Source organism: Eucalyptus grandis, chromosome 3 (genome assembly GCF_016545825.1).
Source record: "Eucalyptus grandis isolate ANBG69807.140 chromosome 3, ASM1654582v1, whole genome shotgun sequence".
In the NCBI taxonomy this organism is placed as follows: Eukaryota; Viridiplantae; Streptophyta; class Magnoliopsida; order Myrtales; family Myrtaceae; genus Eucalyptus; species Eucalyptus grandis.
The window spans coordinates 43,059,785-43,199,525 of NC_052614.1; the positions used below are offsets into that span (position 1 = coordinate 43,059,785).

At 39.3% G+C, this 139,741-nt stretch overlaps 7 protein-coding genes and 1 pseudogene across 19 annotated transcripts; 7 read left to right on the top strand and 1 right to left on the bottom strand.

Moving 5' to 3' along the window:
* The first annotated feature begins 2,776 nt into the window (after nucleotides 1–2,776).
* Nucleotides 2,777–6,980, top strand: LOC104415412 (probable serine/threonine-protein kinase PIX13). Its single transcript, XM_039308204.1, has 5 exons — nucleotides 2,777–2,954; nucleotides 5,320–5,455; nucleotides 5,645–5,781; nucleotides 6,176–6,299; nucleotides 6,436–6,980. Exons 1-5 carry the CDS (start codon nucleotides 2,814–2,816, stop codon nucleotides 6,768–6,770), a joined length of 873 nt encoding a protein of 290 aa, XP_039164138.1. The 5' UTR covers nucleotides 2,777–2,813; the 3' UTR covers nucleotides 6,771–6,980.
* A 10,893-nt stretch (nucleotides 6,981–17,873) lies between these two features.
* On the top strand, nucleotides 17,874–23,232 carry LOC108956979 (probable serine/threonine-protein kinase PIX13). The gene is made up of 6 exons (XM_039308203.1): nucleotides 17,874–17,942; nucleotides 18,102–18,412; nucleotides 21,641–21,776; nucleotides 21,965–22,098; nucleotides 22,505–22,628; nucleotides 22,765–23,232. The coding sequence occupies exons 1-6, from the start codon at nucleotides 17,879–17,881 to the stop codon at nucleotides 23,097–23,099; spliced, it is 1,104 nt and encodes a 367-aa protein (XP_039164137.1). The 5' UTR covers nucleotides 17,874–17,878; the 3' UTR covers nucleotides 23,100–23,232.
* A 16,139-nt stretch (nucleotides 23,233–39,371) lies between these two features.
* On the bottom strand, nucleotides 39,372–49,536 carry LOC104415414. Of its 13 annotated transcripts, none has more exons than XR_005549045.1 (10): nucleotides 49,096–49,284; nucleotides 48,335–48,974; nucleotides 47,858–48,237; nucleotides 46,887–47,260; nucleotides 43,592–43,828; nucleotides 43,299–43,486; nucleotides 42,518–43,174; nucleotides 42,020–42,406; nucleotides 40,360–41,913; nucleotides 39,372–39,757 (listed from the first exon to the last, which is right to left on the bottom strand). XR_005549045.1 is itself a non-coding variant. In XM_039308205.1 (5 exons), the coding sequence occupies exons 3-5, from the start codon at nucleotides 42,681–42,683 to the stop codon at nucleotides 41,819–41,821; spliced, it is 651 nt and encodes a 216-aa protein (XP_039164139.1). In that variant the 5' UTR covers nucleotides 42,684–43,174; nucleotides 43,299–43,486; nucleotides 43,592–45,057; the 3' UTR covers nucleotides 40,186–41,818. The 13 variants fall into 13 exon arrangements, 1 of the variants encoding a protein (XP_039164139.1); XR_005549049.1 differs by lacking the exon at nucleotides 39,372–39,757 and having other exon boundaries at nucleotides 40,071–40,450; nucleotides 40,557–41,913; XR_005549048.1 differs by lacking the exon at nucleotides 39,372–39,757 and having other exon boundaries at nucleotides 40,071–40,453; nucleotides 40,557–41,913.
* A 7,726-nt stretch (nucleotides 49,537–57,262) lies between these two features.
* LOC104417628 lies at nucleotides 57,263–62,527 on the top strand (annotated as a pseudogene).
* Nucleotides 62,528–66,764: 4,237 nt separating this feature from the next.
* Nucleotides 66,765–70,399, top strand: LOC104415416 (probable serine/threonine-protein kinase PIX13). Its single transcript, XM_010026696.3, is given in 7 exon segments — nucleotides 66,765–66,875; nucleotides 67,028–67,404; nucleotides 68,958–69,093; nucleotides 69,266–69,402; nucleotides 69,808–69,931; nucleotides 70,067–70,211; nucleotides 70,213–70,399. Coding segments are annotated over 7 exon segments (1,170 nt in total). The 5' UTR covers nucleotides 66,765–66,811.
* Nucleotides 70,400–73,566: 3,167 nt separating this feature from the next.
* Nucleotides 73,567–78,158, top strand: LOC104417627 (probable serine/threonine-protein kinase PIX13). Its single transcript, XM_010028871.3, has 6 exons — nucleotides 73,567–73,649; nucleotides 73,811–74,175; nucleotides 76,485–76,620; nucleotides 76,804–76,940; nucleotides 77,349–77,472; nucleotides 77,608–78,158. The coding sequence occupies exons 1-6, from the start codon at nucleotides 73,586–73,588 to the stop codon at nucleotides 77,937–77,939; spliced, it is 1,158 nt and encodes a 385-aa protein (XP_010027173.2). The 5' UTR covers nucleotides 73,567–73,585; the 3' UTR covers nucleotides 77,940–78,158.
* Nucleotides 78,159–86,615: 8,457 nt separating this feature from the next.
* Nucleotides 86,616–90,558, top strand: LOC104430495 (probable serine/threonine-protein kinase PIX13). The gene is made up of 6 exons (XM_010043244.3): nucleotides 86,616–86,838; nucleotides 87,002–87,312; nucleotides 88,785–88,920; nucleotides 89,079–89,218; nucleotides 89,704–89,827; nucleotides 89,983–90,558. Exons 1-6 carry the CDS (start codon nucleotides 86,775–86,777, stop codon nucleotides 90,297–90,299), a joined length of 1,092 nt encoding a protein of 363 aa, XP_010041546.3. The 5' UTR covers nucleotides 86,616–86,774; the 3' UTR covers nucleotides 90,300–90,558.
* A 6,464-nt stretch (nucleotides 90,559–97,022) lies between these two features.
* LOC104415408 (probable serine/threonine-protein kinase PIX13) lies at nucleotides 97,023–102,489 on the top strand. The gene is made up of 6 exons (XM_010026689.3): nucleotides 97,023–97,462; nucleotides 98,040–98,335; nucleotides 100,504–100,639; nucleotides 100,749–100,891; nucleotides 101,387–101,510; nucleotides 101,642–102,489. The coding sequence occupies exons 1-6, from the start codon at nucleotides 97,399–97,401 to the stop codon at nucleotides 101,944–101,946; spliced, it is 1,068 nt and encodes a 355-aa protein (XP_010024991.2). The 5' UTR covers nucleotides 97,023–97,398; the 3' UTR covers nucleotides 101,947–102,489.
* Nucleotides 102,490–139,741: the final 37,252 nt, after the last annotated feature.

The window sequence follows — 139,741 nt, forward strand, 5'->3', positions numbered from 1 at the left end:
AAAGTGTTTAAAAACAAAAAAAAGAATACAAACAAACGCAGCCTAAAACAAGTCACAACAGCCAACACGAAACCTTCGCAATTTAAAAAAAACTCGGCCATAACGGACAGAAATTACGGAGAAACCGGGCGAGTAAACCCTAACAAAACTCGGCCATTCGAAGCCCAAAGAGATCATGAACCAAGGCAAGCTTATGGGGGTTTGAAGAGGCCTACCCGGCGCCCCAAGTCGCCAACAACCAACCTCAACGAACGGTCAAAAGATCGGGGAATCAGCCGAGAAAAAACGCACGACGGTGCTTTGATTGCCAGCTTTGAAAGCCTTCGGAGAAGCAGCCGGAGAGCGGGAGGAGGAGCGGCGGCCGGAGGACACCGGATTCTCCGGAGAAATGCAGGACCGGCTCGTGAGGCTGGAGCGAGAGAAACATGCTGGACAACGGGGCGGAGAGTCCTCCGTCGAGAGCTTCTTTGTGCGTGCGCTTCGTACTTAACCCTTTTTCCTCGGGTGTGCCCTCTTTCCGCTGCTAATTCCATAAAAAACGTGTTGTCTTAAATCTAACCCAAATTTTATTTTATCTCAAAAAACAGCATAAAAATCTGCTCATTAACTCTCCTTCTACGGTCGCCGTTAGTCATCCGAGGCATTTTCACGTCACCCAGAAAATTTTTTCCCATTATTTTCCATTTTCTCAAAGATTTCCATTCGTTTTTGTTCAGAATCGAGTCATGAAATCGCCGGATTCTTGTCTCGATTGCGACAATGAATTCCAGCGAGGAAGAGGAGATCGAGTTCGAAGAGGACGAGAAAGTTAGGGTTGTGAAGGAGAACGGCGTCCCGCCGCCGTCGACGGGAAGAAGAGGAGGAAGACCGTATGCAAAGCTAGGAGGAAGCGAAGGCGAAGGAGATGGGTGCGCGGTGTGGACGACAAGGAGGACGACGAGGATGACGGTGGGTTATCGACCCACCCAAGTCTTTTTTTTTTTTTTTTTCTGTCGCTTCCTCCTCCTTCGACCTCGCTTGTCACGGCCATGGATGGGGCTTTGTTTCAAATCTGAGTTGGCCGAGAAGATGAAGACGAAGACGAATAGAGCGAATCGCAAGCAGATTGAATTTCTGAATACTTTAGCATTCAAGTATGGATTTCTCTTCTTTTTTTTTTCTATTTTCCTATTTCGGCGATGAGCTGCAATGAATAAAAGGAAACCTTTAGCATTCAAGTTTCTGGGTTTACTCTTTTTCTCCCCAAGATTCCACAGATTTCCCATAACCCAGCTTTTACAGATTCCGCATAGCTCGAGTTGTTTGCGGCTATGTCTTCTATGTTTGGCCAGAAGGACAAGCCAAGAGACCCACCGATTTTTTAACTCATGTTGCTCTGTAAACTCCTCTAAATATCTGATCTTTTGGCTAAAAAGACAAGCCAAGACACCCATTGCCCCTTCCTTGTCTCAAAGATTTTTCCCTAGATTTTTTTTTTTTTTTTCTGGAGACCTCTATTTTTTCCAGATTTTTGGCCATTTGTTTAGGCTAAAAACGGGTAAAGATGACCACAAAGACAATGGAGATGAAGGACTCCTTATGGTGAAGACGAAGCTAACAACAAGGACAACGGAGGGGTGGTCTAGTTTGGGCGGGCATCGCGGTGGACGCGCAGATGTCAAGTTTGGCGGTGACTCTAGCCGGAGGTGAGAGAGCGAGAGACTTGATGAACAGAAGGAAGAAGAGAAAGCCACTAACGGTCAATATAGAAGGATGGTTAATGGAGGCTAGATTTGAGAAGCTACTAAAAGTTTGGACTTTTATTTTTAGACAAAATATAATTCGGTCAGATTTATGATAATATTTAAAGTTTGTATTTTTAATGGAATTAGCCCTCGTTCTGCTTTCCTTCTCCCCCTCCAGCCCTCGTTTTGCTTTCCTTCTCCCCTTTTATTTTTTTTTCTTCTTTTTTTTTTTTTTTTTTGTGTGGGTCCACCACCTTTGAAAAGTCAAATATTACCTTGAAAGTCCAGCCCTCGTTCTGCTTTCCTTCTCCCCTTTTTTTTTTTTTTTTTTATCTTCTTTTTTTTTTGTGTGGGTCCACCACCTTTGAAAAGTCAAATATTACCTTGAAAGTGACATCAAGTCAACGTCCTCTTCCCCAGAGAGAACGTCAGAGCATCGAGCGCGTTTTCAGATGGTTTCATTTGACTGAAGTGACATCAAGTCAACGTCCTCTTCCCCAGAGGGAATAAGATTTTGGTAGAGGCAAGGTAACGGAAAGACAGTAGTTATTATTGAGAGAGACGAGAGATGGGGTGTGTTTCGGTACTCCTGACTTCCTACTCCTACCTTTGCTGGTAATCCCAAGTCAGGTACTCTTTAAATTTTTTTCCTAGAGTGATCTTTATCTTTACATCTATGTAGCCTCTATAAAATGGATCTTTGTGACTTCAGATTGGAGTCTTTAATGTTCTTCTTGTTATCGTCCGAAGCAATTTTCTCAGTCCGTTGTTTTTCTTTTTGAAACTACAGGAGCGAAGTGGAATATCACCACTTCATCATCTTCTGCAGCAAGCAATAGCTGTGACTCGCGGCCTCTCCCTATATCATCTTCTGCAGCCAGCAATAGCCATGCCTTGCTGGCTGCCCACGGCAAAAGGCCTTCAGAGATGGAAAGACTGTGGCAGACGCCAGCTTGACCATCTTCAGTTTCGCAGAGTTGAAAGCGGCGACCAAAAATTTTCCAGCCGATGCACTGCTTGGAAAGGAGGATTTGGTTGTGTCTATAAGGTATGCTTCCTGGGAAGCAACCGTATGGAATTGCAGAGACTATGATGCTTCCTGGGGAGCAACCGTATGGAAGTGCAGAGACTACAATGCTTCCTGGGAAGCAACCGTATGGAAGTGCAGGGACTATAATAGCTGTGAAAATATTAAACCAGAATGGCACTCAAGGGTATAGAGAGTGGCTGGTAAGAACTAAGTTTCGTCTTCAATTCCTTTCTCGAATACAAATACTTTGCTTTGTCAATTACAAACCGTATGTAAGGGTATAATTGGTAATTTAACAGAAAAAGCAATAAGAAATCCAATATAGAGTCGAAGCAACCCAAATGCATGATGGTACAGATGGGAGCTCGTAATGCCCAACTCAACTGTGTCAATAAACACCCTCGTTGTGAAAATAACAGGAGAAATACTGGACAACCTGAATTATGATGGCCATGTAAACGCAAATCCAAATGTATTTGAAGTTGATTATCCCAGGATTTCTATAAGTGGTGGCCTGGCCTTTTAATTTTGTTTCTGAAAGGGCCCTTGTGGAATTGCATCTGATTTTGATTATAGAGAGATCAGATATTTCTGAGAGTTCATTGATGGCCTCATTGGCTTTGTTGGGGTGCAAAGTTATGGCAGTGGGCAGCAGACAACACTATTGTTGGTGCCCAATTGAGTAGTGTTAATTGTTTGGTGATATTATCTAAACATATTTTCATGATCCTCGTGAAGTTTTCAGTTATTTAACCTCTCACTTTAGTGTACACAATGTGCATTATTTGAATTTAAATGAAGTAAAAGAAGAATCTAAGAAGCAATTTTGTTCTTGAGATTATTTGGTCACTAAGGTCCTCAGCAAAATAGATTTTATGGCTCCATTTAGTTAACGGTGATGAACTTTCTTTCTGCATTTCTTTTATTTTGTAATTGACTTAGTAAACCCATGTCATGGAGTGTGTTCTGCCATTGGCTTGTATGATGCTAACTATTGGAACAACCTACTTAGTGTAATTCGATTGCAAGGAATGAAGAAATTGCGCAAATATAAGTTCAGTCTTCCATCCATGTAATGATCAACTTTTTCGATGTGATCATAGCCCTTAGGCAACTCGTCTTTCCAACCTTGTTTGACTAATGCAATGCGGTTCTTTTCATAGTGAACTTGTTTTCTTCTTCCTTCGAGTGAATTCTCCTTCTATATTCAAGAACTGAAACAAATTGCAAGGCCTATCAAACCATATAGGGTGGATACACCACAGCAAGATAAAGTCACCAGTTTGATCGCAAATTATAAATGGTTTCACTCACAAATTCCAGTGATTCTGCATTGCTACTACTTTTGGTTCATGGCGAGCTAGATATTTTCTACGAGCTAGTATGAATTGAAGTACATTTTGTTAGGGAAATCCCTTATGATGTTTTGAAGCTGACAAAATAAATCAAAGGCTACTAACATGTTTGATGGTTGAGTAATAGACCATGAAGATGTTAGAACATGTAAAGGATATTGGCAAAGTCGAAGACGACCGGAAGACTGTGTCAAAGTTTGAAGACCGTCGGACTCAAGACTCATATCAGAAAGTCTCAAGACCCAGATTGTAAAGTCTCAAGACTCATATCGTAAAGTCTCAAGACTCGACTTTACATCCAGTTTCGATGAATCGTAACTCAAGCCCAATCATACAACGGCTAGTGATCTGGTTTGGATTCCACATCAAGATTGATTTGATTGAAGACAAGATCTTTCTATACGAAGAAGCTTTACTTATGGAAACCAAGATTTCGTTTGTATGGGCGATCGGAATCAATTTGGGATTTTACCTTTGTCACTCAACGGCTACCAAATCTTCTAAGATACGTAGCTGTCCAATGGGTATATTGGAAGACGATTCTCCGGGATGCTGTCCAACGGTAGTTTGGAAGTGGAGGAGTATTTAAGGAGATCATGGACCGATGAGCAAGTAAGAGACGGAGCGTAGAATTTATAATTCCAAAGTCTAAGCGACTTTAGATCATATACTTGTCTCTTGAGAGCTTAAACGTTTGTAATCGTGAGAGAAATACCAAGAGAGTGACTTAGTGAGATAGTGTGATCTATTACTAAGTGTTTGCACTCGGAGTTGTAATCTCTTGTTGATTGCATAGTGGAATCCAGCCAAGAAGGCCGTTATCGTGGGAGAGTGGACGTAGGCTTGGATTAAGCCGAACCATTATAATTTCTGTGTTCTTATTCTCTTCCCTAACTCCTTTATTTTGCTCATACTAGCACTCTCACATTTTACCAATATTGATATGTCTTTTATATTACAGAATGCACAATGACCATGAGTCTTCAGTCAACTACTAGTTAAACTGAACATTTCATTGGCAATTAGGTCTCAGTTCCCATTCTGTACCTTTTGGTTCGATATCAACTTTTCCATTGTGATTGTTTCATTTCTTTGACCATTTGAAGCTTAAGGAGAAAAACATCTACCTGGTTTAGTGTGGGGGCTTCCATTTCTTTCATATCTTTTACAACTGACCATGTGTGAGACTCTTTTGCTTATTTTCGTGCAGAGGGAGATAGCCTTTATTGGAAAGATATCTCACCCTAACCTTGCCAAGCTCGTGGGATTTTGTCCAGATGATAAAAATTTAGCTCTTGTTTATGAGTTCATGCCAATGGGCAGTTTGGAATACCAGCTATTCAGAGGTAAGTGGTCTAATCACTCTGTAAAATATGGAAAAGTCTCCTTAAGGATGCCAATTGTTTAGCATATCCACTTGATCAGTTGATAGTCATAGTCGATGCATGTGCTATTTTCAAAATTCAGGTTGGTTTGAACACGTATTTGCTTTTAAGAATTACTTACATTTTACATTGTCCATTACTCTGGTACAGAGGTCTCTGCAGATCATCTTTCATGGGATTTACGCCTCAAGATTGCGGTTGGGGCTGCCAGAGGCTTGGCCTTCTTGCACAATTCCTGTAATATGATACACAGGGATTTCAAAAGTGCAAATATTTTGCTAGATGAGGTTATTATTTTATCCTCCCTATAATGATTATGTTCCTGTACCACAAAATTCATATGAACTCTATTATCATTCTAGTCAAATTTTTGGTAGAAGGATGATGATGATGATGACATGCCTAGTATCTCAATTTGAAGACTTGATATTTTGTCCTCTAACCAGGAGAAAAGAGTCATAATAGCGAGAGGAGATCCTATGTTTCCCTCTGCTCAACTGATGGACGGGTTATAGTCTATTGGAAATCTATCCTTCTTAGATTTGATGTGAAGTTCTAAACTCGACAAGACCCTAGTAGCTTTTAGACATCTCCATTTTGTTTTTTGCTAGATTCACTAAAGTTTGCAATTTATATTTAGGCTGGAAACCGAGGCTAATCCACTGTCCGGTTCTTCTGCAGTCTTACATGGCCAAACTCTCGGACTTTGGATTGGTGAGGTCTGGTCCTCTAGAGGACAAGTCACATGTTTCAACGCAGTTTATGGGTACCACTGGCTATTGTGACCCTGAATACAGAGCAACTGGTAATTTTTCCATTGTAAAATGCTTTTTTGTGACTTAGTGCTGACTGATGCTCGGTTTTGAATTTTGACAATACTATTGGGAAGTTATTTTCTGATACTTTGCTGCAACATCACATAAGACTCTTGGATTTTACAGGGCGTCTCACTGTAGAGAGTGATGTTTATAGTTTCGGCGTCGTGTTGCTTGAGATACTAACAGGTTGCAGGGCATTTGATCCGAGCAGTCCAGCAGATAGAGTTGATTTAGTGGAGTGGACCAGACCATACTTATCCGGTAAAAGAAAACCGCGGGCTCCAGTTGACACGAGATTGCAGGGCGAATATTGTGTGGACTCTGTACGCCAGATAGCACAGCTAGCTAATAAATGCGTCGGACTTAATCCTAAGTCCCGGCCTTCCATGTCTGAAGTCGTGGAAAAACTGGAATCAATAGAAGCTGTCAGTGCTAAAGGAATACTACGGAATGTGTAAATTTATTTGTTATGTTGTTTGTACTTCATGTGATGGGATCAAAGTCTGTTGCTTCCCAGGATTACTCTTGGGCTTTGAATATTCTTTTCGATTGTACCCAGTAGTTACCAGGTGTTGTGTCTTCTTGTACGCTCTTTGGAATATTCATACGTGTCTATCATTATGTGCATCAACTTCTGAATTGAGACGTTGTGATTACACTTTCTTTAAGAGGGAACTGTTTTTTGATGGCTATTCCTTAATTTTGTTAGCAATCTAAGGTTTACCAAAAGAAGTCCGCAGCTCTTCGAGAGTCCGAGCTCTTTTGTTTCTTTCATGCTGAGGCTTTAAACATCAGTAGAAGCTCATTCCTATTGCTGTCATGAATTTGTTCATACGGAACTCGGCCTGCCACCAATCTCCAGGAAGAATTATGCTGGTCGGTCCATTCTTGTTATTTTTGAGCTCTGAGACAAGGTTTGGTTACTGATCGAGTCATTTAAAGTAAAGAGCTGCCCAGTTGTCCATTCCAATTGAACAAGACATGTAATTTGGTGTTATGTTGTTGCGGCCAAGACATGTCCAATTGTTTTGTTATCTTTTCTTTGGTTTCCTGGAACATAGATAACAAATTGGAGGCAGGACTTGAGCACAATGATATATGCTCAATCTGGATTCAGATTGTCGAACATGGAAACAACGATACAGTATCAAAAACAGAAGTCATGGTATACAAAGATCTATAGGGATTTGGAAACTGAAATCTTGACACATGACTAATGTTAGCATAATCAATTTCTGATTATCGTAATGCATATCATCATGTGCTTATGCTAAGGGACTGTTGCTTAAGTATGAAGTATGACCGAGTTTCTAGTTCTATAAAAAATTGCATTTTTTTTTTTTCAGAATTAAAGTATCCTTGAATCGTGCAAGATTACATGCTAGTATTAGATAAAGTTGAATTGAAATTCTCTCAAAATGTTATCTATCATATTTCTATCTTATATAGGACTAGACATGAAAAGGGTGCATTTTGGGTCCAGAACAGGTGCCGTAATTTAACTTTGACTCATAGTATATATTTAATTGCGGGAACTTGTTTTCACTTGTAACCAATAACTTACCTTTATGGACCATAGCTTGACTGTATGGTCTGCAATCGTAATTTGAAAATAGTAACACTCAATAATTAATCAATTATAGAAGACAAGTTAGTACTCTTTATTCGAATATTGTGATTTACCTCCAAAGTCTCCTAAGGTTGAACTTGTGCAGGCATGCTCTTTCACGCACGTGCATTGGGTTTACATTCTCCCATTTTCCCTTTCCACGAAACAACGCCCAAGTAGAACAACGTTCTTTGTGTTGCTGCTTAATACAAGAGGTAAAGTTGATTGTAGATGCTCTTTTGCGTCGCAAGAGCAACGTGTCTACCAATTTCGCCATAGGGGCGTGGGGTCCATGAATCTAAGAACTAGTGAGAATTCTTGATCAAATCCCATCTGCGCAACATCTTTGCGGTAAAAAGGGATTTGTTACAAATATTCAATAACTTGATTTATAATAATGAGGTCCCCTTATTATTTCTTACTTTATATGCCCTTCTTTAATTTGGAGGTGCAGTTGGGAAATTGGGACAATGCCTCCTTTGTGTTTGGTAACCTGGTGCCATGGAAGGCCCTACTCCCATTTTGGCTCTCATATGTGCCGCTTCTACGGTAGCAGCGGGCGTTTTTCCTGGAGCTCGACTTCTTCCTCTTTTTATAATCATATCTCATGTTCAATGTCCATCAGGACTATTCCTTCCCTGGCAAAGTAACCACAGAAGAGACACTCCGCTACACGTTGCTGCTGAAGTAAGATTCTTTGAAACAACTCTGCATTAAGTTTGCAAATCGACTGCATTGGGTTTTTGAATAAGGACAAGTTGATGCATGCAAAGAGATTCTTTGAATGGCAAAGTCGGACAAGGACATTGCACTGCACTATGCAGCAAGAGAAATTGCTGGTTGAAGAAGATCATGAACTGTGTAACATTTTTAATGCTGCCGATGAATCCCCACTTTCTGTGGCAACTGCACAATGGGCTCATCACAGTACTAGGCTGATGTTAGATGCATCCCTGTCGTTGTCCTCTTGTAAGGGCCCTAGAGGAATGAGTGCTTTGCATGCAGCAGACTATGGTTGGTCACGCTGAAAGTATCCCAAGACTCTTACTTATGGGAACCTGTGTCTATTTCTGATTAGAACTAAGGATAGAAGTAAATCTGCTAGCGCATCTTTGTCAACCGTGCGGACGATTTCAACACCAATCTTACTTACCTTCTGGGTGTGTGGTTACTTTCAAGAAAGCAAACAACTAGATTAACTATGCACAAGCATTAAAAAATTGAATAACCTCTTGGCTCGAGGATGCTTCCGGGCTGAACTGCATCAGCAATCTCATTGAAATGGAAAGGAGAAAACTCGAGAGGTGAGAAGTAACAGAGGTGCAATGCAAAGACCTTCATTGAGTGATCTTTCCATCAAATTTTTTTTGACCTGATACTTTGTGACATCCCATTAGAGCTTCAGCCTCCAATTTCAGGAATGAAAGAGCGTATGATTCCCTCAATGAATACTAGAGGAATCCTCTGCCAAAAACTTCTGGCGTTTAGTTTTACACATCTATTAATTGCACCAGTTTATCTAAGAGAGGCGAAGATGGATGATGGAAAAAAATTGTTGAGATAACCACGCCATATATGCTGTTGCATTGCCCTCAAGATTGCAGTAAAAAGAATTGAGGAAACAACACATCCTAAGAGTCAATCTCGAGTCTGAAACAGTCTTAATATACCTTGCAACCATCATTTAATCGAGATTTGGGCAGGTTGCTACGAAGAAATCATTACTATGGCAATGCTGAAGCAGTTCAACTATTCCGGCATGCTTACGTTTCTGCAGCAAATTTCTCAGACAAAGATGGGGAGTCACTCTTCATACTGCTGCATTTTGAGACCACATCAGTGTCGTTGCCGAGATGGTTAGATTGTGGCTCGATGCTAATCAATGACAAAGGACAAATGGTACTTCATGCTGCAGTTATATAGGTGGCAGAGAAAATTGTAGTCAAGTACATATTGCAGACACCCAACCTTAGGATGTTATAAATGAGCCAGAGAAGGATGGAAACATGGCTCTGCATTTGGCTACCCTTTACAGACTATATAACATCATATAGGCCCTTGTCCGTGACAAAAGGGGGAAAATTTTAGCCCCTATTAATGATGGTTTGAACCCCCTCGGCATTTTCTGTGGTCATGTAGATGTACGTCCACTTAAACACTGTTAGAGGCTCTATTTGTTTCTGACTTACCATGCGCACACACCATTCAACATATAAGATGTCTATTGTGCTGCAAAAATAACTTAGGTTCAGTTGGCCGGGGCATAGAGGCAACTGCTCGGACAATTACTAGTCACTACTGTATTCATGTTAGCAGCTCCAAGGTACCCCTTATTCCTAGGTGAAACGGATCCTTTTGAGGCAGGACCCTTTCCTCATGTCTTATCCGAGACAACAACGAGCACCATTCCACCTCTAGATGATCAGATGGCTTGTAAACAGAACAGCAATTATTAGTGAACTTTGAATGCATTTGTGTTCTCTATAAATGGACTGTGAGATTGCTGATGTATCCCACTATGAAAGGGGATAGCTTATCGACTGATACATTCTGTCCATTTAGATTGGTTTGAAAACAGCGAAAGTAGAACACACGTTGAGCGGATCCATTGAGTTATTGATTATGTCAGGCAACAAAAAGATTGGTCAAGCGTCGATCAGCCACAAGCAGGACCGCAGGAAGCAATATGACCCGACTAGATGAAATAGATTCTTCATAAAGAAGCCTGCTCGAGCTTGAGATGCTTGTCATGGTGCTCATAACTACCGTCACCTTCACGACTTCATCCAATGCCTGGGCACTATACCAACAATGGGCCCAACCTAGGAATGGCTACTCTAGCAGGGTGGCCGGCTTTAAACTGCCTTTGTGATATGTAACATGCAAATGCTTTTGGGTGAAATTTCAAGGAGGTGAGATTTGTCAAACATTGTTGGATTATAATGTCTAAGTTCTGCTGTTTTCTGTTTTTTTTACTCTGTTTTCCTCCGTTTTTTTATTAAAAAACAGCCAAGTTCATTTAGTTATGTATTTAGTGTTTTTGCTATTTTCTAGGAAGTTAATAGCACGTTTGTGTGTAGTTATGTGTTGCACGTACGTGAGCAGTTTTTGCTTTGTATTTAGTTGTGGTACTTGACAGTTTTTTTCTTTAGAATAGACGTATGCAAGTTTGTGTTCTGTTTCTCTGTGCTTCTCTTCCTCATCTGAAAAATATAGCTTATGGTTTTCTGTTTCTTGTTTACTATTTTTTATAAGTAACAACAGTGGTATCAGAGCATGAATGATCTTGAGGGACTGTGAAGTGAAGCAAGTATCGAAGTGTAAAGAAGTTAAAGGGTGATGGAGACAGGGTTGAGTGGTTTCTCTGCGATGTCTTCTCTAGTATTTACTGGAGAGAATTATCAAGCATGGGCTGTTAAGATGACAGCATTTTTGGAGGGTCATGATCTGTGGGAAGCTGTGGAGGATGATTATGAGGTTGCTCCACTTCCAGACAATCCGACCTTGAATCAGATAAAGTACCATAAAGAGAGAATCACAAGGAAGGCCAAGGCAAAGTCATGCCTGTACGCTGCTGTTTCACCCACTATCTTCACAAGGATCATGAGATGTGATTCGCAAAGGCAATATGGGATTTCTTGAAGGATGAATACGAGGGAAATGAGAAGATAAGAGGCATGAAGGTGCTGAATCTCTTGAGGGAGTTTGAGAGACAGCAGATGAAGATTCAGAGTCACAAAGGAGTACTCGATGGGTTGGTTGGGATAGCTGAAAAATCAGAGTTTTAGGGGCGACTTGAAGGATGAAAGGCTTGTTCGAAGGTCCGGGTGTCTCTTCCCGAGAGAAGTTCGAAGCCACTATAGCATCTCTGGAAAATACAAGAGACTTAGCTGATATAAAGCTTGCAGAATTGTTAAATGCTCTGCAGGCACACGAACACAGAAGACTGATGAGAAGAGAAGAGTTTGTAGAGGGTGCGCTGCAAGCTAGAGTGAAGTCAAATGATGGAGGCAAAGGGAAGAAATGGATTCAGTCTAGAGAAAATGCCGGTGACTCCAAGTTTGTAGCAAAAGAAGGAAACTCTGGTGGGTCTAGCAAATGGAAGATGAATAAAAAGCCTTGTCAATACTGTGGTGAAACTAATCATCAGTTTTTTAGATGTTGGAGAAAACCTGATGCTAGATGCAGAAGATGTCACAAGTTGGGTCACATGGAAGCCATTTGCAAAGAAAAAAAATTACCAGCAAGTAGGAAAAGCACAGGTAGCAGTGAATGAAACTGAGGAAGAGCACTTGTTTGTAGCTTCTTTTTCTAAATCTTTTGTTGGGAATGATGCATGGCTGGTGGATAGTGGCTGTACCAATCATATGACTGGCAATTCGAAGCTGTTTAGGAGTCTAGACAGTCATCGGGTCCGAGTCGAATTGGCAACGACAGATATCGAAGTGCAAGGGAAGGGTACGGTGGCTATTGAAGGAAATCAGGAGGTGAAGTCGATCGGTGATGTTCTCCTTGTGCCAAATATTGACCATAATCTGTTAAGTGTTGGTCAATTAGTTGAGAAGGGCTATAAAGTGAAGTTCGAAGGGAAGGAATGTCTTATAAATAATGCAGATAGCAAAGAAGTGCTAAGAATTCCAATGGAGGACAAGAGTTTCATGTTCAAGCCACAAGAGATGCAACAAATGGCTTTAAAGTGCAAAGAAGAAAATGCAGAGATATGGCATAAAAGACTTGGGCATATTCACGGGAAGAGCATGTCGTTTATGCAGAGAAATAGCTTGGCAGATGACTTGCCAAGTTTGGAGGAGGAATTTCCACAGTGCAACACTTGTCTTCTTAGCAAGCAAGCCAGATTTCCTTTCAAAGGAGGAGGCTGGAGAGCATGTGAGAAGCTGCAATTAGTCCACACGCATCTATGTGGACCTATGTCCAGTCTTCTCTCAATGGTAGCGGTATTTCATTACCTTCACCGACGATATGACTAGGATGAGTTAGATTTATTTTCTGCGAGCCAAGTCTGAAGTTGCCGATGTGTTTGTGAAGTTTAAAGCCTTAGTTGAGAATCGAGTGGGAAGAAAATTAAAATACTCGGTCCGATAATGGTTCCGAGTATACTTGCTCACAAGTTTAAGTTGAATTGTGAGCAATCAGGGAATTGTGCAGAGTTCATCAAGCCCCTATTCACCTCAACGAGAATGGGGTCATGAGAGGAAAAACAGTATTATGGAGATGGCCATATGTATAATGCAGGAGAAGATGTTGCCTAAGAAGTTTTGGGCTGAAGCAGCTAATACTGCAGTGTTCTTGTTGAACAGATTGCTCACAAAGGCCTTAGAGAGGTCAACACTTTTTGAAGTCTGGTATGGTGTTAAACCTTATGTGAAAAATTTGAAGGTTTTTGGGTGTTTGTGTTATACTCATGTTCCTAAGGTCAAGAGGGACAAGCTGGATAAGAAAGCAGAGCTTGGAATCTTCATTGGATACAGTCTCCAATCAAAGGCTTACAGAATTTTTCACCCTATGACAGAGAAGGTGACTGTAAGCAGAGATGTTGTTTTTCTAGAAGAAGATGAGTGGAATTGGATGGAAGGAAAGAGTGCGGAACAACAGCGGTTCGAAAAAAAACCTGCAACAGATGTAGAGGTTGATGAATTTATAGATGGATTGGAAGACAAAGGTGTGGATGATTTACCGCAAGAGGCACAAGATCACTTGCTGAAATCTATGAAAGAAACAATGTGGCAATGCTCGAACCATCTAACTTTGTGGAAGCTAAGGAGGATCGAGGGTGGATTGCAGCAATGCAGGGAGGAGATTGTAATGATCCGAAAAAACCACACATGGGAGCTTGTCGACGGACCATCGATAAGAATGTGATTGGGGTTAAGTGGGTGTTTAGAACAAAACTTAATCCTGATGGTTCTGTCAATAAACACAAAGCTAGGGGTGGCCTATATTTTAGTTAGATGTCAAGTCTGCATTTCTGAATGGAGAGCTTGAGGAGGAGATTTTTGTTGAACAGCCTAAAGGCTTTAGTATCAAAGGGCAAGAAGAGAGTGTATACGGGTTGAAGAAAGCTCTATATGGACTGAAGCGGCTCCAAGAGCTTGGTATGGGAAGATAGATCAATATTTGCAGTATTTTGGCTTTGTAAAAAGCTTAAGTGAGTTCACTTTTTATGTCAATAAAGTGAATCACGGTGTTGTAATTCTGTCATTTTATGTAGATGATCTATTAGTGACAGTGAATGATATGGAATTGATAGAGAAGGTGAAGCAAGATCTATTTGCAGGTTTTGAGATGCAGACTTGGGAAAGATGGCTTATTTTTGGGTCTGGAAGTCAAACAAGCTTCATATGAGATCTCCATCTGTTAGAAAAAATACATGAAGGAAATTCTAAAGAAGTTTCAGATGGAAGATTGTCAAAGTGTAAGCACTCCTATGGTTGCTAAAGAGAAGCTACAAAAGAATGATGGAACGGATGCAAGATGCTTCTATGTATAGAAGTCTGATTGGGTGTCTCATGTATCTTACATCAACCATACCGGATATTCTATTTCTTGTGAGTGTTTTATCCAGGTTTATGAGTAGTCCTAGTCAGTTACATTTGATTGCAGCAAAAAGGGTCTTGAGGTATCTCAAAGGAACATTGTTCTTTGGTGTGAAGTTTAAGAAAGGTCAGAAGTTTAATTTGCAAGGATTTTCTGATAGTGACTAGGTTGGTTCGATGGATGACATGAAAAGTACGTCGGATACTGTTTCGGTTTGGTTCGCTTGTTTCTCCTGGTGTTCTAAAAAGCAAGAGATTGTAGCTCGCCTTACTGCAGAGGCTGAGTTTATAGTAGCTACTGCAGCTGCAAATCAAGCTTTGTGGCTGAAGAAGATAATGAAGGATTTGTGGTTGAATTCCAGTAATTGCATTAAAGTTAATGTGGATAATCAGGCTGCTTTAGCAATATCTCAGAATCTAGTTTTTCATGGCAAAACTAAGCATTTCAAGGTTAAGTTCTTCTTTCTGCGTGAGGTGCAACAAAGTGGCGAAATTAAGTTGGTCTATTGCAGATCTGAAAATCAGCTTGCAGATATGTTCACAAAACCACTTCAACCTGGAAGATTTGAAGTATTAAGAAAGAAAATTGGAGTATGCAGCAGCAATTGATCCAAGGAGGAGTTTGTTGGATTATAATGTCTAAGTTCTGCTGTTTTCTATTTTTTTTTTACTCTATTTTCCTCTGTTTTTTTATATTAAAAAACAACCAAGTTCATTTAGTTATGTATTTAGTGTTTTTGCTATTTTCTAGGAAGTTAATAGCACGTTTGTGTGCAGTTATGTGTTGCACGTACGTGAGCAGTTTTTGCTTTGTATTTAGTTGTGGTACTCGACAGTTTTTTTTCTTTAGAACAGACGTATGCAAGTTTGTGTTCTGTTTCTCTGTGCTTCTCTTCCTCATCTGAAAAATATAGCTTCTGGTTTTCTGTTTCTTATTTACTATTTTTTATAAGTAACAACAAACATGCGGTTGCCATTGGTGGGATGGTACTCGCCTTCGCTTCTGGTATGTATGTCGCTCCCAAACCATTGGACTAGGAATCATTCCTCATGTCATGGCTGAATGTCTTGTGATTATTACCTGATTGTTGCGATGATTGACCCTGCTTCTGCTTTGGAACCATCAGCCACATCGACGTGCAAAATATGTCCTGAGAGCTGCTTTCTAAGTACTGGATAATCTAGCACATCTTTCTACCAAGATAGCCTTTTGGAGAGAAGATGAACGCTTCAGCAGAATGACTTGGAATTGTAATCCAAGAGGATGAACGAGTTTTTGCTCAGTTGACGCAACTTTGCGATCATCTTTTCATCATGTTTGATTGTTAGGAAGAAAAGCAGAATTTGTTTCCTTCACGACCTTAATATATTTTCTGTGTGAAGATGAACGTCCTAAAGTCCCAGTATAAATTTTTACCGGCTTTGACGAGGATGAGAGAACTTTGTTAATCATCAAAATCCCGCAGATGACAGAAAATATTCGCGGGAGACAATTTGCTCGTAATTGGCTGGGTACCCAGCCACTGCAGCAGTTCTCATTGTGTACTTCTTTCTTAATCCACACTTCTTGAGTTCTTGCTTAAAAGATACTATTCAGGGCGGGTAATGGTGGACACAGCTTGAGGTAAAATACGACCCATAAGGAGAACATCTGAATACGACAATACATAATATATTGAAGGATGACATGACAAATCCAATTTCATCTAGTTCTAACAAAAATTGACAAAATAATAGAAGACAATGAGCTGCCAACTTAAGCTGCGAACGGAAAATAGAGAGAGCATGAGAGCAAAACATACATACAATTTGTCTATTGTTAATTGTTCATTTTTCTTCTTGTTTGACAATCTGGAAAAGCAGTCTTAGGTAAAGTAGGGACGTAAACCTCATTTGTCGCGTGCTCTCATTAATTTTCTGAAGGATTTTGTTAAGAAACTGTCAAACACTATTAAAAGCGAGTTTGCAATTTTTCATGGTTCTTCTTTCCCTCATGTATAATCAAATTTGGAAAAAAGTCAATGATTATCAAAGCACATAACGTGAGATTTTAACTTAGAGAGATCTAATTTTTTGTGTCTCGTTGACGAACTTTCTTTTTCTCTCTCCTTTTATTGTTTCCTGTCTGCAAAAGTCCCCCCGAGTGTGGAAATTTGTGGAAATTTGACTTTCCACTGAGAGGGGATCTACTGTGGAAATTCGTGGGATCTGCCATGGAAAAACAAGAAAATCAACTAGTGTGAAGACGATGCGCGGAGCCAGCTTTGACTTTCCCCAGAGAGTTAATGACGGGCCAGAAAATGTGAGCATCGAGCGCGTTTGGGTGATTTGACATGTCTGTATGGAAGAAAAGGTCGATTGCCTCAACTTCCGAAGAAATGAGACTTTGTAAAGGCAAGGCAGAAAAAAGAACACGTAATGATATGCCGATAAATTATTTTATAAAAATAAAAATTTTCGACACGTTGAAATATATTATATATTAAATAAATATTTTTATTCTAAATTAATTTAATTTAATTTTAAAATTAAATAAATAATAAAAAGCTTACAATGAATTTATATTAATAATATTAATAAATTTTTTATAGGAAACTTGAAAGATATTCATAGATAATGTGTATCCATGTTTGTAGATATGTTTTTAACTCTAATAAAAATTATTGATAAAACTAATGACTAATAACAAATTAAAGTTGATTTATTTAAATAAATCTATGATTTTTTTATAATTATTTAACATTCAATACTTTTATTTTTTGAAATGATTTTGTAGTCTCCTTTATTTATTTTTTTGATAAAAAAATCCCTCGGGTCCACCCCCAAATTTATTCCACTTCCCTATTTCTCAATTTTTCCCTCATTTCTTCTTCCCATACTCGTCACTTCTTTCTTCAAAATTGACCTCTTGTCCAATCCACTTCCTTCCTCCAGAAAGAAATGATCACGCCAAAGTCCCATCAAATCCCATTTTTAACTTTTTGAGTTTCCTCCCTCACAAATCCTCTGCCTCCTCCTCATCGCGCGACCCTCTCCCTCTTTTGATCTCTGTTCTCTCTTGGTCGCCTCATCACAATCCCTCATCGCCTCGCCTTTGGCCTTCCATCACAGCCGCGGCTCAGTCTTTGCACTTCCTGTGCCACTCCCTTACTATCACAGCCTCGCCTCCGATCCCTCGTGGCCTCACCTCTGCTCCCTCACCTCGCCTCCACCCTCCATGGTCTTCTTCAACGATCCTCTCTATCGGACACACATGTCGGAACGTGTCGAGAAGAGTTGAACATGTGTCGGAAAATTCGACACATATTGACATCATGTCCGACACGTCGTTATGTGTCGTGTGTGACATGGAAGCTCTAGTAACATGTCCGTGCTTCATAGCTTTCCGTTGAGAGAGAGAGAGATGGGGGTGTGCTTCGGTACCCCTGACTTCCCTACTCCTAGCTATGCTGGTCATCTCAAATCAGGTACCCTTCAAATTTTTTCCTAAAGTGATCTTTATCTTTACATCTATGTAGTCTCTATAAAATGAATCTTTGTGCTTCAGATTGGAGTCGTTAATGTTCTTCTTGTTATCGTCTGAAGCAATTTTCTGTGTTCTTTGTTTTTCTTTTTTGAAACTACAGGAGCGAAGTGGAAAATCACAACTTCATCATCTTCTGCAGCCAGCAATAGCCATGACTTGCTAGCTGCCCGCGACAAAAAGGCCTTCGGAGATGGAAAGATTGAGGCAGACCCCAGCTTGACCGTCTTCAGTTTCGCAGAGTTAAAAGAGGCAACCAAAAATTTTCGAGCCGATGCGCTGCTTGGAGAGGGAGGATTTGGTTGTGTCTATAGAGGGACGCTTCATGGGAAGCAACAGTCTGGAAGGACAGAAACTATAATAGCTGTGAAAACATTAAACCCGGATGGTGCTCAAGGGTATAGAGAGTGGCTGGTAAGAACTAAGTCGTCTTCAATTCCTTTCTCGGAATATAAGTACTTTGCTTTGTCAATTACGAAAACGAAGCAACCCAAATGCATGATGGTACTAATGGGAGCTGGGATAATTATTTAAAAAGTTCTAAATCTATTGCATTAGTATTAGTTCAGTTTAAAACCTTTTAATTTGACCAATTTAGTTATAAACCTTTTCAGATTGGTACCAATAGTTCATCCGGCAATTTAGGCCGGAAATATGTGACATGGATGCCGATGATCCTATGTATTGCCGACACTGACGTCAACATTTTAAAATAATTTTTTTGCTAATTTTTATTTTTTTTCCTTTCTTTGGACTGTGGCCGGTACTGGCCATTGTCGGCAATCGACCACAAGTGGGGGCTGATGAGGGCATTGAGCCCTTGCCGCCCCCACCAAGTCAGGCAAGAGCCACCCTCACCCAGGTTGCAAGGGTCTCACCGTCGCTAGATCCGGTGAGGGTTGAGCCCTTGCTAGACTTGGCGAGGGCTGCAAGGGTCTCACCCTTGCTTGTGGCCAGTGAGGGCCATGACACCCTTGCCAGCCCTTGCTGTGGCTAGTCGTTGATATCGGTCACAGTCAAAGAAAGGAAAGAAAAAAAAAGGAATAATAAGAAAAAAAAATAAAAATAAAAAATTTAATAAATGATATTTTTAAATGTTCACGTTAATGCTAGCGATGCAACGTAGTATCACTGGTGCGTCATTGATTTCTGGCCCAAATTAGCCGGATGGATTGAATTAGTACCAATGTGAAAAGATTTAGGAATAAATTGGTCTAATTGAAAGATTTAAGACTATATTGGTACCGATGAATTGGTTTAAGACTTTTTTGGTACTTTTACCGATGGGAGCTTGTCATGCCCAACTCAGTTATGTCAATAAATATCCTTGTTGTGAAAATGGTAGAAGCAGAAATACTAGACAACCTGAATTTATATGGCTATATAAACGCAAATCCAAATGTATTTGAAGTTGATTAACCCAGGATTTCTATAAGCGGTGGCCTTGCCTTCCAATTTTGTTTCTGAAAGGGCGCTTGTAGTATTGCATCTGATTTTGGTTATAGAGAGATCAGATAATTCTGAGAGTTCATTGATTGCCTTATCGGCATTGTTAGGTGCAAATTGATGGCAGTGGGCGACAGCAACACTATTGTTGGTGCCTGACTAAGTAGTGTTAATTGTGTGGTGATATTACCTAAACGTATGTTCACGATCTTCGTGCAGTTTTCAGTTCTCTAACCCCCACTTGAGTGGACATAATGCGCATTATTTGAATTTAAATGAAGTAAAAAAATCTAAGAAGCGATTTTGCTTCAATCATTCCGATAGAAAGGAAAGATCAACGATTATTTACAATTGAAAATGCGCTTTTGGTTTTGTTCTTGAGATTATTTGGTGACTATGGTCCTCGGCAAAATACATTTTAGGGCTCCATTTAGTTAGCGGTGATGAACTTTCTTTTTGCATTTCTTATATTTTGTAATTGACTTAGTAAACCCATGCCGCGTGTGTGGCCATTGGCTTGTATGATGCTAACTATTGGAAGAACCTAGTAAGTGCGATTCGATTGCAAGGAATGAAGAAATTGCGCAAATATAAGTTCAGAGTCTTCCATCCATGTAATGATCAACCTTTTCGATGTGATCATAGCCCCTAGGCAACTTCATCTTTCTAACCTTGTTTGACTAATGCAATGCGGTTCTTTTCATAGTGAACTTGTTTTCTTCTTCCTTCGAGCGAATTCTGCTTCTATATTCAAGAACTGAAACAAATTGCAATCAAACCATATAGGGTGGACACACCACTGCAAGATAAAGTCATCAGTTTGGTCGCAAATTATAAACGGTTTTCAGTCGCAAATTCCAATGATTCTACATAGCTACTACTGGTTCATGCGAACTAGATATTTTCTACAGAGCTGGTATGACTTGAAGTACATTTTACCAATATTGATATGTATTTTATATTACAGGATACACAATGACCATGAGTCTTCAATCAAACTACTAGGGGTGAGCATGGTCCGGATTGGACTAGTCCACTCTTTAACCCTAGGACCAACCCGCACAGTACTGGTTCTCAATTTTTGGGATCGAGGATTGACCCTATTGGGCTTAGGACCGAGGACCGGATCAACCCAATGGATTCGGTCCGATTCCAGGGTCAACCCAGAACCAACCGATAATTTTTAATTTCATTTTTTGTACTCTTTAAAAAAACGATTGAGGACCGGACTGACCCAATAGGTTCGATCCGGTTTTAAGGTCAATCCAAGACCAACAAATAATTTTTTATTTCATTTTTTGTACTCCTTGAAAGGACAACCGGGATTGTACCGACCCAATGGGTTCAATGATGAACGAGGTCGTTAAGAAAGGCAAGCGATGAGGGTCGAGTGGAGTGAGCGTCGAACATAATGAGCATCGAATATCGAGCAGGAGCAATAAACCAAGCGAGCATCGAGCGGCGAGAGGCACGAGTGTCCTAAAGTGAGCGAGGCGAGTGTCGAATGGCGAGCGGAGAAATTGTTTTTTTTCGATTTTTGAAAATTGAAAACTAAGAGGACAAATAAGACACAAGAGAACGAATACTAAAAGAGGATGCCATAAGGTGCCTTTTTGAACACCGTGAGGATTTCTCACAAAAATATTTTCCTCATTCGTAAATTATGACTATTAACGTCGTAAAAGATATTAAAAACCTAAGTTATTAAAAAATAATATAAAATTACTTGAACTCTTTACTAAATAGTTGTTTAATGTTGATGCCGTTTATTTTAAGGTTTTCTCTATATAAAAAAATTATATATATGTAGTCGGGGTTGGACCGACCCGGACTCTTAGGATTGAGGACCGATCCGCACAGTGCTGATCCAAAAATTCTAGGACCAATGACCGACCTAGTCTCCCTGGGAATCGGACCAGGACCGGCAAGGTTGGGCCAGTCTAGGGTCGGTCCAGGGTTGACGCTCACCCCTACAAACTACTAGTTAAACTGAACATTTCATTGGAAATTAGGTCTTAGTTCCCATTATGTACCTTTTGTTTCGATATCAACTATTCCATTGTGATTGTTTCGTTTCTTTGACCATTTGAAGCTTAAGGAGAAAAACATCTACCTGGTTTAGTGTGGGGGCTTACATTTCTTTCATATCTTTTACTACTGACCACGCGTGAGACTCTTTTGCTTATTTTCGTGCAGAGGGAGATAGCCTTTATTGGAAGGATATCTCACCCTAACCTTTTCATTCTCCTGGGATTTTGTCACGACGATGAAAATTTAGCTCTTGTTTATGAGTTCATGCCAATGGGCAGTTTGGAAAACCAGCTATTCGGAAGTAAGTGGTCTAACCACTCTGTAAATTTCGGAAAAGTCTCCTTAAGGATGCCAATTGTTTAGCATATCTTCTTGATCAGTTTATAGTCATAGTCGATGCATGTGCTAATTTCAAATTTCAGGCTGGTTTGAACACGTATTTGCTTTTAAGAATTACTTACATTTTACATTGTCATTACTCTGGTACAGAGGGCTCTACAGATCATCTTTCATGGGATGTACGCCTCAAGATTGCGGTTGGAGCTGCCAAAGGCTTGGCCTTCTTGCACAGTTCTAACATGATACACAGGGATTTTAAAAGTGCAAATATTTTGCTAGATGGGGTTATTATTTATCCTTCTTATAATGATTATGGTCCTGTATCACAAAATTCATATGAAATCTATTATCATTCTAGTCAAATTCTTTGGAGAAGGATAATGATAACGTTGATATGCCTCGTATCTCCCTTTGAAGACCTGATATTTTGTCCTCTAATCAGGAGAAAAGAGTCATAATAGCGAGCGGAGATCCCATGTTTGCCTTTGCTCAACTGATGGACGGGTTATAGTCGATTGCAAATTTATCATTCTTAGATTTGATGTTAAGTTGAACCCGAGACAAGACCCTTAACCAGTCCCCAGTTGCTTTTAGATATCTCCATTTTGTTTTTTTGCTAGATTTACTAGAGTTTGCAATTGATATATAGGCTGGAAACCGAGTCTAATCCACTGTCCGGTTCTTCTGCAGTCTTACACGGCCAAACTCTCGGACTTTGGATTGGTGAGGTCTGGTCCTCTAGACGACAAGACACATGTTTCAACACAGTTTATTGGTACCGATGGCTATGCTGCACCTGAATACAAAATAACCGGTAATTTTTCCATTGTAAAGTGCTTTTTGGTGACTTAGTGCTGACTGTTGCTCGATCTTGAATTTTGACAGTAATATGGGGAAGTTATTTTCCCACGTTTCGCTGCAACATCACATATGACTCTTGGATTTTACAGGGCATCTGACTGTAAAGAGTGATGTTTATAGTTTCGGCGTTGTGCTGCTTGAGATACTAACAGGTTTGAGGGCGTGTAACCCACGGTCTCCAACGGGCCTGGCTACTTTAGTGAAGTGGGCCCTACCACACTTACACAGTGAGGGAAAACTGAGTACTATAATGGACTCGAGATTGAAGGGTGAACATTGTGAAGAATTTGCATTCCAAATAGCACAACTAGCTTTAATATGCCTCAATCTAACTCGTAAGCTGCGCCCTTCCATGTCTGAAGTCGTGGAAGTACTAGAATCAATAGAAGCTGCCAGTGTCAATAGAATACTACCGAATGCTTGAATTTATTTGTTATGTTGTTTGGATTTCATGTGATGGGATCAAAGTCTGTTGCTTCTTGGGATTAATCTTGGGCTTTGAATGTTGAATGTTCTTTTCCATTGTACCCGGTAGTAACTAGGTGTTGTGTTTTCTTGTAAGCTCTTTGGAATATTCGTACGTATCTATCATTGGGTGCATCAACTTCTAAATTGAGATGTTGTGATTACATTTTCTTTAAGAGGGGAACGGTTTTTCGATTTCGATGGCTAATCCTCAATTTTGTTAGCAATCTGAGGTTTACCAAAAGAAGTCCGTAGCTCTTCAGGAGTCCGGGATATTTTGTTTCTCTTCATGCTCAGGCTTTGAACGTCAGCAAAAGCTCATTCCTATTGCTGTCAAGAATTTGTTCATGTGGCACTCGGCCCGACACCAATCTCCAGGAAGAATTACGCTGTTCGGTACATTCTCGTCGTTATTTTTGAGCTCTGGGACAGGGTTGGGTTACTGATTGAGTCATTTAAAGTAAAGAGCTGCCCAGTTGTCCATTCCAATTGAACAAGACATGTAATTTGGTGCTATTTTGTTGCAGCTAAGACATGTCCAATTGTTTCGTTATCTTTTCCTGGTTTCCTGGAACATAGATAACAAATTGGAGGCAGGACTTGAGCAGAATAATATAGGCTCAATCTAGATATAGGTTGTTGAACGTGGAAACAACAATACAGTGTCAAAAACAGAAATCACGGTATACAAAGATCTATAGGGATTTGGAAACCGAAATCTCGACACATGACTAATGTTAGCTAATTAATTTTTGATTATCGTAATGTATATCATCAGGTGCCTATGCTAAGCGACCGTTGCTTACGTATGAAGTATGAACAAGTTTTTAGTTCTATAAAAAGTTGCACTTCTTTTTTGGGAGAATTAAAGTATCCTCGAATTGTGCAAGATTACATGCTAGTATTAGATAAAGTTGAATTGAAATTGTCTCAAAATGTTATCTATCGTATTTCTATCTCATGTAGGACTAGACATGAAAAGAGTGCACTTAGGGTTGAGAAGCGGTCTCGTAATGTGAATCATAATTTATATTTAATCGTGGGAACTTCGTTTTCATTTATAACCAATAACTTATCTTTATGGACGATAGCTTGATTATATAGTCCGCAATCATAATTTGAAAATAGTAACACTCAATAATTAATTAATTAATTATAGATGACAAGTTAGTATCATTTATTCAAATATTGTAATTTACCTCCAAAGTCTCCTAAGGTTGAACTTGTCCAGGCATGCTCTTTCGCACACATGCATTGGGTTTACTGTCACACTCCAAAACCATCATGAATGGGGGATGACAAGGCCGTCCTTCCATTTGAAAAACGCTGCCCCAAAGCTCCCAAAATCCAACTCCTAAAAGTCTCCTCGTCGATATTGCTTTCGTACTACTCATCGTTAGGATCTGAAAAAGATTGGCAAATAGAGGGGTGAGCAATCTCAACTTATTGAATAGTGCATTTTTTCTAAGCGGATCGAGTACTCACTATGCATATTTATAAATCAAACCACAACTCTCTTAACTCAAATCTACGATATAACAAACATAAACTAAAAGAATAAGTACATATGCTTAAATATCAGAAATAATCATTTCACAATAATATCAAAATAACCATCAATGGTCTAATCCATTGATTAATCTCATTAATTCACGTGCCAATGGTCCATTCAATTGGTTAATCTCATGCCACATATCAACAGTCTAATGAAATTACACATCGATGGTCCATTCCAACGACTAATCTCAAATTATACATCAATGGTCCATTCCATCGATTAAACTCATATCATGTGTCAATGGTCCATTCCATTGACCAATTCATTGCTCAATATCAAACCATGGTCACGATACAACGCCTGGTGACGAGGCGACCAAGATTCCCCTCTTAGCAAGGTCTTCACCTATTATTAGTTTGTGACTCGGCCTACAAAGATATTCTAGACTAGTATGTGCATACCTACAAGCCCTTCACTGGGCTCACAACGATGTTGAGCTTTAATACCAATCCAGAACAACACTATCCACAATACATAAAACCAAATCCATAAATCTGGCTACGTTTGGTCGTCCGGATTTCTAATCGGGATAGGATTGGATAGGATAGGATATGAAATCCTGGGATTTTTTTTATATCCTATCTATTGTTTGGTGGATCGCAGTATTAAAGTCGGATATGTTCACATCATATCATATATATATATATATTTTATATAAATAGTATATTATTATAAATGAACCTAAATGTTCATAAATGGAGATGATGAAAATCTCTTGTAACACTATTCCTTAATTTATTTTTATTTTATTTTTCCTCTTTTTATATTATTTTCTTTATTATTTCTTTTTTTCCCTTTCATCATTCTCTAATAAAAATTTTATCAAATAGTAAATTGTACTAACATACCTAAAATACAAAAATACCTAAAATATATAATAAATATAAATATTTAATTTATATATTGAATGTTTATTATAAGATATAATTAAAGTTGAATATATAAATTAAAATATGATTAATTAAAAATAATTTTTATTTTTTATTATTAATTTCTTAAAATAGAATTTAAATATTATTTATATTGAAATATAATTTCAATTTTGTTAATTTAATAAGTTTGTTATTTGAGAAAAATAACTTTCCTATTATGGACATTAGAAATCATATCTACATTTATCCCACCTCCCCCATGGGATAATTTTATCCTGTCTATATCCCCCTTATATCCGACTTTATCTTGTCCTGAGTGAGCACCAAACATAGGATATGATAAATCATATCCTATCCCGAATTTTATCCCGACTACCAAATGTAGCCTAAATCATTTCATATTCACCAAAAGATTTCACAATTCAACTTATTTGCCAAAAATACTTTTCATAAAACATTCTAAAATAATTTCAAGACTCGTCTCATAAATCAATTTTACAAATCAAATCAAATCAAATACATTTCAAAAAGTTTATCACAAATCGATATTTATATAACATTCCATAAACCATCTCAAAGTCGAACTTTTCGTAAAAATGTTTCACAAACCCAAAACATGTAATATTTTTCAACTTCATTAATCAAACATAATATATATTTCCACCAAAAAGTTCTCACACTATTCTCAAATACCAAAGCATAGTAAATGCCCGATCTAAATTTTATACAACAAATATACTTATTCATAACTCATAAAATATCGATCCTTTATCATTTAAAAAATATGAGCTTATAAATTCTTAGAAGAGATAGCACCACTCACCTTGAAATACTTACGATCAAATAACAAGCGTTACTCAAATTGTTGAACTCGCGATCCTATCAAATAAACGAGAAACAATGAGAGCACTTAGAAAACGACTATGACTTGACTAAACTAAGCGTGAGCGATTAGAAAACGACTCCCAAGCACCAATAAATTGCTCAACCAAAGCAATTACTCGAAGCCGCCCATAGCGCAAAGCTTGAGCACGGAACTTTAGCATGCCATAATTTTTTCCACCGAACTTTGTTTATGTTATAGATGAAGTCAAATATTTGTTTTTAGGGGCTTTTTTGTCTTTTCTATCAGATTTGCTTTTAGGTTAAAAGTGATACTTTTATATTAGCGATGGCAAAAAAAAACCCTAGCTGTCAAGATGCTAAAAAAAGGAAATAGAGAGGCAAGAAAAAGAGAGAAGAAAAAAAGTGAGTTTTTTTTTTCTTGATGAGGGTTCTCAATCTCTTTATGCCCCGATCTTGAGAGAAGATCGTCATTGTATTCCAACTTTTCTAAAGTCTAGTGGATTCGCAGAGTACTTCTGCGCGGAGACGTAGCCTAGGTTTGGGTGAACTTCGATAACAAATTTTTTGGCATATTCATCTGATTCTGCTATTTTATTACTATATTATGTCTGGTGAATTGTTTGCAAGCGTTATTTTTGTGGAATCGACATGCAATTTCGTAACAACTGGTATCAGAGCTTGAGTTGGCTAATCGAGAACATCGAGGATTTTTCGGTGACGTTCGATTGAAAGCAAACATGATGGCAGAAGATAAAATCAGAATCGATAAGTTCCATGGGGAGGCTTTCGGATGGTGGAAACTACAAATAGAGGATTATCTTTATCAAAAAGATCTCTATGCACCACTTGAGGGTTGGAAACCCGAGATGGCGGAAGTGGATCTGATAGCAGAAGCCGGATGGAAAATTCTTGATCGAAAGGCATTAGGTGCGATTCGTCTAGGGTTGACGAAAAGACAGGTACCACATCGCGAAAGCAAAAACTGCAAAAGAAGCCATGGATATTCTAACGAATATTTATGAGAAGCCGTCCACATCAAATCGGGTATTTTTGCTGAAGAAACTAGTTAATATGAAGTTATCCAATAGAGGTTCTGTGGTAGAGCATATTAATAGTTTCACGCAGGTCATGGGTCAATTAGAATCCGCATGCATAAATTTAGATATGAAGCTTCATGCTTTATTATTTTTATGTTCTCTTCCAGAAAGCTACAATACCGCAGTGTAGGGAATATCGAGCACCATGAAGGATGATTTAACTCTTGATGATTCTGTGAGTAGTATCATGGATGAAGAGATGCGAAGGAAAGTCTCAGGTGGAGATAATTTTTCTGTATCTACATTTTCAACGGTACTTGCAGTGGAGAACCGTGGAAGAAGTAAAAGTAGAGGAAATTTCAGCGGGCGTGGCAGATCACAATCAAGGGGTAAGAGATAGGTTGCAAAAGATGAGTGTTGGTTTGGTCACAAAATCGGACATCGGAGGTTTCAGTGTGAAGTCTACAAAAAGAAGCAGCAAGATGAGAATCAAGGAGCTAATGTGGTTAGCGATGAATCTTTGCTAGATAACTTGTGTTTGTCTGCAGGGTTTGACTTGATAATAGATAAATGGTTTATTGATTCTAGTGTTTCTTTTCATTGCATCTCGCAAAAAGACATTTGATGATTATGCCAGTGGAGATTTCGGACAAGTGGTTGTGGGAAACGGCCACATGTGTCCCATTGTTGGGAAAGGAACCGTGACTGTGAACATCCCAGGTGGAGGACATCTAGTTTTGCGTGAAACTAGGCATATTTCGAAATTAAAGAAAAATCTGATTTCAACCAGTAAACTTGATTAAGAAGGTTTGGTAATAACCTTTGGATGCGGAGAGTGGAAGATAACCTCAGGGGCAAGAGTAGTAGCAAAGGGAAAGCGTACATGTACACTTTACCTTCTCCAAGGAGACAATATTAGTGATATGATTGCAACTACAATGGCTACAGGTAATTTGTCTACTCTTTGGCATTATCGTTTGGGACATCTTGGTGAAAAAAGTGTAAAGCAGTTACACTCGAGGAAATTACTTCCGGGTTTACAAAAAGTTGAGTTAGATTTTTGTGAGAGTTGCATTTATGGAAAACAGAAGGCTGTTAGTTTTCAATTGAATGTACGACAAAATAAAGGCCAGAAGTTAGAGTTGGTTCATACCGATGTATGAGGACCTATTTAGGAACTCTCTTATGGTGGTAAGAGATATTTTGTCACATTCATTGATGATGTAACAAGGAAGATTTGGGTCTATGCTCTTAGAGAAAAGTCAGAAGTATTTGGGATGTTCAGAATGTGGAAGACCATGGTAGAAAAAGAGACAGGTTATCGGATTAAAGCTCTAAAATCTGATAATGGTGATGAATACACAAGTAAGGAATTTGCAAAATATCTGAGTCGAGAAGGCATACATGGGTTAAAGATTGCTCCTAGAACTCCTCAAGAGAACGGTGTAGCTGAAAGAATGAGCAGGGCTATTCTAGAACGTGCGAGATGCATGAGACTACACGTGGGTCTCCCGCTACACTTATGGGCTGCCACAGTTGATACACCTGTTTATCTTATCAACAGAAGTCCATCTAGTGCGTTGGATGGAGAAATACCACAAGAACGGTGGTCAGGTAAAAAAATTAATTATTCACATCTAAAGGTGTTTGGTTGTATTGCATATGCTTTGATTGACATGGAGGATAGGAAAAAGCTTGATGCTAAGTCCCAGAAGTGCGTCTTTATCGGATACGGTGGTGACGAGTATGGCTATAGGCTTTGGGATTATGAGAATAACAAAGTCATACGCAGTCGCAATGTGGTATTCCATGAAGAAAAGATGTACAAGGATCGTCAGATAGAGACAAAGCATGAGAAGGTAGTACAACCAGAATATGTTGAATTAGACACAATGCCAGTGAAGATGTTTCAAGTAGATCAAAGTACACTTGAAAGAGAGATTCAAGATGAGCCTATTATCAGTGAAGAGGTAGCTCAAGAGGAACGCAATAATTTGGAGTAGACTAACGACCCTGAAGTACCTGTCTTGAGAATGTCTACACGTGTGAGAAAGCCAAAGGTAATTTTTGATCCATCAGCTAATACTGTTTTGAGCCATGTCTTATATATAGATTCAGGAGAACTGGAGACTTACAATGAGGCAAAGGTAGGCACGTCTCACTTGCAGTGGGAGTGTGCTATGAAAGACGAGATGAGTTCGTTACTTCAGAACAAAACTTGGGAGTTGACCAAGTTGCCCACAGGTAAAAAAGTTTTATTAAACAAATGGGTGTACAGGATTAAGAATGAAGCAGATGGTAACATTAGATACAAGGCGAGACTTGTAGTCAAGGGCTTTTCTAAAAAAGAAGGGATCGATTATTCTGAGATATTTTCACCTGTAGTGAAAATGATATCAATTAGAGTTCTGCTGAGTATAGTTGTAGTAGATGATCTTCATCTTGAGCAATTAGACGTAAAAACAATGTTTTTACACGATGACTTAGATGAAGAATTATACATGGCACAACCTAAGGGTTTTGAAGTCAAAGGTAAGGAGCACATGGTATGTCTTATGGCTTGAAACAAGCTCCGCAGCAATGGTACCTAAAATTTGATGGTTTCATGCAAGAAAAAGAATTTGCACACTGTGAGTCTGATCACTGTGTTTATTTTCGCAAGTATGATGATGATGATATTGTGTATCTCTCTTTATATGTGGATGACATGCTGGTGGCTAGTTCCAATATGAAGAGAATTGTAGAAGTGAAAAAGATGTTATCATTACAGTTTGCTATGAAAGACTTGGGAGAGGTCAGTAATATTTTAGGCATGAAAATCATCAGGGACAGGAAAAATAAGAAATTATGGTTGTCACAGAAGACTATGTGAACAGGGTGTTAAAGAGATTTAACATGGACAAGGCAAAACCGGTTGCAACTCCTCTAGTGAATTACTTCAAACTATCAAAGGATATGTGTCCGAGCACTCGGGTTTTGAAAGATGAGATGACGGTAGTTCCATATGCATCAGCATTAGGAAGTTTGATGTATGCCATGGTGAGCACGAGACTAGACATTGCACATGCAGTGGGAGTTGTGAGTCGATATATGCAAAACCCAGGCAGAGAGCATTGGAATGCAGTAAAATGGATATTGAGATATCTAGCAGGTACTTCCAATTACTCACTTTGTTATGGTGGTACATCTCTAGAGTTGCCGGGTTATGTAGATGCAGATCATTCTGGTGATCGAGATAGTGGTAAGAGTACCACTGGATATGTCTTTACAGTTGTAGGTATGGCAGTGAGTTGGGTATCTCAATTACAAAAAGTAGTGGCTTTATCAACAACAGAGGCAGAATATGTGGCGATCACAGAAGCCTCCAAGGAAATCATGTGGTTACAAGATTATATGAATGAGTTACATCGAAAACAGCCAGTTAGTACACTTTGGAGTAATAGTCAAAGTGCAATGCACTTAGCAAAGAATGCGGCTTATCACTCAAGAACTAGACATATCAAGAAGCGTTATCACTTTATTAGGTCAGCATTGAAAGATAATGAGTTAAAGCTACAAAAGATTGATGGTTCGAAGAATCCAGCTGACATGATGACCAAGGTAGTAGACAGAGAGAAGCATATTTTCTGTACTACTACCATTGGTATTACTCCATGTTGATTGATGAGGAGTATCGTAGAGGCATAAGTTTTTCAACTACTATTTTTTGAAGAAGATGGATACAAAGTTGCTTGGTGCTTAGGTATATTTGTCTTCAAGTGGGAGATTGTTATAGATTGAGTCAAATATTTGTTTTTAGAGGCCTTTTTGTCTTTTCTATCAGATTTGCTTTTAGGTTAAAAGTGATACCTTTATATTAGCGATGGTAAAAAAAACCCTAGCCGTCAAGACGTTAAAAAAAGGAAATAGAGAGGCAAGAAAAAGAGAGAAGAAAAAAAGTGAGTTTTTTTTTCTTGATGAGGGTTCTCAATCTCTTTGTGCCCTGATCTTGAGAGAAGATCGTCATTGTATTCCAACTTTTTCTAAAGTCTAGTGGATTCACAGAGTGCCTCTGCGTGGAGACGTAGCCCAGGTTTGGGTGAACTTCGATAACAAATTTTTTGGCGTGTTCATTTGATTCTGTTCTTTTATTACTATATTCTGTCTGGTGAATTGTTTGCAAGCGTTATTTTTATGGAATTGACGTGCGATTTGGTAACAGTTTAAACGTACTTATAGTCAATGGAAAGCCCATCCAACATACTATAAGAATCCTAATTTAGCCAACCCGAAATCAAGCTGAAAATTAACAAAATATGGCCCCAAAGTCCTGGTCGCGCGCTATTCATCACTCGTGATAAATTTTAAAATTTTATTTCGGACGAACCGTAAGCTCAAATCAGATCCGTAAAATCCTACGGCTTCAAAACACCATGAAATTTTTTATACTTGGTTCAACGACTCAAAAATCATACTTCATTGCTCGATTTTCCCAAAATTCCGAATTTCAAGCCCTAGGTTTGAAATTACTCTGATTGAATGAACGAGCGGTACGAGCTCTTACCGAGCATTGTGTTACGTAGTTAAGGTGGCTTGGCGAGGCTCCCATGATGAAAACACATGAAACCCTCTTTCTTCTTCTTCCTCCTCTCTTCCTCTTCCTTTCTTTGAGTGTGAGCTCTTTGGTCTCCCTTTCTCTCTCTCTCTCTTTTTTCCTTCTCTCTTTCCCTTTTATCTCCTCCTCCTCCCCCCCCCACTCCTTTTTTTTTTTCCTTTTTTTCTTTTCTTTCCTTCTCTCTCTCTCTCTTCTTTTTCTTCTTCTCTCCCGAATAACCAGCGTGCCACTGCTCAGGCCTCGTCATGTCCCTGAACCACGCCTGGATTGGTTACCAGGGAAGGCTTCATGGGGATCAGAGGTGGGACCCTAACCCGTAAAGGGCTCGGCCGGCTTTCCCAATGGGACCATTATCCCATACTACTCTCCCCTCACTTGCCTGTAAATGGCTTGTGAGGAGGAGTCCCCCGGATGGTCTTTTCAGGGGGAGCAGTTTAAGGACCTGCTCAGGTCCAGTCTCTCTCCTTCTTCTTTCTCCTTTTTCTTTTTTGACTGGGTCAAAACCCATATTTTACATTTACATTCTCCCTTTTCCCTTTCCACGAAACAACACCTAAGTAGAGCAACCTTCTTTGTGTTGCCACTCAATACATGGAGGCGAAGTTGATTCTAGATATTCTTCTGCTTCGTAAGAGGAACATGTCTACTGATTTCACCATAGGGGCGTGGGGTCCATGAAACTAATAAATAGTGAGAATTTTGGATCAAATCCCATCTCTGTAACATCTTTGTGATAAAAAGGGATTTGTTTCAAATATTCAATAACTTGATTTATAATAATGAGGTTCTTTTTTAATTTTTTACTTTATATGCCTTTCTTTAATTTGTAGGTGCAATTGCGAAATTGGGACAATGCCTTCTTCATGTATGGTAGCTTGATGCCATGGAAGGCCCTACTCCTATTTTGACTCTTATACATGCCGCCCCTGTGGTAGCAGCGGGCATTTTTTTTGGGGCTCGACTTCTTCCTCTTTTTATAATCATACCTTACATTCAATGTCCATCAGGACCATTCGTTCTCTAGCAAAGCAACTACAAAAGAGACACTCCCCTACACTTTGCTGCTGAAGTAAGATGCTTTGAAACAACTCTCCGTTAAGTTTGCAAATCGACTGCATTGGGTTTTTGAATAAGGACAAGTTGATGCATGCAAAGAGATTCTTTGAATGGCAAATTCGGACAAGGACACTGCACTGCGCTATGCAGCGAGAAAAATTGCTGGTGGAAGAAGATTGCCACACCCTGAACCCCCGAGCGCACGAGCATCCCTCAACAGTCCATAAACTTGTGATGTTCCAATATTTATTGCTGACTCATTCTTTCTATCTTTCAATTAAATGCAAACAGAACGTATATAATCACTCCCAGTCATTGTTAGGGTGCAAATTGATGGCAGTGGGCGGCAGCAACACTATTGTTGGTGCCTGACTGAGTAGTGTTAATTGTGTGGTGATATTACCTAAATATGTTCACGATTCTCATGAAGTTTTCAGTTATCTAACCCCCCTTTTGAATGGACATAATGCGCATTATTTGAATTTAAATGAAGTAAAAGAAGAATCTAAGAAGCGATTTTGCTTCAATCATTCCGATAGAAAGGAAAGATCAACGATTTATTTACAATTGAAAATGCGCTTTTGGTTTTGTTCTTGAGATTATTTGGTGACTACGGTCCTCGGCAAAATATATTTTAGGGCGCCATTTAGTTAGCGGTGATGAACTTTCTTTTTGCATTTCTTATATTTTGTAATTGACTTAGTAACCCATGCCGTGTGTGTGTGTGGCCATTGGCTTGTATGATGCTAACTATTGGAAGAACCTAGTAAGTGCGATTCGATTGCAAGGAATGAAGAAATTGCGCAAAAATATAAGTTCGAGTCTTCCATCCATGTAATGATCAACCTTTTCGATGTGATCATAGCCCCTAGGTAACTTCATCTTTCTAACCTTCTTTGACTAATGCAATGCGGTTCTTTTCATAGTGAACTTGTTTTCTTCTGCCTTCGAGCGAATTCTGCTTCTATATTTAAGAACTGAAACAAATTGCAAGGTTGATCAAACCATATCGGGTGGACACACCACTGCAAGATAAAGTCATCAGTTTGGTCGCAAATTATAAACGGTTTTCAGTCGCAAATTCCAATGATTCTACATAGCTACTACTGGTTCATGCGAACTAGATATTTTCTACGAGCTGGTATGACTTGAAGTACATTTTACCAATATTGATATGTATTTTATATTACAGATGCACAATGACCATGAGTCTCAAATCAAACTACTAGTTAAACCGAACATTGCATTGGAAATTAGGTCTCAGTTCCCCATTCTCCGTACCTTTTGTTTCGATATCAACTATTCGGGAGAAGTGCCAAAAAAGTCCTAAACCTTTTAGCTTTGTGCCGATTTAGTCCTAAACTTTTTTTGGTGCCGATTTTCCTAAACCTTTTACATTGTGCCAATTCAGTCCTCGCCAATTTTGGCCGGATTTTGTTGATCGGACACCGGCCGATGAGGCCTGATCGCGCCGACGTGTATAATTTTTAATAATATTTTTAATATTTTTAAATATTTTTTTATAAATATTTTTCTTTTTAATTTTTATTCTTTCTTTTTTTTTTTCTCTGCTCATCTTCTTCCTCTAGCCGGTCGCCGGAGCTCGGCGACCGGCCGCAGGCGACGGCCGGGCGAGGTCGAGGTCGACCTCGCCGGCCACCTCGCCTGGCCGCTAGGGCGGCCTCGCGCCGGCGGGCGAGGCCGCCCTGAGGCCCGGGCGGCGAGGGCGAGCCCCGCTCCTCCTCCTCGCCGGATCTGGCGAGGTCGAGCTTCGCCGGCAGGGGCGAGGCTCAACCTTCGCTAGATCCGGCGAGGCGAGCCTAGCCCGCCCGGTGCGAGGCCGCCCGAGACCCGGGCGGCGAGGCTCGCCCGCCGGATCCGGCGAGGGTCAAGCCTCGCCCACGGCCGGCGAGGGCGACCCCACCAACTCCTCCTCGCGCCGGATCGCGAGGTCGAGCTTCGCCGGCAGCTGGGCGAGGCTCGACCCTCGCCGGATCCCCGCAAGGGTGAGCCTCGCTTGCCGGGTGCGAGGCCGCCCGAGACCCGGGGCGGCGAGGCTCGCCCACCGGATCCGGCGAGGGTCAAGCCCGCCCACGGCCGACGAGGGCGACCCCGCCGCCTCCTCCTCGTGCCGGATCCGGCGAGGTCGAACCTCGCCGGCCTTGGGTGAGGCTCGACCCTCGCCAGATCCAACGAGGGCGAGCCTCACCCACCCGGCACGAGGCCGCCCGCCCGCCCGGCGCGAGGCCGCCCGCGGCCACCGGCGAGAGGCCGCCCGCGCCACCGGCGAGGTGGCCGGCAAGGTCTCGACTCGCCGGCCGTCGCCTCGGCCTGGCCGCCGAGCTCCTGGCGACCGGGCCGAGGAAGAAGATGAGCAGAAAAATAAAAAAAAAAAAAAAAGAATAAAAATAAAAAGAGAAAAAAATAAAAATAAAATGAAAAAATTTTAAAAATTAAAATACTATTAAAAATTATACACGCGCCGATCAGTTACAAACGCACCGCCGGCCAAAATAGCAAAATCCGGTCAAAATTGGCCGGAAAGGACTTAATTGGCACAACGTAAAAGGTTTAGGACTAAATCGACACCAAAAAAGGTTTAGGACTAAATCGGCACAAAGCCAAAAGGTTTAGGACTTTTTTGGCACTTTTCCCTCAACTATTCCATTGTAATTGTTTCGTTTGTTTGACCATTTGAAGCTTAAGGAGAAAAACATCTGCCTGGTTTAGTGTGGGGGCTTCCATTTCTTTCATAACTTTTATTACTGACCCTGTGTGAGGCTCTCTTTCGCTTATTTCCATGCAGAGGGAAATAGACTTTCTTGGAAGGCTATCTCACCCTAACCTTGCCACACTCCTGGGATTTTGTCAAGAGGACGAAAATTTAGCTCTTGTTTATGAGTTCATGCCGATGGGCAGTTTGGGAAAACATATATTCAAAAGTAAGTGATCTAATCATTTTGTAAATCTAGAAAAGGTCTCCTTAAGAATGCCAATTGTTTAGCATATCTTCTCGATTAGTTCATAGTCATAGTTGATGCATGTGCCTATTTCAAAATTTAAGCTAGTTTTAACATGTATTTGCTTTTAAGAATTACTTACATTTTATACTGTTTATTATTCTGGTTAAGGAGGGCTCTACAGATCATCTCTCATGGAATGTATGCCTCAAGATCGCAGTCGGGGCTACCAGAGGCTTGGCCTTCTTGCACAATTTTGAGAGGCAAATAATATTCAGGGATTTCAAATCTTCAAATATTTTGCTAGATGGGGTGAATACTTTATCCTCCTTATGATGATTAAGGTCTTGTATCCTAAAATTCACATGAACCATATCATTCTAGTAAAATTCTTGGGAGAAGTATAATGACGATAATGAAATGCCTAGTATCTCACTTTGAACACTTGCAATTGTGTACTCTAACCAGGAGAAAAGAGTCACGGTAGGAGTGAAGAGCCTATGTTTCCCTCTGCTTAATTGATGGAAGGGTTGTAATTGATCACAAATCTATCCTTCTTAGATTTGATGTTTAGTTCAGAACACAAGACCATTAAACTGTCCCTAGTTGCTTTTAAATATTTCCATATTGTCTTTTGCTAGATTCACAAAAAGTTTCCAATTGATATTTAGGTTGGAACCCGAGTCTAATCTATTGTTCAGTTCTTCTGCAGTCTTACACGGCCAAACTCACGGACTTTGGATTGGTGAGGTCTGGTCCTTCAGAGGGCAAGTCACATGTTACGACACAGTTTATGGGTACCTTTCACTATGCTGCCCCTGAATACAGAGCAACCGGTAATTTTTCCATTGTAAAGTGCCTTTTGGCAACTTATATTTCATAATGCCATTTTCTAGAAAATAATGATAATATTTTTCGGTATTCGATTGAAACTTGAAAATAAACTAAATAACATTTTTTGCTGTTCGATATGAAAAATTCGATTCAATTTTACTCCATGGACTCTTTTTAATAAATATTTCATTTTAAAATTGAATTTTTAATTATTATTTTTAAAATTTTCATTTTCTTTCCACTTTTTTCTTTTTCTCCTCCTCCTTCTTCTTCAATTAATAGCCAGCCATGGTGACTGGCCAAAGGAGACCTTGAGCTCGGTGGCCTTAGGCCTTGCCAAATCGGCGAGTGGCCAGCCTTGAGCTCGTTGATTTGGCGAGCAAGCTCAAGGCTTGCCCAAGGCTGATCCTCGACCGTTCTGTGGTGGCGGTTGGTCAAGAAAGAAAGAAAAAAAAATAAGAAAAAGAAAAAGAATTAAAAATTCTAATTTTTAAGAGGGTAGTGCTATTTCCACTCCTTATATGACTAAATCCACCTTGTGGCCGGCAGCCGGTTGAGAAAGAAAGAAAAAAAGAAAAAGAAAAAAGAATTAAAAATTCTAATATTTTAAAGGACGGTGTTATTTCCACCCCAATTTTTTTTAACAAAAAGACAAAATTGCCCCAAATCATTTATTGCAACTTAAATTGGTGCTGCAAATTAAAAGGAATCGGATCAAAAAAAAAAAAAAAAAAAACTAGTGCTGCAAATTTATTTATTTTTTTGAACATAGTGCCACAAATTTATGGAGTGCGTACACACACACACAAGATTGCCCCATTTTTTTTTTTCTGTGGTACACACACAATTTGTGTGCCACAAATTAATTTACTTTGCTTTTCTTAGTTTTTCTATTTCTATGTAGGATCTAATTGACAAAATTAAGAATTTCACATGTTTTGTTTTGACATATTGTGTGCACTAGGTTTTCTTTTTTATTGATAGATTTTATTTTCGTAGAAATTAGTTTTGTTGAAAGGAAAATTTTCAAAAACCTAACTCTTTTTTGCATTATTGAGCAAACTTAAGGATCGATTATCAAAGAAATTTTCAAAAAATAAATAAATTAAGATAGATAATTTTTAACACAGCGACTTGTTTATAAATTTTCACTTTTGTTGTGCATATCATCATTAATCCTTTTCTTATCAGTTGTCCTTTATATACAAATACATCAGATGCAATGAAAGGATTAAAAAGAAAAAGAAAAACCTCTTTAAAGGTTTTTGAAAATGAAATCATAGTTATACTTTCCAACATGAAAATTTAAAAGATATATATATAATATATTTATATATATATATATATATATATATATATAAATTCTAATGAAATCTCATCATTTTGGATTGACAAAAATTAATAGCATACATGAAGTATTCACGATAAAAAAATATTAAATATCTCATTATACATAACTTTTTCACATCGATGATTTTAGCATATTCGTAGATGCTCTTACAACGTCTCACATGCTCTTTGTAATAGTATCTGACTAATAGTAAAGAAAAGAAAATATAAATTCTTTATGTTGTAATTAAAGAGACTTGATATATATTTTCTTAAAAAATATATAGGATGCCCATAATAGACCAAAACAAAATATGTAAAATGCTTAATTATGGCAACTGGATTCTAGATGGAGGTGAAAATAAAAGAAAAAAAGAAAAAAAAGAAATGGGACCACCACTATAAATTGCAAGTAAATGATCAAGGGCAATCTTGTTTCCTTGGTGAAAATGGGGTGGATTTAGTCATATATGGAGTGGAAATAGCATTGCCGTTTTTAAAAAAGAAATAAGAGAAAAAAATGAGGGCTAGCAATAGTGTGAGATAATAGAGAATGGGTGAGAAAAATGTCTTCCCTACTTGAAAAGAGGAAAACATTTTTCTCTATTTTAAAAGACTTTTTTCATTGATGGAAAATGTTTCTCTCAATCAGTTAATTTTCTACGAAATTAGTATCAGAAAATCCGGAAAACTTTTTCCAGAAAATTGTTTCTAGTGAAAATGGAGCCTTAGTGTTGAAAAACATTTAGTCTTGAATTTTGACAATAATATCAGGAAGTTATTTTCTAATGTTTCGCTGCAACATCACATAAAACTCTTGGATTTTACAGGGCGTCTATGTGTAAAGAGTGATGTTTACAGTTTTGGTATCGTGCTGCTTGAGATACTAACGGGCTTGAGGGCATTTGATTGGAGACGTCCACGAGGCAAAGCTAATTTAGTGGAGTGGGCTCGACCATTCTTATCCAGTAAAGATAAACTGTGGACTATAATGGACTCTAGATTGAAGGGCAAATATAATAGATATTCTGCATTCCAAATAACAAAGCTTGCCTCAAAATGCGTTGAAGAGACTCCTAGGTTTCGGCCTTCCATGACTAAAGTCGTGAAAGAATTAGAATCAATAGAAGCTGCCAGTGCTAATAGAATATGAAATGCTTGAATTTATTTATTATGTTGTTCGTACTTCATGTGATGCGATCAAAGTCTTGAAGGCACCATGCATGATCGATTTGTTCACTAGCAGGGACTTTTTCTGCTTGTATGAACAGAGCAGTCATTGGTCACACTATTCAGTATCCTTCCCAGGTGAAACTCATTTGGCCTATTCGATCAAATAAGCATTGACTACATGTTCAAATTTTCATAGGAAATAGCAGCCCGCATTGATTTGTGGATTGTAATATTAAATTTGAGAAATAGGTTCGGAGTGGACTCCATATATGTGGCTTTGTGCTAAAAAAAGTACCTTCCTGCTTGACTTATCTTACGATGCGCCTTGTCCTTAGGAATAACCATTCTGCCAGGTTATCTGAATGAAGCAAAAAAAATTTGCACATAATGACTAAAATCCTTTCGGCTTGGTTTTTCATTCTTGTAAATAGTTTGAGGTAAAAGAGAGAACCTTCCTTATGCCCTTCTCAGAAAAGAACTTCTGACAATTTCTTGCTAGCTTCATTTAGAAGTGTGCTTGAAGTTTTACTTCTAGACATGATGGAACTTAATTTGGAGGTTTTGGCTATCAGCTATCTTAGTTAAAAGAGATGAACAGAATGACTTCTCCGTAACGTTCTATGCTACAAGAACAACCAAATAAATGACAATATTGTCGAGAGAGAGGCCGCTGAGAAGGAAAATATTGTGTACTTTGTGGAACACTCTTTTTGATATTCTAGCGTGATTTTACTGTTGTCTTGTTTCTCCAATTGTTTCTCGAATGCCAAAAGTATGTATCCAATATGCACCAAAGTGAAGTGATTTTAATGCCAGAAATTCATTCAGGATTAGATGTTGCCTTCTTTTGGCAAGTCTAACTAGGAGGACCGAGCACCAACAGACAAAAGTCCTAACGTATTTCCAGGCACATCAAAATAATAATGAACATAGTTTTGCGGCTTACATATATTTTCTTACCTCAGTTCTTCCTCCACGCAAGTGTCCATGTCTCTCACTGCCCATTCCGGTCCAAAGCAGGATATAAAAAACTAAAGTTTCATTCCTTTTACTGCTGGACAACAGACAATGACTCTCAAACGGATGAATATAATTGCTAGTAAAAAGACAGATTGGGAAGGGAAGATTCGTGGAATTTTTGAGTCACTCAAACTTACTTCATCTACAGAAACTTCATAAACCATTCTTTGACTTCACTGATCTTCTGCAGACAAGCACTTACCAATGCTGTCTGTGCGCTTGCCCATATGCCGGACCAGCAAAACGAGGTGAAATGCTCATAGTTGTTATTGATGAGGTTGTACTTGCCGAAACTATCGTGCTCATGAAGCTTGCCAGCCTTGTTCATGACTTCCTGGGTGGTGCAAGTCCCCCATCTTGTCAGCCAACACCCAAGTTGTGGCCCACCCATATGCATATAAGCGGAGGAAATAGAGGTTCTTGCCTTCTTGCTACAAGCGATTGAGACTTGTCTTGTCAACTCTTATTCGTGTGAAGTGAATCACGCAGCCTTCTCCAACGTAGATTCCTGTTGTAATCAATAATGAGCATGTGCAGTATAAAAGAGAGCACCTTCTTTATGCCCTTCGCAGAAAAGAACTTCAGACAATTTCTTGATAGCTTCATATAGATAGAGTGCGCTCAAAGTTGTAATTCTAAACTTGATGGAACTTAATTTGGAGGCTTTGGCTATCAGCTATGAACAGAATGACTTCTCAGTAATGTTATAGAACTCGTTGGCACTTACGCTATGCTACAGATGGTATTTGTGTGTGTGAAGTGAGGAGATTGTTCATTGATTGAGGCAGTTTCTCCCTTTTAATTTAACTTTATTTTTATTATAAAGCCACCAAGTTGCACCGATTCAAACTTTTCTTTTTGTCCAACTATTTCAGGAAGGATAGAAGTAAATCTGCTAGAGCGTCTTTGTAAATCTGCTAGAGTGTCTTTGTTAACAGTGCAGACCACGTCAACAGTACACCAATCTAACTTAAACTCTCTGCTGTACGTGGCCACCCAATTCGTGTTATATAATTGGAACCTTGCTGGGGAGGGAGGGAGGGAGGGAGAGAGAGAGAGAGAGAGAGAGAGAGAGAGATCGCCGCTTTAAAGTAAATGGTAATGGTGAGGTCACTGAGAAGGAAAAGATTGTGCACTTGTGGAACAAACTCTTTTCGATAGTCTAGTGCGATTTCACTGTTGTTTTGTTTCTCCAATTATTTCTCGAATGCCAAAAGAATGTATCCAACATGCACAAAAGTGAATTGATTTGAATGTAAGAAATGCATTCAGGATTAGATGTTACCTTCTTATGGCAAGTCTAACTAGGAGGACCGAGCACCAACAGACAGAAATCCTCACATATTTCCAGGCACATCAAATAACAATGAACATAGCTTTGCGGCTTACATACATTTTCTTATCTCAGTTCTTCCTCCGTGCACATGCGCATGTCTCTCGCTGCCCATTCCAGTTCAAAAGTGGATATACAAAACTGAAGTTTCATTCCTTTCACTGCTGAATGACAGACAATGACTCTCAAACAGATGAAAATAGTTGCTTGTAAAAAGAAAGACAGGGAAGGAAAGATTCGTGGAAATTTTGAGTCACTCGAACTTACCCTGCAGAAGCTTCATGAACCATCCTTTGACTTCACTGATCTTCTGCAGACAAGCACTGACCAATGCTGTCTGTGCACTTGCCCGTATGCCGGTCCGGCAAAATGAGGCGAAATGCTCACAGTTGTTATTGATGAGGTCGTACTTGCCGAAACTATCGTGCTCATGAAGCTCGCGAGCCTTGTTCACGACTTCCAGGGGCAATTTGGTTTGCGGTAAGGTGGTGCAAGTCCCCCATCTCGTCAGCCAATACCCAAGTTGCGGCCGCCCATATGCATATAAGCGGAGGGAATAGAGGTTCCCGCCTTCTTGCTGGAAGCGATGGAGATGAGTCTCCTCAACTCCTGTCCTTGTTAAGTGAATCACGTAGCCCTCACCGATGTAGATTCCTGTTATAATCAACAATGAGTATGTGCAATAGAGAAAAAGAATCGGTTGTCCAAATCATTCCACATGGACTAAATAGTTACTGTAGAATCACCACAATTTCTCCAAAATACCTTTCACTGAGTAGAATGATGCATTGGCAGCAAGGAAATATCCAACAAGACAATTTTCAAAATGTGTTTTACCCTCGGCTAAAGCCTCAGGGGGAGGAACAGCAACAAGCTTGTTTCCTGACGACGACGACGACTTTGAACACTTGCTTTGCCATGCTGCATTCATAACATTGTTGTCGGATCTATATTCCCGCGTGATGGATCATTGTTGGCAACCCACCCCCTGGGGGGAGGGAGGGATGCTGGGTTGATGCGCTTGAAAACCTGGACCTTGAACAGCTACCAGAAGGAATGGTGGCGCTGTGGACTGGAGGAGAACTTCAATCTTACCGTCTTTCTGGCATTCTGTCGAAACAACTCGTCGACACCAACAAAGTAGGGAAGCGGAGAGGCCGACATGAAGAGTCTAAGATGGAGAATCGCTGGAGATGGAGATGGTCGAAGCTGGAAATGCTGAGAAGTATAACGGCGAAGCTTGAAATGGACTGGTGACCGGAAAGAAAGAAATGAAGCACAGCTCAGTTAGGTTCTCTCTCTGGATTTCGTCGAACATCTGGACAGCTGAGGAGAGGGGCCGGCAATGGGGAGCGGTTGGAACGTGCGACGGTAGCAGAGGACCGTTGGAGGAGAGGCTTTATCTCTGAAGTTATGCAACTACTGTTGTTTGGGCCAACATAAGATAATAAAGGAAAATTTAGTCGAGCTACATATGAAGATATCCATGTTCAAGAAAAACGATACTGATGCTGGAAAAGAAAGAAGAAGGTGATGAATGACTAACCATGATGGGTGTACAATCCATATCGCCGATAAGTATAGATGTGATCTCCGGGTTTGAGATCTTCCTGTCCTACCACATCCCCTGTGGGTCGCAACAATATTGCGAAAACAGTGATGATGATGTAGGCCAACATTTTCTCTCTCTTGGACTGGTGTGCTTGAGCTGGTCTTTAATTAGCGTCCACCCGCCTAAAAGAGCCAAACGGGATCAAGAGAGCAAAAAAAGAGTTAGAAAGAATGTTAACTGAGAAGAAAAAAGAAAGTTGAAAGCCAGTTCTAGAGGGAGCGAATTACCTGCACTGCTCCTGCTAAGGTGAGTGTGCCTGCCGGGAGCCGATTATATAATGGCAATGGAGGAGGAGGAGGAGGAGGAGGAGGAGGAGGAGGCGGGATATGGAGTGATGGGAAGAGAGGAAAGTGCTTTTTGAAGGGTACGTTTGATCTGGTCCGGTGGTGACATAAGTGAGCGAGTGAGAGTAAGTGAGAGAGCTGCAAGTTGGGTTGAAGCTGGCCATCATCACAAGTGGAATCCTAGAGAAGCAGAGCATGTTGCCGTTTCTCAAAGCAAGGAGCAAAAAGCAGAGAGAGACGGAAGGAGGAGGGTGATGGTGACAGCACTGACAGGGGGCGGTGCGAAAAGAAAATCAAGGCGACCCGGTCAAAAAAGGAGAGACCGGGGGGGACCAATTTTTCGAACCTTTTTAGCGGAGATTACGCAAAGAAGCTTACGTTTTAAGCTGGGTTTTACACGGTGAGCCGCAATCAATCGCCATTTATATGGAGGATAAAATGAAAGATGGCATTTACAAATTTTTGTACCTCGGTCCATCCATAGAGTTATACTTGTTTTTGTTTTTTGTTTTTTGTTTTTTGTTTTTGGCTTAGATTCAATTTGTCTGACCTGTGTAAATAAAGAAAAGGGCGAAGAAGCCCTTCCACAAAATAAAGTAGTCGACATAATGTGCTGATCGTATTGAGCACGGTATGTCTGTAAATTGTTCGAGTGTACATGTCATAAAAGTATTCTTTTAATAAGTTGCTATTGAATGTGGTGATAGATATTGGATTTAGTTTGGATGTTGGGTAATGTCTTGTCAACACATACTTATTTAAGAGTTAGACATTGGTTCTCTCCTGATTCTACAGCACGTGTATGAAAATGCATGGATAACTATCAAGTCGATTATTGGTATAAGAATTTTTACGCAACGTGATTGTGTAGAGAATTCTTTACACTGATAAAGGACATAGTTTCTAGGAAAAATATGAGTCTAGTAAAAAACTTGAACATAATCAAAGATTCTTTTTTTTTTTTTTTAATAATAAGGACCATCTAATGCTTGTTACTGCACGAGTGTATTTTTTTTTTCCCCTTCATGTGGGAATGGACAAAGTGAAGTTGAGAGGGAGCTAATCACCTGCACTATTCCTGCTAAGGTGCGCGGGGGCCAGAAGCCGACCCCTCGGATGCCTGGGAAGGTTGACGATGGCAGCGATAAATGGCAATGGCGAAGGAGGAGGAGGGAGGATTATGGGGGGTGATGGGAAGAGAGAAAAAGAAGGGGTCGGGGGTGAATGCACCTGGGTAAGAATACGAGTGCTTTGGAAGGGTACATTGGATCCGGTCTGGTAATATGAGTGAGTGAGTGGGGAATTGAACGTTGGGTTGCAGCTGTCCATCGGGACAAGTGGACCTGAGTGTGTCTTTAAACTGCTTCGTTTAAACTCTGGGATATTCCATTCTAGATAGGGAAGACAAAATTTCAAAAGGAATCTTGGGAACAAGGGTAAGCAAGACAATTTACTTGCAAAGGGGGCCATTAGGGGTGGGGGCAGACGTTGATCTGGTCTAGTGAGAGTGCTTTTAATGGGGACGTTGGATCTGGTCTGGTGACCTGAGTGAGTGAGTGAGTTGAACGTTAGGTTGAAGCTGTCCATGATCCGTGGAATCTTAGGTAAGCATGGCATGGTGCCATTTCTCAAAGGGAATCTCACAAAGCAAGGAAACAAGAGAGACGGAGAGGGGACAGGAGGAGGGGATAGTCAAAGTGGTAGTGTAAAAGAAAAAGAAAAACATGAATTAGAAAAGAGAGGAGATAGATAAAAGAATGGTCCGGTCCAGGCGCAAACAGAGGGGGACACGGAGAAAATCAGGCAAGACCCACTCAAAACCCCCGCCGGGGCCCCCCGGGATTTTGTTTAGGGTGGGGTTGTTGGTGTATGCAAAGAAAAGTACGTTTAAGCTGGGTTTCACGCAGGGAGCAGCAATCACTCACCACCGTTTTGAAGATATAATGAAAGATGACATTGACAAATTTTGCACCTCGGTCCATCCATAGAGTATACTTGATTTTTTTTTTTTTTTTTAGATTCAATTTGTCCAAGCCAAAAAAAGAAAAAAAGGCCAAGAAGCCCTTCTTTAAAATAAAGAAGTTGACATCATGTAAAGATCGTATTAAGTGTGACACATCTGTAAATTGTTTCAGCGTGTGTATAATTGACAAGGGCTCCATCCCATGGCCAGGCGAGGGCCATCCCTCACCAGGTCAGGCAAGGGCTTGCGTGGGTGGCCACAATTAAAAGTAAAGAAAATTACAAAGAAAATAAAAAACAAATAAAAAAATAAAAAATTATACACATTAGTTATTTTTGGTCTTAATTGGTCGGATATATTGAATTGACAAATTGTCAAAAGGGATAAGACTACACTAGCCAAAGAGTGCAATAGGTTTAGAACTTTTTTTTTATTTGAGGTAATTTTCCCACAATACAATAGAATATGTTATATTCCAGGATTAGAATGTGCACAAGTACTATGAATTATTAGTACTTAATACATTTAAAAAAATGCTTAATGTAAAACTCATGTGAATATGGACAAGAGAACTGGTTTGATCTATAATTCTCGCATATATAATCCCTAATTCATTCAGTCATAGGTCATTTTCCTTTCGGAAGATGATCAATCTTTGGTCCTAAATGAGTGTTCCGAAAGAGCCAAACCAATTAACATAATGATCAATCTTTGGTCCTAAATGAGTGTTCCGAAAGAGCCAAACCAATTGACATGGTGTTCTTGCGATAGCCTTCTTTTGTATGTGGACCCTGTCTTTTTCAGTGCCACTACTAGAAAAAAGAAATGTGATTGTTAATTGGGGTCTATAAGGACATTTATCTAAATCTTATACGTGTATGTCCTCACATTCCTTTGGAAAAGGGTACATAATACTCTAAGGCTTACGCTTTCTCCACTCCACTTCTGACTTCCCACCTCTTGAAGGTCGTTCAGATTTTTAATTAGGATAAAACTTGATAAGATATGATATGAAATTCAATGACTTTGTTTTTTTCATTTATTGTTTAGTAAATTGCAGTAATAAAGTAGATATTTTCATATTCTATTTTGTCCGTTGGTATGAACTGTAAATGAACTTAAAAATGTACATACGAAGATGGTAATATCTCTCGCGATCCATTACTAAGATGCCATAAACGAAGATAGCTTCCATCACTAAATTCATGATTACTAAATGATCAATTTCGCTCCTAAATGGAGAATAACCAACAGCTCAATGGATATATGGCTTACCTCTTCTGGCATTTGTTTCTATAAAACAATGTCTTTGGGGGAATGCCGCAAGGTGTTTCTGGAGAAACTTTTGTTCAAGCTGATCACGCAATCCACAAACTGGTTTTGTTAGAATTTCCAAGATGCTTGTTCTTTCTGGCGTTTTCCTCTTTCTATGTTGGGCAAGTCCAATGGCTTGTTATAGTCCATTGAGTGGGCTGGCGCTAACGTAGAAGGGCCAGGTGGCGTATCCTTTCTAACTGGGGCTTGGTGCCAAGAACGAGACTAAATCTGCTAGAGTGCATTTGTTAACGGTGCAGACCACGTCAACACCAATCCAACTTATACTCTCTGCTGTATGTGGCCACCCAATTCATGTTATGTAATTGGAACCCCTGTTGTCAAGAGAGAGAGAGATCACCGTGAAGAAAAACAAGGCCATTCATTTCATGCTTTAAAGTGAATGACAATGATGGCCAAGCAAGAACAACAAAATGAATGACAATATTGTCAAGAGAGAGGTTGCTGAGAAGGAAAAAAGTTGTGTACTCGTGGAACAAACTCTTTTTGATAGTCTAGTGTGATTTCGCTGTCGTCTCGTTTCTCCAATTGTTTCTCGAATGCCAAAAGAATGTATCCAATATGCACCAAAGTGAAGTGATTTGAATGCTAGAAATTCATTCAGGATTAGATGTTGCCTTCTTTTGGCAAGTCTAACTAGGAGGACCGAGCACCAACAGATAGAAGTCCTTAATTATTTCTGGGCAAATTAAATAATAAGGACCATAGATTTGCGGCTTACATACATTTTCTTATCCCAGTTCTTCCTCCGTGCATTTGTGCATGTCTCTCGCAATTGGATATACAAAACTAACGTTTTATTCCTTTTACTGCTGGATGACAGACAACTCTCAAACAGATGATAATAATTGCTAGTAAAAGACAGATAGAAAAGGGAAGATTCATGGAAATTTTGAGTCACTCAAACTTACTTCGTATGCAGAAACTTTGTGAACCATTCTGACTTCACTGATCTTCTGCAGACAAGCACTGACCAGTGCTGTCTGTGCACTTGCCCGTATGCCGGTCTGGCAAAACGAGGCTAAATGCTCACAGTTGTTATTGATGAGGTCGTAGTCACTGAAACTATTGTGCTCATGGAGCTCGTGAGCCTTGTTCACGACTTCCTGGGGCGATTTGGTTTGGGGTAAGGTGGTGCAAGTCCCCCACCAGTACCCAAGTTCTGGCCGCCTATAAGCATATAAGCGGAGGGAATGGAGTTTCTTGCCTTCTCACTGGAAGCAATGGAGACTTGTCTCCTCAACTCCTGTTTGTGTGAAGTGAATCATATAGGCCTCTCCGACATAGATTCCTGTTATAATCAATAATGAGTATATGCAATATAGATCCAAATCATGCCACATGTAGTAAATAGTTGCCGTAGAATCACCACAATTTCTCTGCAATACCTTTCACTAAGTGGAATGATGCCTTGGCAGCAAGGAAATATTGAACTAGACAATTTTTGAAATGTATTTTCCCCCCGACTAAAGCCTCAGGGGGGAGGAACAGCGATAAGCTTGTTTCCCAATGCTGACGATTTTGGGACGCTTGCTTTCCTATGCCATGTTCGTACATCATTGTCGGATCTATGTCCTGCGTGATGGATCGTTATCGGCGGCAGAGGGAAGATGCTGGGTTGATGCGCTTGAAAACCTGGACCTTGAACAGCTACCTGAAGGAACGGTAGCAATGTGGACGGGAGAAGAACTTCAATCTTACCGTCTCTCCGGCATTTTGTCGAACGCCTCGTCTACACCAACAAAGTAGCGTAGCGGAGAGGCCAACGTGAAGAGTCTAAGATGGAGATTCGCTGGATGGAGATGGTCGAAGCTGGAACTGCTGAGAAGTATAACGGCGAAGCTGGGAATGGATCGGCGACCGGAAAGAAAGAAATGAAGCACAGCTCAGTCAGGTTCCCTCTCCGGCATTTCGTCGAACACCCGGACAGCTGAGGAGAGGGCCCGACGATGCGGGGAGCGGATGGAACGGGCGACGGTGGCGGAGGACGAGCGGAGGAGAGGCTTTATCTCTGAAGCTATGCGACTGCTGTTGTACGGGCCAACATAAGATAATAAAAGAAATGTTAGTCGAGTTGCATATGAAGATATCCATGTTCAAGAAAAATGACAATGATGCTGGAAAAGGAAGAAGAAGATGATGGGTGTACAAGCTACATCGCCGATAAGTATAGATGCGATCTCTGTTGAACCCTTCTTCACTCTCTTGGACTGGTGTGCTTGAGCTGGTCTTAAATTAGCGTCCAAACGGGATCGAGAGAGCAAAAAGAGTTAGAATGCAGGTTAACTGATAAGAGAGAAAGCCAGTTCCAGAGGAAGCTAAGGCAAGCGTGCCGGAAGCTGACCTTATAATGGCAATGGAGGAGGAGAGAGGAAAAGGGGAGGAAGGAGTTGGGCGGGGGGATGAACTTGGGTAAGAGGCTCGTGAGAGAGTGCTTTTTGAAGGGTACGTTGGATCTGGTCTGGTGACATGATTGAGTGAGTGAGAGAAAGAGCTGCGAGTTGGGTTGAAGCTGTCCATCATCACAAGTGGAATCCAAGAGAAGCATGGCACGGTGGCCGTTTCTCAAAGGAATCTCCCCAAAGCAAAGGAGCGAAAAACAGAGAGAGAAGGTAGTGACAGTGGTGTGGTGTGAAAATGAAAATCAAGGCGACCCGGTCAAAAATAGCGGAGAGTAAGCAAAGATAACGTCTTAAGCGGGGTTTGGGTTTCACACGGTGAGCTGCAATCAATTACCACTATATGAAAGAGTGAAAGATGGCATTGGCAATTTTTTTGTACCTCGGTCCATCCATAGAGTTATACTTGGCTGCTTTTTTTTTTTTTTTTTTTTTTTTTTTTTTTTTGAGATTCAATTTGTCCGGGCCATGTTAAAAAGGAAAGGGCAAAGAAGCCCTTCCACAAAATAAAGTAGTCAATAGACTCAACACAATGTGCCAATGGTATTGACCACAGTACGTCTACAAATTGTTGGAGCGTGTCTATTATAAATGTCACAAAAGTAGTCTTTTAGTGAGTGGCCAATCAATGTGGTGAAATGTGTTGGCTTAGTCTGGATGTTTGGTAATGTCTTTACCAAAACATACTTATTAAGAGAGTTCAAATATTGAACTACTAAGGTTACTTCGGTGGCCACCCTTCCTTCTGTGGGAAGAGAGATGTGGAAAATTCGATTCGTTATTTTCTTAAAAAGAGTTAAGAGTAAGGTTATTTAGTTTCAGGTGTGGGATTTGATTTCTAAGTTTTATAAAGAGATAAGGTAAAAGCCTTTGAATAAGTTGAAAGTTAGATTATAACAGACCACAAAATATAAAAATAAAAACAAGTCCATTATTGGCTTAAGAGTTTTTACACGTGTTACCCAATCCGTTGGAAAATGTGTAGAAGATTCTTTACACCGACGACGGACATACCTTCTAAGAAATATACAAACCTAGTAAAAATCTTGAACAAAATTCAAGGTTTTTTTTTTTTTTTTTTTTTTTAATTAGGACCATCTAATGCTTGTTCGAATATGTGCGTGTGTTCTTTTTTCCTTCATTTGGAAATGGACGAACAATATCTGGCTGATTCATGGTCGTGCCCCTATATTATCAAAATGAAGATTATCTTGCCGAACTAAAGATTAATTGCAATATAGTTTGCCAACTTATTTTGGTATACCAACTTTGCATATTAAATACTAACTTGTTGTATATTTGTCATACTGACTTTACACATTAAGTACTAAAGATTAATTGCAATATAGTTTGCTGTATATTTGCCAACTTATTTAGTATGCCAACTTGTTATGCTCATATATGTACCTTTAAATATAAGGGTTAATAGCCTGAAAATCTTCAAACTTGTACTCCAAGGTAAACTTACCCCAAATTAATTTTTTGAATATAAAAAATTCAAATTAGTACACTTATGACAAATATACTTTTTGTTAGTTTTCATTAAATTTTACATTCTAATTACCGAGTTGAATGATGCATGACATATAAACGGATGTACCATTATCTACAATGTCTTAGTCCATGTGCAAGTTCTACCATCCCAGAAGAATGTATTTTTCTGGTTAACTATTCCAATTTTTGGGCAATATTTATTTACTTTTCTAGCGATTTCTTCTTCCCCACCGCTCAACTCCCATTTTGGGCGTAAGATTAAATTTAGGTTGAGTAGTGAACCAGCCATGCTTTTGTGCATTTGTGTCTCATTAATGATAGTGACACTACCTTCTTGTGATTTTTTGTAATTGTCGCGACCAAATTTTCGAGTGCACCATAGGGTTTGGTTAAGGGATTGCTAAGTCTAGATTTAGCTCAGACTCCCCCAAGCTTATACCAATTTGCGAATTAAATTTAAATTTTTTAATTTGCAAATGATATTTCAATTATGAGTCGCCACTAATATATTTTTGGTGAGTCGATTAAAAACCTAAGTAAAGTAACGGGAGATTTACTTTACTCCTACGAGTTAGAGTAGGAATAAGAGATTTATGAGTTCGGGGACTTGATTATGCTAAATTTCTCTAACGCCCTTTTAGTACCTTTCTTTTTATTTTGAACTTTTTTTTGGCAAGCCGCTTGAATTATTTAAAGCTATTTCTCTAACATGTGAGGCGATCATACGGGTGCGCAAACAACCAATTTAACATCCAACAAAAGCAATGAATAAATTGCAAGGCTTACCTCATAGCAACGAAAGCATTATAATGTTAGATCAGAATTCACATCAATAACCTTAGATATAATTTTTAATTAACACGTAATTTCTTTTTGTTTTTACTTAATTAATGAGAATCATGTTTTATGCAATGCAATATAACTTAATGATTAGACATGCAATTTCTAATTAAATAGGCCTAGCAACAATTACCAAATCTAATTCTATATGACATGCAATAACATTTTTTATTTTATTTAAAAAAAAAAGAATGCAATCTATCCTAGGAATTGAAACTAATTTATCCTATGTCATTTTTTTGCATTTTTAATGTGAAATTCGAAATTAGAAAATATGAAAATTATCTAGCTAAATTAAGATTTTATCCAACTTATATTAAGAATTAGGTTAGACTGAATCCTAATTTAAACCAAGATATTATCTTAACCTAGCAATCTCTAACCTAAGATGCAGTCTATCTAAAAAGATTAATTTAAACGCCTTAATTCTACATGACATATGCATGATGATTTGTTGTTGTTTTTTTTTTATTAATTTCGAAATTAAAAAATTGCAACATGCAACTTAAATAAAAGAAAAAACTAACATCCTAAATGAATGCATTTTTTTGGATTTTTCATTTTTCAAAATTCAAAATAAATAAATTTCCCATTCTAAACATGCAGGATAACTCTAAAATAGTGAATATTCTAAAACAAACCTAATCTAACTCAGATTTTTTTTTACGGGAGCAATCAAAATAAGACATCAAGAATAGCACGGCAACAAATCCAGCAAAATATCATCCATGGCCATTTAATTTTGGAAATAAATTGACATCGTATCTCGCACATGAGATCGGATTAGCCAATTTTAGACAAAATCACAAATCGTATCTCGAGCGTAAGATCGGATTGGTGATTTTTCCATGGGATTGCGGGTCGTATTTCAAGCATGAAATCGGACCATCAATCATGTGCACGTTGTGAAATTAGGAAGATATCCTAATTTAGAAGGCTACTCGACATTTCGAATATCTTAGCATATCGGAAATTTCCATCATGGGCATCAATGAATATATCAAATAAGGAAACGGAATTTTCGAATATCTTAGCTTATCGGAAATTTTCATCATGGGCATCAATGAATATATCAAATAAGGAAACAGAATTTTCGAAAATAAAAATAGATAAGATTTTCACCTAATGCGGTGGTGCTTAGCGGGGTTCACGGGATGGCTACTCGGCAGGGGGTTTTGCATGCGGCTCCTTGATGATTGCTCGATTCAACGATATGCGCGTGAACCTCGAGAAGCAATCTGCAAAACGATAACTTTTTTTGTCGCAGCAGTAGCAAAGCTTGCCGAGAGACCTAGAGAACCACGATGGGGAGATGCTCCAAATTTCAATAAAATAGGTGTGCGAAATCGTCCCTCCTTTCAATGTACACGTCCTCCCTTACTGAAAGAACGTGCGCCCTTCTCTCGTGTGACCATGCATTAAGTGGAATTTTGCCATGACTCTGTGAACTTTACCCCCGTCCTTTGTTAACCGAAGGTGGTCTTGAATTTAGCCCAAAATTTCTTGAAGCGTCAATGACCGCTGGACTGAAAGATCGTTGAAATTGCTACGGCGTCTTGCTTGGAGGCTGCAAAGGTCGTCGAAGGCTGATGTGTCGTTGTAGCGGAGACAAATAAAACTACAGAATTATTGCTAAAACTCGCCTGGAAACCTGCAAGACGTAACAAACACCAAAGCTTCGTGGGATCGACCTTGGTTATGCGGAAGTTGCGGAAGTTGCGGGTGTTGACGGTGGCGACGCTCACGGTGGACGTAATTTACCGAGACTGGAACTCACGTTGAGGATCAAGATGCTAAAGTTGTTGAAGAATTTGCGAGCCTAATGTGCCCAGTGTGTTTTCGGCTTCTCCTCTAGAAGTTTTCTTCCTGGTTAGTGGGTAGTTAAGAGAAAATAAATAAAAAGACTCAAATTGGAGACATGAATCTGAAGCGATTCATGGGATCATGGCGGTAGAGGCCTGAAGGCATGAATTTCGTGAGAAGAAAATCTCTGCCCGCGAACCCCTTCATTTATTCTTCACCCGGCGCTTCTCTTATCTCCATGTGATGTATTTTTTAGCACGAGCCCACTCTCCCTCTCTTCGTGCAGCTGCTCTGTCTCTCTCAAGCCGTGTGTTTCTCTATACGCCGTGAGATTATTCTGTGCTCCCCTAAATGTGGCTGTGTATAGAATTGTGTGGCCTTCTTCAAAACCCTATGTGTATTAATCTATTTATAAGCCACGGATTAGGGTTTTTAATTTTCCAAAATCATATCCACAAAAATTTCTTTTCCAAATGCAATATTTGTATTTCCAAACGCAATATTTGTTTTTGAATTGAAATCTCACAAAGATAAATTCCGTAAAATCTCTCCAAAGATATGGGCTTGGGCTAATTTGCTTTCTTCGCTAGCCCGACTCATTAAATTAAAGTTTCTAAAGCATTAATTTGAACCTATCCGTCACCGGCCCAATGTAAATGCAAATTAAAATAAATACACCTAAAACTATATGCTATGTAATTAACAAATTTTTTTTCAAGGATAAAATTAATCCCTAATTTTTTAATACAATAAATGACTAAACGGGTCACCAAAATTTAGGTGTCAATAGTAATCAAAACATTGGGAATGAAGACATTTGTTTTCTTATCAAGTATATTTAACAAGTGTCTCGGGATACTTCCTTGCAAGACCTAATACATATTTATGAAGCAGAGATAGTAGGCACGAGTTAATCTTGAGCACATTTTGGCTGCATTAGGTGGGCTGAATAAAACTCCTTTTATCCTATCTGTAATTTGGAGTGATGCAAAATCCAAATATAACTGAATATAGCCTCGATATAATTTGGATAAAAAATCTCACCTTGGGGTGAGGTAGATCCATCTAAATTGGAAAATAAAATTTTTCTCTCTCCCTTCCCCTCTCTCTTCATTGCTACAATTTAGACTTGGTCGGAGTGGTGACCAGTGACCACCACGGAAAGATAGAGCCAACTAGATTTGGCTGGTGACACCACTAGTCAATGATCGACGAGGCAATGTTTGGAGCCAGGATCCATGGCCAAGCCACCATCTTAATCGCGGTGGCTCGCAATCGTTTCATCCATGGCCCAGCCACCTCTTCGTGGTCGTTTGCGTAGATATAGAAAATGAGAAAAGTAAGGAGGAATAGAAAGGAGCGGGCAAAAAGCTTAGGTATTGCCTGAGATTGTTCCATCATCTCTAAAAGAAACTGCCCCCATCCTCTTCATTTCTCCAATTCCCATCCCATGCTTTCTCCTCTTCGTTCAACACACCCTAAAGAACCATATTTGACAATATCGTCCTTAAATTATCAACCCAGTAACTTGACATCTCCGGCAAAGTGCAAAGCTGGGATTTTTCTCGAGTTCAGTTATTTATCGAAGATCCACATGATTGTCTATCTCTTGTAAAAAGATTCTCGGTTCGCCTCACTTCCCAGCAATTTTTCTACCTATTTCTAGAGTATTGTTTTCTCCATGGAAGTTAGTTGAGCGACAACAGTCTCCTCTGTTTCACACTAGGTAGAGCGGTTGTTTTTTTTTCCAGGGTTTATTTTTAATTTTAATTCTACGAATCATATATTTATTAGGATAAATTTATTTGAATCCATGTTATATTCGGATGTCAACAAACATTGGATAGGATAGTTAAAATCCTATCCTATCATTATCCTATTCGACACTATCCTATCCAGCAAAAAAGTCCGGACAAACAAATGCAGCCTCTCTAAAGATGCCATGAAAAAAAGTTGGGATAATTACTAAAAAAAGTCATAAATCTATTATATTTGTGTCTATTCAGTTTAAAACCTTTCGATAATTTACCACTGTAGCTCATCCAGCTAATTTTGACTGGAAATCACTGATGCTGATGGCAGCCATTTCATGTGGCAAGATCGGCATTGATGTATAAACTTTTGCAATTTGTTTGAATTTTTTTGTTTGTTATCTATTCTTTAATCTTTTTTCTTTTCCTTCTTCCTCCACCGGTTGCCGGGTCTCCCCAATGACCGACTATTTACCAATATTGATATGCATTTTACCAACATTCATATACCTCTCGTCAACCCATTTCAATCAAATTTTTTTTTTTTTGGCATCATTTTTCTTGTTTAGTAATTCAGGAATAGTAGTCTAGCGTAAATTAGAGATGTAATGCTATTGTTAATCTTCCGGAGGGTAGTGTTAGAAAGTGCTTACAGTTGTTAATAAACCATTAGAAACTACTTAAAGTAAGTTTGGGGATTTTTCATAAACCGTTTCTTTTCTATGATGCATAATCAGATTTTTAATTTTTTTTATTAATAGGGTTAATACCATGAAAAACCCTAAATTGGTGCACTTATGATAAATTTACTAAAAAAAAGAAAAGATCACAAAAAACCTTAAACTTATGCACCCATGACAAATATACCTTTCGTTAATTTTCGTTAGTTTTTATCATCAAATTATTGAATTGGATGGTACGTAACAGTTGACTAGTGTATCAATTGGGGTGTCACAAGTGTACTAGTTTGTAATTTTTCGTGATATTAATCCAATTTAATGAAAATTAACATATGATAAATTTATCACAAATTGACCAATTTGAGGTTTTAGGTGATTAAAATATTAGTTTGTTGTAAATTTATCATAGATGTATCGGTTTAAGATTTTTTGTATATTAATCCTTACTCAATAAGTGCTGCAAAGCACTCTCATGGCTAAAGGGAGATTTTCAATATGGAAGCATCTAATTTTTTGTGCCTCACTGAATGGCTTTCACCTTCTCTCTCATTTATTGTTGGGTTAATATTATGAAAAACCCTAAATTAGTATATCCATGACAAATATACTCAAAACTATTTTTTTGACCACAAAAAATTTCAAACTAATACACATTTGACAAATTTATCCCAAACTGGTATACTTATGACAAATTTACTCGTTATTTCCGTTAAATTTTATTGTCAAATTGCTTAGTTAGATGATACGTGATAGTTGACTAGTGAATTGATTTATAATTTTACTCTCTGTTTGTCATAATTGTACCATTTTTGTAATTTTTTGCTATATAAATCTAATTTAATGGAAGGTATATTTGTCAAGTTTTTTGTGGCCGAGTAGTATATTTGTTACAAGTATAGCAGTTTAGGATTTTTTACAGTTATTTGGAGTAAATTTATTATAGGTGTACTAATTTGAGATTTTTCTTGGAAAAAAATTAATTTAAAGTAAATTTATCATAAGTATATTAATTTGAGATATTGTTTTCCCCATTTGTAAAATATCCACTGCCAGTTTGAACAATAAATACATTGGAATTTTGCGGGATCTCCTAGCTAGAGATAAGAAAATTGATTAGTGTGGACAAGGATGTGTAGAGCTAGGCTGCTTTTATGCCAGGAGAGTGTTCGATGGGCCAGAAAAAAGAAGAAAAAAGATGTACGGAATTAGGAATTTAGCGTGAGTTGATTGACTATTAATTCCATGGCATGATCAAGGAAACAAGATTCGGGAGAGGCAATGAGATATATACATAATCCTGAGAGATATTCATAATCAAGTAGATCTCCTAATAGCGTTAATAGAGAGAAATGGGAGTGTGTTATGGTACTCTTGTCTTCCCTACTCCTAGCTTTACTGGTTATCCCAGATCAGGTACTCTTAAAAGTTTTGGAAGTTTTCTCTATCAGTATATCTATCCTGTCTCTGTAAAATGGATCTTTGTGCTTCAGTTAGGAGTCTTTAATCTTCTTCTTTTCATCGTCTGAAGCAACTTTCTGTGTTTTTTTGTGTTTTCTTGGAAACTACAGGAAGAAGTTGACAATCAGCAGTTCGTCATCCTCTGCAGCCAGCAGTAGCCGTGACTTTTTGGCTGCCCGCGACAATCAGGCCTCTGGAGATGGAGTGGTTTTCGCAGACCCCAACTTGACCGTCTTCAGTTTCGCAGAGTTGAAAGAGGCAACCAAAAATTCTGGACGCGATATGGTGATTGGAGGAGGAGGATCATGTCTATAAAGGGATCCTTCATGGGAAGAAACAGTCCGTAGCTGTGAAAAGATTAAAACCGGGTAGCATCCGTAGCATCCAAGGGCATAGAGAGTGGCGGATAAGAACTAAGTCGTCTTCATTTTCCTTTCTTGGCAGATAAGTATTTTGCTCTGTCAATTATAAATTGAAGTAACCCAAATGTATGATGGTTCAAATGGGAGCTTGTCATGCCAAACTAAAACGTGTCAATAAGCACCTTCAATGTGAAAATATCAGGAGCAGTAATACTGGACTTCCTGAATCGGGATGGCTATGTAAACGCAAATCCAAATGTACTTCAGTTGATTATCCTAGGATTTTTTTAAGTGGTGGCCTTGCCTTGCACTTTTGTTTTTGAAAGGGCCCTTGTAGGATTGCATCTAATTTTGGTTATAGAGAGATCAGATATTTCTGACAGTTTATTGATTGCTTCATCGGCTTTGTTAGGATGCAGAATGATGGCAGCAGGCAGCAGGCAACAGGATTGCTGGTGCCTGACTCAGGTGTTTGGTATTGCCCACACATATGTTCACGATCCTAGTGAGGTCTTCAGTTATCTAACAAACCCAACATAAGCTATTTTGCTTCGATCATTCCGATAGAATGGAGATAGCAAAGATTGAATTATTTTGTTCTTGAGATTATCCAGTCACTATGGTCCTCAGCAGATTAAATTATAAGGCTCCATTTAGTTAACAGCGACGAGCTTTCTTTTTGCATTTCTTTAACTTTGTAATGGACTAAATAAACCCATACCCATAGAGTTGCGAGAGTGAGTGTCGCCAATGGCTGGTGTGATGCTAACTATTCGAAGTGCCTACTAAGTGTAATACGATTGGAAGAAATGAAGGAATTGCGCAAATCTAAGTTCACGGTCTTCCATCCATGTAATAATCACCCTTTTTAAAGTGTATCATAGCCCCTAGGAGACCTGGTCAGCCTCATCAGCCTCGATGGACGGAGTCATGCAACCTTCCTTCGAGCAAATTCTGCTTCTATATTCAAGAACTGCCACTAATTGCAAGGCTGATCAAACCATATAGGGTGGGTACACCACTGCAAGATAAAGTCACCAGTTTGATCGCAAATTATAAATGGTTTCAGTCACAAATTCCAATGATTCTGCGTAGCTACTGCTGGTTCATGTGAGCTAGATACTTTCTACAGAGCTAGTATGACCTGAAGTACATTTTACCAATATTGATATGTATTTTATATTACAGGATGCACAATGACCATGAGTTGTCAGTCAAAGTACTAGTTGAACTGAACATTTCATCGGGAGTTAGGTCTCAGCTCCCATTTGTACATTTTGTTTCGATATCAACTATTCCATTGTGATTGTTTCATTTCTTTGACCAATTGAAGCTTAAAGGGAAAAACATCTATCTGGTATAGTTTGGGGGCTTCCGTTTCTTTCATATCTTTTACTACTGACCATGCGTGAGACTCTCTTTTGCTTATTTTCTTGCAGAGGGAGATAGACTTTCTTGGAAGGCTATCTCACCCTAACCTTGCCAAGCTCCTGGGATTTTGTCAAGAGGATAAAATTTAGCTCTTGTTTATAAGTTCATGCCAAGGACAATTTGGAGTACCAGCTATTCGAAGTAGGTGGTCTAATCATTGTGAATTTCGCAAAAGTCTCCTTAAGGATGCCAATTGTTTAGCATATCCTCTTGATAAGTCAATAGTCATAGTTGATGTATGTGCCTATTTCAAAATTTAGTTTGAACATGTTCTTGATTCAAGCATTACTTACATTTTCACTATCCGTTACTTTGGTACAGAGGGCTCCACTGCTCGTCTTCCATGGGATGTATGCCTCAAGGTTGTGGTCGGGGCTGCCAGAGGCCTAGCCGTCTTGCACAGTTTTGAGAGGCAAATAATATTTAGGGATTTTAAATCTTCAAATATTTTGCTAGATGGGGTTAATACTTTATCCTCCTTATAATGATTAAGGTCTTGTATCATAAAATTCATATGAACTGTATCGTTCAACTCAAATTCTTGGGAGAAGTATAATGGCGACAATGACATGTCTAGTATCTCACTTCAAAGACTTGGAATTGTGTCCTCTTACCAAGAGAAAAGAGTCATAATAGCGAGTGGAGATCCTATGTTTCCCTCTGCTTAATTGATGAAAGAGTTATAGTTGATTGCAAATCCATCCTTCTTGGATTTGATGTTAAGTTCAGAACACGAGACATGACCATTAACCAGTCCCCGGCTACTTTTAGTTATGTCCATATTGTTTTTTGTTAAGAGTTTGCAATTGATTTTTAGACTAGAACTGGAGCCTAATCCACTGTCCGGTTCTTCTGCAGTCTTACCGGGCCAAACTCTCGGACTTCGGATTGGTGCAGTCTGGTCCTCGAAGGGGCACGTCACATGTTGCGACACAGGCTATGGGTACCTATGGTGATGCTGCCCCTGGATACGCAGCAATTAGTAATTTTTTCATTGCAAAGTGCATTTTGGTGACTTAGTGCTAAAGGATGTCCAGTCTTGAATTTTGACAATGACATCGGGAGGTTATTTTCTGATGCTTCTTGTCACACTCCAAAACTACAAAGGATGGGGATGATATGGCCGTCCTTCCACACGAAGGACACAACCTCAAATATAACCAATAACCTGATATCAACTTATATATCTCAAACCATGTATATACATATAAGATAAATAAAAAAAGTTGGTTGTAATATCAGAGTTTCTATAATCCACCAAAAAGAAATATACAATTAGAACTTAGCTAATATAACCACTAGCAACAATTATGTATACCAATTCCTTTAAACTGTACCCAAAAATAGAACTCCCAAAAGTTTCCCACCGACGGCGCTCTCATTCTATTCACCGCTAATCGAGGAACCTAAAAAGATTAAATAACGAGTGGAATGAGCAACAACAACTCAATGAGTAGTACATATATTCTAAGCAGATCGAGCAACTACTATGCACATATACAAAGCAATACCAAATTTCTTAACGCCAACTTAATATATAAAATACATATCGAATCATATAAGTGTTATTTCTTATCATCAAAATTTTATACTAATATGAAAAACTTATTTAAATCACCATCAAAAGTCAAGAATCAATGGTCAAGTCCATTGAATAATCTCCATCAAATATCACATATTAATGGTCCATCTATTGACTAATCTATTGCTCAATATTCTACCATGGTCACAACACAACGCCTAATGATAAGGCCATCAAGATTTCTCCCTTAGCAATCCACCTATAAAGCGGGTGGCTCGGCCCAAAAGGATATCCTAAACCTGGTATGTATACCTCAAAAACCCTCAATCGGTTCACAGTTATATTGAGCATAAATAATTATCCTCCAATACCATAAATCCAATTCAGAAATCAATATCTTAAACCAAGCAAATAACATTTTGCAGCATAGCCCATCATCTATTTCCTATCCATTTCTCAAATCATCATAAATCTTTCCATAAATCAGTCGCAAAATAATTATATATATTACTCCACGAACTTTGTATGACATGCTTTTCAAATATTCATAATCAATCAAAGAGTAGCAAATGCTTGATCCGGCTTTTATGCAATAAAAATGCTCCTCAATTCAATACACACACACACTTTTCAAGACATGGTTTTACAAAACTAAAGAAGATATAGTACCATTCACCTCGTCGTTTACGACCAAATGACAAACGACAATTGTATTATTGAACTCGTGGCCCAATCAAATAACCTAGGAATAATATTAAAATCAAATAAAACTCTCCCAATCAAATAACCTAGGAATAATATTAAAATCAAATAAAACTCTATCTCAACTACGAAAAAACTAAATTACGTCTTAACTCTAACAAAAGGACTTCTACGCTCTAAAAAATCGCACAACCAAAGCGATTGTTCAAGTTGTTTGTGATGCGGAGTTTAAGCGCAATACTTAGTTACGCTATAACTTCCTTCTCCAAATCCCATTCCGAACGTATTTATAGTCAAAAGAAAGCCCTTCAAACATACTACATGAATCCCAATTTGATTGTCCCAAAATCAAGCTGAAAAATGACAAAATACATTCATTGCGCACAAGAAATTTTGAAATTTTGTTTCGGGCAAACTATAAACTCAAATCACGATTTGTAAAATCCTATGGCTTCACAACACCCTAAACTATGATTTCTATAAAAATATGCAGCTCAACGACTCCAAAATCTGACTTTGCCGCTTGGTTTTCCAAAAATTACGAATTTGAGTCCTAAACCAGTAAATTACTTTGATTGGATGAACGAGGAGGGGCCTAATATCTTACCGGGCACTGTGATATGAAGTTGAGTCGGGTTGGCAAGGCATCCATGACGTGCACGTGCCAAAACCCCTTTCATTTCTTCCTCTTTCTCTTCTTCTTCTTCTTTCTTTTTTGTCGAGGAGCTCTCATCTTCTATTTAGCCGAGCCCCCTCCCTATCCTTTTTGCTTTATTGACTTTTTAACTTCTTTTTCTTTTTCTTCTTTTGGGGCCCACTAGCCTAATATTCCACTTATCTACAACATCACATAAAACTTTTGAATTTTACGGGGCATCTCTATGTAAAGAGTGATGTTTTCAGTTTTGGCATTGTGTTGCTTGAGATATTATTGGGTTTGAGAGCATATGATCCGAGCGGTCCAGCAGGCAAGGCTAATTTAGTGGGGTGGGCCAGACTACTTTTATGTAGTTAAAAAAAAAAAAAAAAAAAAACCAAGGACAATGATGGACTCTAAATTGAAGGGCAAATGTTATACAGACTCTGCACTCCAGATAGCATAGCTAGCTTTAATATGCCTCCGACCGGAACCTAATTAGTGGCCTTCCATATCTAAAGTCGTGGAAGAATTGGAATCAATAGAAGCAACCAGTGCTAATAGAATACTACTGAATGCTTGATTTTATTTGTTATGTTGCGTACTTCATGTGATCGGATCAAAGTCTTGCTTACCAGGATTAATCTTGGGCTTTGGATGTTCTTTCCCATTATACCCAGTAGTTACTAGGTGTTGTGTTTCCTTGTAAGCTCTTTAGAATATTCACACGTGTCCATCATTATGTGCATCAACTTGTGAATTGAGATGTCGAGATTATACTTTCTTCAAGAGGGGAACGGTTTTGCGACGGCTAATCCTTAATTTTGTTAGCAATCTAAGGTTTACCAAAAGAAGTCCGCAGCTCTTCAAGAGTCCAAGCTCTTTGTTCCTTTTCATGCTCAGGCTTTGAACATCAGCAGAGTCTCATTCCTTTTTTTGTCAAGAATTTGTTCCTGTAGTACTCGGCCCGCCACCAATGTCCATGAAGTATTATGCTGTTCGGTCCGTTATCGTAGTCATTTTTGAGCTCTAGGACAAGGTTGGGTTACTGATTGACTCATTTAAAGCAAAGAGCTATCCAGTTATTCGTTAAAAATGAACAAGACATGTAATTTGGTGCTATTTCGTTGCATCTAAGACATTTTTTAATTGTTTCGTCATCATTTCTTGGTTTCCTGGAACATAGATAACAGCAAATTGGAGGCGGGACTTCAGCGCAATAATCTAGGCTCAATCTAGATACAGGCTATTGAACATGAAAATAACAATACAGTGTCAAAAACACAAATCATGGTATACAAAGATTCGTAGGTTTTTGGAAATCGAAACCTTGACACAAGACTAATAATGTTAGCTTAATCAATTTCTCACTAGCGCAATGTACATCATCAGGTCCCTTATATGCTAAGGGACCGTTGCTTACATATGAAGTATGAACATGTAAGTTCTATAAAAAATTGCACTTCGTTTTTTCAAGAATTACAATATCCTCGATTCGTGCAAGATTACATGCTAGTATTAGATGAAGTTGAATTGAAATTCTCTCAAAATGTTATCTATCCTATTTCTATCTCATGCAGGACTAGAGTGACGAAATTCTATTCCGTTCGACAGAAAATGCGCGTCTAAAACTGGGGATCATTTCCCACGGGCTCTTCGTGCGTCCCTCGTCTCCGCAAGAGTTGCTCCTCTCCACATCTTTCTCACCTAACCAGGGCTTCTCCATCTCACGCCTCATCTCCAAAGTGTGGACAATCCGGGCGAGAGCTTGCAAATTTTCTGTGGGCAGAGGGTGATTTTGGACGGATGATAGGCGGATTGCGGCGGGGCGTTGATTATCTCAGGGGTGGTTGCGGTGGCGGATGAGGAGGAGGCTGGGTCATGGCTTGGCTAGGGTTGCGGCTGGGGCTCTGGTGTGGGTCTGTGCCTGGGTTTGTTCGCTCATAAGTTCAGGGCTCGAGGTGAAACAGGTAACAGCTAACGAGCAATGCGAATGGTGACGCGAGAGGCGGAGGGGGGCGGTTTCCCGGTGGTCTGGAGTCAGGAAGAGCGAGGGATCGAGGGCAAAGCGTGGACTAGAGAAGAAGGTGAACACAGAAACGAGTGAAGAATCAAAGGCCTAGCTTCGCAGTCAGAACGGAGCCCAATCGGAAACACAACTGGACAGCACCGGAATCTTAACGGAAGGAGTGAACCGGGTCGCGGTCGATGAGGAGTAATTGTGACGTGAGGATGAGCCGGAAGAAGTGGTGTTGATTGGAGATGGAGCGGCCGTGGTGGGATTAGAGGAACTCAGCAACTTTTGAAAGTCAAAACTCAAGCCGAACTCCGAACCGCACAGAGCCGAAGAAAGAACACAAAAGCCTCGCTCGCTCTCTGTTCTCATTCGCAAAAGCAGCTGCCACGTAGCTCCTCCGGAAGCACCCGAGCCCGATCGAAGAACGCTGCGGAGTCCGACGCAGCGCGGGAGACTCGGGAACCCACAGGCAGAGCCCGCGTGCAGTGAAACATGAGATTGAATTTGCAAATTAGTCCATCTGACCTTTGCGGACTTGGACTCGAGCTTTAGGTTGCACTGACATGCGACATGGACATGCGATACGATATGACACATGATACGTCGTTTCTCAAAAATAAAAAATTCCGACACTAAGACATTTGTATATTAAATAAATATTTTTATTTTTAATTAATTTGATTCAAATTTATAAATAAATAATTAATTAAAAAAATTACAATGAATTTATACTAGTCGTTCAAAATACAATACTTTTATTTTTTGAAATTATTTTTTAATTTCATTTAATAATTTTTTTGTTAAAATAAAAAGCCCCCAATTTCTTTTCACTTTTTTTTTCCTCCACCTAACAAGCTATCAGCTCGCGTCACTTCCCCCTCCCTCCAACACGCCAAGTCCCCTTTTTACTTTTTTATTTTTCTTCTCAAAACCCTTGCAAGGCCTTCTTCTTCTGCTTCTCCTCGCCGCATGACGCCTTTCCTCTCCTCTTCCTCTCGATCTCTGCAGATTGGGACTCAACACTAACAAATCTTGATGACATCCATTGTGATGAAAAAGACCAGGATGGTGTTGTCTTGAATTACGATGCTAATTTCCCGTATCATGCGAGAGACCGGCATCTCATCTCGTAAAACAAACGTCGAGAATGCCGAGACTTGATCCATGAGATCGAGTGCAAGTTCTCGAGATTTCTCTTTCCTAGAAAAGGTTATATATTCATAACTATCAGATCTTTGCTCGGTGGGCTGCTAATGCCTAGCCATGTAGAAAGGCTTGATTTCATGGAACCACGGCAGGAAAGATCGAGCACGCGACTTTCTTGTCACCGTGGTTGTTGAGGGCTGTTTAGGCTGGTGCAGTTGTGAAAAATGAGAGGTTTCCGCTCATAGCGCTGAAAACCCCGAATGGTCTCGAACTCAGCAAACTTAGGCGTGCGAGATGGCCCAGAGTAAACTTCAAGTTCGATCTTCCACCGGTGACGTCAGTGCCCGGATTGGCACATAAGCCAGGGATGGAACATGGTCCCTGTGCGCCAAGAGACCGCACACTGCCGCGAACTCCTCCTCCTCCTCCTCCCCCTTGCCACCGTCGCCGCCCTCCCCCACGCAAGCCTCCCTCATGAAGTTCCTCCTCACGGTCCTCACCTCAGTCTCTACTCTTTCTCTCGCCGTCGCGGGCTCCCCTTCACTCATGCCCTCGCCTCCACCCTCGGACACACGTGTCGAAACGTATTGACAAAAGTTGACCACGTGTCGACAAATCCGACATGTAGTCAACGTGTGCCCAAGCTCTAGCGTGTTGATGTGTCTGACATGCTCCGACACGTGTGGGACACGATTCGGAGGCCGTGCAACATAGCTCGAGCTACGAGGGCCCGGGCAGTTGGGAACCTGGGCTCTGTACATACGCGTTTCCTTGACTGTCGGTGTCCAAGTTATTAAAGCCTGAATAATGCACGTCTATTTTGGAAAAGAATAGGCATAATAGTACTTTTTCATTTCGTGTTGCTGAATGTTTGTGAATGGATGGATACCCTGCAAGAAAGCAAAAACCTGACGTAACCACACGAAAGCAGATAATGGAATCAATTTGTCCCTTGGCTTTATAGGACTATTGCCAGCTAAACTGACAGCAAACTACTTCCATGAAAAACTCGTTACTCGATTGTTGGATTGCAAAGGCAAGATGCCCCATAGAAAAGAATTAACATGGAGTGCGGTGCAAAACCCTCCATAGACATTGACGTCTCCACCAAATGGAATTGAACATGATCTTTCCAAATTGATTGACTCTGATGAAAAAAGCATCGACCTTTTATTCCGGCGTTAGCAGGGCAGACGACTTGCTGAAAAGTAAGAGGAAGCTTGGTCTTGATCGACTTTATGGATTTCTACATTCTACTGAGTGGAAGTTAATTTTAAGACGGAGCGTGACCTATTTCTGCTTCCTTCTCCGTTTTCTTTATCATTATTTTTTTTTTGGAGTGGGTCCCACCACCTTTGACTCCAATGTTACGGGAAAAGTCCACCGGGAATCAATATATGGATTCATTGGAAATTTGTGCGATCTGCTTTGGGCATAAGAAAATCTACTACTGTGGAAAATGATGTGCGAAGCCAGGTTGGCTCTCTACCGTGGTTTTAGGCGGCAGAAAGAAAATGTCCGCACCGAGCGCCTTTTTAGGTGGTCTCACTTCTCGAGAGGAAACAGGATTGGGTAGAGGGAAGGTAGCGAAAAGACATAGTTTTTTTGAGAGAGACGAGAGAGATGGGGGTGTGCTTTGGTACTCCTGACTTCCCTTCTCCTAGCTTTACTGGTCATCTCAAATCAGGTACTCTTTAACTTTTTTCCTAGATAATTCTTTATCTTTACATCCGTGTAGTCTCTTTAAAGTGAATCTTTGTGTTGGAGTCTTTAATGTTCTTCTTGTTATGGTCTGAAGCAATTTTCTCTGTTCTTTGTTTTTCTTTTTTGAAACTACAGGAGCGAAGTGGAAAATCACTACTTCATCTTCTTCTGCAGCCAGCAATGGCCATAACTTGCCGGCTGCCCGCAGTAGTTCATCATCTTCTGCAGCCAGCAAGGCAGCCAGCAATAGCCATGACTTGCTGGCTGCCCGCGACAGAAAGGCCTTCGGAGATGGAAAGATTGTGGCGGACCCCAGCTTGACCGTCTTCAGTTTCGCAGAGTTGAAAGAGGCGACCAAAAATTTTCCAGTCCATGCGCTGCTTGGAGAGGGAGGATTTGGTCGTGTCTATAAAGGGATGCTTCATGGGAAGCAACAGTCTGGAAGTAAAGAGACTATAATAGCTGTGAAAATATTAAACCGGGATGGCACTCAAGGGTATATAGAGTGGCGGGTAAGAACTAAGTCGTCTTCAATTCCGTCTTCAATTCCTTTCTCGTAAAACAAATACTTTGCTTTGTCAATTACAAAACCAAAGCAACCCAAATGCACGATGGTACTGATGGGAGCTTGTCATGCCCACTCAACTGTGTCAATAAACACCCTCGCTGTGAAAATGGCAGGAGAAATACTTGACGACCTGAATTATGATGGCTATGTAAACGCAAATCCAAATGTATTTGAAGTTGATTAACCCAGGATTTCTATAAGTGGTGGCCTGGCCTTTTAATTTTGTTTGTGAAAGGGCCCTTGTGGAATTGCATCTGATTTTGGTTATAGAGAGATCAGATATTTTTTAGAGTTCATTGATGGCCTCATCAGCCCTCGGTGAGGCCGCGCCTTGTCGGCTGAGCCTTGGCTGGGTGAGCGGCCTCGCCCAGATCTGGGCGAGGCTGAGCTTGCCCAGCAGCCGGTGGGGCTCGACCTCATTGGGCCACCATGAGGTCGAGTCCCGCTGGTGGCTGGGTTGAGCCTTGCCCGGTCGGCGAGGCCAAGCCTCGCCCGTGGCTGGATGAGCCTTCAGCGAGTTTGCCGGACCTCGCCCAACCGGTCGTTGGCGATCGGCGGCGGCGGGCAGCGGCGATGGCAATGGTTGAAGAAGAAGAAGAGAGAGGGAAGAAGAACAAGAAGAAAGAAGAGAGAGGAGAAAAAATAGGTTGGCTTGATTTTGAAATTGTTCCCGGGAACAAAGAAATAACTTTTTTTTTACTTCTCAATTCTATTTCAAATCTACTTCCAAGAACCAAAAAATAGAAATTTGTTCCCGAAAATAAAAATGTTACTAAACGGATTTCTATTCCAAATCTACTTCCATGAACAAAATAATAAAAATTTTCACTGTTTGGCCGGTTGCCAAACGCGGCCTTTGTATAATTCGATTGCAAGGAGTGAAGAAATTGCACAGATATAAGTTCAGTCTTCCATCCATGTAATGATCAACCTTTTCGATGTGATCATAGCCCTTAGGTAACTCGTCTTTCCGACCTTCTTTGACTAATGCAATGCGGTTCTTTTCATAGTGAACTTGTTTTCTTCTTCCTTCGAGCGAATTCTCCTTCTATATTCAAGAACCGGTAGGGTGGATACACCACTGCAAGATAAAGTCATCAATTTGATCGCAAATTATAAATGGTTTCAGCCTCAAATTCCAATGATTTTGCATAGCTACTATTGGTTCATGGCGAGCTAGATATTTTCTACAGAGCTAGTATGACTTGAAGTACATTTTACTAATATTGCTATGTATTTTATATTACAGGATGCACAATGATCATGAGTCTTCAGTCAAACTACTAGTTAAACTGAACATTTCATTGGAAATTAGATCTCAGTTCCCATTCTGTACGTTTTGTTTCGATATCAACTATTCCATTGTGATTGTTTCGTTTCTTTGACCATTTGAAGCTTAAGGAGAAACATCTACCTGATTTAGTGTGGGGGCTTCCATTTCTTTCATATATTTTACTATTGACCATGCGCGAGACTCTTTTGCTTATTTACGTGCAGAGGGAGATAGGCTTTATTGGAGGGATATCTCACCCAAACCTTGCCAAGCTCCTGGGATTTTGTCACAACGATGAAAATTTAGCTCTTGTTTATGAGTTCATGCCAACTGGCAGTTTGGAAAACCAGCTATTCAGAAGTAAGTGGTCTAATCACTCTATAAATTTCGGAAAAGTCTCCTTAAGGATATCAATTGTTTAGCATATCTACTTGATCAGTTGATAGTCATAGTCGATTCATGTGCTAATTTCAAAATTCAGGCTGGTTTGAAGAATTACTTACATTTTACACTGTCCATTACTCTGGTACAGAGGGCTCCGTAGATCATCTTTCATGGGATGTACGCCTCAAGATTGCGGTCGGGGCTGCCAGAGGCTTGGCCTTCTTGCACGGATCCTATAACATGATACACAGGGATTTCAAAAGTGCAAATATATTGCTAGATGGGGTGATTATATTATCCTCCTTGTAATGATTATGGTCTTGTATCACAATATTCATAAGAACACTATCATCATTCTAGTCAAATTCTTGGGAGAAGGATAATGATGACGATGACATGCCTAATATCTCACTTTTAAGACTTGGAATTTTGTCCTCTAACCAGGAGAAAAGAGTCATGATAGTGAGAGGAGATCCTACGTTTCCCTGTGCTCAACTTATGGACGGGTTATAGTTGATTGCAAATCCGTCCTTAGATTTGATGTTAAGTTCAAAACCTGAGACAGGACCCTTAACCAGTCCCCAGCTGCTTTTGGATATCTCCATTTTGTTTTTTGCTAGATTCGCTAAAGTTTGCAATTGATATTGAGGCTGGAAACCGAGTCTAATCCGATGTCCGGTTCTTCTGCAGTCTTACACAGCCAAACTCTCGGACTTTGGATTGGTGAGGTCTGGTCCTCCAGCGGACAAGTCACATGTTTCAACACAGTATATGGGTACTTGTGGCTATGCTGCCCCGGAATACAGAGCAACTGGTAATTTTTCCGTTGCAAAGTGCTTTTTGGTGACTTTGTGCTGACTGACGCTCGGTCTTGAATTTTGACTATAATATGGGGAAGTTATTTGCTGATGCTTCGCTGAACATCACATAAAACTCTTGGATTTTACAGGGCATCTTACTGTAAACAGTGATGTTTACAGTTTCGGCATGGTGTTGCTTGAGATACTAACAGGTTTGAGGGCGTATGATCCGAAGCGTCCAGCAGCCAAGGCTAATTTAGTGAAGTGGGCCAAACCACTCTTATCCAGTAAAAAAAGTGAGGACTATAATGGACTCTAGATTGAAGGGCAAATATTATGCAGACTCTGCACTCCAAATAGCACAGCTAGCTTCAATATGCCTCCAACGGGAACCTAAGCAGCGGCCTTCAATGTCTGAAGTCGTGGAAGAACTGGAATCAATAGAAGCTGCCAGTGCTAATAGAATACTATGGAATGCTTGAATTTATTATGTCGTTTGTACTTCATGTGATGGGATCCAAGTCTGTTGCTTCCCAGGATAAATCGTGGGCTTTGAATGCTCTTTTCCACTGTACCCAGTAGTTACTAGGTGTTGTGTTTTCTTGTAAGCTCTTTGGAATGTTCGTACTTGTCTATCATTGTGTGCATCAACTTCTGAATTGAGATGTCGTGATTAGACTTTCTTTAAGAGGGGAACGCTTTTTTGATGGCTAATCCTCAATTTTGTTAGCAATCTAAGGTTTAGCAAAAGAAGTCTATAGCTCTTCAAGAGTCCGAGGTGAACATGTTTTTACTTCTATAAAAAAATTGCACTTTGTTTTTTTTTTTCGAGAATTACAATATCCTCGAATCGTGCAAGATTACATGCATGCTAGTACTAGATGGAGTTAAATTGAAATTCTCTCAAAATGTTATCTATCCTATTTCTATCTCATGCAGGACTAGAGTGAGGAAATTCTATTCCGTTCAACAGAAAATGCGCGTCTAAAACTGGGGATCATTTCCCACGGGCTTCTTCGTGCGTCCCTCGTCTCCACAAGAGTTGCTCCTTTCCCCATCTTTCTCACCTAACCAGGGCTTCTCCATCTCACGAGTCATCTCCAAAGAGTGGACAATCCGGGCAAGAGCTTGCGAATTTTCTGCAGGCGGAGGGGGGATCTTGGACGGTGGAGAGGTGGATTGCGGCGGCAGCGGCGGGGTGTTGATTGTCTCAATGCGAATGGTGATGCGAGAGGCGGAGGGGGGCGGTTTCCCGGTGGTCTGGAGTCAGGAGGAGCGAGGGATCGAGGGCAAAGCGTGTACTAGAGAAGAAGGTGAACACAGAAACGAGTGAAGAATCAAAGGACTAGCTTCGCAGTCAGAACGGAGCCCAATCGGAAACACAACTGGACAGCACCGGAATCTTAACCGAAGGAGTGAACGAGTCGCGGTCGATGAGGAGTAATCGTGACGTGAGGATAAGCCGGAAGAAGTGGTGGTGATCGGAGATGGAGCAGCCGGGGAATTAGAGAAACTCAGTAACTGGAAAGTCAAAACTCAAGCCGAACTCGAATCGTATCAGAGGCGAAAATTAAGAACTCAAAAGCCTCGCTCGCTCTCTGTTCTCATTCGCAAAAGCAACTGCCACGTAGCTCCTCCGGAAGCACCCAAGCCCGATCGAAGAACGCTGCGGAGTCCGACCAAGTGCGGGAGACTTGGGACACTACCGAGAGAGCCCGTGTGTAGGGAAACATGGGACTGAATTTGCAATTTGGTCCATCCGACCTTCGTCGACTTGGACTCGAACTAGAGCACCAGGATCCGGACACAAGCATTGGCACGGCCTCGATAAACCAGGGCCCAGGCAGTTGGGGACCTTGGGCTCTGTACGCGTTTCCTTGATTGCCGGTACCCAAACCACTGAAGCCTGAATAATGCATGTCTATTTTGGAAAAAAATGCATAACTTTTTTACCAAATGATGGAAAATACTTTTCGAGTCTTTTTGAGATTCAGTTAAATACCAGAAAATATTATCATTTTTTAGGAAAATTACAAAAACATAACATTTTTCACAAATTTCATGAAAATTCAAGATTTGAAAAATATTTTTTCAAATAATGATTAGTTATATCGCTTGCAAAAAAGAATGAATGAAATTTTTTTCATCATCCATGAAAATAGTAGGCATTAATTATTGTTAAAATTGAAAACATTTTCCATTGACTAATTTTTCTAAGCAATATAACTAATATTTTTACCGGAAAGTTAAACATTTTCCATTCACTAATTTTTTTCCAAGCAACATAATTAATTATTTTTTCTTTTCTTTCTTTTCCTTCCTTTCATTCTTCTTCCTTTTGGCCGGTTGTTGGCCTCAGCCATGGTCGACGACTGTCGATGAGGGCCAACTTTGTCGAAGCATTGCCGGCCCTTAGCCGGTGAGGTCAAGCCATGGTGAGGCTCGTTGGCCCGAGCCTTATCATGGTTGGGTGAGGTGGAGCTCGCCTAGATCCGATGAGGCCGAGCTCACCCAACCATCGGCGAGGCTCAACCTCGCTAGATCTAGGCGAGCTCCAGTTTGCCCGGCCAAGTTGAGGCCAAGCCTCGTTGGTGAGCCTCGCCAATCGGTGCAAGGCTCGACCTTGCGAGGCTAGGGCGAGGCCGACCTCGCGTCGCCTGGGCGAGGTCAAGCCTCGCGGTGGCTAAGTGAGGCTCTAGTGAGCTTGCTGGACCTCGCCTAGTCGGTTGTTGGCCGCCGCCGTGGTCGGCGACCGGCCATAAAGGAGGAAGAATGAGAGAAAAGAAAAAAGAAAAAAAGAAAGAAAAACAAGAAAAAAATTAAAAATTAAAAGAAACAACAAAGTTATATAATTCTACTAAATGCATTTCTATTTCGAAAATAGAAATTTTGTGTAGTTACTAAGCATGTTCTTATACTTATAAATTATTTTTGGGAATAGAAACAAAAAATACTATTTCTGATAAAAAATTATTATCGAAAATAGAATCATTATTAAACGTGTCTTAAGCTGATGGCAAACTACCTCCATGAAATACTCGTTACTCGATTGTTGCATTGCGAAGCAGGATGCCTCAGAGTAAAGAATTAACACGGAATGCGGTGGAAAATTCTACAAACCAAATGGAATTGGACATGATCTTTCCAAATTGATTGACTCTGATGAAAAGGATCGACCTTTTATTCCGGTGTTAGCGGGGCAGACGACTTGCCGAAAAGTAGAGGAAGCTTCTTCTCGATCGACTTTATGGATTTCCGCGTTCCGCTGAATGGAAGTTAGTTTGTTTTAAAACCGAGCGTGCCCTTTTTCTACTTGCCTTCTCCTTTTTCTTTATTTTCTTCATTTTTTTATGTGGGCCCCATCACCTTTGAAAAGTCAAAATTACGGAAAAAGTCCACCGGGAGTCAACATATAAATGCATTGGAAATTTGTGGGATATGCTCTGCGCGTAAGAAAATCAACTGGTGTAGTAAATGATGTGCAGAGCCAGGTTGACCCTCTACCGATGATCTTAGGTGAACCAGAAAATGTGGCACCGCCCATTTAGGTGGTTTCGCCTGTCTATACTGTAACATCAAGTCAACATCCCCTTCTCCCGAGGAAATAAGATTTGGTAGAGGCAAGGCAGCGAAAAGACAGTAGTTTTTGTCGAGAGAGAGAGAGAGAGATGGGGGTGTGTTTTGGTAGTCCCAACTTCCCTACTCCTAGCTATGCTGGTCATCCCAAATCAGGTACTCTTCAAATTTTTTCCTATATTTATCTTTATCTTTACGTCTGTGTGTAGTCTCTATAGAATGAATCTTTGTGCTTCAGATTTGAGTCTTTAATGTTCTTCCTGTTATCGGCTGAAGCAACTTTCTCTGTTCTCTGTCTTTATTTTTTGAAACTACAGGAGCGAAGTGGAAAATCACCACTTCATCATCTTCTGCAGCCAGCAATAGCCATAACTTGTCGGCTGCCCGCACTACTTCATCATCTCCTGCAGCCAGCAATAGCCATGACTTGCCGGCTGCCAGCGACAAAAAGGCCTTCGGAGATGGAAAGATTGTGGCAGACCCCAGCTTGACCGTCTTCAGCTTCGCAGAGTTGAAAAAGGCGACCAAAAATTTTCTACCCGGTGCGCTGCTTGGAGGAGGAGGATTTGGTTGTGTCTATAAAGGGAAGCTTCATGGGAAGCAACAGTCTGGAAGTAGAAAGACTATAATAGCTGTGAAAGTATTAGACCGGTATGGTGCTCAAGGGTATAGAGAATGGCTGGTAAGAACTAAGTCGTCTTCAATTCCTTTCTCGGAATACAAATACTTTGCTCTGTCAATTACAAAAACGAAGCAACCCAATTGCATGATGGTACTAATGGGAACTTGTAATGCCCAACTCAATAGTGTCAATGATTACCCTCGTTGTGAAAATAGTAGGAGAAAAAATACCAGACAACCTGAATTTATATGGCTATATAAACGCAAATCCAGATGTATTTGAAGTTGATTATTCCAGGATTTTCTATAACTAGTGGCCTTGCCTTGCAATTTTGTTTGTAAAAGGGCCCTATTGGATTTTTGCAGAAGTGTGTGCGCACAAGTGTGTGATATATGGCAAGGGAGCTGAGAAATGACAAGCGACAAGCTAGGATAGTTGGGGGATATAGATTACGGATACGAGGGAAATAGTTTTATTTAATGAACAAAATAGTTTGATGGAGGTATTGGTAGAGGAGAATAAGAATATGGAGTTTACAAGCTCATCTCCTGGATATAGGGTTCACCCCATAAGAGTTACGGTGGAGGTCTAAGACCTCTCACGGTGGAGGGTTCACCCGCACACTGCATGAATGATTCTAGGCTCTATTTATAGAGCAACTCCACCAACTTTAGAGACATCTGCTGATTCATATTCTTCCCTACTAAGCATACTTGTTTTACAAGAATACATTTAGAAGCTATTTCCTTTAACCGACTTTCCTTGTTCACATGTCTCGATTTTTAGACTCTCATGCACGTACACTTCTCTAGCTTGTTCTAGGATTTTCCTTGATATCTCTTCACAAATTCTTCATGTTCAACTTGGATTCTTCATCTTTTCTTCTAGATACTTTTCTGTTGATGCAGTTGGCTTCAGCTTTGACGAGTAATTGACTTAGCTTGTTCCCACGTGAGTCTTCTAGGTTCAGCTAGCCATTATTGACTTCCAGCCTTAGTTTTGATTTCTCTTCTACAATTTTGCAGCCAGATTCTTCTAGTTTGCAAGCTGTATGTTGCTTGGTTCTAGTTGTCCATTTTTCTTGATTCTTCTTTCTTCACGGTTTAGCAATAGTTTCTAGATAGTTTAGAAAAAATGGATCACAATTTCCAACAGGCCCTTGTAGGTTGCATCTGATTTTGGTTATAGAGTTCATTGATTGCGCCATCGGCTTTGCTAGGGTGCGAAATGATGGCAGTGGGCGACAGACAACACTATTGCTGGTGCTTGACTGAGTAGTGTTAATTGTTTGGTGATAATACCTAAACATATATCAACGATCCTCGTGAAGTTTTCAGTTATCTAGCCCCACTTTAGTGTACACAGTGTGCATTATTTAAGTTTAAATGAAGTCAAAGAAGAATGTACAAAGAGATTTTGATTCGATCATCCCGACAGGAAGGAAAAATCGAAGATTTAGTTACAGTTGAAAATATGCTTTTGGGTTTGTTCTTGAGATTATTTGGTCACTAAGGTCCTCGGCAGATTAGATTATAAGGCTCCATCTAGTTAACGGTAATGAACTTTCTTTTTGCATTTCTTTTATTTTGTAATTGACTAAAAGTAAACCCATGCCATGACAGTGCGTGTGGCCATTGGCTTGTACGATGCTAACTATTGGAAGAACCTACTAAGTGTGATTTGATTGCAAGGAATGAAGAAATTGTGCAAATAGAAGTTCAGTCTTCCATCCATTTGATCATCGACCTTTTCGACGTGATCATAGTCCCTAGGAGACTTCGTCTCACCCATCGGCCTTGATGGACGGAGTCATTCAACCTTCTTTGACTAATGCAATGTGGTTTTTTCCATAGGGAACTTGTTTTCTTCGTCCTTCGAGCGAATTCTGCTTCTATATTAACTGAAACAAATTGAAAAGCCAATCCAATGATATAGGGCGGATACACCACCGCAAGATAAAGTCACTAGTTTGATCGCAAATTATAAATGTTTTCGGTTACAAATTCCAATGATTCTGCATAGCTACTACTGGTTTCATGCGAGCTAGATATTTTCTACAGAGCTACAAATATGACTTGAAGTACATTTTACCATTATTGATATGTATTTTATATTACAGGACGCACAATGACCCGAGTCTTTGGTAAAACTACTAATTAAACTGAACATTTCATTGGGAATTAGGTCTCAGTTCCCATTCTATACCTTTTGTTTCGATATCAACTATTCCACTGTGATTGTTTCATTTCTTTGACCATTTGAAGCTAAGGAGAAAAAAATCTACTTGGTTTAGTGCAGGGGCTTCCATTTCTTTCATATCTTCTACTACTAACCATGTGTGAGACTCTCTTTTGCTTATTTTCGTGCAGAGGGAGATCAACTTTATTGTAAGGCCATTTCACCCTAACCTTGCCAAGCTCCTGGGATTTTGTCAAGAGGATAAAATTTTAGCTCTTGTTTATGAATTCATGCCAATGGGCAGTTTGGCAGACCAGCTATTCGAAAGTAAGTGGTCTAATCACTATTTCAGAAAAGTCTGCTTAAGGATGCCAATTGTTTAGCATATCTAATTGATCAGTTCATAGTCATAGTCGATGCATGTGCTAATTTCAAAATTCAGGCTGGTTTGAACACGTATTTGCTTTTAAGAATTACTTACATTTTACGCTGTCCATTACTTTGGTACAGAGGGCTCTGTAGATCATCTTTCATGGGATGTGCGCCTCAAGATTGCAGTCGGGGCCGCCAGAGGCCTGGCCTTCTTGCACAGTTCCTGTAACATGATACACAGGGATTTCAAAACTACAAATATTTTGCTAGATGGGGTTATTGTTTTATCCTCCTTATAATGATTATGTTCTTGTATCACAAAATTTATATGAACTCTATTATCATTCTAGTCAAATTCTTGAGAGAAGGATAATGATGACTATGACATGCCTAGTATCTCACTTTGAAGACTTGATATTTTGTCCTCTGACCAGGAGAAAAGAGTCATAATAGCGAGAGGAGACCCTATGTTTCCCTCAGCTCTACTGATGGACGGGTTATAGTTGATTGCAAATCTATCCTTCTTAATTTGATGTTAAGTTCAGAACCCGAGACAAGACCCTTAACCAGTCCCCAGTTGCTTTTAGATATCTCCATTTTGTTTTTTTGCTAGATTCACTAAAGTTTGCAATTTATATTTGGGCTGGAAACCAAGTCTAATCCACTGTCCGGTTCTTCTGTAGTCTTACACGGCCAAACTCTCGGACTTTGGATTGGTGAGGTCAGGTCCTCCAGAGGGCAAGTCACATGTTACGACAGAATATGTGGGTACCTTTGTCTATACCGACCCTGTATACATGACGACCGGTAATTTTTCCATTGTAAAGTGCTTTTAGTGACTTAGTGCTGACTGACGCTCGGTCTTGAATTTTGACAATAATATCGGGAAGTTATTTTCTGATGCTTCACTGCAACATCGCGCAAAACTCTTGGATTTTACAGGGCATCTCACTATACGGAGTGATGTTTATAGTTTCGGCCTGGTACTGCTTGAGATACTAACAGGTTTGCCGGTGTATCATATGAAGCGTCTAGCAGGCAACACTAATTTTGGGGAGTGGGCCAGACCACTCTTCAGTGAAAAAAAACTGACGACTATAATGGACTCTAGATTGGAGGGCAAATATTATGCAGACTCTGCACTCCAAATAGCACAGCTAGCTTTAATATGCCTCCAACGGGAACCTAAGCAGCGGCCATCCATGTCTAAAGTCGTGGAAGAACTGGAATCAATAGAAGCTGCCTGTGCTAATAGAATACTATGGAATGCTTGAATTTATATGTTATGTTGTTTCTACTTCATGTGATGGGATCGAAGTCTGTTGCTTCTCAGGATTAATCTTGGGCTTTGAATGTTCTCCATGGTACCCAGTAGTTACTAGGTGTTGTGTTTTCTTGTAAGCTCTTTGGAATGTTCGTACTTGTCTATCATTGTGTGCATCAACTTCTGAATTGAGATGTCGTGATTACACTTTCTTTAAGAGGGGAAAGCTTTTTTGATGGCTAATCCTCAATTTTGTTAGCAATCTAAGGTTTAGCAAAAGAAGTCTATAGCTCTTCAAGAGTCCGAGCTCTTTTGTTTCTTTTCATGCTCAGGTCTTAAACATCAGCAGAAGCTCATTCCTATTGCTGTCATGAAATTGTTCATGCGGCACACGGCTCGCCACCAATCTCCAGGAAGAATTATGCTGTTCGGTACATTCTCATCGTTCTTTTTGAGCTCTGGGATAAGGTTGGGTTATCGATTGAGTCATTTAAAGTAGAGTTGCCCAGTAGTCCATTCCAATCGAACAAGATGTAATTTGGTGCTATTTTGTTGCAGCCAAGATATGTCCAATTGTTTCGTTATCTTTTCTTGGTTCCCTGGAACATAGATAACAAATTGGAGGTAGGACTTGAGCACAATAATATAGGCTCAATCTGGGTACAGGTTGTCGAACATTGAAACAAGAATATAGTATCAAAAACAGAAATCATGGTATACAAAGATCTATAGGGATTTGGAAACCGAAATCTTGACACATGACTAATGTTAACTTAATCAATTTTTGATTATCGTAATGTATATCATCAGGTGCCTATGCTAAGGGACCGTCGCTTACGTATGAAGTATGAACAAGTTTTTAGTTCTATAAAAAATTGCATTTCTTTTTTTCGAGAACTAAAGTATCCTCAAATCGTGCAAGATCACATGCTAATATTAGAAAAAGTTGAATCGAAATTCTCTCAAAATGTTATCTATCATATTTCTATCTTATATAGGACTAGACATGAAAATGGTGCATTTTGGGTCCAGAACTGGTGCCATCATTTAACTTTGAGTCATAGTATATATTTAATTGCGCGAACTTGTTTTCACTTGTAACCAATAACTTACCTTTATGGACCATAGCTTGACTATATGGTCCGCAATCGTAATTTGAAAATAGTAACACTCAATAAATAATCGATTATATAAGATAAGTTAGTACTCTTTATTCGAATATTGTGATTTACCTCCAAAGTCTCCTAAGGTTGAACTTATGCAGGCATGCTCTTTCACGGACATGCATTGGGTTTACATTCTCCCTTTTTCCCTTTCCACGAAACAATGCCCAAGTAGAACAACGTTCTTTGTGTTGCCGCTCAATACAAGAGGTAAAGTTGATTGTAGATACTCTTTCGCGTCCCAAGAGCAACGTGTCTACCAATTTTGCCATAGGGTGTGGGTTCTATGAATCTAAGAAGTAGTGAGAATTCTTGATTAAATCCCATCTACGCAACATCTTTGCGATAAAAAGGGATTTATTCCAAATATTCAATAACTTGATTTATAATAACGAGGTTCCTTTTTATTTCTTACCTTATGTGCCTTTCTTTAATTTGGAGGTGCAGCTGGGAAATCGGGACAATGCCTCCTTCATGTATGGTAACCTGGTGCCATGGAAGGCCTACTCCCATTTTGGCTCTCATACGTGCCGCTTCTATGGTAGCAGCGGGTGTTTTTCTTGGAGCTCAACTTCTTTCTCTTTTTATAATCGTATTTTACGTTCAATGTCCATCAGGACCATTCCTTCCCTGGCAAAGTAACCACAGAAGAGACACTTCCCTACACGTTGCTGCTGAAGTAAGATGCTTTGAAACAACTCCGCACTGCACTATGCAGCGAGAGAAATTGCTGGTTGAAGAAGATCATGAACCGTGTAACATTTTTAATGCTGCCGATGAATCCCCACTTTCCGTGGCGACTGCACAATGGGCTTATCAAATTACTAGGCTGATGTTAGATGCATCCCGGTCGTTGTCCTCTTGTAAGGGCCCTAGAGGAATGAGTGCTTTGCATGCGCTGAAAGTATCCCAAGGCTCTTACTTATGGGAACCTGTGTCAATTTTCTGCAGGCGGAGGGGGGATTTTGGACGGCGGAGAGGTGGATTGCGGCGGCAGCGGCGGAGCTCAATGTGGTGATTGTCTCAATGCGAATGGTGATGCGAGAGGCGGAGGGGGGCGGTTTCCCGGTGGTTCGGAGTCAGGAGGAGCGAGGGATCGGGGGCAAAGCGTGGACTAGAGAAGAAGGCGAACTCAGAAACGAGTCAACAATCAAAGGACTAGCTTTGTAGTCAGAACGGAGCCCGATCGGAAACACAACTGGACAGCACCGGCATCTTAACTGAAGGAGTGAACCGAGTCGCGGTCGATGAGGAGTAACTTGTGACATGAGGATGAGCCGGAAGAAGTGGTGGTGATCGGAGATGGAGCGGCCATGGAATTAGAGAAACTCATTAACTTGTGAAAGTCAAAACTCGAGCCGAATTCCGAACCGCATCAGAGCCGAAAATTAAGAACTCAAAAGCCTCACTCGCTCTCCGTTCTCATTCCCAAAAGCAGCTGCCACGTACCTCCTCCGGAAGCACCCGAGCCCGATCGAAGAACGCTGCGGGGTCCGACTGAGTGCGGGAGACTCGGGACCCCACAGGGGGAGCCCGTGTGCAGTGAAACATGAGACTGAATTTGCAATTTAGTCCATCCGACCTTTGTGGACATGGACTCGGACTCGAGCTAGAGCACCGGGATCCGGCACGAGCATTGGCGCGGCCTTGATAAACGAGGGCCCAGGCAGTTGGAGACCTTGGGCCCTGTACGCGTTTTCTTGATTGCCGGTACCCAAATCATTGAAGCCTGAATAATGCATGTCTATTTTGGAAAAAAATGCACAACTTTTTAACAAATGATGGAAAATATTTTTCGGGTCTTTTCAGAGTTCAGCTAAATATAAAAAAAATATTATCATTTTTTTAGGAAAATTACAAAAATTAAAATTTTTCATGTGAATTTAATGAAAATTCAAGATTTGAAAAATATTTTTCCAAATAATGATTGGTTACATTGCTTGTGAAAAAGGATGAATGAATTTTTTTTTATCATCAATGAAAATAGCAGGCATTAATTATTGTTGATAATGAAAACATTTTCCATTGACTAATTTTTCTAAGCAATATAACTAATCTTTTTTTCTGGAAAGCTAAACATTTTCCATTCACTAATTTTTCTAAGCAACATAATTAATTATTTTTTCAGATTTTTTTTTGTTTAAATCTTAAGTTTTCCGTGAAACAAACATATGCCAAGATGAGAGCTGATCTTCCTTCATCACTTGCCATCTATAGGCTTGAGAAAGGAACGACTGAAACAAATTGGCGATTGTGCTATGTAAATGAAATGATTTTTTGTCCAATCATTATTATTTTATAATGGCGTTTTGGGAATGTTTGTGAATGGAAGCTCTGTAAGAGAACAAAAACATGGCTTAAACATGCAAAAGAGGATATGGAATCGATTTTACTCTGGGCTTTATAGGACCATTCCAGCTAAGCTAACAACGAACGACTTCTATGTAATACTGATTATCTGACGGTTGGAATGCAGGAAGACGCCTCAGAGAAGAGAACGGTGCAAAACCCTCCATGGACATTGACATCTCCATATAATAGAATTCAACATGATCTTTAAAAATGGAGGACTCTGCTGAAAAAGCATCGACCTTTTATTCTGGCGTTAGCAGGGCGGATGACTTATGGAAAGAAGAGAACTTCTTCTCAATCAACTTTGTGGATTTCTACATTTTAATGGATAGAAATTAATTTGATTATGTGGTGTGTTGCGCAAGATTAGTGGAGAAACTTTAGGATTACCATGCCAAATTTATTAGGATTTGATGCACAATCACAAGGAAATTGAGAGTAAAAGTGAGAAAGAATATTTGAAACACAATATTTGATCCTAATTTACTTTTAAACTAAAGCTACATTGACAGAGGATTCCATTATGATTAGTACATCATACCTCTTTGTTATACCTCTCAATTACAAGAGAAAGAGAATATATATACCCAATAATTATTAATGGGCCCAAGTCCAAACTATTAATAAAATGGGATCAAACTATAAAAATCCTCTAGCAGCTTCGGGTGCTACCCCATGACAGCAGCCAGGGTGGGCCCCATGTTGGAGTGTGGTTCATATTCTCAATTGACAAGATGGCATGAGCTCCTCTGCGAGTGGACGAGGATCCTATGTTGGGGGTATGGTTCATACTCCCTATCGGGAGTCCCTCTCCTTGGTGAATGAACGGGGGTTTGTAGTTGCTCAACAAGGGTCACGAGGGCAACACCTTGAGCCACCAGAAGGCTTATGTAGTTTGAATCCATATTTTATTGTGAATAATCTCTTTCTCTTGTAATTGAGAGTTTTTATATGTAGATGCGAGGTGATTCCATAAATGTAGCCATAATTTAAGAGAGAACTAGTTGTCCCTCAAATTTTCTTTCTTGTTTTACTTTTTATTTCCTTGTGATTGTGCACCAAATCCTAACACCTCATGCCATCTTGTCGAGGGATTATGAACCACATCTCTCCCTCGTGTGTAGGTAAAAACAAAAGGAAAACTCCAATGTACAGTGCATCGTAAGTATCATTACTTTGTCTGAAGGTGCTGAACACTATTGTAATTCTTCTCGTGACTCCCATAATATTGCACTAGCAAAGGTTTCTTGGACATGATCGTCGAGGGGAGGCTACGAATGATAAGAGAAGGAGTTGAGATTGGGTGGGTTCCTCTTCATCACGCCGCTTGCTTTGGGTAGAGTTGAAGCAGTTCAGCTATTCTGGATATGATAACTTTGCAACATTAGACCTATCAAAAGGGTAGGTCGAGTCAAGTTTGAGTTGGAGCATAAATGATCCAACCTAAATCAACTCATTTAATCAGTTTATGACCTATTTATTGGAGCGCAAAATTTTTGACACATATAAGATCTAACCTATTTATAATCCATACCTGACTTATTTAACTAAACCTAAGAAATCTTATTTCTTATGATATTTTGTAAAAAAAATGGTATTGCTAGAACACTTTCCTATGATACAAATTTAATGGATAATCTTTATATATATAAGCCTTTGTTTGTTTCTTAAATATTTTCCAAGAAGATTTTTTTTTTTAGGAAAATTACAATATCTTTTGGTTTTTGCCTCAAATTTGAAAATAAATTAGAAAACATTTTTTGCTGTTTGGTATAAAAATATGATTAAACTTTCCTCCTCCACTCCTTTTATTTTTTTTAAAATTGAAATTTTACTTATTTTTATTTTTTAAATATAATTTTTTGATCTTTTCCTTTTCTTTTCCTTTTCTTTTGGCTAGTTGCTAGCCACAATGATAGCTAGTGATCGGCCACAAGCAAGCTCCAACTTGCCCGACACTGGTGAACTTGAGGCTTGAGCCTCGCCAATCATCGACTAAGGAGGAAGAGGAAAGGAAAAAGAAAAGAAAAAGAAATGTGTAAATAATTATAATTTTGATTTTTAATAAAAACATTTTATAGAATTAAACTGGGAAAGAGAGAGTGTGAGGTGTGGATTGGAAGTGTGTACTAAGTCCAACTTATTTAAAACCCGTTTATCTCAAGCTTTCAATTCTTAAACCTATTTAACTAGTCTCTTTAAAATGTAAGTGGTCAATGTATGACCTGTTTATGATTTAAATGGGTCATACGTGGATTTAAGATCCATTTTGATACCTCTACATAACTCCACCACCAATAAGTAGAATCCCCACTTCATATTGCAGCATTACCAGGCCCCGCCAATATCGTTGACAAGCTGGTTAGATTTCGTCCTGACGCTTAGGATGCAATAAAAAACAAAGGGCAAACAACTCTTCATGCTACTGTTCCAGGTGGAAGGGTAGATGTGGTCAATTACATAAACAGAAATGCCTAACCTGGAGAGTCTTTATATACGAACAAGACAAGGATGGCAACATGGCTTTGCCTCTGGCTCTTCTCAAACAGACAATACAACATCATCTGCGTAGCTACACGAGACAAAAGGGCGGAAGGTTTGGCCACAAATAAGGACCATTTGACTGCCCTTGACATTTTTTCATGGTCATAAGGAGGAATTCTCAGTACCTAAACACTATCTATTAGTGATTTGTTCCCTTACAGGAACTTGATCTATCTGTAATCATGAACAAAATCATTGGTAGTCAGACATTTTCTTCAGTATCTTTCCCAAGTTAAACTCATTTAGCCTATCCGATCATATAAGCATTGACTCCATGTTCAAATTTTTAAAAGCACGGATTATTTCGTCGATTGTGATACCTAAATCTGAAAAATGGGTTCAGAGTGAGGTGAAATGTGGCTTTGCGTTCAAAAAAGTAACAGCCCGCTTAATTTATCCTGAAAAATGGGCCTTTTTCCTTCGGAACATCTATTCTGCCAAATTATCTCAACCTAGAAAAAAACATTTCACACATTCAGTTTTTCTTTCCCTCCGTTCAGATAGTCCGAGGTAAAAGAGAGAATCTTCCTTCTGTCCTAAGAAAAAAAAAAACTTCGGACAATTTCTCGATAGCTTCGTTTAGATTAGAGTGCGCTGTAGCTTATCTCTTGTCAACCAGTTCAATCATTTCTCTTGTTTAATAGTCTGGAAAGGCAGCAGTCTAAAGTTAGGTGGCAGATGCAAATCCCATCTCTTGCACGTTTCTCGTTGAATTCCTAAATGATATGATTTTGCTAAAGGAGTTCAGACACTTGTTAGGAAACTGTCGAAAACTATTTAAAGTAAGTATGCGATTTTTCATAGATTATTTTTCTTCTGTCACATATAATCGAGAAATGATAGGCTGACATGGCATATATTTTTTCTGAAAGCCAATAAAAAGACACGTGTCCATGACATGGCAAATAAATAAAAAATAAAAAACTTAACTTATGTGTTTTCTGACAAAAAAAAAAAAAAAAAAAAACTTCTGTATTTTCTCTCTCATCTTCTTCCTCCGTCTACCGCCATCTTCTTCACCGGCGGAGTCACGGGTGCTGCGTCTCCGGCACGTCACCGTCTACCGCCATGTCCTTCGTTCGACCACTACTGCTTGTCACCGGCGTCAGTGCTCGAGACCTTCCATCCACAGAGCACTACAGTGGCTCACGGCCTTCCATCGACGAGCCATGGCCTCAGATTTGGAGCTTGTCCTGCTGATGGAAGATCAACGAGTTCCTCCAGATCTGCACCATTTGATCTCAAATTCACCCTCCTCTCTCGATCCACTCTCTCGCTCCCTCAAAGTTCATATTTTTATCCCCAATCCGATGCGTAAATGAAGGCTCCGACCACGTGTCGGTGACCCGAACGAGACCCAGATGCGAAAACGCGCTCTATGCTCCGGCCTCGTATAGCTTGTTGCTTGGGCTGATTATGGTGGCCATGGGTCTCACTCTCGAGCTCAAGGACTTGTTCTCTCTTTCCCCGGTGAGGAAGCTTCATTCTAGACAAAAACAGAAAAACAGAGGACGCTTCATATGATGGACGCGGCGGTGCTCTGAGGATGGTAGGCCGCTGAGCGACAGCTCGTTCGACCAGCAGTAGTGGTTGGCTTTGACGCAGCGCCGGCGACTCCATCGGTGACCGAATAAAGGAGGAGGCGGCAGACGGAAGAGGAAGATGAGAAGAAAAAACACGGAAGTTAAGTTTTGATTTTTTTTTTTATTTACTTGCCACGTCATGAACACGTGTCGATTTTTTTTTTTTTATTGTTTTCAGTATAAAATATATGCCATGTCACCACCCATCATGGCAGTGTGGATGGTAGGGCTGCTGGACTCCAACACGAAGGTCCCGGTTTTGAAGCCCCCGCGGCGAGGGCTGGTCAAGCGCTGCGTGGTGATCTTACCCGGTGCGTGGGTGGTGGTCCCGCGTTCCTCCCTCAGATTTACCCCGCCGCCGGCCGTGCGCAGTTCCATGAGTCACCAAATAAATAAATAAATAAATAAATAAATATATATATATATATATATATATATATGCCATGTCAGTTAATGACGTGATACTTTCTCCATTTAACCGGATATTAAAAGAACATTTCCTATTAAATATGCTTGATAAGAACCCCAAAGCACTCATCTAGCTGAAGATGGGATTTTTTAATTGGATTAGTATTACTAAAAACTCCAATACATCATAAATTTATCTCGAATTGATACATTTGTGATAAATTTCTTTTGACTACCAACAATCTCAAATTAGTAACTTGTAACAAATTTATCTTCTATTAATTTTTGTTAAATTGGATTATACATCCATGATCAACATAAAGCAAAACTTCAAATTAGTGCACTTTTTAATTACTATGTATTATCAAATTCGGTAATTTAATATAAAATTTAGAAAAATTAATAGAATATAAATTTATCATAACTGTACTGGTTTGAGATTTTGATGATATTAACCCATTGAAAATTTAGAGTGATCTAATTTTAGTGCCTCATTAAATTTTTTTCTGTCTTCTATCGATTCCCATCTGCTATGGGAATGATAAGTCAACTAGTGTGACGAGGGTTCGCTTGTCTGCCGACAGACCGTTTGGTCGCCCAGAAAAAGTTAAAAGAAATTAGGAATATTCAGCATAAATTAATCAACGGTTGTTACTGTTGCCTGACCGGGGAGCTTTTGGGTGTTTGGATTGTCCCCTTCTTCTAGGGAAATAAGTTTTGGGAGAGGCAAGGAAGAGGGAAGACAGTAGTTCCTGCTCGAGATCGAGATCGAGGGAGAGAGAGAGAGAGAGAGAGATGGGGGTCTGTTATGGTACTCCTGACTTCCCTACTCCTAGCTTTACTGGTCGTCTCAAATCAGGTATCTTGAGAGTTTTTGCGAGAGTGCTCTTCATCTGTACATCTATCTTGTCCCTATAATGAATCTTTGTGCTTCAGTTTGGAGTATTTAATCTTTTTCTTGTGATCGTCTAAAGAAATTTTCTCTGTTTTTTTTTTTTTTTTTTTTTTTTTTTAAATTGCAGGGATGAAGTTGACAATCAGTAGTTCATCATCTTCCGCAGCCAGCAATAGCCATGACTTGGTGGTTGCCCACGACAATCTGGCCTACGGAGATGGACAGATTTTGGCAGAACATAACTTGACCGACTTCAGTTTCGCAGAGTTGAAAGAGGCGACCAAAAATTTTCGAGCCGATGCGCTGGTTGGAGAAGGAGGATTTGGTAGTGTATATAAAGGGATGCTTCATGGAAGGGAACAGTCTGGAAGGAGAAAGACTATAATAGCCGTTAAAAGATTAGACCCGGAGGGTCTTCAAGGGCAAAGAGAGTGGGTGGTAAGAACTTAGTCGTCTTCATTTTCCTTTGTTGGAAAATAAATACTTTGCTTAGTCAATTACTAATACGAAGCAACCCAAATGCATGATTGTAGGGATGAGTTATGGGAGCTTGTCATGCCAAACTCAAATGTGTCAATAAACACCCTCATTGTGAAAATGGCGGTAGCAAAGATACTAGACAGCCTGATTTTTTATGACTATGTAAATGCAAATCAAAATGTACCTGAAGTTGATTATGCCTGTGTTTTCCATAGGTGGTGGCCTAGCCTTGCAATTTTGTTTTTGAAAAGGCCCTTGTGTAATCGCATCTGGTTTTGGTTTTATCTCTATAAGATATTTCTGACAGTTCATTGATTGCCTCATTGGCTTTGTTAGGGTGCAACGTTGTGGTAGTAGGCAGCACACAACAGTATATCTGGTGCCTGACTGCGTAGTATAAAATGTTTGGTAATATTGCCTATACTCACATTCACTATCCTTGTGATGTTTTCAGTTATAACCAAGAGTGTACACAATGTTTATATTCTTAATATAAATAAAGTAAAATAAGAATCTAGGAAGCTGTTTCGCTTTAGTCATTCCTCTAAAAAGGAAAAAAATGACGTTTCTTTTGAAAGTACGCATTTAGATATGTTCTTGAGATTATTCAGTCAATAACCTCCTCAGCAGATTAGATAACAAGGCTCCATTTACAACTTTTTTTTTTTTTTTTTTTTTTTTTTTTTGCATTTCTTTTATTTTGTGATGGACAAAAGAATCCATGCCCCGAGAGTGCGAGTGGTGAATGGCTCGTATGATGCTATCGATTAGAAGAGCCTACTAAGTGTGACTCGATTGCAAGGGATGAAGAAATGGTGGAAATCTAAGTTCAGTCTTCCATCTATGTAATTATCAGCCTTTTCAATGTAATCATAGCCCCTGGGAGACTTGGTCTCACTCATCAGCCTCAATGGACAGAGTCCTTCAATCTTTTTAGACTATTCTCCATCCTTCGAGAGAATTCTGCTTCTATATTCAAGAACTGAAAGGCCAATCAAACGATATAGGGTGGATACACCACTGCAAGATGAAGTCACCAGTATGATGGCAAAACATTTCAATGATTCTTGCATAGCTACTACTGGTTCCATGCGAGCTAGATGTATCCTACAGAGCTACTATGAGCTGAAGTACATTTTACCAATATTCATATGAATTTTATATTACAAGACATACAATGACAATCGATCTTCAGTCAAACTACTAGTTGAACAGAACATTTCATTGGAAAATAGGTCTCATTTTCCAGTCTGTAACTTTTGTTTTGATATTAACTATTCTATTATGATTCTTTCGTTCCTGCTGACCAATTGAAGCCTGAGGAGAACAACAAACTACTTGGTCTAGCGTGGGGGCTTCTATTTCTTTCATATGTTTTATATTGACCATGTGTGAGACTCTCTTTTGCTTGTCTCCGAATCGTTGTGCAGACGGAGATAAAGTTTCTTGGAAGGCTGTCTCACCCTAACCTTGCCAAGCTTCTGGGATTTTGTCAAGAGGATGGCAATTTAGCTCTTGTTTATGAGTTCATGCCAAAGGGCAGCTTGAACAACCACCTATTCAGAGGTAAGTGGTCTAATTGCTCGGCCAATTGTTCAGGATATTTTTTGATCAGTCGAGAGTTATAGTTGATGCATGTGCTTATTCCAAAATTCAAGCTAGTTTGAACATGCACTTGCATTTAAGCATCACTTATATTTTACCCTGTCCATTACTTGGCACAGAGGGCCCCACTTCTACTCTTCCCTGGGATGTACGCCTCAAGATTGCGATCGGCGCTGCCAAAGGCCTGGCTTTCTTACACAATTCTGAGTGGAAAATAATATACAGAGATTTCAAAACTTCAAATATTTTGCTAGATCAGGTTAAGGTCTTATCCTCCTTATAATGATTATAGTACGATATCACAAAATTCATTTGATTATTATTAGAATAGTTAAATATTAAATTATGTATTTATCTCTTCAAACAATTGGTAATAATCCCATAAAATTTAATTTAGTATTAGAGGAAGAAGCTCCAAGTTCAAATTTTCCCACTTCCCCATTTGTCTCGTCGATTACATATTTCTACACTTTAGGCTTATGCCAAAGTTCAGCTTACGTGTAAGGGAGAATATTAGGAAATTTGAATATTAAATCTTTCGTCGTCATCTATGCAAAAGGGCTATAGTTAATTGCAAATCTATTATTCTTAAATTTGACACTACGTTCATAACATGAGAAGAGACCATGAACCAGTCCCAGTTTCTTTTAGGTATCTCCATATTTTTTTGCCAAATTTCTGAAAGTTTGCAATTGATATTTAGCCTGGAAATTGAGTCTAATTCACCGTCGGGTTCTTCTGCAGTCTTACACGGCCAAACTCACGGACTTTGGATTGGCGAGATCTGGTCCTCAAGAGCCCGAGACACACGTTTCCACACGGATTATGGGTACCTATGGCTATGCTGCCCCTGAATACGTAGCAACTGGTAATCCAACAAAACGTTTTCCTTTGTAAAGTGCTTTTTGGTGACTTCGTGCTGAACGATATTTGGTCTCAAATTTCGACAATACTAGGAAGCATGTCAGGAAGTTTATTTTGAGGCTTCGCTGCAACATTACATAAGACTCTTGGATTTTACAGGGCATCTATATGTAAAGAGCGATGTTTATAGTTTCGGCGTCGTGTTGCTTGAGATACTAACAGGCTTAAGGGCAAATGATGTGAACCGTCCGAAAGCAAAACGTCTTTTAGTGGAGTTGGCCAGACCACTCTTATCCAGTAAAAGAAAACTGAAGACTATAATGGACTCTAGATTGGAGGACGATTATTCTATGGATTCTGCATTCCAAATAGCACAGCTAGCTTTAAAATGCCTACAAAGGACTCCTTACAAGCGGCCTTCCATGACTGAAGTTGTGGAAGAACTGGAATCAATAGAAGCTGCCAGTGCTAAATAAATACCACGGGATTCTTGATTTCACTTGTTTTGTTGTAATGTGGTCAAAGTCTGTTGCTCCACATTTTTCCAATTTACCGGGATTAATCTTGGACCGTGAATGTTCATCTCCATTGTACTCAGCAATTACTGGGTGTTGTATTCTCTTGTCAGTTCTTCAGAATATTCATGACACGTAAATCAATATGTACATTGGCTTGTGAATTGAGATGTTGCGATTGTACTTTCTTTTAGAGAGGAACCTAAGGTTTACAAAAGAACTCTGCAGCTCTTAGCCCGACCTCTTAAGTGTTTTTTTTTTTTTTTTTTCATGTTTCTACTTTGTGCATCAGCAGAAGCTCATTTTCATTGCTGTCATAAATATATTCATGTGGTACTCGGTACGTGATCAATCTCCAGGAAGTGTTATGTGGTTCCATCCATTCGCATAGTGATTTTGAGATCTGAGACGTGGTTGGACGATTGATGGAGTCATTTAAGCACAGAGCTGCTGGATTGTCCATTCAGAATGACCAAGACATGTCATTGGTGCTACCATGTTGCAGCTAAGACGTGTCCAATTGTTCTGTTGTTGAATAAGAGACATTTCAAGGAGTAGAATATTTCCTTTTTCTTTATTGTGATGAATATCCTCTTGTTCTACCTGAACATAGATAACAGTAAATTGGAGGCAGGTCAGGTTTACAACTTAAGCACAATAATCTAGGCTCAATCTGGATATATTTTATTCAACATGGAAATAACCATACATGGCCAAAACACAAATTTATGGTAAATCAAAATCTGTAGGGACTTGGAAACTTGAAATCTCAACAATACAAAACTAATGTAAACTTATTCACATTCTGACTATTGTGAAGTATATCATCCGGTGCCTATGCTCAGTGCTGTTGCTTAAATATAAAGTATTCACAAATTTTTGGTTCTTAAAATTATATTATACACTGTTCTATCCAAAATTGAATTATCCTCGAATGTGCCTTTATTAGATAGTCATTGTAATTCTCTCAATTCTATCTATCCTATTTCTATCTCAAGAATGAGCATATGTAGGGTGCTTCTTGGGTCCATAAGAACGAAGCTGGACCGCTCTGTTTATACCCTGCCTGGGTCCGGATGTGGTATTGTCCAAATTGCAAACTACAGTGCTAGGAACCGTACCTTCTGTCATGGCCAGCTGTCTCATGATTATTTACCTGATTGTTGCTATGATTGAACCTGCTTCTGCTTTGGTAAATCAGCCACATCGACTCGCAAGATATGGCCGAGAGATGCCTTATAAGTACTGAATAATCTAGCACATCTTTCTACTAAGATAGCCTTTTGGTAGAGAAGATACACACCTCGGCAGAATTTTGAGTTGGAAATGATTTTCAAGAGGACGAACGAGTTTTTTGCTTAGTTAATGCGACTTTGTGATTATCTTTAGATTCATGTTTCATCAATACTGGGGAAAGAGCAGCCTTCGTTTCCTTCACCACCTTAATATATTATTTAGTGAAGGCGAATGTCCTAAAATAGTGCATCGAAAATTGCCGGGCTTGAAGAGGGAGAGAGCGCCTTTGTTAATCATCAGGATCACGTAGATGACAGATATATTGACGGTGACAACTTGGTCATTTCACCTAAATTGTCTGTGTACCTAGCCACTACAGTTATTATGACTGAGGACTTCCTTGCTGAAGAAGATATTATTCAACCCGCGTATTGGAGGACATTACTTGAGATTAAATACAACATATAAGGAGAATATCTGAATATGACAAGATATAATATGTTGATATTCATGAATTGAGGTGAATAAGTCCAAAAAAGTATAAGAAATTAGGAATATTCGGCATAAGTTAATTAACTGTTGTTACTGTTGCATGATCGAGGAGGTTTTGGGTGCTTTCATTTGTCTATCTGTAAGAACAAGTCAATGTCCTCTTCTCCTGAGGAAATAAGATTCTGGAGAGGCAAGGCGGAGGGAAGACAGCAGTTTCTGTTGAGAGAGAGAGAGAGAGAGAGAGATGGGGGTGTGTTATGGTACTCCCGTCTTCCCTACGACTAGCTTTACTAGTTATCTCAAATCAGGTACTCTTAAAGTTTTTGCGAGAGTTTTCTTTGTCTAAATATATCGTCTCTTTAAAATGATATTTGTGCTTCAGTTTGGAGTGTTTAATCTTCTTCTTGTCATCGTCTGAAGCAATTTTCTCTGTTCTTTTCCCCCCTCGAAACTGCAGGGATGAAGTCGACAATCAGTAGTTCATCATCTTCTGCAGCCGGCAATAGCCATGACTTGGTGGGTGCCCGCAGCAATCAGGCCTTCAGAGATGGCGAAAATTTAGCAGAACCCAACTTGACCGTCTTCAGTTTCGTGGAGTTGAAAAAGGCTATCAAAAACTTTCGAGCTGATTTGTTGCTTGGAGAGGGATGATTTGGTTATGTCTATAAAGGTATGCTTCATGGGAGGCAACGGTCTGGAAGGACAAAGACTGTAATAGCTGTGGAAAGATTAAAACAGCATTCAGTACAAGGATATGGAGAGTGGCCGGTGAGAACTGTAGTCTTCATTTTCCTATCTCGAAGAATAAGTACTTTGCCTTTTCAATTACCGAAACGAAGCAACCCAAATGCATGATGGTACTCATGGGAGCTTGTCATGCTAAACTCAATTGTGTCAATAGACACCCAACTCGTTGTGAAAATAGCAGGAGCGGGAACACCAGACAACTTGAATCATGATGGCTATATAAACGCAAATCCAAAATGTACTTGAAGTTGATTATCCCAGGATTTTCCATAAGCGGTGGCCTTGCCTTGCAATTTTTTTTCTGAAAGGGCCCTTGCGGAATCGCCTCTGATTTTGGTTTGAGAGATCAGATATTTCTGACGGTTCATTGATTGCCTCATCAGCTTTGTTAGGGTGCAAAATGATGGCAGTAGGCGCAGACGAAAGTATTGCTGGTTCCTGACTGAGTAGTATCAATTGTTTGGTGATATTACCCCATGTTAGCGTACACAATGGGCATATTTTAAATTTAGATGAAGTAAAAGAAGAATCTAAGAAGCGATGTGGCTTCAATCTTCCATAGAAAGGAAAAATCGAAAATTTAGTTACAGTTGAAACACACTTCAAGGTTTATTCTTGAGACTTTTCCATCTCTGAGATTCTCAGCAGAGTAGATTATAAGCCTCCATTGAATAAACAGCAATGGTCTTTCTTTTGGCATTTCTGTTATTTTGTATTGGACTAGATTAACCGATGCCATAGGAGTTTGTGACCCGTGGCTTGTATAATGGCAACTATTGGAAGAGCCTACTAAGTGCGACTCGATTGCAAGGAATGAAGAAATTGCGCAAATCGAAGTTAACAGTCTTCCATCCATGTAATCATCAACCTTTTCCGATGGGATCATAGCCCATAGGTGACTTGGTCTCACTCATCGGCCTCAATGGACGGAGTCATTCAACCTTCTTTGACTAATGAAATGGGGTTCTTTTCATAGTGAACTTGTTTTCTTCATCTTCGAGCGAATAATGCTTCTGTATTCAATAACTGAAACAAATTGCAAAGCCAATCAAATGACATAGGGTGTATACACCACCGCAAGATAAAGTTACCAGAATAGTTTCAGTTTCGAATTTCAATGATTCTGCGTAGCAGTTGCATACGAGCTAGATATATTCTACAAAACTAGTATGATCTGAAGTACATTTCACCCATATTGATATGCATTTTATATTACAAGACGCACAATGACCACGAGTCTTCAGTCGTAACTATTTGTTAAACTGAATATTTAATCGCAAGTTAGGCCTCAGTTCCCATTCTGTACCTTTTTTTTTTCAATGTCAACTATCGTATTGTGATTGTTTCATTCCTGTTGACCAAAGCCTAAGGAGAGATTTTTCTACCTTGATCTAGTGTGGGGGCTTCCATTTCTTTCATGTATTTTATACTGACCATGTACGAGAGGCTTTATTTGCATAAGTTCTAATTGTCGTGCAGACGAAGACACAGTTCTTGGAAGGCTATCTCACCCTAACCTTGCGAAACTCCTGGGATATTGTCGAAAGGATGAAAATTTAGCTCTTGTTTATGAGTTTATGCCAAAGGGCAGCTTGGACAAACACCTATTCAGAAGTAAGTGGCCTAATCGCTTTGTGAATTTCTGTAAAGTCTCCTTAAGGATGCCAATTGTTTAGTACATCTTCTTGGTCAGTTGACAGTCAGTTGACAAATGTAATTATTATAAAATTCAAGCTAGTTTAAGCATGTACTTGAATTTAAGCATTACTTACATTTTACAATGCCCATTACTCTGGTACAGAGGGCTCTACTGCTCATCTTCCATGGGATGTACGAGTCAAGATTGCAGTCGGGCCTGCCAGAGGCCTGGCTTTCTTGCGCAGTTCTGAGAAAAAACTAATACACGGGTATTTCAAAACTTCAAAAATTTTGCTAGATGAGGTTAACATCTTATCCTCCTTATAATGATTACAGTCCTGCATTATAAAATTCTTAGTCAAGTTCTTGGGAGAAGGATAATGACGATGATGGCATGCCTATTATCTCCCTTGGAAGACTTTGGACTTGTGTCCTCTAACCAGGAGAAGAGTCACAATAGCAAGTGGAGATCATATGTTTCCCTCTGCTTAATTGATGAAAGGACTGTAGTCGATGGCAAATATTCTTAGAGTAGATGTTATGTTTAGAACATGAGACAAGATCATGAACCACTCCCCAGTCGCTTTTAGATATCTCCATTTTTGTTCTTTGCTAGATTCACGAAAGTTTGCAATTGATATTAGGCTGGAAACCGAGTCTGATCCACCATCGGGTTCTTCTGCAGTCTTACTTGGCCAAACTCACGGACTTTGGATTGGTGAGGTCTGGTCATCAAGAGGACGGGACACATGTTACCTGTGCTTATGCTGCCCCTGAAAACTTAGCATGTGGTAAGCCAACAGATCATTTTCCATTGTGAAATGCTTTTTGGTGGCCTAGTGCTGAAGGATGTCTGATCTTGAATTTTGATAATGATAGGAGGTGTATCAGGAAGTTACTTTGATGCTTCACCGCAGCATTATGTAAAACTCTTGGATTTTACAGGGGTTCTCATTGTAAAGAGCGATATTTACTGTTTTGGCGTCATGTCGCTTGAGATACTAACAGGCTTAAGTGCATTGATTGAAGCCGCTCAGCAGAGAGAGAGAGAGAGTATTTAGTGGAGTGGGTCAGACCACTGTTATCCAGTCAAAGAAAAAAAGACTAATGGACTCTGAATTGGAGGGCAATTATTCTATGCATTCTGCATTCCAAATAGCACAGCTAGCTTTAGAATGCCTTCAAGCGGCTCCGCACAAGCAGCCTTCAATGACTGAAGTCATGGGAGACTGGAATCAATAGAAGCTGGCAGTACTAACAGAATGCCATGGGATGCTTGAATTCACTTATTATGTTGTTCGTACTTCATGTGATGTAACTCAAAGTCTGTTGTTCCACAGTTTTTCTTTGGCTAATCCTCGATTCGTCAGCAATCTAATGTTTACAAAAGAAATCCATAGCTCTTCAACAGTCAGAGCTCTTTTGTTGTTTTCCATGCTTAAGCTTTGAACATTCACAGAAGCTCATTTTTATTGCTGTCATGAATCTGTTCATGTTGTGCTTGGCCCCCAATCAATCTCCACGAAGTGTATGCCTTTCTGTCCATTCTCATAGCAAATTTTGAGCTCTGAGACATGGTGGGGTTATTATTGATGGAAACAAAAGAGCTGCTCAGTTGTCTATTCAAAATGAACAAGATATGCGGTTGGGTGCTATCTTGTTGCAGCTAAGACATGTCCAATTGTCTTGTTATCTTTCGTTTTCTTCTTTTCCCTGAACATAGATAATAGTAAACTGGAGGCAGGATCAAGTCTACAACTTGAGCGCAACGATCTAGGCTTCATCTTGATAGTCTGTTGAGCGTGGAAAGAACAATGCAGGGCCGAAAACACTAATTATGGTATACGAAAATCTGCAGAAATTTGGAAATTTGAATCTCGTCGAACAAAACTAATGTTAACTTAATCAATTTCTGGCTATTTTGATGTACATGATGGGGGGTGCCCAAGCTTAAGGACTGTTTCTTAAATGCAAAGCATGAACCTATATTTTAGTTCTTTAAATTAAATTACAGTCTGATTTTTCTGAAAAGAAAATTATCCTTTAGTCGGGTATGATTACATGCCAATATTAGATAAAGTCAGATTGAAATTCTGTCAATCTTATTTGTCTCGTATCTATCTCAAGAATGAGCAAATGTAGGACTAGAATCAAAAGAGTACTTATTGAGTTCAAGACTTATGAGATGATAATTTAACTTTATAGGTCTTACTTTATTTTCAAACATCAAAACTTTTTAAATTGGCAATCATCCTTTGAGTAGTGTAGTTAATCTCAAAGTTTCATATGGTTCAACTTTTTTTTTTTTTAGCATTTTTATAACTTCTCATCAAATTTCGTAAACAACCTAAACTTACTATAAGTTTTTCCCTATTCTTACTAACTTAGCTCAATGATTGTAACATTTTTCTTTACGGTCTATAGATTCAAGAGCCCTACTATCGAGCAATCATCTCCATAAATCGGAAATTTCCTTAATTAACAGAAAATTTGACAATTTTATATAATCACTTTTTACTTAAATATTTGTCAGTTACTGAAGTCGTTTTTTTGGTCGGACAGTTACTGAAGTTCAGACAGCAAGTTCCGTCTGCTTTCGCTTGTCTCCCTGGCTTTCTTGCAACTCTCGTTCTACCGATTCTGCCCCTCTTGCCACCTTCCCCACGCGGACTCGAAGTCGGCGACTTGAATCAGCGGAATACAAGTCAAAGATTATGAGAAGAAAACAAAGAGAGGGGAAAATGAGACACCCATGAATCGAATTGTTTATGAGATTTGATAAAGACGATCCCGGGTGATGATAGTTCAATAACCATGAACAGCATGAGAAGAAAAAGCCCTTTCTCTGCTTTCACACTTGCCCATCTTCTTCTTCTTCTTCTTCTTCTTCTTCTTCCTCGTTGAAGCTCGGTTTTTGATTTGAGGAGGAGGGAAGATAAATCATCCGATGGGAATTTGCTGGGGAGTTCCTGACTATCCAACTCCTAGCTTCACCGGTCATCTTAGGCCTGGTAATTCCCTTGTTTCTTCTGCAATTCTTTCTTGCTTTCTTGTTTTGTTTTCGTTTGGTGTCGTTTTCACCACAGGATGTGATCTCCAGCTAGTCTTGTCCTGAGAATGCAGGTTTTTTTGTCCCCTCGTGATAATTCTGGACTTCCAATTGTGATTCCATGGGTTAAAGTTTGATATTTAGTTTTTTTTTTTTTTTTTTTTTTTTTTTGGCTTTTTTTTTTTTTTTATTGGATATGAGTTAGCAGGTAGGAATTTTTGCGACAGAATTCTGGTTTTACTTCCTCCTGTGGTTGGAATTTTCTTCTAGATATTCTGCATGTTATTATAGTTATTGTGCTCCTGCTTTCTGATTTATCCTGAAATTCATGCCAGCCCCAACTTACAGAGAAAGCAGAATATGAAGGAATATGCTAAAATATATGTCCAATAAAAACTTCAGATTCTAACTACCCTAACTGACTTATTTCCCACCAGCTGACATCTCTATAACTCAATTAGTTCCCGCTCATCTCTAGCACCTGTCTTCGGCTCATGACAATTTTCTTCACCTTTTTCTCTTCAATTGTGTAATCACAGGAGGACCTGTTCTGACTATAAGCAGTTCATCATCTTCTGAGGATGGCCTGAGCATGAGCTTGGGAGGGAGGTGGAATGAGTCTATTCCAAATGGTTATGTTGCTCCCAATTTAGATATAAGGGCCTTTAGTTTTGCAGAGCTGAAAGCTGCAGCAAGAAACTTCAGACCTGATGCATTAGTCGGTGAGGGTGGTTTTGGTAAAGTTTTCAAAGGCTTCCTTGATGAGAAGATAATGAATCCTATTGCCATCAAAAGGTTGAACCCAGAGGGAGTGCAGGGATTCGAAGAATGGGAGGTAATCTTAGTTCCTCTCAGGAATTTCGGGTTGCATGTGCTTCACAGTATTTAATGTTGCTTTTGTAGCAAGAAGCTCTATTATAATGGTGGGAGAAGAATAGTGTCCAGTTATGTGGTTTGTTGTAGAACAATGAGAATGAGATGATAGATATTAGTGGCCTCTTTTGTGGTGAGATTGTTCTGGTTTTGTGTGGCTAATTTCATTTGAAGCTCACTATCTTAGTTTGCTTTCTTCCTTTCGAGAATATAAGTCATTACCCAACTGAACACATATATCTGGGGGTGTTATAAATGACATGGACCAGATTATTCTGTTTAGGATTGCATTATTTAGGAGAAGACAGTGCATGCTTCTCTTATCCTTTATTTAGGGTTCCTGGCTTGTCCTGTGATCAGGAGCATTTGTGCACAAGAGCTTGGAGAAAGTTCGGCTTGCTTTTCCATCATATAGGTCATGTCCACATAAAAGCATTGAAAAAATCTTGTGAGATTCTGTTTTCAAGGACTTCTGGGGTTATTGCTAGTATTTTCTAGACATGCAATAGAAAAGTAAAAATTTGCTTATCTTGCACCTGGTGCCATTTGTTTTCCAATGTTTATTTATCTCTATTCCAATCAAAACAGCAGGCACAGTGCTGGGTGAAATATATGGCCCCAGACTCATGTACTGTTGGATCTTCACATAGTCAAAAAAATTTTGAGAAGAGCTGTTTCTAAAAATTTGCTGAACAGGTTATCCAGGTGAATCAAAAATAAATGGTGATATCATTTTGAAAGCATATCTGAGTGGCTGTGAGGGGGTGTGTGGAAAGTTTGAAGATACCTAACTGTGCCATTGATCTAAATCTTGTGATTCCACAGTCTCGTCCTACTATCATTATGTCTATGTTTGTAGCGCATGTTGCATATATGTTTGTCTTCCAGCAGCCAAACAGTGTGTATGTCTGTTTTCCAGCGACCAAACAGTGTGGAAATGTAGGAAACAAGTTGGAGGAGGAGAGAAGCTTTGCAAGCTTTTGTTCTATATCTTAGACTCCTGAGAGCTGGAGTAGAATAAGTCTTCTGAGTCATGTTTGTTGTTTATAAATAATGTAGAAAGTGCCATTATAGCTTGTAAGCTTTGAAATGTAGGGACTCTTCTTGCATTCCAGAGGAGGACTTTGGACCCCGAATCAGAAAATATTATCTACTTCCTTGCCTTTTAAGCTAAACTCAGAGGATGACACTACAAAGTACCTGAAACATATCCCAATATTAAGTCTATGACAGTAGAGCTGCTTCCTATAAAATTTCTCAACATAGTGCTATGTACTAAAATCAGCCTTAGTGAGGATAATCTATTTGTGGAAGAATATGCTGACCGGCCTTGAAAGTGAGTGACATTAGTGTTTGAGTCCTAGCTTATGCTACTTTAGGAGAAACTGGACATAACTATTCTTCTCCATAATCCTTCAATGAACAAATAAGATCCTGCCATTTACTTTTTGTGAGTTACCTGGCAAATGACAGTCAACATGTTATTAGCATACAAGTCTTTTAAAAGGTAAAAGATGAGGAGGAAAGGACTTAAATCTAGGTAGCACTTGAATTTTTCAATTGATCATTACTCGAGATGCTATCATCTTTCTTGGAAGGTGGACATCTACTGTGTACTACACAAGATGAGTGCATTCTTTTCTATCCTGTTCATGACAGAGCTCGTCTGATGTTTAGACTCTAGATGGTCGCCCTTACAGCCATCAATCCCATCCTCTGTAGTCTTTGCCAATGTCAAAATCATGTGAGGGATGTTGATTTGCTTTATGAATAGGTGCAACACTTCAAATTTTCTTGCTGCTTGTTTATTTTCATGAAATTAAGGTTGTGTACTTATAGGAAAGCATATGACATTCAACCATGCTGATCACATGTCAGGATTTACTATTGAACACTGGTGATGATGTATCATTGGATGATTTCATCCCAGTTTTTATCTCAGATTATTTGCTACCATCTGAAATACTAAGGGTGCCATTGTGGGTTTCTTTAATTTCTCATCACATAAATTAATTGTTCTGTCTCCTCTCTTTCTCCAGGTGATGCCTGTTTTCTTTGTTATACTTAAGAGAAAAAGAGAAATTATAAGGTCTTGCCCAATATTGATCTTGGATTGATAACTTTCTGCAGTCGGAGGTGAAGTTCCTAGGCAGCTTATCTCATCCAAACATTGTCAGGCTCCTGGGATATTGTTTGGAGGATAAAGAGCTACTTCTTGTCTATGAGTTCATGCCCAAGGGTACCCTAAAGAACCACCTCTTTGGAAGTAAGGTTCTTTCTTGTGTGAAACATGCATGCTTGCTTTGAATTTAGGGCAAGTATGATCTTTTCTTGGTTCATTGTACAATATGAATCACTTGTCTCTTCTGTTGCAGGGGGCTCAGCCATTAAACCACTTTCATGGGCCATGCGGCTTAAAATTGCAATAGGAGCAGCCAGAGGCCTTGCGTTCATGCACCAGTTAGAGAGTCAAATAATCTGCAGAGATTTCAAGCCCTCAAACATATTGCTGGACTCAGTAAGTACATGTTCATTATTTAGATTAAATTAAGCAGTACCACATTGTTTTTACATTTGAAATTTTGGTCCAAATCTTCTCCTGAAATAAGGCACGTATGTTTGCAACATCCCTCTTTCTGCACTCCTCTCTTGCCACTCTAGAAGCAGAAAGAATTTGAAACCTTGCGCTTTCAGGGTTTCATTCTGTCGAGGTTTTCATAAAACACGGGAGCTATCATTGCAAAGCATCTTCATAATGATGCTTAAACTGGTTCGCCAGATCTCACTTCCATGTATGTTTTCTTTCTTTTTTGGTCAGAGGGCTTTGTCATTATGGCCTTTGAAAAATGTGTATTCCCAAGCTACTCTGTCTATTGTTAGTTTATTATACTAATCACTGCCCAAGCTAAGCTCATTAAATCTGCATAGTCTAAGTTTTTATGTACATAGATCACACTAGCAGTAGAAGAGACATTATCCACTTTGACCTTTTGTTTGGCATGTGCTTTGACAGTCCTATAATGCCAAAATATCAGATTTTGGGTTGGCAAGAAAGGGTCCAGATGAAGACAGATCACATGTGTCAACAGAGGTTATTGGAACTTATGGCTACGCAGCACCTGAGTACATAACCACAGGTAATGTGATGGGCTTTCCAAATTGCTTGGGGTGATCATTGCCAAGAACATTGCACTTTGGACTTGGTTTGACCATACCTGAAGCTGTGTTTAGCAAGCTCATGGAGTATAACATCATTTTGATTGAACAGGTCATTTGTCCGTAAAGAGCGATGTCTATAGCTTTGGGGTTGTACTGGTTGAGCTTTTGACAGGAATGCGAGCATATGATGCAAATCGTCCGACTGATCAGCAGATTTTGGTGGAGTGGGTCAAGCCTCATCTTTCTAAAAGAAAATTGACAAGAATCATGGACCCTCGGTTGGACGGGCATTATCCTCTGAAGGGTGCTCTTGGTGTAGCCACACTTGCATTCCAATGTCTTGATATGTCGCCCAAGCACCGGCCATCGATGAATGAAGTCATGAAAACACTGGAAGTAACTAGTGGTAGCTGATGGAGAACACCGGTGCCTAGACAATTGATCCCAACTCAGCAAGTTTCTCAGGCATGGTCACATTCTTTATTCATCACATCCTCTAACTGTTGATTTATCGTCTCTACTCTGTAAATGCCATTTGTCCAGGCAACTACTTTTCCTTTCCATTTCAGGATTTAGATTTTGTAATACAGTGTGTAGGTTATCGATGTCACTGTCGTAATGACTCGCAAGCCTGCCCAGTTATGTTTAGTCATGCTAGGAGTCGGCTCTGATATTATTTGTATCAGTTTTTGGGGGTGGGCGAGGTCTGGCAGGAATTGTAGCGAGTCCAAGATCCTCAGGTTGAGTGTTTTGGATGTTTCCGGACCATCTGGACGAGGCCTTGGGTTGATTCCTGAGGATAACGTAATCCTTTTCTCAATATGTACCGGCCACGGCATTTCCTTGACACGCACCATCAATAATTGCTTTATGCAAGTGTGATACTATGAACTGGATACATAGACTTGTAACTGGCATATTTCAGTGGAGCAAATAAAAGTTAGTTTTGCCGCAGAAGCGAAGGTGGTTCGATCCTGGGTACGTGTCATGTCTGGCTGGGCCAAAAAGCCTTTGTGCGTGGGCTACAGCTAGGCCGATTGATTCGCTCCATTGGCCCATGTCAGGCTGGTCGTCGTCCATGCTCCCTTTCAAGTTGTGTGTTTATTGGGGTCTCATTGAGAGAGAGAAAGAGAACGTCTGAGCCGCCATGGTTGCGCTGAAACCCGCCCCCGCCTTCGAGTGTGAGAGAGTCGGGGCGAGCGGTTCGAGCCTACTCAACGATTGAGTTTAACATATGACAAATTTAGAAAATGAAGAAATCAAAGGCATGAGGCATTTATTATTGAGGATGCTGTTCGTATGCACTTTAGTGAAAAACACTGTAGTGATGGGGGCAGAGTGAAGAAGAGCGAAAAGAGAGAGAAGAACCAAAGAAAAGAAGAAATTCTCTCTATCTCTCTCTCTCTCTTAAGGCACTAAAGACAATTGGTGTTTCTCTTGATATTGAGAACGGATCTCCAATCTCTCTGATGACCGTGGGATGAAAAAAGGCTTGAATCATGCCCGTTGATCGTAATATATTTTCAGTTTTTGTGTACAACAACATGCAGGCAAACCTTTTGATTATTATGATGTTAGAGAATATAATTTCGTGAAAATGAGGATATCTATAGGTTACTGGCAGGTGTATTTGGATAGGATTCTAGCTTTGCTTATGCTTTCTTTGTCAAAATTTTTATAAAAAAATTACTTTGAACTTCGAATTATTTTTAGGAATTTTGCACTACTTGAAATTAACTTAGTGCGAGTACTTTCGCAACTTTTGATAAATATTTGAGGTATTTAGTATCTAAAATAACTGTTAAGAGCGGATTACGAAAATTAGAAACCAGAAATAAAATAAAAGTCTCAAAACGAACGCCGTGCTTATTTCATTGGAATACTCGCTATTTTTTTTATCGCCCTAGGAAAAGTAGTATTTATACTTGACTTAAGACAAATTAAAATGAAAAGTCCTTATACTGATTTTAAGACAAATTAAAATGGAAAGTCTCTCGTTACTAAATTCCGCACGTGTACATGGCAGACGGAAGGAGGCATTCGTCTTTCAACTGTCTCAAGTCAAAGGCTAAAGGAGTATTTATATTGGCTATAAGATAAACCAAAATGGAAAGTCTCTCATCATCAAATCGGGCACGTGTAAATGGTAGACAGAAAGAGCCATTCCTCTTTCAACTGTCCCAAGTCAGAGGAGGCTCCATCAAGGACAACCCGAACTAATGAGAATATATCATAGATCCGGTATGAGACGGCATAATCAATCAATCAAAAGGAAGAATCGTATAAGCATAACATCAAATAAGGTAAGATTTAACCAAAAAAACTTAAAGATGAGATTTATATCACGTAACGTACAGTAAAATATCAAGGTCACTGTTGTAGCTACTCAGCAACCCTGGCAAGTTATGCTTAGTCATCCTAGGAATCGACTTAAGCTTATTTTGACATCATCCTTGAAGCAAATGTTTAGTTAATATAGAGAGTCCCATGGTTCTCTTAGTGAATGGTTTGAATGCTACCGAACCATCCAAACAAGGCATTTTTGGACCCTCTGAGAAACATCATAGTCCTTTTCTTGATATTTCTCCAGCATGGCATTTATTTGACACACTTTGTCGATAATTTTTTATATAAGTGGATTGTATGGGAATTGTTGAAGCACTTTTGTGACTATTGTGTGTGCTGCAACTCTTGCTTCATCAAGTGTCATGTCTTTGAGTGCATTAGATTATCTGGGCAGTAAAGAACTTCTGTGTGAACTCGCTCAGCCGATGGATTTTCTTGTTGGCCCACGTTGGACTGAAATTGATTCTCTGCGGAAGCTTTATGGCCCATTCTTTGACGCTCTTGAATTTTCCCTCGCAAGCATTGACCAATGCTGTGTTGGGGTTTCAAGAATCATGTATAAGAAAAATCAACAGAATAAACGAAGCGGAAACAAAAAATATATTTTACACATGATTCTCCTTAGGCGTTGTTCGTGCGTTTTAATCAAAAATCTAAACATAAAAAGGGAGTTAAACGAATTACCTCTCGAAGCGTGCTTTAAACAAGTCGGTTCAGATGTTCTACAATTTGAGTCCCACAAGTGTCGGACCTCTAGTTCGACACACACCAACAACGAATGTCGAACGGAAGAGAGAATTTCGGATATTCACCACTTCGATCGTGCTAGCAATCACGTGGAAACAAAAACGTCGTATCCTTGATGTATAATAGTCATGGCCCGAATGAGATAATGTTCTTCTTTCTTGCGTCTTAAAAACACAAGAACACGCACACAATTTGCTCTCTGTTTTCAGCAAAACATTTTCTCTCTAAAACACAAAATGCACACCCACCTTTTCTCTGTTTTTCTAACAAAATGAGCACACTTCGTCGCACCAATTTTTTAACTCTTTTAAGGCATTTATTGGACGAGCACTTCACGGTTCAGCAACGGTTGCTGATCGTGGGATGAGCAACCGTTGCCGATCCTCACGATTATGCACGATTGTGCATAAACGGTCAGCAACCGCTGACCGTTCGTGCACAATTTCGTGCATGATGGTCAGCAACTGCTGACCATCTCACACGATTTTGTGCAAATCGTGCACATGCACACTTTAATTAATTAACTAATAAAAGGATTAAAATAACATAATCCTTAGCAGCTTTAGGGCATTTTCTAACATGCTGTCTGTGCGCTCGCCCGAACACCGGTCCGGCAAAATGAGGCGAAATGCTCACAGTTGTTATTAATGAGGTCATAGTCACCAAAATTGTTGCCCTGGTGAAGCTCACGAGCATTATTCACAACTTCTTGGGACGATTTGGTATCAGGCAAGGTCGTGCGAGTCCCCCATCTCGTCAGCCAATACTCCAGTAGTGGTCGCCCATACCCATACAAGTGGAGGGGATGGAGTTTTTCACCTTCTCACCGGAAGCAATTGAGACACATCTTGTTGACTCCAATTCTTGTGAAGTGAATCACGTAGCCCTCTCCAATATAGATTCCTGTCATAATTGATCATGAGTATGTGCAAGTATAGAGAAAGAACCGAGTTTTCCAAGAAATTTCATCCATATTAGCAAGTAACGCTAAAATGATATCAAACATATGCAACTACCGTTCTTCAGCAAAAATCGAAAGATAGGAAAGGATTAAATCTAGTCGAGTCACTTCACATAACCAAAAGAAAAAGTAACAGTTATAATAGGAGAAGGAAGAAGAGGATGATGAATGACTAACCATGATGGGTGTATAACCCATGTAAACGATAAGTATAGATGTGATCCCCAGGTTTGAGATCTTCTTGTCTTACCGCATTCCATGTCAGTAGTAGCATCAATATTGCGAATACCTTGTCGATCATCTGAGGCACCATTTTCCCTCTTGGGCAGCCCTTCTTCTCTCTCTTGGACTCGTCCGCTCGAGCTAGTCTTGATAAGCTTTTACGCGTCTAAAGAGCAAAACGAGAGAGAGAGAGAGAGAGAGAGAAGGCACCAATTTTCCTATACTTGAAGGGTTATAGTAGTAGACTCTCCAAGGGTTACACATGTCTAGTCTGCACGTACCGTGCTTCACGCTGACAGTTTACGGAACCTTCCATGTCCAGACGAGTTTCTATATAACCGGACAAAAGTAAGTCGAGTGCCCCTTTCACAGCTATTTCAAATATTTCATTTTCTTATTTTCTTTTCATTCCGTTTTGTAGTTTTCTAAAAGTTATTTTCACAATGACACCGCATGCATTTCATGTAATAGAACTCAACCTCCATAATTTAATTTCTTATTTAATCGTCTATAATATACCATTTTCATAATGTCTTTTGGGTTTCCATAAAGGGTCTAATTTATTGTGTGAACAAGATGGAGAATATATATATATATACCTGACTATTTTCATAATGACATCGCATGCACATTGTGTAATAGAACGACATAACTTTCGCAAGCTTCAATTCGTGTTGAATATACCACATAATGTTGACAGGCCACAAAAGGGTCTACTCTATTGTGCAAACAAGAGATACATGATGTAAGATCTCCTCGAAAGGTATGTATATACAAGGCTTAATGCTGAAGGGTCATAAATGGTTCCACTCCAAGGATTACACATGTCTAATCTGCATGTACTGTGATTAATGTTGACAGCCTATAGAACCTTCTACAACCAGACAACATTAAGAAGGTTAAAAAAAAGAGGGATTAGTATCATACATCTGACTAGCTACATGCACGTCGTGTTATAGAACTCGAACTTGGCATGATTTTTGCAAGCTTGACGATCCTGTTAAAAAATATATCTTTATGTACTTAAGTTGAATTTTTTTTTAACGCACTCATGTGGGTGTGGTAATTCCCGTCACAACGCAAGAATGTATAATTGCACTGTGAAATTGTGTCCATTGGACAAATCTTGTTAGGTGTTAGCTATCTTGATTAAATGGGAAATTAGTCATGTTGCATCTATCACTTGTTGAGAAAAAACATTCAAACCATCCATCCTGAATCGATTAGTGTACTATTACAATATTTCATTTCAAATACATTTGACCAATACGTGAATTGTGCATTCATATCATATACTCAATCCAGGCTAATTTAGCCTTGTTCAAGTTTGTTGATGTACTTGATACCTTTCATAATTCATGAGAAGGCATCGAGAAAATCAACTTAAAAGTCTTAAACTTATTGCATTTTGATCAATTTAATCTTAAAATTTTTTATTGTGTTAATTGAATCATAAATATTTTTACACTTTGTTAGTTGAGTCCATCCAATAAATTTTAACTAGAAATCGCTAGCATAGATGTCGATAGTGTCACGTAGGATAGCAGGTATTGATGGAGATAATTTTTTATAATTTATTAAATTGATTTTTTATAGCTTTTAAGAAAAATTGAACTCTTTACATTTTTATATTTCTTTATTTTCTTTTTTATTTTCCTTTTTTTTTCCTACAAGTCCAGTGGTGGTCACAAGCGAGGACCAGTCAACCCTTGCTGATTATAGGTGAGGGCAAACGAAAGTCGGCCTGCCCTTGCTTGTAACCGATCGACCCTTGCTAACCATAGGTGAGGGTTAAGGAGAGTCGGCGGCCTTTTCTTGTAACCAATGAGGGTTGGCTGACGACTCTTGCCGGGCTTGGAAAAAGAGGAAAAAGAAAGAAGAAAATAAAAATAAAAAATTGAAATTTTAAAAAACTCAAATTTTTAATTAAAATTATAAAATTGTCCATGTTAGCGTTAGCCATGCCATATAGGATGACTGACATTCACATTAGTGATTTACGGTTAAAATTGACCGGGTGGACTTAATTGACAAAACATGAAAATGTTTAGGATTCGATTGATAAAATTGAGAAATTTAAGATTAAATTGGTCAAAGTGCAACAAATTTATAATTTTTTGGACAAGTTTCTCCGAAAGCATTGGAAAGGATCTTGAAATGTGGGTTATTGTTATATATATAGTAACTTAGACTCGCAATTGTGAGAATGATGCTACTTTCATCTCAAGGGAATTTGCGTCCTTGATTTCAAGAAACACTCTTTAAAGGTACAGACATAAGAGACAAGTCGATCAATGCATCCCCCCACTCATTTAACAGAACGAGAAATACATCTAGATGGTTCGTTCTCGCTGAGGACTCCAGGCCTAGACGACAAAGAACGCGCATAGGAACTTTGAAATCGTGCAGCTCCTTTTTCGTCTTTATTAAGAAGTTAGTTTCATACAAACATGTGAAAAGTATCCCCCTCGCGTCAAAAGCACGGGTTTAGAATGTATAAATCAGGTACGATGTGCCTAATTGATGGGAACGTCATAGATAAGAACGAATCGTCTCTTGTATGCCTTTGATGGTGACTTTGTTCAAGGTGATGCAGCTTGGACTCTATTAAGGGAGCCTGACGTTTAATGCGGTAATAAACTTTCCGTTCATACGTCAAATTTCCGTTGAAATAAATATTCTCTAATCAAAGAAATGTGTGAATACCTGTGTTCAAATTGTATTAATTAGAAATTGATGAATAGTTATCATTTACCTTGTAAAGATCATTTGGGTCTCTCAACATATTCGATGTGTAATAGGTTAATTAGTGTCATTTATTCGACCTGCCCTAGACTAAATCTAGTAGCAAGGGCATTTTCGTACTTTCAATTAAGGAATTAATGATTAATAATTCGATTCCTGCGCTCAGGAGAACTCAGATTTAAGTAAGAAGTCATGATGGTAATATTATTGTGCTAGTTAAACTGGCTAATTAGAAACGTGCCTCTAAATCATAAAATAACAAAAAAAAAGAAAAACAAACGAAACAGATATGCATACTTTGAATATTTGGTATCTCCCCATTTTCGTTTCCCCTAGATAGTCCCATCAATTTTTCTCCAATCTAGAGAACCTTCTTTGCAATTTCACTGTGAGACACGACAACCTTAGCCAAATAGAAGGAGGTCGCGTCCACACATGTAAGTTCCTAGGACAAGACAATCTGCAACTTGGGACGAACACCTAACTTTTGTTTGTCGTTGAAATCTTCCCACGTTTGACAAAATGACAAGCAAAGTTCAAATCATACTTCTCTCCCGGTCCACCGCTACGAAATTTGTCAGTCGGCCCATTTCAAATTGTATCATGATATCATCCCCCTTTTATGGAATAAAAAAAAAAAATTCTCATGCAAGGATAAAACGATCTAATATACATCCAAGGGGCCCACCCTCTTGGAGTCGGACGTGATTCATTGGCAGTTTGAGCTGTCAATCTCTTTTGGAAATGTTACGTACGTCTCGAATTTGGTCGAGCGTACTTCAATTCGTGCAATTTTATTTTATTTTCCAAAGAACCATCTAATCCAAGTTAGCATGCGTGCATTTTAATTTCTCCATTTGGGAATGGTTGAATGGTATCTTGTCTGACTACGATCATATGCCCCTATATTATCGGAAAAAAATATATATTGTCGACCAAAGATCAATCGCAATATAGTTTGCCAACTTATTTAGTATACTAACTTTACATGTTAAATACTAATTTATTGCTTTTTGAAATACCGGCATGTTGACTAAGGATGAGTATGGTTTAGATTAGACTGGTCCAACATTTAATCTAGAGATTAACTTGTACGGCATTGGTCATCAATTTTAGAGACTAAGGCCTGACCCTATTAAGTTTGGGACCGAGGATTGGACTGTTCCTATGGGTATGGTCCAGTTTCAAAGTTAACTCGTGACTAACCAATTATTGTTTTATTTAATTTTTTGTATTCATTGAAGGATAAATATTCTATTTCAAATTACATATCCATCAATAATGCGACATTGAACAACCAAACTATAAATACCAGTATATCAAACATAAATATAAAATAAGGTAACAATAGACATTCCACACTTGCTAAAAGTAACAAACCATAAAAAGAACACTTGAGGCGAGTGAGGAGAGGCTGGAGGATAGTTAGGCAAGCGGCGAGGCAAGCAAAGAGAGGCAAGCCACAAGGTGAGTGAAGAGGGTTTCTACTTTTTTTTTGGTTGAATTATGGTTGGGCTTCAATCTACTTTCTAATTTACACTGCAAACTAAATTGCATAAGAAAGAAGAGATTAGAGGAGAAGGCGTTAAGATTTATAGTGAACAAAAGCATATAGTATAATATACATGATTGGTTTATATTGGAGCAACTCTAAACTCTCATGACTAAAAACCAACCTACACAGTGTAGGGTCCAGGGGTTCAAGGACCAACCCAGCTCCCTAGGGAACTGGATTAGAACCTGCCTAGTTGGGTTGGTCTAGGATTGACCATAGATCGAAGCTCACTCTTAATATTGATGCTTGAATTTCACTGCTTGAATTAAATGTAATTTCCAAAGAAAAATCTTTTCAAGGGTCGGATTAGTCATTAAAATGGCATGATTCGATCCTTGACATAAAAGTAGTCAATTTTTATGAAGTCCCGCACTCATAGCATCCTTTTTGCATGTCGAGAGGTGGTGCATTACGCTCCATTTGGATTTAGGTTGCATCTTATAAGATTACAAGTTAAAGGTTGAATTTTTAGTTAAATCGAGGAATTTGACCTTTAATAGAACAAACCATCGTCTCCTCGCCCCGCACTCATTTCTTCCAGTAGGTTTCTTTTAAATCTTTAATCCTGGGAAATTCAAGTTGAGAGACCTTGGGCCTGAATAAGAAAATCGTAATTAACGGTGATTTCACAGAGCCTCAACCACACCGGTTCACGTTTGGACCCCATCTCCCCCCTAATAATTTCGACCCAACTTCTAATCAAATGAAGTCTCAAATGAGCTCAGAAAATTGCAGGTCAGGTATCACGACGACCATCATCGAGTCTTCTCTTGAACGGTGTATGGCTCATGCACTAATTCCAAGAAAACCAATTTTGTTGCTTGTTGAACTCTCTCCCAGTTGGCGGAGTTGAGATTTGTGAAGGAAGAGAAAAATAAGATTCTATTCATACTTTCTAACATAGACAGAATGACCAGCAGAGTTTATCGTCGTTTCGTTGACCAATACGCGCTAAGAGTTCAAATCTGTCTTGATTCTCTGAAACACGTGCACGACTTTTATCACTCGGTCCATCTTGTACGGAATACCACGAATGCTCCTGAAAGGACAACCATCTATATGGCGAAGGGACCCACAATTTTGGCGTCGTACGCGTTGATCGGTTGGTTTAAGCGTGCGCTTTCTTTTCAAGCCGTCAACTACTTTTCGAAAGGTTACGTAGGTCTTGAATTTTGGTCCGCCAGCGGAACGCATGACACACCGATATAACCACGTACTATATAATAATAATAATAATAATAATAATAATAATAATAATATAGGCCGTAGTAATCACGGGGCCTTGACTATCGGCTGGTTACGTAGCCAAGGGGTATTTCTACCGATGAGGGCTGTCCCTAGTAATTCTCTAGTGGAGTGCCCAAAAGGATGGTGTTTATTAATTTTACTTATCGGTGCACACAAACCTCATCCCCCTTGTTGTAAGTGTATAATTTTCTTCTCCAAGACTAGAAAATATCGACGATTTTACATAAAAAAAAGCTGAAGATTGACAATTTCTCACTTCAATATCATTCCCATGCCAGGTTTTTTCTAGGGGTAAGTGATTTCTTCCTCCATTTGGAAATGGTGGAATGACATCTAGTCAACTTATGGTAATTCCCCCTTGTTATAATAAAGAAATATACCTCGGTGGGAGTGCATTTGTTTTACAGAAAACTCAAGATTTTGAGAACATTTTCTGAAAAATGATTAGTTATGTTGTTTAGAAAAATTAGTTAATGAGAAATATTTTGTTATCAATGTCAATTTATACATAACTGTTTTAGTGGATGATGAGGACAATAATTCATTTATTTGTGTAAGCAATATAATCGATTATTTTTTAAAAGCTTTTTTCAGATTTTGAGTTTTCAATGAAACAAACTTACCATAAATATCAATTGCAACCTAGTTTGCCAACATACTTAGTATACCAACTATGCATGTTAAATAGTAAATACTAACTTGTGCATATTTGGTATACTGGCATCGTAAATTGTCTCTATACATATGCCTATCACGTTATAGACCTTTAAAAATTCCGGAACATCGTAGTTCAATGGAATCTTTGGAAATGAAAAAGAACATGGCTCTTGCAATTTTCATGATGAATGCCTATTATTGTCCAACCTTGATGACTGATCTTATAAGATTGATTTGACGGTTTTAGGTCGGGCTTTGCCGAAATTTGTTAGGACCAAAGTCATCTATCGAGGCCGGATGGGCCCAAGGTCTGTTAAAAAAAACTTCAAATTAAATCATAAAAATTGCCTTATACAATACTTGAATAAACACTCATTCATGACTCTTATATGCTTGATAAATTGAAGCATACATACTATGGATCGAGAAACCATGGAAAATTACAATGAGTTTTTTCTTTTGCACAAGTAACGGACATTTATCGAATGGACTTGCCATTCTAGAAGCCTGAAGTCAATAACAACAACATATGTCTTGCGTTTCTTAAAAGGTAAAAGTCTACTTTGGGCCCTAAACTAGCATTTGTTTCTCGTAATCAAATCCTTAAACTTTTAATTTGCTCAATCAAGTTCTTGGATCCCAAGACTTTTTGTAATGAATCAAGTCGGTCAAACTCCTAGTCCGGTTGATTGAAGCTGATGTATCTACTGGAGTGGGCAAGATCTAGCGTGAAAAGAAATTTTGCTACCACGAAATATCAACTAATGTATAGGAATAAAAACTTTGACGACAAAGCCCGCAATCATATTTAAGTAATGAGATTTCTCTTCATGAACACTGCACTCGAGCTTCCCACATTAAAGCATTTATTGGGTCGAACAGACACGTCAATCTCAATTTACTCTTGTTGGGGGAAGGTCCAGTGGTCATTGTAATGAATCCAAGGTCTTTTATTGTTTTGGATGTTTCCGGACCATCCGGACCAGGTATTGGGATGATTCTTGGGGAAAACATATTTCTCTATTTGATATGAATCCCCATGCAATTTTCCGACATGTGTGTTTAGATATCTAAATTTTAAACTACATATTTATCTAAAAATTTAAGTTTTTAGAATAGTTGACAATGCATCACAACATGTATGGTGACTAATTGCTTTATGCCAGTGTGATACTATGACAGGAGACATAGACTTGTAACTTACACAATTCAGGTGAGCAAATAAAATTAGTTTTGAGCAAATAAACTTACATAGGTGTTTAGTTAGTTTAACGTGCGTGCCATGTTTATGAGTCTATTAGATTGGGCCAAAAAGCAAATTTGTTAATGGGCCAGCTAGGCCGATTGATTTGCTTCATATGGCCTATAGCGAGGCCACTCAGCTATCGGTATTCATTTTATATACCTATTACGTGCTTCAAGAAATAGTGAATGGTAAATTATATATAATTTATGCTAATAATTCAGTCAAATTTATAAAAATAGGTTATTATTACCTCTTATAGTGTCGTTTCTTCACTGGTTGCTTGACATAATCTTTTGAATGAATGGCCTCCTTGGTTTTAAGAAGTATTCTTTCAATGTAAAAAAATAAGGGAAATATGAAACCACACCTACTATAAAAAGTATATCCACTCATCTGATAGAAATAAAATATTTGTCTCCATGACCCGCCCTTACTAGAAAGTTTACAGACGAAAAAGATAAATGAATTTATATCTTTCTGGGTTTTCGCGAATTTTAACATTTCAACGCAATTGGTTTTGAAGAGAAGGAAATAAAAATGAGAATTAGTGCACATACGGCAATTCAGTAACGTGCTTATTTCCGGGCACATGTTTGACAAAATAATAATAATAATTATTATTTGTTAGTGGTCTTCGAAAGATGTTGTATTTCCACGTCTACCCGTATAATAATAAACGTAGGATGAGTTCTTGCTGACCCGCGGGTCATTTTTCGAACCCTACTGAAAAGAACTCAGGCTCGTTGTCATTGATCGATCAATTTTATGTGGCGCCAAATATCATAATTAATGAAGTGATATGAGATGTGAGGTTCCATCAGCATCGGCTCTTCCCTTTTGGCATATCTAACCGGGAGGACTGTTTGCATCATGAGAACATTAAAATATTAAAACACGCTTTTATCTAATATCCTAAACTTTCAAAACAATTGACAATGATCCCACAAAATCTTTCATCACATCTGAGCTAGAAGTTATGCGTTTAAATATTTCCAAACCTCTTATTTGCTTGCCATATACATGAGTGTATGCTTAGTCTTAACCCAAAGTTCAGCTCATGCGTGAGGGGAAATGTTTAGATATGTAAATATCAAATCATGTTTTCGTGTACTGACCAAAAAAAAAAAAAAAAAAAAAAAAATCATGTTTTCGTGTAACAGTTTAAATTTATAGAACATGTGGTTGTGATTCCACATAAAATCACAAACATTACTCAAAAGGAACACCTAATTCAACACATAATTAATCATATTTCTGGACATTGAATATAATGACCATTTTTTAGACCCTTACCATAAACTTATAAATATATCTTATGTCCATACATGAATAACCTAAGCAGGGCACATTTTTCTTTTCACACACACATATTGCACGTGTGCATGTTTCTCGCAATTGAATATGCAATGAAACAGATATACAACACACACACATATATGGCACGTGTGCATGTTTCTCGCAATTGAATATGCAATGAAACAGATATACAAAAAAACAAGCAGACGGATGATACAAGATTGGAGGAAGGTTGGATCACTTGAATTTACTTTCTTAGCAGCAACCTCATGATCCATTCTTTGGCTTCCTTAATTTTCTGCTTACAATCACGGATAAATGTTGTTTGTTCACTTGTGTGAATGTCGATCTGGCAAAATGTGGCAAAATGCTCGCAATTGTTGTTGATTAGGCTGTAGTTGCCTCAAGCATTGTCAGCGTAAAGCTTATGAGCCTTATCAACAACTTGATGGGACAAGTTGGTATCAAGTAACATGGTGCAAGTTCCTCGTCTTGCAAACTTATACCCTAGTAAACTTATACCTTAGTGCTGGTCATCCGTATCCATAATAGTGAAGGGATCGGAGTTTTTTACCATCCTGTTGAAAGCAATCAAGACAAGTTTGGACGACCTCATGATCGATGGTCTCTTGGTATTTACATTTTGGGTAGGGAGGCAAATTTTTTTTGCTTGCAACTACTATCAGACAGCAATGGAAATATTGTTTTTTGGTTCTGGGTTCGGGTGAAGTGAATCCGTAGCCATAACCAACATAAATTCTTGTCATATATACAAGTGTGGAACATGCTAAGGAATCAAATTTCAATCCAAGTGAATGAAGATGAACTTTTGGTTGGGGACCATCTTGGCGTGAACTTTGGAACATGTAACAAATAACCACAAACTTCTGTTTTTAGCAATTTAAATATTCTAATGGATTTTGTTAGTATAACAGTCTTTAGACTATTGTGAGAGTAATTGTCGCGACCAAATTTTCGGGTGTGCCACCTAGGGTTTGACTAATGGATTGTTAAGCCTAGACTTAACGCGAGCTCTCCCAAGCCCGTACCAATTCGCGACTTAGGTTTGAATTCTTAACATGCAAATGATTTTCAATCAAGAGTCGCCACTAATCTACTTTTTGGTGGGTCGATTAGAAACCCAAGTAAAGTAAGAGGAGATTTACTTTACGAACTAGAGATTGTGAATTCGGGGACTTGATTATACTAGATTTCTCTAACGTCATTTCGGTGTTTTTTCTTTATTTAAAAAAATATTTGGTAGGCAGCTTGAATTGATTTTAAATCTATTTTCCTAACATGTGAGGTGATCATGTGGGTGTATAAACCACCAATTTAACATCCAAGAAAAGCAATAAATAAATTGTAAGACTTACCTCACAACAACGAAAGCATCTGCATTGTTAGATTAGAATTCACATCAACAGTCTTAGATATGATTTTTAATTAACACACAATTTCTTTTTTTTGTTTTTTGTTTTCACTTGTTTAATGAGAATCATGCCTTATGCGATGCATGCTACTAATTTAACATGAAATGACATGACATGGCAACATGATCTAGCTATATGACGAAAATAAAATGCAATCTCTCATAATGAATGAAATTGATTTATTCTAAGGCAATTTTTGGTATTTTCCATGAAATTCGAAATTAGAAAAGTGTGGAAATTAACTAGCTAGATTAAGATTCTATCTAACTTATATTAAGGATTAGGTCAGGCTAAACCCTAATTTAAACTGAGATATTATCTTAACTTAGCAGTTATGCAATCTATCTAAAAAAACTAATCTAAACCTAAAATGAATGCAATTTTATCCTAACTTGTGATGACGTACAAAAGATGTCATAATCTATATGACATATGCATGATGATTTTTATGTTTTTTTTTTTTCGAAATTTAAAATTGACACATAATTAAATATGCAACTTAAATTAAACAAAAACTAACGTCCTAAATGAATGCATTTTTATTTATTTTTTATTTTACAAAATAAAATTGATTCAACCAACATGACAGCAAAATCAAATAAGATATGATTGATATCCACAAATTGATGAATCATATCTCGCGCATGAGATTGGGTTGGCCAATTTTTAAATAAATCGCGAATTGAATCTTGGGCGAGAGATTGGATTGGCGATTTTCAAGCGATTGCGATTGCAATTGCGTGTTGGATTTCGGGTGCGAAAATCAGACTGTCAATCTCAAATTTCAGAAACAATTTCATGTCGGGAGCTCAATTATTCATTAAGGACTGATTCTACTTCAAAAAAGAGCATAAAATAAATAGATAAATAAATAAATAAATAAAGTAAATAAAAAAAACTACCTAAGTTGATTTTCCCTTTTTTCTTCTGTTTTTCCCAAGCAAGGCTTGTGCTCATGTGATGGATCACCCAAGACTGGCTAGTCGTCAGTCTGGCAAGGGCATCGCAGTCGGAGCTCCGGCGAAGGTCCGGCAAGGGGTAGCAGCGCGTGGCGAGGTGGACTAGCAACAGGCCAGAGGTAACCGGCATCACAGAGGCTGAGGGCGGAGCAAAGGCAGAAGCGGCGTCACGAGCGAGACTAGCGGGATGGTGGTGGCGGAACAGCAGCGGGTGAAGGGGAAGCTCTGGTAGCAACGGGTCAGGAGCGTTGGGTAGCATGGCATTGCTGGCTTCAGGCGAGACGAGGCAGAAGCATCTTCACGGGGGCAAGGGCGACGGAAACGGAGGCACAACTGTGGGTCAATCGGCTCAGGTAGAAGCTGTAGGTCGGCGATGGGTCGGCGAGCGGGGGGTTGGCGTTCGGATCTAGACTTGCTATTGTTAGGGGCAGCAATGAGCTTGGCGGCGAGATCGGCGTTCAGAGCTCCAGATCGGATGGTGGCAACGCAGGCAAGGGCTGCCGAGCGTTGGAGCAGAGGTGTCGCGAGTGGAGGCATTGCAACAGGGGCGACGTCGGCGCTTGGACAGAGTAGCGAAGCAGCGGCGTCTTCGCAGGGGCCTGTCATTCTATTCGGGACTTGCTGGTAGAGCAGCGAGCTCGCGAGCAATGGAGGGCTCCGGCGACTAGCGAGATGGTAGTGTAGGCGTAGTGTGAGCATAGTGGTTTGCAGCTGTGGCAGCGTCGTCGTGGTGCGAGTGGTGGCACGGGCATAGCGGACAGCACAGGCGCTTGCATACAGGGCTAGCAATGGGTGGCTTCGCGGACAAAGATGAACAAGGGCACCTTTTCTTCTTTTTCTTTTTTATTTCTTGGTTTTTCCTACTAATCAACGTCCCTCACGTCAATCTCTCTGCTGTGCTGTTCTGCTTCTCTGCTTTCTTTTCCTTTTTGATTTCAAAAACCCTAAAAACCAAAAGGCCCCGCTCATCTTTCTCCGTACATGTTACTTTTATAAGTAAAAGTAGGTGATCTTCATAGAATATATGATCTCGTTTTTTCAATATACACAAAGATAGTCTATAACTTCTCGATCACCAAAAATACTCTTATTTTCCTTATCTCATTAATATTCCAAACGATTTTATCATCTAAAAACTAAATATAAGATTGCAACCCGATTCCAAAAACCACTGTAATATCGCATCAAATCTCAATTTCCCATAAGATAATTAATTAAAAAAAACAATGGGCTTGGGCTAATTTACTCCTTTCGCGGGCCTAATCCAACCTGCCAAGCTAGAGCTCATAAATATTAATTCAAACCCATCCACCACTAGTCCTAAAAAATAAAATGCAAAACATGTAAATTAAAAATAAATGCACCTAAAATTGAATTATAATATTTTTCTTAGGGGTTAGAAATTAATCCCTAAATGACTAAACGGGTCGCCAAAATTTAGGTGTCAACAGCTGCCCCTCTTTGAAGGTGAGCTTGAAGAGATTGCCTTCAAAGACAAATTGAGACATAAATTTTGACCATACACATGCATTGAATGATTTTTGTTGAAAAATGAATTCCAATTTTTAATGCAATTTATATGATGCATGGAAACGCAAATGATAAATGAACTTACCTGGAATAACTTATCTTCAAGGAGGATAAAGTAATTTGAGATAGCTAGTGTTACATGTCTAGTTACCGTACCATTCTATGGTCGTCTAGAATAGTAACATGACTTTGTAAAGAGACTGCTTTTTTAGGACTCGTATCATTCTACGGTCGCCCAGTATGGCAGTGTTTGGTTGTGTCTAGATACCGTACCATTCTACGGTCGCCTAAATGGGGATTTACCTTCCAAGACCCGTACTATTCTAGGGTCGCCTGAATAGGGAAATAAATGTTGTCTAGGACCCGTACCATTCTATGGTCGCCTAAATGGGAATTTACCTTCCAGAACTCGTACCATTCTACGATCGCCTGAATAGGGAAATAGGTTTTGTCTAGGACCCGTACCATTTTACGGTCGCCTTGGCGAGGAAAATTATTTTTTCAGGACCCGTACCATTCTACGGTTGCCTGTTAAAGTAATAAATGTTGTTTAGGACTCGTATCATTATACGATCGCCTAAATGGATATTTTGCTTGGCTAAGACCCGAACCATTCTTTGGTCGCCCAGCGTTGCAACACAGATCATCTGACTAGGACCCGAACCGTTCTTTAGTCGCCTTAATCAGATTGAATCTAGAGAAAAATCTTTGAGGGACAACTCAATCAAGTGTCGGTGTAAGGGATTCTAGGCTACGAAAGCACGCCAGGTCAATAAAAGAAAACTAGGCTATAGAAGCACACCGGTTTGATAAAAGGGAACATGGGCTACGAAAATACGCTAGGTCAATATAAATGAACACCGGGCTACGAAAATACACTAGGTCAATAAAGAGGGATTCTGGGTTACAAAAGCACGCTAGGTCAGGAACTCCAGGCTACTAAAGCACGCTGGGTCTATTAAAAGAGACATTAGACATTGGGCTACGGAAGCACACTGAATCAATAAAAAGGGACATTGGGTTACGAAAGCACGCTAGGTCAATATAAATGACACTAAGCTACAAAAGCACGCCGGGTCGATATAAGGGACTATGGGCTACGAAAGCACGTTAGGTCAATATAAAGGACACCGGGCTATGAAAGCATGCCAGGTCAATATAAAGGACACCGGGCTATGAAAGCATGCCGAGTCAATGAAAGGGACTTTAGGCTACGAAAGCACGCTAGGTCAATTTAAAGGATACCGGGCTACGGAAGCACGTCGGGTCAATGAAAGAGACTCTGTGCTATGAAAGCACGCTAGGTCAATATAAAGGACAGATTGACCGAGTCAAGCGTCGATGCACTTGAGAGAGAATACCTACATAATGACAAGTATTTAGAGTATGTGTAGAGATATACTTATCTGGCGATATCTCTGATTCTTAGGAATATGTCTTCTGGAACTTAGATATCTTGTGGAGGCCTCTCATCTCCTGGTAGAAATAAATATTGGAACATCAATGATGTACATTAAATGTTCATGATGGTTTCTCATCTCCTAATATCATGAGGCATTCTGAAAGGAACTTGAATGTCAGGAGCTCTCGAGTCTTTAAGAAAACATTACCTACCAGACATGATTTAGAGCAAAATATGATATGCATTCATTAAAGATGTAGACAATTTAAGCTGCTCTAGAATGCACATTTCAAAGTTCAATGGGGTTTTCATCCATTCAATCAATGACTTTACCATATTTGCATCACCTAAATTTCCACAAGAGAGAATTGTCGTTCAAGACAATGGCATTGATTTCTTAAGAATACTAAATGAGACACTTTCAGTTAGAAATGACTTTCACTCACTCTCATTCAGAAGGACAGTTTTAGGAGAATCACTTAATCTCACCATCATCATATCGACAAGGGTCCGAGTATTCTCGCAAGCAGTATGACCTTACCAATCTGAGAGGTCTTTAATAGGGACCATAATGTAGGCTTGGTCAACGGCTTAACAAAAAGACTCTTTGAGTCAAGGCTATCGAAAAATAATAATTATGTAATCATATCTGGGTTTACAAGTCAAGAACCCTGCAGAATAAGAAAGAAATAGTCTTGCTCGCACTTCTTCAAGTGATGCTTATGACATGTGAATCTATACATTAATTCAAGTGTCATAATCTGAAGAGACTTTGTAAATGACGTAACATAAGCTGGGTTCATGGGTTGAGAAATGAAAGGATCATTAGGCTCAAAATGTGTGTGAATGGTGAGAGTTGGTGATCATCTTGGCATTGCCACCAATTTTCTTTTTCACCATTCGGGATTGTCTTCATGAAAAATCCCATTGATTGTAAAAACTCAACTTTTGAGTTCTTTGAGTATTGCTCTATCAGTATTCAATTCTTGCAATTGACAATCACCTTATCTTAACTCTCTTTTCATCTATGGGCATTGGCCTTGCTTTTACCAGGCACACTGCTTTTTCATGCCTTTAGTTCTTATTCATTTTTTTTTCTACTTTTTTTTCATGGGCATTGACCTTACTTTTACCAGGCACACTGCTTTTTCATGCCCCTTAGTTCTATTTTGATTTCTATGCATGTGTCAAACAATGACACTTGAACTTTCAAGGGTCTTCATCTGCCTTTTGCCTTGCCCCAGTGTGGGGGATGATCATCAACTTGGTTTAAAGAAATGAAATTGCAGGCTCAATTGGGCTATGCAAAGGATATAAGTACGTAGGATAGAGAAAGAAATGCTCTTCGGCATCCTAAAACACTTAAATTGCCACATGAATTCAATGTAATAGCACAACTAGAAGATTGATGCAAGTGAGAGCAAGAAAATTTCGATCCATTTCCTTCACCTTATGGTGCTGTCTTACCCTCCAGTTTGCCCTGATGTGAGGTGGTTCTTGACGAGGGTAATTTGAAAAAAATCTTCACAAGTGTATAAGGCTCAAAGTGGTTAAGCAATGGATCACTTGTTGTGTTTGAGATAGAGAAATGAATTGCCCCTCATTATTTCAGTCATCTTACCTTTTGTGAGAGAACTCTTTACCTTGCAGATATGAAACTTCTTATACTCATCTCACAAGTGTATAAGTAGGGGACTGTGTATAGGATAAGGCTTACCTTTCATCATCCTGACATGTCTCGTTCAACATTCTTAAGCATTGATGTCACTCCATTAAATTGTCTATCTTGACAAATCTCCATTTGAAATTGGTGAGTTAAATAGGCAAAATCATTATCAAAATTCTCTTTTGAGAAGAGTCCAACAATTTAAGCATGAGAACCTTTTGTGACTTCAAAACAAACAATTTATCACACTCAAAAATGTTTTCATAAGCACGATTTTGGCCATTCATTCAAAGAATTGTCCTACGAAGGCACCATCTCAATAGCAGGTGTTCCTACATTGCCCCTATCGAAAGGGAACACACACATTAATTGATCAATCAAGATTGAATATACAATATTCAATTTGGATAGATGCTCCATTCTCGCTTTTGCCCCTGATGTGCTTTTTAGATTCTTTCTTATTAGGCCAAGAAAGTAATGCTCTGAAACATAAAGTAAATGGGTCAGAAAATTAAACAGGGCTAACCTAATGCATGTTCTTGAAAAATGATTTTTTTTTTTTTTGGAATTTTTTGGATGAGGAAGCATGAAGAAGCCCAGTCCTCAGAATTCTCCTTTGATGATATTTTATTTTCATTATTGGATATTGTCACCGAGGCTAGTTTGGTGTACCCCATCTTGTCCTCAAAATTGGAAATAAAATTATAATTTCATTGAACAGAGTCAAATGAATTACATTATTGGAATGGAAAGTGCAAACAAGCAAATCCTAGAAACGAAAGCAATAATTGAAGTTTTAGAAAGCATGAAATCCTAAAAACTTAAAATCCTAGAAAGCATAAAAAAGGACTCTTTCGCAGAGGAGTGTGAAGATAAGAACTTCTTCACTCAATGATTGCGTTTGCGCCTCCGTCATGGCTGGTCAGAGGATTTTTCTGATTACTGCTAAAAGAGAACGCCTTTGTGTCCAAGAGGTCTCGGACCTTATGCTTCAAAACATAGCAATCATTAGTGGAGTGACCAACCTCTCCCATGTGATAGTCACACTTTTCGGAGGGATTATATGAAGGATAATGCTCGGGATTTGGTCGCTTCGGCTCAGTAGAGAGTAATCCCTTATTTTGGAGGACAGGCAAAATTTTGGATAGGGGTCTAGAAAGAGGTGTGAACTGTCTTCTAACATTACGTCGTCGACCCGAGAATTGATACCCTCCATTTTCTTTCTCAGTAGAAATCTTAATTACTGGAGCGCGATTGGATGTATCACGATTTGGTTGAGAATATGCCACATTAATCTCAGCTTCAAGGTCCTTTTCCTTTTTGGTAGAAAACATCTTCTTAGATGGTTCAATAAACCATCTTTCTCTAATCCCCATCTCAATTTGTTCTCCCACGGGAACAAGTTGGTTGAAGTTTTCTACGTATGTGCTAGCCATCCGGTTGCGGAATTCAGACGGGAGAGTCTTGACGAACAACTTCATCAATTCTTTATCAGTAGGCTCAGGAGTGATTTGAGCTGCCAGATTTCGTCATCTCACGGCATACTCCTTAAATGATTCGCTTCTCTTCTTCTCCATTCTCTTAAGATCTTCTTGGGAGGGTGCGATGTCCATATTGAATTTATACTGCTTAAGAAATGCGTTAGCCACTTCATTTCAGGTGTCAAGAAGATTGACATTCTTCATCACATACTAGTTCAGTGCGGGTCCGGTCAAACTCGCATGGAATGATTGGATCATAAGGGGCTCATTCTTAACATGTTGGGTCATGCATACATGGTACATTTGCAAATGAGCCTTTGGGCATGAAGTATCATCGTATTTCTCAAAGTCCGACATTTTAAACTTTTTTGGCATCTTGACCTTCTCATACACGGATAAATCGAACGGGAGTGAATTCTGTGACTCCTGCAGTTGTTTCAGTTTTTCTTCCAGTTTTGCGAAGCGTTCATCCTGCTCCGCCTTAGGGATGTTGTCAAGCTTAGCCTTTTGCACATTGGTCGATGAAGGGTCATCTTCTAGCCCAGACACATCGTCATTACCCAATTGGGCTTTGTTTGCCTGCCTTGGGACAACAATCTCGGGGAGAGCGGGTGTAGGAATCGGATTCACTCGGAGGGATTGGATTTGAGTTGTCAGAAGCTACATAGAGGCGGCTAACTATTGAAGTTGTTCTTCCATAGTGGAGATACGATCCCGCACTTCAGCTTGATCGGCCATCCTAGCTCTTAATCGTGTAATAATGGGCAAGGGTGAGTGATCCGTTATCACCTAAAGTGAATGAATGAAAATATATAAGTACGAGGTGCAAATAGTGAATCAATCCATGACAATGATCTATCAACTTTTTTCATTTTTTTTTTTCATAAAAAGCTTTTACTAGAAGGGAATTTCCTAAAGAAAGCTAGAAAAATAGACACCCTAGTAAGATCAAAATCCCTAGATGTGAATTGAAAACAAATTCTCCATTTTTTTTTTCCAAATGATTCATTGCATGTCAATTTCCTCATTTCATTTCTGAAATGAATTAGATCAAATGACTATCCTAGATTGTCATGGATGGACCAAAAGTAAATTGCATTGTATAAGGGTAGAAGACTTACTTCACCAAGAAGAATCAATGGCAATTACATAGACATGCGCATGGTAAGTGGCTCGATTTCTAATTTATAAGACTTATCAAAGTGGAGTCATAAGGACGATCGGACTAGCTACGGGTGTGTGGACTATGTTGGGTCCTCATGACTCCAGCTTGGTCAAAAAGCCGACCTGGGTTGCGGGCATGCGGACCGAGGTGGGTACTCTTGACACCATGAAAGAAACTTCGGGATTGAGATGGGCTACTCGTACGTGAGCATGCGGTGAGGAGTAGTATCCATTTCAACACCATCCTAAATGATCCTATGCGGCCCAGTTCGGCGGGTTGTGTGTGCAGAGTGTAGTGCAAGATGCAAGGCATGCACACCCCGTTTAAATCAAATAACACTTTAATGACTTCAATTTAAAACATTCATCCTCAACTCTAACCTGCAAAACAAGGGTTAACAATCACTACTCCCATTATACCTCTCAATCTGCAAAAACATTTAACACCTTAAATGTTAGGGACGTACACGAGATCCCCTCGCTGCCAAACAAAAATATTTTTCAAAAGAAAATTGGCCTAAGTTCACTAAGAGTTTCAACTTAACTCCCTAGTGGAGTCGCTAAGCTGTTGCGACCAAATTTTCGGGTGTGCCACCTAGGGTTTGGCTAATAGATTGTTAAGTCTAGACTTAACACGGGCTCTCCCAAGCCCATACCAATTTGCGACTTAGGTTTGAATTCTTAACATGCAAATGATTTTTAATCAGGAGTCACCACTAATCTATTTTTTGGTAGGTCGATTAGAAACCCAAGTAAAGTAATGAGAGATTTATTTTACGAACCAGAGATTGTGAGTTCGGGGACTTGATTACGCTATATTTCTCTAACGCCCTTTTGGTACCTTTTTCTTTATTTTAAAAAATGTTTGGCAGGCAGCTTGAATTGATTTTAAATATATTTTCCTAACATGTGAGGTGATCATGCGGTGTACAAACCACCAATTTAACATCCAAGAAAAACAATAAATAAATTGTAAGACTTACCTCATAACAAAGCATCGGCATTATTAGATCATAATTCACATCAACGATCTAGATATGATTTCTAATTAATACGCAATTTTTTTTCACTTGTTTAATGAGAATCATGCCTTATCGATGCATGTTACTAATTTAACATGAAATGACATGACATGGCAACATGATCTAGCTATATGATGAAAATAAAATGCAATCTCTCATAATGAATGAAATTGATTTATTCTAAGGCAACTTTTGGTATTTTCCATGAAATTCGAAATTAGAAAAATGTGGAAATTAACTAGCTAGTTTGAGATTCTATCTAACTTATATTAAGGATTAAGTTAGGCTAAACTCTAATTTAAACTGAGATATTATCTTAACTTAGCAGTCTTGAACCTAAGATGCAATCTATCTAAAAACTAATCTAATCCTAAAATGAATGCAATTTTATCCTAACATGTAATGACGTACAAAAGGTGCCATAATTTATATGACATATGCATGATGGCTTTTTATGTTTTTTTTTTTATTTCGAAATTTGAAATTGACACATAATTAAATATGCAACTTAAATTAAAAAAAACTAACGTCCTAAATGAATGCATTTTTTTATTTATTTAACAAAATAAAATTGATTCAACCAACATGATAGCAAATCAAATAAGATAGGATCGATATCCAAAAATTGACGAACCATATCTCGTGCATGAGATCGGGTTGGCCAATTTTTAAATAAATCGCGAATGAATCTCGGGCGAGAGATCGGATTGGCGATTTTTCAAGTCATTGCGGTGCGAGTCGGATTTCGGGCACGAAAATCGGAGCTCACACCTCAAATTTCAAAAGCAATTTAATGTCGGGAGCTCAATTATTCATTAAGGACTGATTCTACTTCAAAAAAAAAGCATAAAATAAATATATAAATAAATAAATAAAGTAAATAAAAACAAAACTACCTAAGTTGATTTTCCCTTTTTCTTCTATTTTTCCCGAGCAAGGCTTGTGCTCTTGTGATGGATCACCCAAGACTGGCTAGTCGTCAGTCCAGCAAGGGCATCGCGGTCGGAGCTCTGGTGAAGGTCCGGCGAGGGGCAGCAGCGTGTGGCGAGGTGGACTAGCAACAGGCTAGAGGTAACCGGCGTCACAGAGGCTGAGGGCGGATCAAAGACAGAAGCGGCGTCATGGGCGAAACCAGCGGGATGGTGGTGGCGGAACGACAACGGGTGAAAGGAAGCTCTGGCAGCAAAGGGTCAGGAGCGTCGGGTAGCGTGGTGTTGCTGGCTTCAGGCGAGACAAGGCAGAAGCGTCTTCACGGGGGAAAGGGCGACGGAAACGGAGGCACAACTGTGGGTCAGTCAGCTCAGGTAGAAGCTACAAGTTGGCGATGGTGCAGCGAGTAGGGGGCCGACGTTCGGATCTAGACTTGCTGTTGTGAGGGGCAGCAATGAGCTTGGTGGCGAGATCGGTGTTTAGAGCTCCAGATCGGATGGTGGCAGCGCAGGCGAGGGCTACTAGGCGTCAAAGCAGAGGCATCGCGGGTGGAGGCGTTGCAGTAGGGGCGACATTGGTGCTTGGACGGAGCAGCGAAGCAGGGGGGTCTTCGCAGGGGCCTGGCGTTCTATTCGGGACTTGCTGGAAGAGCAACGATCTCGCGAGCAATGGAGGGCTCCGGCGATTGGCGAGACGGTAGTGCGGGCGTAGCGGTTTGCGGCTGTGACAACGTCGTCGTGGTGCGAGTGCAGCGGCACGGGCACGGCAAATGGCACAGGCGCTTGCAGACGGGGCCAACAGTGGGCGGCTTCACGGACGTAGATGAACAGGGGCACCTTTTCTTCTTTTTCTTTTTTTTGCCTGCTTTTTCTTGCTGATCGACGTCCCTCACGTCAATCTCTCTGCTGTGCTGTTCTGCTTCTCTGCTTTCTTTTCCTTTTTTGTTTTCGAAAACCCTAAAAACCAAAAGGCCTCCCATATCTTTCTGTTGCTTTTATAAGTAAAAGTAGGTGATCTTCGTATAATATTTGATCTTGTTTTTCAATATACACGAAGATAGTCTATAACCTCTCGATCACCAAAAATACTCTTATTTTCCTTATCTCCTTAATATTCCAAACGATTTTATCATCTAAAGACTAAAGATAAGATCACAACCCGATTCAAAAACTACCGTAATATCGCATCAAATCTCAATTTCCCACGAGATAATTAATTAAAAAAAAAAAAATGGGCTTGGGCTAATTTACTCCTTTCGCGGGCCTAATTCGGCCTGCCAAGCTAGAAACTTAGAAATATTAATTCAAACCCATCCACCACCAATCCTAAAAAATAAAAAATGCAAAACATGTAAATTAAAAATAAATGCACCTAAAATTGAATTATAATATTTTTTCTTAGGGTTAAAATTAATCCCTAATTTTATGCAATAAATGCCCAAACGGGTCGCCAAAATTTAGGTGTCAACGGTAATAATATGTTGTGAGCCACAAATCCTTGAAGAATAAACACAATAAATCCACCGGCTAAAAGCAAGGACAGAATAAACACAAGGGAAATCTTTTTAGAACTTTTTCATGCCTTTTCTGCGATAGGAATCAGATATGGATTGCCTTGAAATGAAAGAAAATCGAAACGAAACCGTGGGGATGGATTTTATCATTTATTTTGGGCTGAGGGAAAACGTTTAAGTTTTTCTTTGGGAGAAATAGCATAGGGAGGTGAACTCCACAAACCGCGAGTGCAAATACTAACCAGTGCACTTATGGCAAGAATTTTGATTGCTTAAGAAAGATTAATACGCAGTCTACCCAACTGTCCGCTTGCCTTGGTCTTGTTTTATGGGTGCATTTGATTCAGCTTTTAGGAAATACCTAATAATAAAGCAAAATGTACATTTTTTTTTTCAATTATAATTCACTTTTGCATTGATAACATGTCACGTCAAATTTCTCTAGTGCATCGGATTTTCTATTCCTTGAGGATTCGAGATTACGTCAGTAAAATTCATAATAATCCGTCCCGCTTGCGTAATGCTTCACTTTGGAAATGAAAAAGAAAGAAATGCCTCCATGCATGGACATGCTGTCTAACCTTGACGACTGATTTTACAAGATTAATTTGATGGATTTAGTTCAGGCTTTTTTAGGCCCAAAGTCATCAAACGATGCTGTATGGGCCCGAGGTCTGTTCAGTTAGACCCAAACCGATTGCTTCATTACGCTATTGTGGACATTCAAGAAAATTTCAAAGGAAATCATAAAAATTGCCTTTTTCTTCACGTTGCATATATACTTATTAATAATAGAAAATTCGTCCAAAAAAATTCTAAACTTATTACACTTTTTGCCAATTTAGTCCTAAACCTTTTAATATTGTCAATTTAGTCCTAAATCTTTTCACGTTCTACAAATTAAGTCCATTTGGCTAATTTTGGCCAGAAATTGCTGACATAAATGTTGATACTGCCACATAGAATTGTCGGCGTTGATATTGACAGTTTTTAATAATCTTTTAATATTTCTTGAATTTTTAATATTTTTCTTTTTTCTTTTTTTTTTTTCCTTTAGTTTTTTTTTTTTTTGGTTTTCTTCTTTTCCTTTTGCCAATGGCCGGCCATCGATCATGGCTGGCTAGGCAAAGGCGAGCTTCAGCGGGTAGCCCTCGCCTAGGCCAAATCGGCGAGGTCAACCCTCACCAAGGCTAGGGCGGCCTCATCGGGTGTCAACCAAGGGCTCCCCTCACCAATGAGGTCGCCCCTTCTTTGTGCCAAGGCGGCCTTGCCAGATTTGGCTTGGGGGAGGGTGAACCCGGCCCAACTAGGCCTCACTCCGGCAGGTGAGGCTAGTCGTAAGCCATGGCCAATGGTCGACCACCGACAAAGGAAAAGAAGAAAGTAAAAAGAAAAAGAAAAAAAGAAAAAGAAAAAGAAAAAAATCAGAAAATAATAAAAATTAAAAAATTTTAAAAAATATTATTAAAAATTATTAATGTCACCGTCTCGGCAATCCTACATGACACCGTTAGTGTTTTTCAAGATTTCTTACCAAAATTGATTGAATATACTCAATTGGTAAGAAGTGGAAATATTTAAGATTGAATTGAGATAATTAAAAGGTTTAAACTAATTGGCAAAAGTGTAATAAGTTTACATTTACTTTTGCATAATTTTCTCCATTCATAACACTTAAATGCTTGATAAGTAAATCACATCTGTTAATTGTAAAGCTTTTCAGATTTTTGTGTTGTGAAATTTTGCATGAAGATTACGTAAAAAAGTAAACCATCGTCCGTCCTTCGTAAAGCCTTCGAGGTTTTGTGTGTTGCGGAAATTTATAGGGAAATTAGGAAAAATATGAAGGAATGACGACTTGAGGATCTGTCTCTTAATGGGCCATAGAACTTTGCCAGGCGAGAGAAAGCTGTGCGTTTTTTGATAAGGACAATATAAGAATTTTAACTTGCTGGCCTTGAAATGTCGCGCGATGAAGATCCTCATAGTAAAAAGACAAAAAGATGGATACAAAATCCTGGGAAGAAGATTATAAAAATGAATAAAGGGAATTCTCAAATCTATCTACTAGGTTAGTCAAGAGATGGGGGTCTCTCAGGACCTTCCTCGAAAGGTCGTGCTTTCCTGTTTCTCTTTACCAAAAAAAAAAAAAAAAAACACACACACACACAAGAAGAGAGTACAGAATTTCTCATCTCCACTTTCTACATTGATCTTTAAAGTCAAAGATGCTTCCCCCTCCCCGGCCAATCATTTCTCTCTAAAGCATTTAAAACCTTCACGTATCCAAATTTAATAATATTCTTAAATATAATGACATTCATGAAACCATTATGATTATTGTGATGCTAAAGAAGTGATGATATATTTAAGTTATTAGTACATTTATTTGGACAGGATCCAAGCTTTGCTTGTGATTTACTTTTGTTGGAATTTAGAAATTACTCCAAACTCTGAGATATTTTTAGAATTTGCATTACTTAGAATCGCCATAGGTCCAAATATTTGATGTATTTAGAGCTCAAGAGTAGAAACCGGATTTTTTTTTAAAGGTACTTTTTAGTCAATGAAAAGGTAATGATTATACTTAGAATGTCCCTAATCTTTTCTTTTTTTTTTGGAATGTCCCTAATCGCAGACCCGTTAACGGGTGGGTCGGGTCAAGTTCGGGTCGGGTCATAAATGGTCCGACCCAAATCGACCCATTTAACCCGTTTATGACCTATTTATTACAAAAGGTCAAAAATTTTTGACCCATACCCGACGACCGTGCCCGACCCATACCCAACCCATTTAACGAAACCTAAAAAAGTTTATATATATATATTTTAAAAATGATATTGCTAAAATGGTTTTATACAACAAATTTAATGGACAATTTTTATAATTTTTCAAACAATTATTTTTAAAAAATAGAATTTTAATTAATTAATTATTTATTTAAAATTATTTTTTATATTTTTATTTTTTAAAATTAAAATTAATTATTTTTATTTTTATTTTAAAGAATATAATATTTCTTTTCTTTTTTTTTTTTCTTCTTTCTTCTTCTTCTTCTTTTGGTGTTGGCATCGGCCCGGCGAGCCATGGCCGGCCACCCACGGGCGAGCCTCGAGCTCGCCCAGCTCGCCGACGCCATTTATGGACCCATTTATGGTTAAATGGGTCATTAATGGCCAAGCTTTCTTTCATAAAGCATCAATAATGGGTTTTAATGGGTCAAGACTAAAATATATGGGTTTTAAATGGGTTAGAGAGCTAACCCATTTATCAACCCATTAAAAATAACTTATTTATTTTCACTCAAAATCTCACCATCTCTCTCATCTCTTTAACTTTATAATTTTTTTTATAAAAACTGAAATTATAATTATTTTAATTTTAATTTTCTTTTCTTTTTCTTTCCATTTTTTTCTTTCTTCTTTTTTTTTTTTTTCTTTCTTCTTCCTCACGGTCGCCGGACGGCGAGCCGACGGCCGGCCAAGCGAGCCTGAGACTCCGCGGCGCGGCGTCGGCGAGCTCGAGCTCGTCGGATCCGGCGAGGCGGAGGCCTTGCCGACACCGGCGAGGCTCGAGCCTCGCCGATCCAACGAGGGGCGAGCTCGAGCCGCCCGACCCGGCGAGGCTCGAGCTCGCCGATCTAGCGAGGTGGAGGCCTCGTCGATGTCTCGGCGAGGCTCGAGCCTCGCCGAGATCCGGGGCGAGCTCGAGCTCGCCGGATCTCGAGCCTCGCCGATCAGGCAAGACTCGAGCTCGCCCAGGCGTCGGCGACTTGAGCTCGCCGGATCTGGTGAGACTCGAGCTCGCCGGCGTCGGCGAGCCTCGAGCTTCCCGAGGCTCGCACGGCGAGCCGAGGCTCGTCGTGGGCGGCGGGCGACCAAAGAAGAAGAAGAAGAAGAAAAAAGAAAAAGAAAAAGAAAAAGAAATATTATATTCTTTAAAATAAAAATAAAAATAATTAATTTTAATTTTAAAAAATAAAAAATAAAATATAATTTTAAATAAATAATTAATTAATTAAAATTCGATTTTTAAAAATAATTGTTTGAAAAATTATAAAAGTTGTCCATTAAATTTGTTGTATAAAACCATTTTAGCAATATCATTTTTTAAAATATATATATAAACTTTTTAGGTTTCGTTAAATGGGTTGGGTATGGGTCGGTCTGGTCGAGTCGGGTATGGGTAAAAAATTTTTGGTAATAAATAGGTCGCATAAACGGGTTAAATGGGTCGATTTGGGTCGGACCATTTATGACCCGACCCAAACCCGACCACCCACCCGTTTAACGGGTCTACTAATCAGTAACATCCCCCTACTCAGTAACATACCCCTCGGCCGCAAGGCAGACGGCAAGAGTCCAACTGTCACGACAAAAGCTAATATAAAAAATATTTCTTCACCCTCGTGGGCTCATCCTATCACTTTCATGCGGAAAACCAGAAACAAAAATGCAAGGATATTTCCTTTGTCTCTTTCGATAATAACAATAGGGCCAACTCAACCAACTTCAGTTTATCTTAAAATTAATATTACGAAAATTCTCAAATTTATATATTTATGACAAATTTACTTCAAACTAAATTTTTTGATCATGAAAAATCTAAATTGCTATACTCGTGACAATTTACCAAAACTAATTTTTAATAATAAAAAACTCTAAAATTGATACATTTGTAATAAATTTACCTTTTTATTAGTTTATGTTAAATTAGATCTTTTAAAAATGAAAGGTGAAACCCCAAATTGGTACACGGTCGGTTGCCTTGTGTCATTTAATTCAGTAATTTGATGGTAAAATTTAATAAAAATAGTTTACGGTTTTTGGTGGTCAAAAAATTAGTTAGGATAAAATTGTCATATGTGTATCATTTTTTTTTTTTTTGGATTTTTGTGGTATTAACTCTTAATTTTAATTGTAACTAAAACCATGTGTTTTGGCACTTGTTATTGTATGGTAATGCAGTAAAAGAATATGGATTTTTATACCAAGCTGAATTTAACAAAGCGGTGCATGAAGAAGATCACGCGGCATATATATATCACACACTACATGATATATGAGCTGTGCATTGTTGTTACACTTTATGTGAGCTAATAGTCCATCCAGAATTGTTTATATGTTTGATGCCCCTAAGCTTACGATATGAGAAGGCATTGGACTTTATTCTACAAATGGGTTATTATTACATCCTATATAAGTCGACTTTTCACTGGCTGCATGACACAGTTTATTAAGTGAATGGCATCCTATGTGTCAAGAAGTATTATTTCAAGATTAACAGAAACGGGAAAAGAGAGAAGAAACAAACAGAATTGCTTAAAAAAAATATCGTATATCCACTCATGCCTCCATGACCTGCTCTTACTTCTCAGCTTATGGACAACAAAGGGCGATCGTGCATTCTCAGATTTGATAATTTATAAGTGATATTAAGGATGTGAGATTCCATCAGCACATTTGACTTGGGATGACCTTAGGCCTATGCTCATCAAGGACGCCAAACGCCAACGAGTAGCTGCTTATGAAAACGAACAGAGAATACAAGAGCGGAGGAAAGCTGAATCGGATGGACTCTGTTTCGCTGCAGCAACGTCATGGTCCTTTCTTTGGCTTTCATAAATTTATGCTAGCAATTCCCTATTAAATGCTGTTAGTTCACTTGCAGGAATGTTGGTCCGGCAAAACGCTTCCAGTTGTTGACAAGGCTGTAGTTGCCAAAAACGTTGTTAGCGTGAAGCTTGTGAGAGGTTTCGATGACTAGATGGGGCAATTTGATATCGGATAACGTGGTGCATATTTCTCGCTATGTGAGCTTAAACCCTAGTACTGGCTACCCATAGTCATAATAATGAAGGGATTGGAGTTTTTTTGCCATCCCCCCTGAAGCAAACTGAGACAAGTTTTGATGATTCCACGCTTATTAGTTGCCTGTTACTCACATTCTGGGGAGGAAGGCCAAGGAAGAAATTTATTATTATATGTCTTTCTACTAGAACATAACAAGTTCATCGCGAGGCAAGCGAACTACAGTACTTAATCGAACCGAGGCACTAATCATAAGTAAAGGCCATATAATGGTCCACTAAGAAGATTTGAGTGCACCAATTAGCATTAATTCATGCTGTCAGAAAGTTTCAAAAAAAGAAATTAAAAACTGATAGGTGACTTTGAATATTTTGGTTAAGAAAATTTTTTTTTCTCTCATTGCCTACCCACCAAAATATGTTGTCTTTGAAATAAGATAGCTTAATTCTTTCATCTCGTATGTCTCCATTTTGATAATAAATTATATGGAATTGATTGAAGAAGTAGAGAGAAACCATTTGTGCATAAAAAACATACAAAATCCATTCCTCTCACAAGCAAGTCATATTAAAATGATACATGGAATCTCATGAGCAAGTCAATTTAGGAATAATACGTGGAATTTGATGAACAACGTGGATGCAAATGCAAAATAAATTGGAGCGAGAACGAACTACGATACATAATTGGAAAAGTCAACAAAAAAACTTAAATTGATAGATAGTAAGAGATCTAAATTTCATGAAAAAGTGCTAAAAAAGTCCTAAACCTTTTGTCATTGTACCGATTTAATCCTAAACATTTTTTGGTGCCGATTAGTCTTAAAATTTTTAAGTTGTGCCAATTTAGTCATTTCCGGCCAATTTGGCCAGATTTGCCGACCGGACGCCGGCCGGTGCCGACGTGGACAACTTTTAATAATATTTTAATATTTTTGAATATTTTATTTTTATATTTTTATTCTGCTCTTCTTCCTCTGGCCGTCGCCGGACCTCGACGATTGGCTAGAGCGACGGCGTGAGGTCGAGGTCGACCTCGCCGGCCACCTCGCCGGTGGCCACGGGGCGGCCTTGCGCAGGGGCGGCGAGGCTCACCCTCGCCGGATCTGGCAAGGATCGAGCCTCGTCCATGGTCGGCAAGGCTCGACCTCGCTTCTAGATTCAGCTAGGCGAGCCTCGCCCGCCCCGCGTGAGGCCGCCCTCAAGGCCTAGGTGGTGAGGCTCGCCCTCGTGGATCTCGCAGGGTGAGCCTCGCCCATGGCCGGCGAGGGCGAGCCCCGCCCGCTTGGGATCTCGGCGAGTGAGGGGTTCGAGCGGGGAGAGAGTCGGAGGGTAGGCCGGCCACCCACCTAAGCCGCGGCCGTCGGCCTACGGCGCTTGTTTCAAGCGTCAAAGTCCGGTAGGCCTCGGTCCTTTTTGTGCCTTGCGTTGGTCGGACCCGAGCCGGCTCGCGGTCTTCAAGGATTCGGTTCGAGATCCGAGGCGTTCGATCCGGGCGGGACTTGAGAGAGAGAGAGAGAGAGAGAGAGAGAGAGAGAGAGAGAGAGAGAAAAGAAAGAGAGAGAGAGAGTCCTCTCCCGGCCAAGCCGAGGAAACCCTAGCCACGTGAGACCACCGCCGCAATCTTTGCCCGATCTCAGTCCACCGCCGCTCTGAGCCGCCGCCATATCCGGCGGGCGCGTGGCTCGCCCTTGCCACCCAGGGCCTCGAGGGTGGCCTCGCGCGGGCGGGCGGGGCGAGCCTCACCCGCCCCGCGCACGAGGCGCCCGCGCCACCGGCGAGGTGGCCGGTCACCGAGGTCCGGCGATCGGGCCGGAGGAAGAAGAGCAGAATAAAAAATAAAAATAAAAATAAAATAAAATAAAATAAAATAAAAAATATTAAAATATTATTAAAAGTTGTCCACATCAGCCGCCGACGTTTAGTCAGCAAAATCCAGCCAAATTAGCCGGAAAGGACTGAATTGGCACATCTTAAAAAGGTTTAGGACTAAATCGGCACCAAAAAAAGGTTTAGGACTAAATCGGGCACAATGACAAAGGTTTAAGACTTTTTGGCACTTTTCCCTAAACTTCATAGTCAAGTGATATGGGATATTTCAATATACATTACTAATTAAAGATTAGTATATTGAAAAAATAAGATGTGGGATTTGTCATTGATGAGATAGAATTGGGGGAAGAGAAAGGTTCGACCTTCGAATAAGTTTCTAATTAACTCATACTTACAAAACATCATTAATTCACCAAATCACACAAGAAATGTTAATTCGAAAGACTGAGCAATGTGATCCTGAGGGCCAAAGAAAAAGGAAATAGACAAAAAAGCAAAAGCCACTTTTGGCGATTGTTTTTCGTGGATTTTATTTTATGAAATGATTCTTCATTATCCATGGGCCCACTCACTCGTCAACGTCATATTAGGTTTTTCTCTTTGGTCAAATGAAAGTTGGTTAATTTCTCAAGAAAAAAAAAAAAAAAAAGTGAACTGGGACTCTTGATAAATGACGAGGGCGATGAGCCATGACCTAGAGACAAGACTCAATAGATTACTAGAATCATGAAATTAATGGGTTTCATATATTCGCAGCTACATGTTCTTAATCTAAGAATTGTTTATCAAGCCAAAGGTCTTTTCTCTCTCCCTTTCTCCCTCTTTCTCTTCATCATCTTCTTCAACCTTCAGCCATAAGGAGCATTTGAACTAATCTCACCCTCCCTCCTCTTTTGTTGATTTTCTTTGCAATTTATTGTTATTTTCTTACTTTTTCTTCTCTTTAGATTTAGATTTGAGAGCTATCTTCTCCCGGTCTAAATCTCAACTTGAGAAGTTGAACTCTTCCAATCCAATTTTATATGTGAGTGCTATCCTCTTATGATATGAATATGAGAATTTAATAAATATATTTTGGGGATTCGATACCCTCTATTCTCGTGTACGGATTCTCTGTCTTCAACTTCAATGATGATAGCAGAAACTTTGGTGTCTCATTGAATCACAAGATTGTTCCCTCCGAGATGTTAAATATGTGTTTGTTCAACCTATTTTGGTTGTCTCCATAAACAATGGTGTAAGGAGTTGAACCTAGGGCGACCACCAACTAGTAACATTGTAATTAGTGGAGAATGAATTTTAGCGTGTGCTCCTCACTAACAAAAACACAGTCAATTATTGGCCACCGATTATTTTTCTCGACAAATTCTTATGGAATAAGTATGTGCTTAACTTTGCTGGTTTCCGTTGATCCTCCTATTTCTTGGATTTGACTTTGCATTTGAGTATTCTTTCTCATAAATATGCTTTTGAGTAATGGATACAATTTTCTTTCGATAAAAAAGGGACTTGTTTACTAAGCTTTGCTAATGTTTGTTGTGACAATTTTAAAGTGCCACACCCCCAAATCCTATAGGGATGAAGGGGTAACACAACTATCCTTTTGTAAAGGACGCAGTCTCAAATTATATCCCAAATATCTAGCTCCCAATAGTTCTCACGATAAGGCTCTCACTTTATCGATTACTAACTAAGGCACCTAAAAAACATATTACGAAAAAAGAATGAGCTACCACGGCTCATTAAGTAATGTATTTCTTTTAAGCAAATCGAGCAATCATTATCCCATTTAAAATACAAATATAACACACTTTTACTAAAACCAGAATTTAACAAACCTTCAAGACAAAAATAATGTAATATTTCTTACTTTAATATAATATGTTCAAAGCAGAAATATTCAAAATAATAACAAACATACACCAATGATGGCCTATTGGTTGATCTCATAAAAATACATGTCAATAGTCTATTCCATTGACCAATCTCATAAAACATACGTCAATAGTCCATTCCATTGGTTAATCTCATGTTACACATCAATGGTCCATCTTATATGAAACTACATGTCGATGGTCTATCCATCAACCAATCTTTTATTTAATATCAAACCATTGTCACTCATAACACCCGTGACAAGACAACTAATATTCCCCCTTTAGTTAGGTCTCTACCTATTTTTAGTCGATGGCTCGGCCCACAAAGATATCCTAGAGTAGTATGCGCATAACCACAAGCCTCTCGCCAGACTCATAGCGATACTAAGCATCAATCCCGATCCATAATAGCCTCCACAATTCACAAAGCCAAACCATAGTATATATCATAAATCAATTTGACAAATCAAAACACATAATCTTTCTGCGACTGGCTCATTCACCATAAATGTTTTCTAAAGCATTCCTCATGTCATTTCAAAACTCATTTCTTAAACCGAAATAAATTCCATATACATTTTCACAACACATTTCATAAACCAAGTTGTCATGCCCGAACCACCTAGTGCGTGCCCATCCCTCTTTAGTTGATAAAATTTGCGACTTCCCGGGGACGAGTCGCCGGCTCTTTCTTTTTATTGCACATGCGGAGCGAATAATAATCCCACGACAATAACCATCTCGGGATAGAAGCAGGATAATAGATTCACAACAAACATGCTTTTATATTCACATAGAATCATGTACAGGGTCTGACCAAAAGACTACAAAAACTAGCTTTCTAAAGAAATGGTCTAACCGACCTACACTTTAGATCCACCTCCTCTCGGCTCAGGTCCTCCACTTGACGATCCTGAAAATTTAAGCCCACGACGAGGTGAGATATAAATCTCAGCAGTTTGCGCTAAATCCCGATTAGGAGGAAATACGCCCAAAAGCGTCCTAATCATGCAATCATACAATCACAGAGCTACCTTGGCCTCGGATCCACCTGCCCAGTCGTACAATTCAAATCTTGAATTAAACAATTCAATTCAACTCCGCCATCAATCGGTCGATTCATTCGACTCCATGTCATCAATGCCATCCATAAATTCTTTCGATTCGAACACTTGCTCAGCCTAAGGCTGAAATAGATATACTCATATATCATTGCTCCCCAAAGTGATGTCTAAAATTTGCTCATGTTGCCCTAGACCAAATATTACTCACCGAAGGCTGCTAGATAACGTGTGCTCACCGAAGTTGATATCTAAAGTGCTCAAACGAAGCTACTAAAGCATTGCTTGCATTGCTCAAAGCGCTAGAGATCTATAATGGTATTAATGCTCCCGAAGTGTCATAGATCTATATTGCTCACCTAAGCTAATAATGCTCACCTAAGCTAAAATGGTACTTAAAACCCACTTTGGGTTGTCAACACCCGACACGATATTTTCTAATTAAAATACCTATATAACACAATCATTACTCAATTCAACAATCTGACATTCAATTGCGAAACTAAACACACCATTGAAATGACGAAATTCCGATCATCGACTATCCAGGCCTAATTTCCGGAAAAATAATTAATAATTAATTAATTTCGAAAATTAATAAAATAAATCAATTCCAATTTCTAAAAATACTAACTTAGGCCAAAATTATTAAATTAATACCAATATGGACTCGAAAATTCTGGGAACCCTTCTAGATAAATAGTACAAATTCATTTAGGCCTTAGCTAAACCATGCTAACCACCTAACATGCTCAATTTAAATAATTAAATTTCTAATTTAATCTAACTAACACCACCTAATTCCCTAATTAAATAAATCTAAACACCCCTTAGGCGTCATTAGCCTACTAAGAAGGGTTTAGTGCAAACTCTTTGGTTAATTGCGGAAACTGGTTGCGCGGCGGCGGCTCAAGAAATCCTAATTTTCGGTGGCATCGGCGAACTGGACCGGGCCTAAAAGCGGGCCCAGCAAATCTCAGCCCAGTGAGATTTGTTATTGAAACAGGCTGGGCTTGAGACGGAGTTGGCCTCATGAGGAAACCCAGACTGCTGAAACAGGCAAACTGTGGACTGAGGTTGGACTGGACTGCTGGGCTTTTGGGCGTTAAACTGAATTCTTCAGGCTTGATGGACTGAAGACAAGCCTAGCTATTGGGCCACAAGACTTGCGTGGACTGTTGCTGAAATGGGCTGAAGACTCACAACGTGCCGGGCCGAATTCGCTGGAGGTGCTGCTTCGGTTGATCGATGCTGGACGAGGGAGCAGCGAACGAAGGAGATGCTGGGGACGCGTGGGTTGCAGCTGTCGATTGGGGGTGCTTCGGTCTTCGTGGACTCACGAACAAGCAGAGGGAAGCAGGTTGGTCTTCGTTGAGGCAGATGAGTCTTCGGGTGGGGACACTGGATGATGGAGCGGGACGAAAGAGGAGTCAACGAAGGAGGAGCTCCGCTGGGTCGTTGACTGGAGGGGCGCGGCTACGAACGAAGATGTTGGGCCGTTCGGTC

What these genes read in the sequence shown, in the direction of transcription:
- LOC104430495 (XM_010043244.3), top strand. Translation starts at nt 86,775, where the DNA reads ATGGGGGTCTGTTATGGTACTCCTGACTTCCCTACTCCTAGCTTTACT. An exon ending in CAAATATTTTGCTAGATCAG is followed by an intron (nt 89,219 to 89,703) that starts GTTAAGGTCTTA and finishes GTTCTTCTGCAG; the next exon opens with TCTTACACGGCCAAACTCAC. An exon ending in CCCTGAATACGTAGCAACTG is followed by an intron (nt 89,828 to 89,982) that starts GTAATCCAACAA and finishes TGGATTTTACAG; the next exon opens with GGCATCTATATGTAAAGAGC.
- LOC104415412 (XM_039308204.1), top strand. Translation starts at nt 2,814, where the DNA reads ATGATGCTTCCTGGGGAGCAACCGTATGGAAGTGCAGAGACTACAATG. An exon ending in AAGGGTATAGAGAGTGGCTG is followed by an intron (nt 2,955 to 5,319) that starts GTAAGAACTAAG and finishes ATTTTCGTGCAG; the next exon opens with AGGGAGATAGCCTTTATTGG. An exon ending in GGAATACCAGCTATTCAGAG is followed by an intron (nt 5,456 to 5,644) that starts GTAAGTGGTCTA and finishes ACTCTGGTACAG; the next exon opens with AGGTCTCTGCAGATCATCTT.
- LOC104415408 (XM_010026689.3), top strand. Translation starts at nt 97,399, where the DNA reads ATGGGAATTTGCTGGGGAGTTCCTGACTATCCAACTCCTAGCTTCACC. An exon ending in AGGGATTCGAAGAATGGGAG is followed by an intron (nt 98,336 to 100,503) that starts GTAATCTTAGTT and finishes AACTTTCTGCAG; the next exon opens with TCGGAGGTGAAGTTCCTAGG. An exon ending in ACCTGAGTACATAACCACAG is followed by an intron (nt 101,511 to 101,641) that starts GTAATGTGATGG and finishes TTGATTGAACAG; the next exon opens with GTCATTTGTCCGTAAAGAGC.
- LOC104415414 (XM_039308205.1), bottom strand. Translation starts at nt 42,683, where the DNA reads ATGAATGCAGCATGGCAAAGCAAGTGTTCAAAGTCGTCGTCGTCGTCA. An exon ending in ATCATTCTACTCAGTGAAAG is followed by an intron (nt 42,407 to 42,517) that starts GTATTTTGGAGA and finishes TGATTATAACAG; the next exon opens with GAATCTACATCGGTGAGGGC. An exon ending in GTTCATGAAGCTTCTGCAGG is followed by an intron (nt 41,917 to 42,019) that starts GTAAGTTCGAGT and finishes TCTGTCATTCAG; the next exon opens with CAGTGAAAGGAATGAAACTT.
- LOC104417627 (XM_010028871.3), top strand. Translation starts at nt 73,586, where the DNA reads ATGGGGGTGTGTTTTGGTAGTCCCAACTTCCCTACTCCTAGCTATGCT. An exon ending in AAGGGTATAGAGAATGGCTG is followed by an intron (nt 74,176 to 76,484) that starts GTAAGAACTAAG and finishes ATTTTCGTGCAG; the next exon opens with AGGGAGATCAACTTTATTGT. An exon ending in CCCTGTATACATGACGACCG is followed by an intron (nt 77,473 to 77,607) that starts GTAATTTTTCCA and finishes TGGATTTTACAG; the next exon opens with GGCATCTCACTATACGGAGT.
- LOC108956979 (XM_039308203.1), top strand. Translation starts at nt 17,879, where the DNA reads ATGGGGGTGTGCTTCGGTACCCCTGACTTCCCTACTCCTAGCTATGCT. An exon ending in AAGGGTATAGAGAGTGGCTG is followed by an intron (nt 18,413 to 21,640) that starts GTAAGAACTAAG and finishes ATTTTCGTGCAG; the next exon opens with AGGGAGATAGCCTTTATTGG. An exon ending in GGAAAACCAGCTATTCGGAA is followed by an intron (nt 21,777 to 21,964) that starts GTAAGTGGTCTA and finishes ACTCTGGTACAG; the next exon opens with AGGGCTCTACAGATCATCTT.